The sequence below is a fragment of the Xenopus tropicalis genome, chromosome 3 (genome assembly GCF_000004195.4).
Source record: "Xenopus tropicalis strain Nigerian chromosome 3, UCB_Xtro_10.0, whole genome shotgun sequence".
Lineage (NCBI taxonomy): Eukaryota > Metazoa > Chordata > Amphibia > Anura > Pipidae > Xenopus > Xenopus tropicalis.
This window is the reverse complement of record NC_030679.2, coordinates 81175457-81319635: the sequence shown is the minus strand read 5'-3', so window position 1 is coordinate 81319635 and position 144179 is coordinate 81175457. Positions and strand designations below refer to the sequence as shown.

Below are 144179 nucleotides of genomic sequence, written 5' to 3'. Positions count from 1 at the left end.
ATTGCTGCTTCCCTCATTTTAGCAACACAAAAGGAATGAGCTTAAACAAGGCATGATGTCCACTAAGCCATCTTAGTGCATTGTGCTTGAGTCTGAGCTTTCAAAAGGAGCCAAAGCTGAATATTAGAACTGCTTTCAGGTAACCTATTGTTTCTCCTACTCCCATGTAACTGGATGAGTCCCAAGCCAGACTTGCTACTTTCCTATTGTTCTGCTGATCAACTGCTTGGGGGAAAGGGAGGGGGGGGGGTGATATCACTTGAACTTGCAGCTTGCAGTAAAGTGTGACTGAAGTTTATCAGAGCACAGATTATATGGCTGTAGCACCCTGGGAAATTAAGAATATGGCTAGCCTCATGTGACATTTCAAAATTGAATATTAAAAAATCTATTTCCCCTTTTGAAAAATGGACTTCAATGCAGGAGCTCTATTAACTGATGCATTTTGATAAAAACATGTTTTCCCATGACAGCATTCCTTTAACGTTTTGCTACTGTTAATGGGACATATTAACTTTAAATCTCCATGAGGCTTTGCATATATTGGCCAATCACATACGATTAAAACACAAATCAGGAACATGAGGAATATTAAATATGAAGAAAATCATAATTTATCACAATTAAAATGAATGATCGTTGAGGTTATTAGGTCTCAATTAAGAAGTAGAGACACCAGCCATTATTATTATTATCGTTTTAATTATTATTACAAAGAGAAGAGTATTAGATTAAGAAAACTTGATCCTAAAGGCAATGATCCCCAACCAATGCTTGCGACCAACATGTTGCTCACAAACCCCTTAAATGTTGCTCCCAGGGGCATCAAAGAAGGTGCTTATTTTGTAGGCAGGTTTTGGTTCTTCTTCTTTCTCTTTAATTCTTTTGTTGGTACAAGGCTGACCCATATTAGGAAGTGCCTTACTGAATAAATGGACCCAAAAAATAATTGTGAATTTTTTTGCACTGTTTTGGAAGATGGATTCAATAGGTGATTTTATTTTAACCAATTAAAAATAGACTCACTATGTACATTCAAGTATCTGGTTAATTTAAATTTATTACTGATACTTAGGACCTCTCCATTTGCATTATTAGTATTACTTGTAATAGGACATATTTTGCATTTTCCACTTCTTGTATGCACTTTTAAATACCTGTGCACTTAAAACATGTTGGGTAACAAATATATTTATAAGCTAGTTCTGCTTTTTTCCTTTCTTCTTTGTACTTAGTTGAAGTCAGGCTAATGGCACATGGGGCTGGGGATCTGCTTTTCTTCGTCTGTGTTTTGTATACAGACATATGCCAATATGCTCTCATCTGCTCCTTTTTGTGTTTGAAGTGACAGACATACAGTATGTGTCAGCCTGTGTACAAACACACAGAGCATATTTCAGTGAGAATGCATACTTTTGTGTTTTTGCTCCAAAATCTGCTCCATGTGTGCAAATAGGCTGATGGCATGCCCATTATTGCAGACACACAATAGAGCAGATGGGAGCAATTTCGTTTTTTTTTCTGCCTGTGTACAAAACTTGGGGGTGTGGGAGAAGGCCTGGAGGAGGCCCAGATAAATTACCTGTAAAGGGCCTTGAGTTTGAGATGGCAGCTCTGCTTTACATAGTTGCCTTCCATAGCATGGAAGAACTGTGCTGTGGAACTAAAACCTTGCCCTCAGTTTATTCTGAGTGTATTCAACTCACAACAATGAGACATTCTGCACTGTCCTTTATTTATGAGGGTGCAGTTACAAAAATAGGTGCTTTAAAAGTCCTATTGCACTGAAATAAATGTAATAATAGAATAGAATAGAATATATCTTTATTGTCATTGTCACATAGTAAACAACGAGATTTAAAAGAAGCAAGCAACAACTCAAAGCAGTGGCATAGGAAAAGATAATATCAGTCTACTGTAATAATCTTGATTCTGATAGGGGAAATCTAGTACCTTCATTTGTAGCAACTGATTGCCAACTGGGAGTATTTCATTAATTAATGCTGTCACTATGGAATGTGTAAAATGTTAATTCAAGGACACACATAATTAGAGAACCTAGGATCTGGAACCATATATTGTACATGACATGGTAACAGTCTTCTAGAGGCAGAAAGTGACCCAGAGTGACCCCTCTTCCTTGTGCAGCTCAGGATTTTATGTGCATTTTCACAGCAGTGGCAGATCATCCATCAACTACTAAACCACACACTGCTACCTCATCAGTCTGATTAAAGGGAAACTATACACTGCTGTAACCAGTATACTTTTATAGATATTTGTTATATGTTAATCAAAACATCTACCTAAGGTTTTTATATCTACACTAACCAGAGCTTTAATTATCTGCAGAGCTAAGTGTGTTAATGTGGAAAAGCAGCAACTATAGATTTGTCATTGTTATAAACAAACGCTTGCTAATTCATAAAGTAAAAAGCTTTGAAGTGAGTATCGATGACATATAGGAACAAGGTGGTTTATCACAATCTTAGGCTCATGGAACACAGGCATTTACAATCTCAATGAATTCAGTTGCCACAACAAAACAAAATGGTCTTTCAAAACCAATAAGTCTATATTTTATTTTGATATTATTTATCCATAAAATAGACATTTCAAGTGAAATTTCAGTGTGTATTTGTTAATGACAATTTCATAAATTTCCCCTGTAGGCTAAAATAGAGACACAGCTAACTGCTGTCACTGCAGCTTGCATCTAGCATTAGGAAACATTTTGGTTTTGTAATAGATTTGGAAGCAATGGGGACTGTACAGGAACTTAAGTAATCTGGCAATAATGTATATTTTATAATGTAATCATACAATATAGCTTTTTAATTCATAGATGTAGTTGCTGAATGAGTGCAGGATTGTAACAGACAGACAGTTTACTTAATGTGATGCTATTTTTTAAGTTGAACAAGTGAGCAATAGGCTAAGCAATGAGCAATAGGTTAAGGTGCTAGCGCTATGTAGATGATGCTAGATTGTATCACAAGGAAAACATTTGAAACTAAAGAAGCAGAACATTGCAATAATATCTGTGATGCAGGCATATTTTTAAAGGTTTAATGTACTATTAATGTTTTTCTAAATGACTCCAGTTATCTGATCAGCATACTATAAAATATGCATAGTGTATTGGCAGTTAGTAATCAATTCAATGCATGCTATATATGAAAGCAAGTTGTATGCAGCTGAATACTAAGTGACCACATAACATGATTATTTAAAGGAGACCAGAGTTAAATCAGCAAGTAACTCAATCCCTGTAGAACAAAACATTAAGGTGGTGTAACTTGAGAAATGGGATATGGTGCAAAATTGTGGCTTAGGCCTTATCTTTGTCATGATGAAATTCCCACTTGTACTTCGCCATCTATATAACCCATTCCCTCCATATAGGATCATGTGTTGATCTCACAACAATGCAATAATTAAAAGGGAAGTCTGGCATCCAAACCAAAACTTGTTAAAGAGCCTCACTCGACAAAGAAACCCCTAATATACATTTCACTGTTATCTGTTCATTCTAAAAGTATGAATAAATACCATTTTATATGCTAAAATCCAGCTGCCAAAACAGTTCTTCTCTTTCTGCATCATTTGAAATCAGGCAGTGGAGGAGGGACTAAAACATTGATGTTACAAACTGAAAAACAACTTCTCCACAGCTTACAGACAGCATGCAGGAACTACACAACCACAATAAATTGCACTGTGATGTTATTTCCTTATTGACAGCAAGCGTGCAAGGAATCGTGAAATTTGAAGGATGCAGGCTGAAAACAGTCGACTACTGTTAATTTTTTTTTTTTTTTAGTCCTTAAAGAAGTCAGTCAGATCAGCGGGAGAACACGAGGTTAGGCTTAGGTAACTCCAAACCATATTATTAAATTAAAAATCATGAAAAGTCTGCATGTTTTTTAACTGATGTATATTGCAGAGTTGCTTAAAATTATGTTTACTTTTCAAAATATATATGTTATGTTTGAGTGGAGTTCCCCTTTAAGAATATTATGAGTAGTTACAGTTTCATGCCTATAGGACCATCATATGTTCCTGGGTCACAGTAAGGTTAACCTACTGTAGTTACAACACTAATATATAAGTTAATTAGTAACTAACTCAGGTATGCTCTGCATGGCTACAAAGAACCCAGTGGAGTCTTCATTTTACATTAGAGTTGTGAAAATTCCACCCTGTATCAAGAAGAAACGTATATTTGTTCCTGTTTGCATTCAGATTAATAAAGGCTAAACACTAAACAGCATCTAAAAGCCAGTGAGTTCATGGAGAAGGTATTTTTCAATTCAAGTTTTCTAGATTAATTTAAAATTTGGCAGACTCATTGAAAATGAAGGGAATGCCCCTAAAAGTGGTAAAATGCCAAGGGCACGAGGGAGAGAGAGAGACTGCGAATACAGAAAAGTTAAAGAATCAGTAAATTGAGAGGTTTGGATATTCTCTTTATATGGTTGGCATTCCTCTGGGTTGGCACAGCAAGTTTTATGCATTATTTAAAGTCTATAGTTTTTTAGTGCAACTTCAAAGCCATCGTTACATCATTGATTCCATTTGTTAAAATGGAAACCGTTACAGTTATCCTGTCTTATTACCAATACCTGTTTTACTGGGATATACTAAATATATATTTATTTTTTCAATTTTTTACTAATATTTTCTCACTTGTGAGTAGGAAGAACAGCACACATGGTGGTATACATTGCATCTACAGTACATACTGCACTACTTTATTGGCTGTGTGTGGCAGGGTCAAAAAGCACACACTGGATATGAATGATTATTTTGTTTCATGCAGGACTGGGCTAGAGGAAGCATGTGCAAATTTGTACTTTTGTTTTGATGCAAATCATATTATTGCACCAAAGATATTACCTGTAATGTTTCCATTAATTTACAATGTTAATTATTACACATTATGTTATGATGCCAAGTTGGATTTCATTAGCACTAGTGACCTGGTGTAAAGCATTGTATTCTACAGAATAAAACATTTATATATCCAGTACTATACTAAATGAACTTCTAAAGGTTTTTTTAAACCACCCTATGCCAAGATGTTTGTTTTAATGGTGAAAAGTTAGAGTAACAGTGTTTCCACTAATTTAGCTCATATTAGTGGAACGCGCAAAAGAGAGGTCCCCATTGCTCTGTATGGGAGCCAAATTTAAAATTTGTGCTGGCCTAGGCCCGGGCCTTTGTAGCCTCGCCACAAATCCGGGCCTGAGCTCAATAGTTTTATAGTGTAGTAAGTTGCTTTGACATATTTGTGTTATTTATAAACAGTACTCTAAATACCTAACAGTGGTACATAGAATTATAATTTAGCGCCAAAGCATACAGAAAATATAAAACTATTTTATTACAAGATGTTTAATTCAATATTTATCCATTAATCTTTCTTGCTTATTAAATAGGGGGTGCATGTGACATCAGCTAGCCATGACCTACAGTTTATAGGCCTGTGAAACAGTTGCTTTGGAGTAGAAACAGCAGCCCTATTGTTCCTGGACACTATTTTAGTGAAACCTAAACCTCTTGTTACAGAAATGTTTGACTCTTGAGTAGTTTGTTCATCTGTCTCTCAGCTGTTCTCTAAAACACCTGCTGCAGGAACCGTGGCAGTGTTACAGAGGAGGAAACAGTTAAAGATCAGTACAGGCCTAGCTTAATAAGCTTACTAATATTTGTAAAATTTCTTGACATTTTCCTACAATTTACTATTATTGGTGACAATTTTCCATTTGAAAGTACCTAAAAATATTGTGTTACTGCCTATAGATACCCATTTAAAAAAAATCATGACACACATTCATAATACTTGTTTTGGGTGTCACGGGCTCAAGTGCGCACATAAGGGGTTTCTAGTAGGCTATCAAGCATCCAGTTTGAGTCTTGTCTCACTTATCACTTATTACTTTTATCTCATTCTATACCTTTTAAAGAGATACTGACACCAGAAAGTAAATCTTTTTTTTTACATCTATCATAACATTGTCTTTGCAAGAACTTTATAATTTTGCCATAAAAATATTTGCCTGATGCGTTTACATTACCTGTCTGATCCCCTGTGTTCCTCTATGAGGGGGCCGCCATATTTGTCTGTTAGCATTAGAAGCTGTAACTGCAGGTTGGGAAGGGACAGTCAGGTTGGCAAAACAGTCAGGTTTAGGAACTTCAAATAACGATTACTTACAAAACCAAACCTGTCAGTGAAAAACCGTCAACACGACCTATAGGTAGCTTTTTATGTATATTCATATTTTGAAAAGTAGTTTTTTCGTGTCAGTATCACTTTAATCTTCTTTCTGTTCCTGTTTATTTACCCTTTATCATTCTGTCAAACACAACTCCCATTTCATCAGGTTTAACCATCTTTCTCCATTTCATTTTTCTTTTTTGCCAATCCTCTAAACACATACTTGACCCCATTTCTCCTTTTCACCATCTCTTTCTACCAATCTTGTAGACTGTAAGCTCTTTTGGGCAGGGCTCTCTTCACCTTTTGTATCGGTTATTGATTGCTTTATATGTTACTCTGTATGTCCAATGTATGAAACCCACTTATTGTGCAGCGCTTTGGAATGTTGGCGCTTTATAAATAAATGTTAATAATAACAATCTCTTTGCTATATTTATACCAACCCATTTCTAGGGATGTAGCGAACATCGCCAAAAATGTTTGCGAACCCGTTCGCGGACTTTCGCCAAAACTCGCGAATATTCGCGAACTTTGCGAACCCCATAGACTTCAATGGGAAGGCGAACTTTAAAACCTAGAAAAGTCATTTCTGGCCAGAAAACTGATTTTAAAGTTGTTTAAAGGGTGCCACGACATGGACAGTGGCATGCAGGAGGGGGATCAAGGGCATAAATTTCTCTGAAAAATACTTTGTAAAAAAAACACCAAAAAAAAATGCAAAAAAAAAAACGCCAAAAAAAAAACGCAAGCTATTCCTATGTATACGCAAAGACGACAAAACGCGGCGGAAAAAACCGAGGCGAAAAAACGCGGCGCAAAAAAACCCCGCGGCGAACCCAAAATGGCGAACATCGGCAAAAGTTCGCGAATTTGCGGACTTGCGAACACCCGATGTTCGCGCGAATTAGTTCGCCGGCGAACAGTTCGCTACATCTCTACCCGTTTCCTTTCCTTGTGTCTTTCACACAACTGCACACTGTACCCATTCCTTTTTTGTGATGTTCAAAGGAGAAGGAGCCACCAAGAACACTATATTTATTCTGCAGTAAGCATTACCATACCTGAGTAAAGAAGCTTTCTCTGTTTGTTTAAGATAGCAGCTGCCATTTTAAGTAGCTTTCTGTTTGCAGTTCTAGCTGTTGGTAGCTCAGATCACACATTCCTAAGGAAGGGGGGGAGTTGTTACCATTCTTGTAGGAGGGGGGAGCAGGAGAGGGGAGAGAGGAGAGAACTGTGCAGAATGAATGAAGGATTTTTCTGAGAGAGGAAGTCAGATACCCAAAAACATGTTTACAAAAAAGGAGGCAAGAAATCCTGAGTTTCTTTTGATAGAGGACTCTAGTGCAGCCTTTCTATGAGTGCTTATGGCCTTCTCCTTTAATCATCTTTCTATTCCCTTTTCTAATTTCTACCTATAACTTTTTGGGGGTCAATAAAAAAGGTTCTTGGACTAGTTTCCTGTTTTGTCTGGTTAACAAAAGAGCAGCCATGTGCAGATGTTTTAAGGGGAACCCATCCAAACACAACTTTTTGAAAATTTAACATAATTTTAAGCAACTTGGCAATATACATGATTTTTATTGTAATAATATAGTTTGGAACAGTTACCTAAACCTAACCCCCTGTTCTCCTGCTGATCTGGCTGACTACTTTGAGACTCAAAAAAAATGTATCAGTAGTCGATTGTCCTCAGAATGCCTTCAGCCTCCAAATCCCACAATTCCTTGCACTCGTGATGTCAATAAAGGTGTAATGCATTGTTGGTTATGTAGTTCCTGCATGCTGTCTGTAAGCTGTGGAGAATGTTACAATTTGTAACATCAATGTTTTAGTCCCTCCTCCCCTGGCAGGATTCAAATGATGCAGAAAGATAAGAACTGTTGTGCAGCTGGATTTCAGCATATATAAATGGTATGTTCTCATACTTTTTGAAGGAATGCATTACAGTGATAGATATATTTTCTTTGTTTATTTTATAGATATATAAATATATAAAAAATATTCTTTGTTTATAGATATATCTTCTGTGTATATTTTCTGGGTTTCTGTGTTGTGTGGGGATCTTTAAAGAAATACTGTCATGGGAAAACATTTTTTTTTTCAGAATTTTTACTCCAGAAGAATCCTGCACTGAAATTTTTTTATATTTCATTTTGAAATTTCATATGGGGCTAGCCAACTTATTTATTTGTCGGTGTTCTACAGCCATGTGACTTCAGTCACACGTTACTGCTGAGCTCCAAGTTGGAGTGATATCACCCCCTCCCTTCCCCCCCCCCAGCAGACAATCAGCAGAACAATGGGAAGGTAGCAATATGGCAACTCCCATAACTCAGATTGTAAGCTCTACGGGGCAGGGACCTCCTTCCTACTGTGTCTCATACCACATGGCACTTATATATATATATATATATATACATATATGTATTTATTGTATTTATTTATTATATCACTCATCCTCCCAATGTGTAATTTTGTATTCTGTAAGACTGTACAGCGCTGCGTACCCTTGTGGCGCTTTATAAATAAAGTTATACATACATACATACATATCAAAATAGAAATCAATAGTAAGAAATCCAAGTCCAGCTTGGGACTCCTCCAGTTACATGGGAGTAGAAGAAACAATAGCTTAACTGAAAGCGGTTCTAATGTGTAGCGCTGGCTCCTGAAAGTTTAAAATCAGGCACAATGCACTGAGGTGGCTGCTAACACACCAACGCAACAAAAAAATAAATTTGTTGGTTCAAATATAAAATGTAAAATGGTAGAGTGAATTTTTTGCTATGTAAAAAAAAGTACACCATAAAAATCATGACAGAATGCCTTTAACAAATTTTGGTTCGGAAGCTGTAGTTCCCCTTTAAATTGATTAGAAGTATAACACAGCGTGACAAATTTGTGCAGTTATTTACTCAGCAATATAGCTTATTTAGGTAAACAAAACATTTATGTCTGATAGGGGTTAAATTGCTTAATGCTGAGCCTGCACAATTTTGTTTTGAGCCATGAAGGTCTGTGTATGTGCTACTTTAGTTGTTATGATTATCTTGAATGTCTTCAACCCTTTCTAGGCTGATTTTCTTTGTTGTAGCCAAGCTACAATTTGCTAGTGTAATTGCATCTCAGCACAGATAAAAGAGAAACCTGGAACCATAGGCTCAACAATGGTGGCGTGATGGTACTTTTATGCCAGTAAAAAAGGGGAAGTTGTGCCTACCACTAAATTTTAAACAGTTGGGCGGGGTGCAATGAGGCTGTGACCACAAAATTCATATAGAAAACACCAAGAGGTCCTCTGCACTCACCTATTATCAATAAATTTAGGACATAAAGACATTCTGTGCATTAGGTTACCAAGATTAATGCACAGAATGTCTTAATGTCCTATATATATTCCACCTAATGGTTTAAAATGTAGGGGCCCATTCATGAAACAATGATTTTTTTGTGGTTAAAATCACGATTGGAAAAAAACATCAATTATTTTATCGTTCGTATGAAAATATCGTGGTTGCATTCTGAAACAAATCTTTCGGATCCGAACGTTCGTAAACGGCGCAAAAACCTTTCTGGCTTTGAAACCTTTAATGTATGATTTTGGAAGCCTTCCATAGGACTCAATGGCACTCTACAGATCCAACCTGGCCAAAGCTTGAATGAATTCCAAAATGGTTGTATTCTTTGCAAAAAAATATGACTTTTTTTTAACAAAAACCACAAAAAAGTAGTGGAATATTATCATGGACATTACTAAAAGTTCTATCAATTTTTCTCAAAAAAAAATCGTGGTTTAATGAATGGGTCCCTTGGTGTTGAGTGCAGCTTCCACTTTTTTGCTATAGTTTATACAGGAGCAGTAACCAGCGCCATATTGTAGCTCCCACCCTTTTCAGCTACAGTCAGGTGATCCAGTAGAGCCAATAAATGGACAACCATTTGGGGGTTTTAACCTTGAAAGCAAGTAAGTTGCAGGTAAAACACAGTTAAATTTATAATAAAGCAGTAAAATTCTTAATGAATCAGATAAAAGCAAGTGTAGGACTGGCCAGATCGGGAATGACTTTGACGTAGTTGGCCAGCTTGAAGTATATTGCAATATATGGATAAACAATACCTGTTTTGCTTAAGGGCCGTAGATGGGGAGATTAGTCACCCGCAACAAATCTCCCTTGTTGCGTGCGACTAATCTCCCCGAAATGCCATCCCACCGGTGAGAATGTAAATCCCTGGTGGGATGGCATACGTGGCGCCGCGATCGGCGAAGTTGCCTCTCAAGGCAACTTTCTCGATTTCGGGAAATCGCCACGCTGCATATGCCATCCCACCGGTGATTTACATTCAAGCCGGTGGGATGGCATATCGGGAAGATTAGTCGCCCGCTACAAGGGAGATTTTTTGCGAGCGACTAATCTCCCCATCTACCATGGCCATCTACCACGGTTTTAATTACTTTTCCTGATTCAGTGTTGATTTATGCACTCATGGATACAGACCCACAATTCAGTTAACACTTGCATTACTGTGGGGAGGAAACCACTGCATGTTAATCACAGTTCAGAACACCCTTTAATGTCACTCCATTTTTAAATATGAGAAACTGTCTGATTTGCATTATTGGCATAATGGGTTCTTGAAACTCCCATAGGCCTTATTACTGGTTATTTGCATTATGTACAGTTTTATGTTATCATTTGGTGCACTGAGCTAACTTTGCAGGATCAAAGAGATAAGGCTTTATAAAATTTACAGATAACATTTCTCAGCCATTTTAGAAGCTGGACTCACTATACAAAATATGAAAAGAACATATTAAAAACATATGCTACAATTAGAAATAACATCTTTAGAGAAGTACTGCTTGATCTGAGTAAAGGGGTTATTCCCCCCGAAATGTCATACAGAAGCCTGCAAATAAATGTTGCTATTCTGATAATTTTCATATCAAGTAAATTGAATGCGCTAAGTTTCATGATTCTTTTAAAAATGCTATTATGTAATATGTAACACCAAGGAGCAGATTTACAAAAAAAAATCCACATGGGAAAAAGTTGTAAAAACTACAACTTTTTTGAATTGTCGCCCCAAAAAGTCGAATTTTTTGATTATCCACACAAAAACCAGCATCAAAAATCTGAAACCTCTAAAGTTTCTAGGCAAATGAAGGATCTTTCAGGAAAGGGAAGTGACATCTGCCATTGACTTCTACATGATCTCGGCAAGTTTTTGCTGGTGAATTGTCGGATTCAGATTTTTAGCCGTTTCAATGCATATTAAATATAAAAAAATCCAAAATCCGAATCGGAAAAAAAAATTCTCAGTTAGTAAATGGCCCCCTTAGAGTTTCTAAACATTTTAAAATTCACTATAACAAAAATTCTAAAGAAATGAAATTCTGGAAGGCTGAAATAGTGAGTTTAAATTAAAGAGGTGGACATTTAGTACAGAGTAGATGTAAAATAAATGGATTTACACCTACAAATGGGCTTATAAATCTGAAATAGTTTTTATGAGTATATCTATGTATTTAGGATTTTAAAATTGGAATTCTTTCTTAAAATGTAAGTGTTGCCTTTTTAATATTTAATTTTAATAGTTGTATTTTGATATTTCAAATTTGGGTTTTGTAAACGGTTTTCTTGCGCCCTTATGTAGTATGTTTCTATGCTGATTTATTGTTTACTATATTATGGTGTATGGTGGAAAGTTGTTGCTATGGATTATATGCATAGTAATTAAATTGAGTGTATATGCGTTATTTTAGGCCAGAGAACCTTTTTCCTCAGCACAACTGGATACTCCAAATGATGAATGCATCTGCTTTTAACTATTTGTAAGTGCAATACTTTTTAATTATTATATTTAAAACCGGTTTTACACTATTGGCGTACTGTTCCTGCTCTATTTTAGATACTATCTCATATATGAGGCTGACATTGTGCATTGAGACCATTGGTTGATTGATATGTGCTGCATTATAGGAAGTGTTTGTGAGAATCCAGTCACACCAATCTCTTAACCTCACTGAGAGGTATATACTGTATATTTGCAGTGGTCATACCAAATTTTGGTGAAGCGTTAAACCACTAGATTTCCTCCCAGGTTTAATTTTAGCACTAATTACTACACTATATATTTTTTATTTTTAATTTAAATCCCCTTAGCTTTAGTGCTGCAGAAATAAACTTTTTCGCTTTCATGATTCTTTGTATATAGACTGAGCAACCAGTGGCTTGCTAAATGGTACACCAAGCGCCACAGTATTGAAGCAACCCCTCATAGCGGCAATTCAATTTTTTGTTTCATTACTCAGTGTGTTGCAGAACATTCTCTCCAGCACCAATATAATTAATACATATTGATTGACATTTGTCAATCGAATGGATGTTGGAGGATTATGCATCACTCAGAGGGTGCAAAAAGTAGGGCAGATGGTGTATAATTAAAACATTATTATCTAACAGCAGCTACAGTGTGAGAACAGTTGTGAATGATCTGTCTCTTGAGAATATCTTCCGATACCACATTAAAATCCCCCACTGACCACAAGTGTATTCAGTGCCTCTGTGCTCTGTCGTAAGTATTTCAACCATGGCCCTTTTTAGATTGCCATTTTGAAATATGTTGTAACTGGTTTTTGGTTTACTACTGACAGGGCAGGAATCCAGAATTATTTTAAAAGAAGTTTAAGGGTTAAGATGTCTCACCTTTTGGAAATCCAACCACTGTGGTGCTGCAAACTTCACCACATGAGATAGCCAAAGGCTGCAAAATATAGTTCTACTACCTAAAGGAGAACTAAACCCTAAACGTGACTCTGACTAGGAATGCCATATTTTATATACTGAACTTACTAACCCAGTCTAAGGGTTCAGCATCTCTATAGTAGTAATGATCCAGGCCTTCAAACTCGTTACAGGAGCTCCCCATCTTGGATTCTGTTAGAAGTGTCAGTGACACTCACATGCTCAGTGTGCTCTGGGCAGCTATTGAGAAGCTAAATGTAGGGGTAGTCACAAATTATTTACAGAAAATGAAGTTGGCCTGTCATAAGGGGTGATGCTGCTGATTATTAATTTCTGGTGCTAATTGCACTGGTTTCAGAACTGTCATGCAATAATAATCTATATTATTCACTAATAAGCTTTATATTGTGACATTTATATTCTGTATTTACAGTATATTATGTGTCGGTCCCTAAGCTCAGTAACTGACAGCAGCACAGAGCATGCACAGTGAATTAACCTAAAAGAAGATGGGGAGCTACTCGGGGCATCTTTGGGGGTACAGATCTTCCCTGTTAAATGGCTATAGTTGCCTTGGGCTGGTACAGAACCCCAGAACATAATTTACAACATTTCTGTCCTATTTCTTTAATTAAGTTTTAGTTCTCCTTTATGTGCATTAGGTTGAATATTAAAGACTATTTAAGATTACATTTTACTTTTAGTAATGTGAATTTGCATACTACTGCAGGAACAAAGTCCAAGAACATGTTTATCAGTCAAAAAATAGGTTGTTACCTTAAAACAAATGTTTAATAAAATATTTATCACAGAAAATCTTTCCAGAAAAGTTATTATATTGGTTTAACTACATAACAGCCTTACTATTTCTTATCTCCCCAGCCTGTAAAGCAATTAGTTACAACGACATATATTACCTTATTTAACTATATAGCTTGCTCTGTGCCCCAATTCCCCTCCTTGTCTGGCGCTTGTCCATTTACCTTGTTTTGTGAGGGGGACTACCATACAGCAGTCTGCTCCATGGAAGTTCCACCACTTATGGGAATAACTTGGGCAAATCCTTCATAAAGAAGGATCTGGAGTATTACTGGCAATAAACCTAGTAGTAGCTACCAATGCCAGTCAGCAGCAGCAGCGTGGTCTAGCAAAGTTTTGAGCTGTGTAAAAAGGAGTATAGATTAGTGGGAAGCTAAAGCTTCCCCATTACAACATTTTGGAATGGCCATGTTTTAATATACAGTTCAGTTTTGGTCTCCGGTGCTCAGAAAATATGTTATTGAAATAGAGAACATCTAAAGAAGAATGACTAAATGTGGCAATATGCTATAAGATCCTCTTGTTTGGACAATATCATGCTAATACAATCATTTGGCCAAATATTGGTCGGGTCGGCCTGTCAGAGGGCCCTTATGCATGGCCAGCTTATATTTGCCTCCTTTAGCAGCACAGTGGTGTCATCTTACCTTTTCCAGTTATTAAAGGGTATGGAATACCATAGTTATGAAGAAATGGTGGCCAAAGTGGGGTATTTACACTGCAGAAGAGTCACTGGGACTATGTATAAATATATATGGAGACCATACAATAAACTCTCTGATGCATTATTCACCAGTAGATCCTTCCAACAGACTTGAGGGCGTTCATTCCGATTAGAACAAAGAATGTTCCATCCCCTTCTCCTTTTAGATTATAAACTCTTTTGGGCAGGGGCCCTCTCTATTTCTTGTATAGGTTATTGTATTTTTTTTCTATGTTATCTCTATGTTCAGTGTATACACTCATTTATTGTACAGCGCCGCAAAATGTTGGCAATTTGTAAATACATGTTAATAATAATTATAATGGTTCAAAAAAGTGACTGTTTTTTCAGTGAGAGCTATGCAGTTATGGCATTCTCTTCCTGAAGTTATTATATAACTTCAAGAAAGGGTTAAATGCCTTTTAGGAAGTGTAAAAATAGAAGGTTACTGAAATTAGCTTTTAGCACAAAGTTGATCCAGGAGCTGGTCCAATTGTCATCTTGGACCCAGGAAATAATTTTTCTTGACTCCAAGGCTCCAGATGGGTTGTTTGTTTTCCTCTGGCTAGCAGTTAGGCAGGTATCAATTAGGTTAAACTTAATGAAAGTGTCTTCTTTTAATTTAAGTACTATGTTAGATATAAGACCTCAACATTCAGCGGTAGAAGTTTTAAAAAGTAAAAAAAAAAAATGAAAAGGCTGAATACAGCACCAGACAAAAAGTGTGTTTGAGGTAACACAAGACATGAAAAAAGACTTTATCAGAAGTCCTGTCTCAAGGCAAATACCAAGTTTAAGATAACTAAGCAAACATGTGGTAAGTTTCATAGTTTATCACTGTCTGTCTTATGTCACTCTGAATACATTTCCCTTGTTATCTATAAAGAGGTTTTACAGCCTCTAATCACTGAAGAAGACTATCCCACACTTGCCTAAAAAGCAGGAAACAACAGATAAAAATTGCATTTTGTTTCTTACCTGATAAGGAGCCATTGCCAAACCTTGGCAAATCATAACTAGTGCTAGAGTCTTCCTCTTCCTGGTTGGTCTTCCAGGGGTCAGCATGGGAAGAGAAGAAACCAATAGAGAGTCTTAATATTTGTTCCCCAAACTGTACATTATTAAGGATAATACATGTCCCCACCATACCTGGATTTGGTTCATTCTCTAAGCACCATCTTTATTTGATGTGTTTAGTTTTTTAATGCCTTTGTTTTATGATGAATTTCTCTCTGACTAAATGTTTTTTTAAAAAAATGGAGATCAAACTTCTTAAGGAAATGAATGTTGCCAAAAATGTTTTTTTATACAGACAGAAGCTGAGATGTCAAGCATATTAAAATGAAGACCTCTAGCTGCTGTAATTTCCCACCATCCCCCAACAAAGGCTGCATGGAAGTGAGTTTGACTTACATGACATGTGACCATTAGATCTACTTTAATATAATGGGAAAGGACATTTTTTACTATCTTCTTCATGTTCTACTGTTTATTATAAAAATTGATGGTCCCAGCCCACTAGTACAGGCACAGGAAAATAAGTTCTATGAAGGTATATTACATTTACTGTACCTCTAAAATTTTGCAGTGTGCATCTGCATTTTGTGTCTCAATTGTGTCTAAAATTGCATGGAACAAGTTTAGAGTATAAATAATGTTGTATACAATAGTGTTACATACAAGCACTGCACAAGGCAAGGAAGACTTTGGGTCAAATATGGATGACTTGAACATATCTGTCATAGGCTTCTATACCTATATTAATATATATATATATATATACTACACTGCTGAAAAGCTTGTTATATTATATCCATCAAACTGGATTCTATATATATATATATATATATATATATATATATATATATATATATATATATATATATATATAGCAAGACAATGAGCCGCAGAAAGAAAGAACATAAAGGAAAAAGTTTCAAAATGGATAACAATCAATGATCAGTTGATTGTTTATTTATTGTTGTTATCCATATTGTTACATTGCACAAGCTGTGTTTATTTCTGTTTTATCACCTTTTACTATTTTGAAACTTTTTCCTTTATGTTCTTTCTACAAGTACTGGCACAGTTTATGTACATTGGTTACCATGGTTACTGATACTTTTTTTGGCGCCCTTTTTGTTGTGGTGGGGTATTTATGGGGGGTGAGGTTTGCACTGTCTTTTGGTTTGTCCCTGAGGAAGAGCACAGTTGGTGCTCGAAACGTTGGATCGTTTTCATTAAAAAATGTTTTTGTTTTCTAACAAAGTCCCTGCGTGTGCGGCTCATTGTCTTGCTATATACATGGTTTTTGCAAGCACCTGGGGCATTTGATTACTATTAGGGTGTGCTCTGTTCATTTCTGTATATATATATATATATATATATATATATACCCCTTTGTTTTAGGGAGTGTTTGCACCAACCCCTTCCATTATATCTGTCTGAGTCCAGCCTAGAAAATCTCTTCCAGGGGTGACATATGCATTCATATACATAAATAAGGCATCAGGTTCACAATTTTTCCCATGCTAGAAGCATAGTGGCGAAAGCCAAACAACTTTTACAGTAAATCTATTACTGTGAAACATTTGTTTCCCCCTGATACTTTTCTATCACATAACAGTGAGCAGTTTATCCACTCTGTTATCTATGTAAAATATTTACGTAACTCAACCAGCTTGCCAATATTTCCTGGAGCATAAAGCCAAGGCTTCCTGGTAGTTCATATTAGATGTGATGTGAGCCAGTGTGGCAATTTGTTATAAAATGATTCATGCATTGAAATGACAGGCATAGTTTAACCATCACATTCACTTAAAAAGCAATCAGTTAATTCAGCCATATGTACCAGCATGATGATGGGGTAAGGTATATTAAATGTAATTAAACTTTTATAGCCAAGGATAATAAATAATTGATATTAAAAATCATTTCTCCTCTCTATTATTTCCACTAATGTAGTCAACTGCCATTTTGCAACCAGAATCCTTCCAGCTGTAATGGCTCTCACACAGCCCACCAGACTAAAACCATATCATATATTGTCTGAATGCATAACATGATCATTTTATTTAGGGCACACAGAGCTCTATGATGTCACTTTTATCAATAGCAAGAAAAAAACACCCAGACACCATCTCACAGTCTGTTTTCACAATGATTTTCATTCTGCCCAGTAATGCAGAAAGCTTAATCTATTATTTATACTAAAAGAAAACCTACTCATAACGTCTTGTTCCTCCACTAGGCCAAATACAGACAATGAATGTGTGTACCTCTTGAAAGAATGTGGTGTTCTATAAATACAAGCATTTCCAAGATTGGGATCATTTTAAACTTGCCTCTTGATGATCTAAGAGCTAAACTTGGCTTTAAATGAACTATAAGTAAATCTCAGTGTGGGAAACAAGGCTGGCTTTTTATGAGACAGATCATCAAACTGACTAGCGAGACAATCTCTGTAAAGCCTAAAATATTGGTGCTATATAGATGTAAGAATAAAGGATAATCGGACTAACAGAAGAGACATAACTGTTATATATACAATATTACAATGTATATATACATTTCAATATTATATATTAAATATAATATTAGTATATCTTGCTAAGGCAAGTACAACAGTTTTGGAACTTGTACATTATTTGATTTTGAGGGACTGCTATAACATGTCATAGAAAATCCCTATTTATTGGGCCTGTGGGGTCTATTTTGGTCTGTGTGTATTTGAAATACCAGGGCCAATGCCAGGTCCCCAGATGAGACCTGTGTGGTAGATTTATTATTAAATACCTGTTATGTTTGTGTTTCTTTACAATGAAACATTTTAAGAGATTCTGCAACATAGACCACTTTTATTTGCCTGCTTTTAAATACTGTTAAATTAGTTGAAATCCTAAAATAATGGTTACTACAAATACATTTACATTTCATAACTAACTATGTGCCATTTGTGAAGATTTGCTATTCACCTATACAACCACTTGCTTGTTTTCTCCCAGATTTCCCTTTGCACTTACTTCCCACACTGTTGATACAATATGCACAAAAGATGACTCACAATTCAAGATGCATATTTTACCTCTGCCTCATCCCTTTCCCAGGCTTCCATATTTTCTAACACTCAAAAAAACACATTCAAGAGAACAAAATATATCCATATATCTAACCAGTATATGAGAGGTATGACATATGGAGAGGTGTGACTTTGAATTTAAGCAAACTTTGCATCTATGCTTAAAGGGGTGGTTCACCTTTACGTCAACATTAAGTATGTTATAGAATGCCATATTCATAGCAGCTTTGCAATTGGTCTTCATTATTTATTTTGTATAGTTTTTGAACTATTTGCCTGCCCCTTCTACATCTTTCCAGCTTTCAAATGGGGGTCACTGACCGCAGCAGCCAAAAACTATTGCTCTGTAAGGCTTCATGCCTTGTGGCTTGCAAATGTTTACATCGCAGGTGCATGACCTTACATTTATCCACATTAAATCTCATCTGCCACTTAGCCGCCCAGATTGCCAGTTGGCAAGATCCTGCTGCAAGGATGCCACACCCTGGATAGAATTGACTGGTCTGCAGAGTTTTGTGTCATCTGCAAACACTGATACATTACTTACAATACCCTCCCCTAAGTCATTAATGCACAAGTTAAACAAAAGTGGACCCAGTACAGAACCCTGAGGGACCCCAACTGAGACCCCAACTCCTAGTAAAGAATGTACCATTAACAACCACCCTCTGTACCCGATCCTGTAGCCAGTTTTCTATCCATTTGAATAAACAGCAAAAATTTCAGTGGAATAAAAACAACAAGACCCTAGAAATTTAGAAGAACTTAGAAGTTTAGAAATCAGTCATTTGTGGGGCACACTATCAAATGCTTTGGCAAAATAGATCACATTTACTGCAGCCCCACTATCTACCTTCTTACTTACCTCATCATAATAAGCAATTACATTTGTCTGACATGACCTATCCTTCATGAAGCCATGCTGATTACTGCTCATAATGCCATTCTCCAGAACATAATTTTGTATGTGATCCCTTAACAAGCTTTCAAATAACTTGCCCACCACAGATGTCAAACTTACTATATTACTGTAAACTTACAGTATTTGCCATAAGATTTGTACTATGTGCTCTGCTCCATATTATATGGCGGTTTATGTAATAAAAGGTGCTAAGTTTGCTACAGGTCTAGTCATCTGTTGCAGCCAATCAGCAGAGACTATTTCCTGTTTAAAAGCAAATATCTCATAGGCTGCTATGGGTTACTGCACCTGGGCAAAATGTATGCCTTTTATTACATATGAGGGTTAGTATAATCACATGGAATTCCATTCACTTCACACTTCAGTAACTTACCCTAATTTATATCAAGTCACTTTGATCCACATTATCCTGTACCTTATCTGTTTGTATCTGTTTGTCCCTTGCAGCCCCCCCCATTTATATGACTTTGTTAACACCTTCCACACAGATATTCTTTTTTTTCTGGTTATTTGATCTATGAGCTGAATGTTGTATATATATCAGCGAGCACCACAGCTTCTTTGTAATCAGCTTGAAAAAGGAACTAGAATGTTCTGAAAGCGTGCTATGGTTATCTTAGTTAGCCAATAAAGGTATCACCTTTATACCACTTTTGTTATTTTTTATTTCAAAAGGGTTACCCTGTAAACATCTCAAGAAGAAAGAAATATACTGCAATTAAATATAATTTGGTGAAATTAGGCAGATTAGGAGATAGGATGAAGGAGGTCCCTGCCCTGTAGAGCTTACAGTCTAAGTGCATAGATAACATACAGACACAAAAAGGAGGGTAAATGTGCTTCTATGCACAAAGTGCCAAGACTACCACATATTGCTGTAGTGAAGTAATTCAGGGATGGAGCTCCAGAGGTAAGGAGCAGCAGGTGTGGATGTTGTGTAAAGAAGTCAGCTCTGAGTGGAGTGGAGGAGACAGATTTTGGTGCAAAAATGTATACTCACGTGTTTTTGTGCCAAAATTCACTCTGTGTTTCTGCACCCGGGCAAAGGCAGAGGTCAGCAGATACTCAGCCTGCGTTTATATAAAGGCCAAGATTCAGCCACACCTAGTTGTAGCCTAGCAGGCACCCACAATAAATATTAAAAACTGGATGAACAGTTTCCCTCTTAGGAGAGAGGAGGAGGATTCTAGCAGGAACGTTTAATACTAATTGCAGGGGACAGAGGTGGTAGTCTGGGAGACAAGTTCATAGTAGGTCCCAGCATTGGCAGGATCTGATCTGTCTATATAATTATTCCCATGGCTATATTAGTTTATAACACCCTGGTATATAGTATATATCCTGAGAAGGCACATAGCTTTAAAAGAACATGTCTGACCAATTTGTATGTTGGCAGGTTGTTAGTAAGTATGATGTTTGTGAGGTGTATTAGTATGTAATTATGTGGGATTTGGAAAGACACTAATTAGTGTGGTGTCTAGCCTAAAACTCCCATTGGACTAGCCAGATGCTATAGTGAAGCAGATTGCATTGCATGCTTAATTTATCATTATGTTGTTATCACAATGAGATCTTTCAGCTATTTTTTGTATATTACTGTTTATTATTATACAACTAGATATATATTTAAACATATTAAAAAGCAATGTATTACCTTTTTCTGCTAATAAAATGTGCGTGAGCTGTTGACAAAAGGGGCTTTTGTGCTACATCTGTAACCCTATATGCAGCAGGACAGTCAGCATAGCTGCAACTTATAGGACCTTCACCTGTGGACTGGGTTTGCAATCCTGTAGGAGCTCTGTGAAATTAAAACTGAGTTACTGGTGCAAAATACACCACATGGAATGCTATTGCATTTAATACTTCTTCTGCCTAGCATCAAAATTTCCATTGGAGTAATTACTGGTAACTAAGGCACAAGGGAAGTATGTAGTTTACGCCTCCTACTGACCAGTAGTTAAGTACAGGTTTCCTTTGCAAATTGTGCCAGTGTGTGTTCATTTTTGCACTTTGTGCTTCTATCATAGTACGCACATAGAAGCAAACTCAAAACAAAAACTGCTATGTAAGGATAAAATAAACTCGGCAAGTCAGCGAATTGTGCAGATGGTTTAAACTTAGCCCCTATTAGTAAATGAGGTTGGTTGTTTAACATGGAAGATGGCAGTAAAAAGGTAGATAGAAAAGAAATAATCTACTGCAATGCATACAATAGTGGCCAAATTGGTGGATTATAACAGACATAAAAATACTAGACTAATTATAGGAGAAGGTCCCTGCAGTGCCACTTGTGTAACTCAGTCTTTACAGTACTTCATGGAACTGACTCGTGTAGTGCTGTTCCATCCATTCTTGCAAAAGTGTTTAAAGGAGAAGGAAAGGCTAAGTCACTTGGGGGTGCCAAAATGTTAGGCACCCCCAAGTGACTTTAATCGTTTACCTTGTACCCCAGGCTGGTGCCCCTGTTAGGAAAAAACCGCACCAGCCTGGGGTACCTGTCGCGAGCGCTTCCTTCTTCCGCGGCGAAATCCCTGGGCTGGCGCATGCGCAGTAGAGTGAAAAGCTGACTTTATTGTTAAAGTTCGGCTTTTTACTCTAATGTGCATGCGCAGTGCACCAATGTGGAAGAAGGAAGTGCTCGCTGCTACCCCGGGCTGGTGCTGTTCTCTCTTAACAGGGGCACCAGCCTGGGGTAAAAGTTAAGCAATTTAAGTCACTTGGGGATGCCTAACATTTTGGCACCCCCAAATGACTTAGCCTTTCCTTCTCCTTTAATGTCTATATTTATATGAACTAGTGATTAATTATTTAGTATGTTATAGAATGCCCTATTCCTAGCAACTTTGCAATTTGTTTTCACTATTTATATTTTATAGCGTTTGAATTAGTTGTCTTCTTCTTCTGACTCTTTCCAACTTTAAAAAAATGATTGCTCTGTGAGGCTACAATTTTATTGTTACTGTTACTTTTAATTTCTATTCACACCTCTCCTATTCATTTTCCCATCTCTCATTCAAAGCTTTGCCTGGTTAATAGGGTAAATAGGACCCTAACAACCAGATAGTTGCTGAAATACCAAGCAAGAGAGCTGCTGAACAAAAAGCTAAATAACTGAAAAACCACTGAAAAAACACAAAGACCAACTGCAAATTATCTCATAATATCAATGTTTACATCATACCAAAAGTTAATTTAAGGGCTCTGGCACACGGGAAGATTAGTCGCCCGTGACAAATCTCCCTGTTCGCGGGCGACTAATCTCCCCGAAATGCCATCCCACCGGCAAAAATGTAAATCACCGGTGGGATGGCATACGCGGCGCCCCGATGTCCCTGAAATCGCGGAAGTTGCCTTGAAAGGCATGGGCATGCCATCCCACCGGCGATTTACATTTTTGCCGGTGAGATGGCATTTCGGGGAGATTAGTCACCCGCAACAAGGCAACTAACCTCCCCGTGTGCCAGAGCCCTAAAGGTGAACTACCCCTTTAACACTGTCTTAACTGAAACGAACACATTTCTTATCTATGACAGGGTGCACTAAAATTCATCACAAGATAAGAGAGGGACCTTCCCCTAACATTTTACAGCTCCAGAAGCAGTTTGCTCCTCCTAATAAAGCGCCAGAGGCAGCTTGCTCCTCCCTGAAACCTCTTAACATAGACACAATAAACACATACATACAACCTTTGTTTAGAAATAACAGGAATGGCAAGACTACTGAAGTCACTCCTCTTAATCTATGCACACAGGATTTACAGACTGCAGGAACACACCTTTTTACAAGTCATGCAGGGAGAATCACTAGCTATACACTTTGCTTTCAGTAGCCTTAGTGTTACACAATATGTCATTTATATAACATCACATATTTGAAATACTATTATAGTGTCAACAAGCAAACAGAAATTAAGATAAACCCTAGATAAAACACATAAATTCCTACCCAGTTTACTGCTGTCATTCACTCCTGCTCTTGCAGTTAGAGACCATTTTCCAGCCAATATAAAGGCTCAGCTACTACACAGTAACAATGTTTGCTTCAAGTACCATGTAATTTCTGGTTTGAAAAATAAACATAAGTATAATAACTACGGGAGAGCCAATGCTCATTTATTTAAGGCGGTAGGAAAGAGACATAGAACTATCTTGCCCCAAACTATTGTACATCGGTTCTATTTTAGAAATAATACTATTAACTTAAAGGAACAGTAACACCAAAAAATGAAAGTGTATAAAAGTAACTAAAATATAATGTGCTGCTGCCCTGCACTGGTAAAAGTTGTGTATTTACTTCAGAAAGTCTACTATAATTTATATAAATAAGCTGCTATGTAGCCATGGAGGAAGCCATTCAAAGGAGAAAAGGCACAGGCACATAGCAGATAACAGATAAAACACTATTGTATTCCACACAACTTATCTGTTATCTGCTATGTAACCTGTGCCTTTTCTCCTTTTTTCCAGCTTGAATGGCTGCCCCCGTGGCTACACAGCAGCTTATTATATAAATTATAGTAGTGTTACTGTAGCAAACACACCAGTTTTACCAGTGCAGGGCAACAGTGCATTATATTTTTATTACTTTAAAGCTCTTTCATTTTTTGGTGTTACTGTTCCTTTAAAGCAGTGTTTCTTCATCTTTGTCTGGAGATGTAAACTGAGTTGCCGAATCAGCTCTAAATTGTTTTACAGCCATTATTCTGTCTTGTTTTTGTACTGTTTTCTATTCAGGAAAACATTTCACATAATAAAAGGTGGAGACAACAGCATGGGGACCCAAGTAATGGTTCTGACCCATGGATTAAGATTGCCTTACATAAAGGGGCCACTGTTCAAGCTGAACCCTATATCTAGAACATATATGAAAAATGTATCTTAAGAACTGCAATATGAGATAGTCTGATTCTTTACAAGTCTCCATTATTTAAAACCTTTCATGATGGAAGGAGGCTCATAATACCATTGCTTTTAAAAATGTATGAAACTGTTCTGTACTGGACCTTCATTTTCCTAGCTCAAAGACATTGGTCATCTGCACTTTAAACTGTAAGGCTGATCTGAGGAATTGTTTCCTTCCTGAAAAATGTGGCTGCAATTATAAAAATGAGATTTCCACAAGGGAAGAACAGATATTAATGTGTTTCATGCATTGCTCAGCATTGTCCTGTAATTCCATTTCCTATTTAATTCACATATATATCAATGTTTAATGGTTTATTATAGTGCTTCCTCAGTCTAACAATTGTTGTCTTTAATCCAGCTTATATTGTGTATCCCTCAACAGACATGCTATTTATCAGTATAAACAAATTAAATTGAGACCGCCCATACCGAATACTGTACATATAACTAACACATTTTTGAAAGAAAAAAAAGGTTTTGGTTACAGGACACACAAAAATAAAGTAATAGCACACTGAATTACTTGAGGAATTATAGAATTTTTAGTATATATTTGAATAAGGTTGTAAGGTTATAGCCTTGACCTTAGTTGTTTGTATATATGATTTGACTCTTTCTACTTTACAAACACACGCAGAGTAGTATCTCTGTTACAGGAGACTCAACTGGAAAAGCATTGCCTTTTATTAACAGAATAGTTGATCCCTTAACTAAAGAGTTTTTGTTGGAAAATAAACTTTGTTCTATGGAATTGCATATTGTTTAGAAAAACTGTGTTTTTTAAAAACTAAATCCAGATGGTTTATGCATTAATGTTGTACTGGTTGTTGCTTTCTTTACCATGTGCTGATATCCCCAATAAAACTCTTACTCTTGCCTATAGGTTTACAGTCATCAAAATGAAAAATCTTATATTTAGACCTTAACACAATCTCTAATTTGGACTAAAGTAAAATAATCAGAAATAAATAACATTAATATCATCAACTTTGACACAGCAATCCTAATGGCAGAATGTTAGGAATAGAAATATTCTGTGTGTTTCAGTTTTGCCAGTTTGGCATAATGACGCCCAAGACTGTAGTATAACTATGCTGTAGGTATACAAAAAATTGCTAATTTAGCAGGGTAAACTTCCATGTACATTGTAAATCTTTTATTCTGAATGATGGGCCAAACCAGGACATTGTCAATATCTGGCCCTAGAGCCAGTGATTTGATCAAGCAGTTCCATGCAATGTAGTTGGCCACAGGCTACATACATGGCATGATGTGCCCTAAAGCAGGCAAAATTTTCCAACCAGCTCAATCCATACCTAAGCTTCCCCAGTCAGAAAAAGTGATAGTTTTAGTACTTGTACCATCTTTTACTGGGCGAAGCATGTATATGTCTATTTGGAGAGTATGCTTTGCTTTGGGCTTTAGTCCCTAACCTAATGCCCCTTCTTGTATAGCTATAAATGATTTATGGGGGTCATTTCCAATTCACAGGTAGACCTATTTGTTCATAAAATTGTGCACAAGTGTGCCTATTATACAAGGGAACCCTGAAGCTACTGCCACACTTGAGGGTGGCGGTAACTCCTCAGTTCCCACAGTGGCCTGCCTTAATTGCCTCTGCAAACTTGCAATCAGGCACAAACATCATTTCAATGCCAAATGCTGAAATTGATGCAAACGAGACTCTGCAAATTTTCAGCACAATTGCATCCATTTCTTGTCAAAGTGCAGGTACAACTGTGCTTGTTTTAATGCATCAGCTGCAATTGCATCAGGCATATTGCCCCCTTGAGTCTGTAATGACTCTGCACTCTGAACAACATTTCTGCCCTACTTCTTTAGTTAGGCTTTAGTTCTCCTTTAAAGCAATTCCTGCTTATGATTAAGATTAATCTGCAGGCCCATTTTTAGGAGCAGGATGACTGGACAGATGCTTTGGGTCCTTGGATAATAAGAAATGCACTATGAAACATGCAAACTTCTTAAAATGTCTAGTATTTGTCCCCTCCATCCAATTCTGGTTCTAGGTTTACAGACACACAGGGTCATTTACCTTCACAAGTGCAGTTTTGTGGTTCACTTTCAGGAAAATTCCCATCCCATTGTAAGTGCTTTCCCCGTCCCTACCACTTAGACGCAAACTGTCCTCTGCCCAACACTTGCACATGTATAATATGTACTGGAGGCATGTAAAAGAAGCATGTGCAGGGCTGCTAACTGAAGTAAGGGCAGGTTAAATAACAGAAGCTAATGTCAACATATGAGGAATAAAAAGGAGTTTTTATGGTGGTTTCTTTAGTGTTGAAGGGCTGCAGAATCTCTGTTCATTTACAGGAAACCTGTGTCATTTCTGATTAATTTCCCCAGATGACACTATACAAGGGGCACTTGTAGTTTACATAATGTAATTGCGCTCTCTGCACTAACATTCCAGGCCCTATGCCCCAGCCTAAGTACAGGTTCATGCGGGGGTGACAGGCACCTGATCTGCCAACTCAGGCAGCAACTGCATTTTTTTAAAAAATATATATTACTACAGTACCTAAAGGAAAACCAAAGCCTCTAAGTAGCTTCTTTCATTTCTACTTTTGGAAAGGAACTGCTGTGTTGCTTCACATAGTCAGCAATTTTTCACTTAAGACAAATACATCAGCACTCCAGTTAAACTAGTGCAGTCTTTCTTGCCATTTTCTGCTGAGGTATAACACATGCAGAATGCGGGGTACCTGTGCTCATGTGTTTATGAAGTACCCTGAGCCCAGGCTCAGTGAAGTGCACTGTGCTTTAAAACTAGGGAATTGGACAGTACAAAATGATTTTATGTTTGCCACTTTTTGGGTAAAAGGTTATGACATTTCAGTGTTTATCTGGAGCATAATTCAAACTTTGGTGATGTTCTGTTACAGATCTATGGAGAAAACTGGCTACCTGTGAGAGGTGCCACTGCAAATAAATTGTCATTATTTTTTAATTAAATAATGGTATCTCCTAGAAATATGAGAACTATTGTTGTAACAACCCTGACAAACATACAACATATGCACTTCTGATAATGGGTAATATATTCTTTACTATGTTTAGGCACATTTTATTTTGATGAGAGTGCCACTTTAGAATGCAAGTTAGCCTACCTGTATCTAATGATGCCAGTAATTTGTGATAATAGGTAAGCAAAGCTATATAAAATGCCTTGTATTTATAATCAATATGCATTGGAAGGCTGCTTAAAATTACATGTTCATGTATTAGGCAAAATCTTATTTTTTTTCAAGTTTACAACCCTTTAGTATACCACACACATAGGAAACCCATAAAGTATTTTTGCTTTTGACACATGGCACTTATTTTTTAATTAATTTATTCTTATTCCTGTAATTCTTCCTGTTTATTCTTCCCATGACAATGACATGATAATAAATTGTCTTATCAGTATTCAGTTATGTACATTCAGTTGTGGTTTGCCCTGGGGTTCGTGTTGAAATTCCTGCTTACGGGATGTTCAAACTCCAGCCTTAAATCTACTACCCACAAGCTTATGCTACTGCCAAAGTTCATGTTGTATCTCGAGGGCATATTGGGAATGCCTATTCTACTTTCTAACTGCCCTTTACATTGTAGTCACACAATTTCTATAGGACATAAGGTATCTTGAACAAAATGTAATTTCTGATTGGAAATGTCTGCTAAAAATATCAACACAACTCTACTTACCATTGGCACATTAATGATTGTAGGTCTGGGAATGTGAGTTTGCAAGGGGGCCATTTCAGATTGAGCAGAAGATACGGAGGCCTTTTCTGCCAGACTGGAGTTGCTGAATGTTGAAACCCTTAAATTACAGTTTTCTGATCCATTTCTAACTGGGAAACAACACTGGCTAAAGCTGTCCTCAGCGCTGGTACCCAGTTTTTTGTTTTTCCCACAGGATGTAGTTGTGCAGGGTTGCTTAAAAACAACAGAGCCACTTTCATTATTTTGTACATCCACTGAGAATGTACTGGAAGCAGATGATTCAAACGGTGCACTCTCCCTTTCATGGCCAAAACAAGAAAGCAGCCCCGAACAAGGAAATGCATGCATTTTTCTATGAAGCAATGCACATGAGCTTAATATCCTCTGCTCCTCATCATCTTGTTGGGAGAATAAATGTTAATGCAATTTGTCTTCTTTCAGTAAACAAGCATCTTCCCTTTTGTTAGCATCAGTGAAGGTCCAATACAATCCAACTTCATGTAGACAGCTCCAGAGAAATTTCAAGATAAGGATACTAGGCACTAAGAAATAGGATCAAGAACTGCTTTAAATATTGCCAAAGAGACTTGGAAGAAAGTAATGCCTTTTATCATTTCACTTAGTCCATCTATTACAGGTCTGTAAACAGTGCATCCATCCAGGGACTAGGCACACAGCCTAATAAATGTTTCTTTCTGCTTTTCAAGCTTTCTGCAGGAAAAAGCTCAGCAGTTACAGTATCTACAATTACAATCGCAGGTCACGAAAAAAGCAGCGGCTTTGCATATGGAGTTACCTCTTCACATTAAAAAGGCAGTGCGTCCAGAACACTCACAATGTTTGTATCCAAGTGTGTATCGGTGACATCATAACAATAGAATCCCCTTCTCTCCTTACCTCCTTGAAATATGCATGAACAAAAATATATTGAAAATGATGGGACTAATGAAGATCAGGATTACACGTTTGGGATCTGTCAGGTTCCTGAATAATTAACCCCATAAGTGCAGGGTCTATATTGGGTTACAGCAGCTTGTTATGAAGTGTCGCTTTCAGTAAACTGATTAATTCAAACTTTCACTGGGTACCAATAATAGAACATTAAAATATTCTTAAAGTGAAAAATAATTTGTAAATTTGTAAACTTATGCCCTAAATATGTCTGCCTTTTTCTGTTAATCCTATACCATTTGGAGATCCCATCGAACCCATGGCCCAAGAATCATCTATTTAGTTATGCTAAGGCCCTGCTCCACCACAGCAATGTTTGAATTAAAATGTCAGTATGAATAAATGCAAGAAAGACTAACAGTATGATAAAAGCTGTTTATTAACTAGATAACTGAATATAAGAGTGGATGCCATACTTTTCAGTGATACTGTACATGACATGGCGGGGGCTAACCTATACAGGCCTGCTGCAATACTAAAGGTGGATAAACAATCAAATGAAAACAGTGTGCATAGGCACCATTGGACCAAGGACAACATTAACAACCCGATGTGGCCCCCAATCTGACGGAAAAATCAAATCTGCCCAGTTGAGATCTGGCCAATTTTAGAGTAGGTAGGTCTGTTGGGGATGCCCATACACAGGCAGATAAGCTGCCGAATCGGTCTAAAGAATTCGAATCAGCAGTGTATGGCAACCTTTACAGGGAGAGCACAAATCAAGGCCCAAGACTTGGCAGGGTCTATTGCTGTCACTAAGATCTAAGCTAGTGCCAGTCTTAAAGTGTTTATATCACAGCTACTGTTTTGCAGAAGGTTAGTGCTAGTTTATGCTGTTTTCCAATTACTATAAACACATTTCAATCTTATTTCCTCAATGGGAATATTGCATAGCCTCATGGGGGCCTGCTGTTATGTGAAATACTGTTTCTCAAATCCTAAAACGTTCAAGCTGTTTCTCACTGGGATTGTTTACATAAGAGAAGTGGTTTAATTACCTTGTATAAATAAACAATGGCAACATACAATTATGTCTTGGGATGAGTATTTATCTGTAGGCCATTCCAGAGGACATGAGGTCAGCCCACAATATATGAAGAAAGAGAAAGAAATAAGTTGTTCACATCTTCACGTGTAAATGTGGTTTTTACAAAAGTGAATACATGAAATCGCTCTGTAAGGAAGATGTGATGACAAATTCAAGATCTCCTAGTTCTGGTTTTTCCTCAGTCCATCTAAGCACCATGTAATGACACATTATCTTGGTAAAGTTTTGAATAGTTTCAACAACAAAAATCCCTTGTCAAACCTGTGTTTGTCGAGCTGTCGTGCAGTACAAATGATCTCAATTCATTTTGGACTGTGCGTCTAAACATGGCAGATAATCAGCTAAAGCGATATCAGCTAAATCTAAAAGCAATAGGCACATGTACACAGAATACTCCTGTGCAGAAGCCTAGGTAGGCACAAGCAATACCTGAATAGCATTTTAATAGGTACAAATTTGTGCCCAATAATGCACCTAGTGATTGCCTCTTTCATATATAAATAAACATTACTGACTTAATTTAGATGGTCAAGTCAAACTACAATCTGCTGTTGTCTTGTTTCCTGTCGTGTTAATTTGTTTTATAATACATAGTAGGTGAGTATTTTCATATATTATGATGAAAACAATTTATATGGAGCCAAACATTTTTTGCATTATGTTAATAACTGCACACTGAGCAGGTGTTTCACATAAACATTCCAAAGTTTCATCAATCACAGAGATGTCCGTGTCAAACGTTTGAAGGGAAATCCATTGTGTGTTTTTCTCTCAATGTCAGTTACTCCCGTGCCAGTCCTGTAGCAGGATCAGATATCCTGTACAGTCTGAGTGTGCTGACGTACATCTCAGTCCAGATTTTCCTTTAAAGTGACCTTAAATGTCACAATAGGAAGGTTATGTTGTTCCATGGTTCCTTTATAGGAAAAGCCAATAATGAACTGGGACATTCAGCTAAGCAAAATAGAAGAATTCCTACCTCTTAATTTACTGGTGCCTTTCAGGCCTAGGGCAAGCCATCCTCCCCATCCCCTCTACTCCATTTACAGTTAAACTAATTTAGCAACATAAATCAGGTCCAGCTACACAAATTTTTGCAATGGGAATTAAATCCATTGAGTTCTGTGGTCTTTGGTTGAACAGACTGCATCAGATCATATACCTAGAACCCTCTATCTTTAATATCAATACCAATCCAATAAATGTGTCTTGTGGGAATAACATATTCTTCATATTCCAGTTAAGTTACCCTAACCCTTTAGATTGCTAACTCTTGCAAGCAGGGTCCTCTGATCCTATTTTTACTCTGTAAACCTTGTTTGTTAAATTAGTGAGTTATAAATTAATTTAAAGCACTCTGTAATTTGCTGTATAAATAAAGAATGATGATGATGATGATGTGGGTGACAAATGCTTAGCACTTTGACCCTAATAATGCTATTAAATAGCATAGGGCTGCAGAATGTCTATAAGGGGTGGAATTATTAATAATCAAGGTTCTCATTTTGCTTGTGATTAGCACATTCACAGCAGAAAATGACCAATGATTATTACTAAAACAGTTCTTTCTGTATTCACAATTTTAAGTGTTAGTACAGTTCAGTCTTTTTGCTATCCTATTTGTAAGTATTTATAACAGACTGATTTCTTTTTTTTTTTTTTTTTTTTTTATACCCATTTTGGCTTTGAGGAATTTATGTCCCTAGCTCTCCCTTTCTTTTAAAGAGTGATTAGAATACTGTATATAAGTTTGAAGACCTCAACAAGCACTGTCCCCATCTCTTCTGAACTACCCCTTCTTTCCATGTTTGCACTAAAATGCCTCCAATAATAGTGTAAGACTGAGCTGGCATAATTCTCAGTCTTTATTCTAGAATTATTGTTCACCTACTATGATCTAGCCTTGGTTCACTGAGATAGTTACCCAGATCGGGTGCTCCCATCTCCCCAACCTTGAGTAATTTTGTCAGGAAAGCATTTTTTACATTCTTCCTCACTTGTCCCAGCACATTCATTTTTGCATACATTTGTGTTTTATAGAATTTAAAGGGTGATTATCCAGAAAATATAGAGTGGTGGTTCCCAAATTGTGGTACTGTCTAAAACCAAGAGATAGCTGGGCCTCATTTATTAATGGTGTGGCAAGGTAAAAAGTGCTGGATTCACCACAATGTGCAAGGTGCTGACTGCACTGACATCTCCCTTGTAGAAGTGCTCTGTGTTTTATGATCCTTTGGCCTTAAGCTCTTCGCCCATTGGAGATTATACCTACCAGACACATAATAGTTACTGAACACTGTAAAGTTTATGAATAGTGAATGTTGATTACTTCCACATAATATATCCAGCAAGTAAATGTAACTGGGTGAATCATATTACTTGTAATAAAAAATGTTCCTCCTTTAGTGACACTGACAGAATCTGAGCATCAGTATGGTTTTTGCCAAGCTTTATCATTTTTCTAAGATGGAGCAGAAGAATTCCATTTTAGTTCATTCTAAAGGTGGCCATTTGCTCATCTGGTGAGGTGGCCCACATACTGTAAGGTGGGCAATAGTCAAATTACAACATCAGGAATAGGAGCTGTCAAAGCTAGGAGTGCATCAATGAGCTGACATTGTCCTTGATCTGACGGGAAAATCAAACCAGTCCAATCGAAATCTGGCTGATTTTTGGACAGATATTGGTTGGGGAGTCCTGGAAGATAAGCTACTAAAACAAGTCTTAAAGGAACAGTAACACCAAAAAATTAAAGTGTATAAAAGTAACTAAAATATAATGTGTTGCTGCCCTGCACTGGTAAAAGTTGTGTGTTTACTTCAGAAAGTCTACTATAATTTATATAAATAAGTTGCTATGTAGCCATGGGGGCAGCCATTCAAAGGAGAAAAGGCACAGGCACATAGCAAATAACAGATAAAACACTATTGTATTCTACAGAACTTATCTGTTATCTGCTATGTAACCTGTGCCTTTTCTCCTTTTTTCCAGCTTGAATGGCTGCCCCCGTGGCTACACAGCAGCTTATTATATAAATTATAGTAGTGTTACTGTAGCAAACATACTAGTTTTACCAGTGCAGGGCAACAGTGCATTATATTTTTATTACTTTTTAATTTTTATTACCCCATCTTCCCAGGCCCGGTGCCTTGGGGTTATCCTTGATTCTGCCCTGTCCTTCACCCCTCATATCCAATCACTTATCAAATCATGTCACTTTCACCTAAGAAATATCTCCAAAATACGATCATTTATCACCCAAGATGCTGCCAAAATTCTTATTCACTCTCTTATAATATCTCGCCTGGACTACTGTAACCCCCTATTAATTGGCCTTCCCCTCCAAAGACTGTCCCCTTTCCAGTCCATAATAAATACTGCTGCCAGGCTCATACACCTCTCCAACCGCTCCTCCTCTGCCATGCCACTCTGCCAATCCCTGCACTGGCTTCCTCTACCATCCAGGATAAAATTCAAACTAATGACCCTCACATTTAAAGCAGTTCATAACTGTGCCCCACCCTACATCTCTGAACTCATCTCGAGATACCATCCAACCCGCTTGTTACGCTCCTCTATTGACCTGCTCCTCAACTCCTCTCTCATTCCCTCCTCACACGCTCGCATTCAAGACTTTGCAAGGGCTGCCCCCTTCTCTGGAATTCGCTCCCACAAACTGTCAGACTTTATCCCAATCTCTCTGCTTTCAAGAGATCTCTAAAAACACATTTATTCAGAGAAGCTTACCCTAATCTAGTTTAGCAATACCCTGTGTCACACCTCTCACAACTCTGGTCATGCCCATTCCCACACCTTGTGTCTCAACCCTTTCTCCTTGTAGATTGTAAGCTCTTTTGGGCAGGGCCCTCTTCACCTCTTGTATCGGTTACTGATTGCTTTATATGTTACTCTGTATGTCCAATGTATGTAACCCACTTATTGTACAGCGCTGCGGAATATGTTGGCACTTTATAAATAAATGTTAATGTAATGTACTTTAAAGCTCTTTCATTTTTTGGTGTTACTGTTCCTTTAAGGACCCAAATTGACATCTTAAATCTGCCAGTTAAGACCACCTTAATACTGAGTCACTGTTTATTTGCTGATATAGAGAGTATTAACAGGATATATTATTTTTTGAGTACAGGAAGCTAAACCAAAAAAAGAGAAGTGGTATATTAGAAAGGTAAGGTTGAATTCTGGCTTTTTATTTATATTTTGGAGCCAGCTCCTTTATGAGTTCCACAAAGTCTGTTTTCTCTATGCATGCTCTGCATGTTTCTCCCCAGTTGTTGAGTATCTTCTTGAGATCTGCCACTTTCATTTTGGAGATATCCATAGTTTCCAGATCTAATTTCTTTTCTGTAACAGGAATGCGATGATTTTAGAATTCAGACTTCAAATTACAGCTTAAAATATTACATTCTTATTATATTTTTCATTAGTGAGAACAGCAAGCTGACAATCAGCAAGCTGACAATATGCTAGCCAAGTATGTGCAAATTCATTCAGGCTAGAAGCTAGATGAAGCCAACTTCCCAGGTGGCAGTCAACAATCTTCCAGTGAGGGCAGTTGTTTCAGAAATACTTACGTTTATAGAAATCAGACATAAATAAAATCAGGACAATTCCACATGAAAGCTGATTAAAGTGAAGCTACAAGCACTTTTCAAAAAACTAACTCTTCGAAGCATTTCAAAATTCTAGGTTTCATATTGACTAAATACCTAGAGAGGTTTGCAGGGGGTCTGAATATAATCCATTATAAGAAAAAATACCTGCCAAAGTGGAGGCTAGATCTGAAGCCAGTATTTTCCAGTGTATGGGCTCCTTATAAATTATTATGCCTTTATCTATCCCAATACTATTACAGTATAACTTTGACTAATGCTGCATGCCCCATTGGAAACTGAACAGGCAAAGTGTTGGGTCACACAACAGGTTTTTGATGAGCAGATTGACAGGCAGTTTAGCTAAAATGGATGAATTCTTGTATCTTATCTGAATAAGGACATCTAGATTATTTTTAATTAAAATGGCCATTTCAATGCAAAGGCTGACCTGATTGCAGAATGCACTTGGACTGCAGGGTAACAACTCATAAACAAGTTTCAAGGCTTACATTACCTGTATTGTCAATCTGATATTACCTGTATCAAATAAATAGGGGAAATTAAACTTTTTAATTTGCTTACTAGATATTTTTAGAATATTAGAATAGAGATATTTCTGTGCCTTGGACATAATTTAAAAGTAATGTCTCCCAAGAACCTTTTTCAATTTGATATTTACATAGAACAACCTGGCTAATTCCAAACATACCATATTTTAGCTCACATATCTGCATATCAATCTTTCGTAGTTTCTCACAGATTTTGTAGGTCGGCACATGAGCACTCATAGGACGTGTAACTTCACCCAGAATTTTAGTAGCTGCATCACTGGTGGCCCCTAAATAATAGCACTAACAAAAAGAAAGTTTTGTCAAATATATGTATGAAAACATGTATTCATGATAACCATTATTTTCACCATGTTTAGTAAGGAGAAAGGCTTTAATCTTTACTTTTATATTTAAAAAAAAAAAAAAAACCTGAACATTAACACAATACTTTTCAAGTCAACTAAAACCTTGAGTATTTATGTGATAAACAGTGCAAAATTTGCCAAATCTCTTATTACCTATAGCACACAATCAGCATGTAGCATTTACTGGTCACCTGTATAATAGCAAACTGGTTACTGCACTTTTGCAAACATTGCACATAAAGGGGATAGGATTTCTTGGCTAGGCACTACTGCTTCACTGTAGGTGTGTTACTTTTGCTTTAAATTACTTAATAAGTAAGGTGTTGACCAATTATTTTTGGGAGCTTATGTCATATACTTATATAGCCCAGACTTGTAAAAAATGAAAAACAATATCGACACTGATATTCTGAAGTTCAGGTCAGATGAGGGTCCCAGACAGAATAATCTGGGGGAATATTTGGCTGCTGCTTTCTGTGGTGTGCTATGCTTGGCAGTATATTTATGATATGTTATACCTAGCTCAGTGCTGTCCAACTGGACATAATAAACTTCTTTCACATATCAATGAAGTCTGATATCCCTGAAGTAAGCACCAACCATTTGGATTTAAGCTGTGCTACCACCATTAATGTGGGTATGGTCTTAAAAGCTTATGTTATAGCATGAGTGTGGTTTGAAGTGGGTGTGATTTAAAAAGAGTGGTCAAAACGGCTCTCCAACATGTAGGCCAGAAAAATTCCGGCCCTCGGTACCAGAGAAATTGGACAGCAGTGATCTAGCAGATTCATTTAGTGCTCTGGTGTACTGTATATCTGTAAAGAAACCTTCCCTACTTCTAAAGAAAGAATTTCCTGCAAAGTAGGAGAAGGTAGAATGTAGTCACAGCTCAATTGTAAATTTCATTCTTCCAGGAAGAGCACCGTATATTCCTGCCTGTGCTTAATGGAGCTACATACCTCAGACAGGGCCACCATAGCCAGGCAAGCTATCCTACTATCAAGCTGTCCTCATGAGACATATGCAGTCAAGAGAAAGACAAGAAAAGGTAAAATAACTGATAGGTGTCAAGTTTTTAGGCTTCCCAGTAAGTCTCTTACTTCAGACCTGGGCATCTTTTTCCAAAAACACATTGGCTAGGGTACTTTTCTCTCAGCACTGCACCACCATACTCTTCTGATGCCACAGCATCCTCTATGTCACCTGGGTGAGTACATGCATAGCACAGCAATTCTTTTGCAACTAAAGTGCTGAGGCACTGAAAAAGTATTGAGATGCAGTGCTGACAGAAAAAGCATTTTTGGAAGAGTGCCACCCTGGGGTCTGAAGTAAGCAACAACCTGACACCCACTAATTCTACCTTTATTTGTTCTTTAAATAGGTAGTGCTCAGACACATTTTTGGGGCAAGGTATAAGATTTACAAAACAAATCTGTGGTATACTGTATAATCAGCCCACATAAAATTTATTGTTATAACTAAAATTATTCAACATCCACACCCTCACTGTAAAACAAATGCAAAATGCAGTAGATTAATTCAGATATATCATCCAACTTAAGTGATTGGATGCAATGGCCATTGCCAGTCATACCAGACGGTTCTCCTTTCCAGTAGATTTTCTGCAGACTTCAGTGAGCTCTTTCTCTATGGCTGCTGGTGTAAAATCTGCATTTTTTTCTAGTAATGAGTGGTAAAATCTGTCTAAATAGTCTGTACACACTGCAAAGAGAAAAATTAAGAAATAGAGTTAATTTGTGATATATGTTTATGTTTTTCATAGGTAAAAACCTCTAACAACAATATAAACTAATAAGTAGTTGAGTATCATATGCTGTTCGGGACAATAATTCTTTTCTACAAAAATGGAGAATATGTAGGTTACATTTCTAATTCAATTGTTATTAAAAGATAGATAGCACAGGCTTTCCTCAGGTTTCCCCTGAAAGCATGCACTATCCTTTTTTTTGTAATAAATGCAGATGGGATTTTGCCCACTATCTCTTTGCTTCACCTGACCCCTCACACTAGGTGAGTGTTTCCTTAATCTGTATGAATGCTGTTCTGTTGCAAAAACTAATCAGATAGGTGTCAGTGAATGAAAACACTTGTTTATGCTTTATTAAAAGAACACCAAAAATGAAAGTAAATAAAATATAATGTACTGTTGCCCTGCACTGGTAAAACTGGTATGTTTTCTCCATGTTCAAGTTTCAAGTTTATTGTCATATACAAATAACAATGAAGCATCATTACTGTAATGAAATTTTTTTGACCCGTGTTCCTCCCAACTTTACATAGCTATAGTTTATATTAATAAGGAGAAAAGACACAAGTTATATAGCAGATAACAGATAAGTCATGTAGAATACAATGGTGTTTTACAGTGTTACTGTTCCTCTAACAGTAGCAGAGTAACAGGAAAATAAATGTGCCACAGTAAAATCAGTCCAGTAATTAGCAGAAACTACACAAACAGTGGTGCTTTGGCTACAGTACTCACACTTTGGTTTTGGCAACTAGGGATCTACCGAATCCATAATTTTTTTTCATCTGAATATAAATTCCTCCAAAAAAAAATTTAGTGGAATATTGCATCAATTGTGAAGAGAAAAAAACTGTCATGTTCAACTGTCCATAGTTTTAAAGTTACATCATTTTAAGTACAGTTTAGTTTAAGTAGAACACTTTGGCCTGAATCAGAATCCTGCAAAAAGTTGTTGGCTGAATTCAGACCTAATAGCCCTTTTGAGGCAGCTCATTTACAGGTTTTCAGAGAAACACACCTCAACCCTACAATGGCTCATCAGGATGAAGTAACCCACTGGAGCCAAAGTTGCTTGCTAAAGAGCCCTTACTGTCTTATTCTCTGGGACATAACACTCATTTAGTTACCCATCATTCATGTAGTGCCATTCCTCTAACTTGGACTCTCTCTTTAAAAGCTTGCCTCATGGCACACCCTTCACTGGGACTTCATATGACAGGTTCTAGTCCACATCTTTTCTCATTCACTAAGGGCCTCCAAGAGAACTCAATTCTTCCCTTTCATTCAGTGGTGGTGATGGGCTATCCTAGTTCTCCCACTCTTATACCCCAGGGAATAACTATTCTGGTAAATAAGTTCCATCCCATAGTTAAAATGCCTTATTAAAGATGCTTTAGACTTACATCACCACATTCCTGGCTGGAATTGTGTTTCTTATTTTTTTGTTCAACCATCAGAACCGCATAGTACTGAGATTCAGCATATTTTGGCTACAATTTTTTGAAACCTGATAGGCTTCTGAACAATTAGCATTTTACCCCAGTCTAGTAGCGATTCATTATGGAGAAAACAAGTTATACAAAAGGTTGGCAAGCTCCCTATGGTGTACTCTGCGAGGGGCAGCTGCTCATATTGGGATACCCAGTGCTAATGGTATAATACTGTATCCCATGTTAGTCAAAGATTCCATTACATGTGAGATAATGGAAAGAGGAAATACTCGCATTCAGGCTGGGGGCTAAAGTCAGGAAACTGAAATAACCTTTGATCCTTAGCAGTGCTGAAAATAACAATTAGGCATGTATAAAGATGCTCCTCTTTGCTCAAACAAACCACCTAAACAAAGTAAACTCATTTAATTTGCTTTATTGCATATCTTTACTGCAAGTAAACACATAAGATGTACCAATAAACTTGCTAACAGGAATACAAAATACTGCAGTTTTTAAAGCTGATCAGATACTGTAAAGATGGAGCAATAACTCTCAGCTCCATCTATTCAAAAACAATACTGGCTAAATACAGAGAAGAAGTACTGTATGGGCTGAGCACAAGGGCTAGGCAGGCAGGCACCAGTGGTACACAAACAGGGGTGCCCCTGGCAAAGAGTTCACTGCTCTACAAGCCCTATCATTATTGCCTGTTGCAATGAAGTTAAAGGGCATCTGCAAGCAAAATACTGAGCTATGTACTTGAAATGCCAAGGTCTTTTTTGAATCTCAGTTTGGCCCCAGACTGCTGCTGGCTTAGGAATTAAGCAAATTGGGAAAGCAAGTTATCTAATTAGGTGATCAAAGATTACAAATATGAGATGTAACCCAGACCATAACATATCATAAATGAAACAAAATATCTAATACTTTTGGTCTTAATATTTATTATTAATATTAGGTTAAAACATTGCAAATTATCCACAGAGAAATGTTAGCAAGTTAAAAATTAGAAGAACAGTTAGGGAGGCCTTTATTAGAATTAGTTTTTTTTGTGGTTTCATAGTTTTTTGAAACCACGACTAAAACTATTTCCACGAATGTCAGTCATTTATCAATGATAGCAGAAAAAAAACAGGAAAAACCACCTTTTCATTTTATTGCATGAATACCACAACTTTTTTGTACAGACGTACAAAAGCTATTGTCAAAAAAACTTGAAAACGTCTAAAACCATGAAGTATTGGAAGATTTTTCAGTTGTAAAAGGGACATTTGCCACGGACTACATGATCTGAACAGGTTTTAGATGGCATACAGTGGGGTAACTGTAGAGGAATCAGACAGGGGCCCCCAACCGCAGGGTCAGCTTTCTCTATTGCCATGCTGAAAATTTGCTTGCTCACTGCCTGCGCATGAGCGAACAGAAATGGGGGAGGCAGGATCGGTTGATGTGCGCCCTGGGACCCTATGGAAATTTTTTTGCAGGGTGGCATAGCACCCTCTTGTTAATCCACTGGTGGTGTATTTTGCATTCAGATTTGTTTTTTTTGTGATTTTGTCACATAATAATGTGCTACAAAATCACTTTTTTATTGCGACAAAGTTGTATTTTGGAGGGAAAAAATAAACCAAAGAAATCAAGCATTAGCAAATGCCCCCTTTGTGAAATGTTGATTATCCACATTAAGGGGTCATTTACAGCTGCAAGTGCAGTGGGATAAGTTGCTCTGAAAATTTTCTCATTCCCATTCTTTTCATTTCCAGCATTCAGCAAGAGCGCCTTGTTCAATATCTATAGTGTTCCCCTTCAAAAAATGTGCAACTATGTCAAATTCGCAAGTAAGGCAGCAGCACGGAGTGCAACTATAGGGAAGTGTAAAGAAGGTCATGTTGTTGCAATTACCTTTAATGAATGGGATGTTTCACACAAACACCAATTTAGTGGCCCTGAAACTGCACTTGTGGTCATAAATTACTCCTGATATCTCCTCTTAATTTTGCCCTAGGGTACAATGCAGAAACCATAAATGCATTACAGAAGCTTGGACTAAGAGTGCTTTAGAAGTTCATTTAAAACAGAGGCCTAGAACAGGTTGGCATGACTGTTTTGGAGGGCATGTGGAAGGAAGCTGCAGCACCCTGAAAACATTTTTTGAAGCTGCAGCACCCTGAAAACATTTTTTGAAGCTGCACCATCCTGAAAAAAACCACGCAGATACAGAGAAAGCATATAAACTGCACTCAGTGTCAGTGTTTTGCGTAGAATCAAACTCAGTACTGCAGAGCTGAAAGAAAGCCATGTTACTCTGGACTGACCCAATATACAGGATGGGATCCCTTATTCGGAAACCCGTTATATAGAATGCTCCGAATTACAGAAAGCCTGTCTCCCATTGACTCCATTATAATCAAATAGTTGAGAATTTTAAAACTGATTTCCTTTTTCTCTGTAATAATAAAACAGTACCTTGTAATTGATCCCAACTAAGATATAATTAATCCTTATTGGATCCAAAATAATCCTATTAGGTTTGAAAAATGTTTTATTGATTTTTTAGTAGACTTAAGGTATGGAGATCCAAATTACGGCAAGACCCCTTATCCGGAATACCCTTGGTCCCGAACATTCTGGATAACAGGTTCTATACCTGTACTTTAAATGTGTGTAGAAAAGATATTAGGAGGAAGATTATGAGAATACCTGGACAAAGATATGGCAAAATAAACCTATTTTACTTTAATAATATAACACCCTATTTATATAGTTGATTTATTCTGTACCCGTGTGGTATAAATAACACCAGAACACACAACAAATTGTGGACCACATAGAGAATTTTTTTAAAAACTCCCATAATTCAGTAACAATGTGGAATCACAGCAATTTGTGATGTATCATGCTAGGATCACACATCTATACTATATGGCTTAAAGTATATGGGCACTTGTTGTAAAAAATCTTATGGGAAAGATATTTATTAATATATATATATGTATGTATGTATATATATATATATATATATATATATATACACACACACACACATACACAATACCCATAAAAATATATAACAATACCTCTAGATGCAAAAATTAATGTGGAATATGAAAAAATTATATAACAAAGTTATCATAACATACATGTGGTAAGCTCTTCCCCACGTATTGCCAGCTTTGATATTAAGATGTAACTGCATTATTGACCTCTACAGGCCAGAAGTTGCATTACAATAATTGTATAATTTGCAACCTTCTTCTAATTTTCTAATCTATATACCTTATGTCCCTACTTAACTAATTGGTCTTACAAATTGGTGTAGGCAATAAAATAGTGAAAAAAGGGCTATAAAAATAAGAATTAATGGAGAGTGGGCAGAAATAGATTTAACTTAAGAGAAAAATAAAGGAATTATAGAAAACATAGAAGATTGCAGGTGACATAAATGGATATTTTAGGTCTGTGCAGACTAGGATGCATTCTGTTGCCCTATGCTTTTTCATTTCACCTCGAGATGTAAATCAAAGTATAACACTTACCATTACAACTCTTTAAAGTGCTAAAAAAAGAAAAAAAAAAAAAGACTTTCAAAAATTTTGGGTGTACAAAGATCTAGATTTGTGATGATTTCACCAAACAAGCATGTGTATGCATGTATGGCCTGGTTAAATTATTATTATTAAATTATTAGCTGGGAAAAAAATCCATGTAAATGAATACACAAGCCTATTTTTTTTTCCTTTTTTTTTTTTTTTTAAGTGAACCCCTTACCCTAAAAAAACCTCAGAACCCAAGAATGCGTATACCTGTACCTGTACACAAGTTTACCTAGATACCTATCAATACTGCACATTGACTGCAATATCAGCTGAAGTAACCAGTCTGTTCCCATCGAAACATAACTAGATAAACACTGTCACCTTGCATTAGATGGTCAAATTGTTAGTAATTTAAACACAGTTTTCAAGACACAAAGAATACAGCACCATATTTTATTTTATTCAATAAAGAGAAAATGCAGTGGCTTTTACAGTGATTACGCAACAGCACATCTACATGCAGAACATTGGTGTTACATGCCAAGCAGGGGGCCTGTACTTCCAAAGTGTCCAAACTCCTGTTTATATCAGAACTATGAAAAGCACTGCTGTGAGTAAATATTGTATACATTTGATACATTTACAAAGTTTCTTTAATGCTGATTGCAATTTTTTTGTGCTTCCAATTTTCCTACTGGGAAAATTATACATGCATAACTATTACAAAGTAAGGATGGATTCGCTTTTATAATGAAATAAACATTAATAAATAATGGTGTTTTGTAATTTCTATGTTTACTAAAGCAGTTTAAAGGGGAAATAAAAAATGCTATAACTTTTTTTTTTTTTTAAACTATCCCCAGGACCAGGTAAGATACCAATAAATATGGAACTGCACAGCAAAATCTGGAGGTAAAGAGAGGACCTTATATGCCATCCCACTGGCAATTTACATTCTTGCTGGTGGGATGGCATTGTGGGGAGATTAGTTGCCTGTAGTAACCAAGATTTATTGCATGCGACTAATCTTCCCCTGTGCCACTGCCCTAAGAATCAGCGTGTAGTATTGCACTTCAAGTAATATTCCCCCAGTGGGTTTGTTATAATAGGCTGAAGGTTAACAGAAGTAACCCAGATTATATCATAAGGCCTCACTTGAGTACCGGGGCAGTTTTGGGCTCCAGTCCTTAAGAAGGATATTAATGAGCTGCAGAGAGTGCAGAGACTACAACTTATCTGGTAAAGCTGATTAAAGGGTTAAGGTAAGAGGTTAGACTGTCAGGGTTGGGATTGTTTTCTCTGGAAAAGAGGTGCTTGCGAGGGGACATGATTACTCTGTACAAGTACATTAGAGGGGATTATAGGCAGATCCGGGATGTTTCCCATAAAAATGATCAACGCACCACAGGAAGCAGCGTAGGTGGTTTTTCACAGTGAGGGCAGTGAGGTTGTGGAATGCCCTTCCTAGAGATGTGGTAATGGCAGATTCTGTTAATGCCTTTACAAGGGGCCTGGATGAGTTCTTGATCAAGCACAGAATCCAAGGCCATTGGGATAATAATAACTACAGTTAGCATTAGTGTTTGTATATATAGTTTATGTATGTGAGTAGATAGGTTGTGTGTGCTGGGTTTACTTGGAAGGGTTGAACTTGATGGATGGTCTTTTTTTCAACCCTATGTAACTATATATAGTCAGCATGCAGAGCTCAGTATAGCAGCCACGTCACTTGTATAATCTGACTTTGAAATGAGCTGCTCCCAGTATATGTATGAGTCTGTGGCACTATAGCTATAAAGTTAGCCAAACACGAAAAAACAAACAGAGCTACTGAAACGCCTCAGCAACAAACACTACAACAACTTGGACATAAGTGGTGACGACCACCATGCCGGAGCATGCAACAGAGACACTGCAGACTTGGCTTCACCTCAAACATGGCAGCTCCATGCAGTAACAGGCAGGCTACACAAGCCCTCACCTTCGCACTCTGCTTCATGGGCTACACTACAAGCAAATCCCCAACACAACCCCAAAACCGGCACGAACGCTAAGAAGTTCATGGCAGCAGCGTTCTAACAAGAACCTTCCCACGCTGCGGCGCTTCCTGAATACGTCACCAGTTCGCGTCAAATCTGATGACGTGTTAAGCCGACGCCTATTTGTATATAGGTTGGGGCGGATGCGGATTATCGATAAAATCGCACCGACATTAACAGCAACGTTATAATTGATGTACATAGCGAAAAGGAATCGTTGCTGGATGTTGCTTGAATTCAGTTTTTAGAGAACTCTTTCAGATTCCCGAGTTCTAATGATCAGTGGGGCTCTTTGGGTGGAACTGGGAAAATACTGTTAAAAGTTTTGAGAAGATTTGAAGGGTTTATCTTCGCTAATCATTCAAACAGTAAAAAGGTTAGAATTCCTGATTTATACTTCCTCATAAAACAGGGCACTCAGTCTATGATAAAAGTTGCGGAACTGAGCAACAGCGCCACCTGTTCCTGTAGTGATAACAGAATTTGTTTTTTGTCATTTCAATTTTTTTATTAAGGAAGTAAAGGAGAAAGAAAAGGTAGAATATATATAAACATAACATACAGGTTACAGGCATGGAAAGGTGTAGTCAGCGGGTTGCATTGCCTCCATAGGTATTCCTTAAGTTTGTGGATGGAAGGTTGGGTAATTTGGGTTTTTATTTCCAGGGAACTATTTATATGGTCATAGTTGTTGTTATGGGGTCTCATTTTAGTGATCATCATAGGGGTTTGTCTAGAGAGAAAAAGCTGAGCCAGTTGAGATTTCTCTGATTTGAATATGTTTTTTTTAATAGTATTAATACTATTCTATTTCATACAAGTAAAGGTGGCCATACATGGTAAGATCCACATATTTGGCGAGGTCGTCAAGTGAGGGGATCTTCTCCAGAGCCGATGCAGTCTCCGATCTGACGTGAAAACAAACCTGCCCAATCAAGATCTGGACAATTTTAGGCCAGATGTCAGTTGGGTAGGGCAGTTGGGGATGCTCATACAGGGGCAGATAAACTGCCGAATTGGTCTTAAGCTGGCTATACACGCACCGATAATACGAAACCTCGTTTGGTACAATATTCGGTGCATGTATGGCAAGTCGGCGAGGCGACCGATATCGCAGGAGGCAGGGGCGCTTCTGCCATGAGGCGAGTTGAGAAACTCGCCTAAGGCGGCAGAAGCGCCCCAGTTACAAGGGGCGGCAAAAAGCCGCTCCTGGTAACTTTAAGAGCTGAATTTCCGTTTTTTAAACCGGAAATTTGGCTCTTCTAGTGCAGAGAGCGCAATTGCGCTCTCTGCACTAGCGATAAGACCGCCCCCGGACCCGCTCCTGCGCTGGAGAGGTAAGCGCTGGGGAGCGGGGGGGGCGGCATCCAGGAGCTGCCTCAGGCGGCAAGAGGGGCCCAAACGCCCCTGGCAGGAGGCTGCTGATATCAGTCGACTCGCTGATCGGGTGGGTTAGAAGATTTTGATCGGGCGCCATTGAATTGTAGTATCACACATCATCTTATAAAACACCCAATAGGGAACGGTTTAAGGACCATAGAGCACTCAGACAACACTTTTGTAATATATAGCATGAAATTTTGCTTTTGGGTTTTCAAACACCTAATGTTTTTATGGTGTGTCAGATTGGGGTACCTGAAACCCACCAGAGAATCTCAACCCAGGGGCTCATGTCAGTTGGAAAATCATTAGCAATACATGATTACCTTCATAAAAATCTGGCTAAATTTTTCTCATTAACGGTTCACATCATAAATATAAATCTGCAGTAATTTTGTGTGGGCGCATTTTAAACGGTCTATTTTTAAGTTATTTTATTTAACATATACAGTTAAACAACTGGCTTTTTATTCCCTTGTATTTAGTGGAGCAGATCACGGGCAATTACTGTATATATAAACATACTAGGAGGGCACACACTGTAAAAGTAAAGGTCCCCATACACTATATTATCTGCTCGCTTGGCGATGTCGCCTACGGGTGAGCAATATCGGCAGCTACTATCGGCCCATGTATGGGGACCTTTATTTGGCTTGGTGCTGTGTAGTAAATGTAAAACATAAAGTAAAAGTGAATCCAGCACTCACAGGACTTTATATATATTTTTTATTTTCTTGTTTGTTTTGTTTACTGGATAACTCGATCACTGTTAAGTGCAGGTTTTTTATTTAAACTTCTTTGGAAGATTGTCTCTACCCTTTACACAGCTGGAAATTTTTACAATATTACAGACCATTTTAGAGGTGGGTGGGGCTTGTATAGACTGGGTGGGGTTTTGGTGGGGTCATGGGAGGAATATTGGCATAACTGGGGCACATTTGTTGTGTGGCAAGCAATTGGCAATTTTTTCCATTGGGGGCACATTTTACTTGATGTAAACTGCCAAGGCGATGAGTGTGCTAGTAAGGGTTCCCCAGAGGGATCCCTGCTAATGTAGTATGGGGCGCCAGGATATTGATGGAGGATATGGCTTTTTTACCCATTCTAAGCAAGTTTATTACAATTTGCAGGCGTTGTGAACTATGGGGGATGAACTCCCTGCTCTGATAAATTCCCCCCTCCTTCGCGAAGTAGTTCTCACTTTCAAAATTAAATATACTACATGAAAGGGGTTAAATAACACATTACATTGAAGTAAAACAGCTATCAACTAGATTTAGATTAGTGTATATATTACACTATTGTGGCAGTTACGATAAGCAGATAACTATAGCAGCGAACGCCCTTATTATTAGGCAAGGTAATTGTTGATAAAACACAAGCAGGAAATCACTTTGGCGGCAAACTCATTATATTCAAGTTAACCGCTCTCTTCGCAAGGCTACACCTACTAGTGACGTAAGGGGCGTGGCGCAGCGAGCCGAGCTGCCTGTGTACAGGGAAAGGCCTGCCGTGGGCGTGGCTTGCATGAGGAACTCGGCTCGGTGTTCGTGACGTCACGAGATGAAGATTTGAGTGAATAGTGGCGGTACAAGATGGCTGCAGCGCGTGGAGGTAAGCGTTCCGCTGGGAGAAAGAGTGCCTCTATATCTGAGGGGATCATCCAAGTTGTGTGCAAATTAGGTGCCAGTTATGGTGGGGCCGTTTACAGAGGTGCGGTGTCATTGAGTGCTTTTGCGAATGCGCTGCAGCTTCACAGTGTGTTGAGCAACGGCATTAGTTTCGTTCATTCTACCGTTTGCGGAGAAATCCCACTGCTTCGGAATTGGAAGAACTTTATTTCAGTGCGCATAACTGACTTGGATTTGGCCTCTTGCGGACAGGCCAATATTCCTTGTGCGCATCTCTCTGGAGCTTGCGTCTATGAGTTTTGACAGCTGCGCTTTACAGCTGTTCTGTGGCCCGCATAGAGTTTAAATAGTGTCATCCAAAATGGCTTAACATATCAACTTATTATAATACTTTTCCCAAACATGCAGTAAAGTGAGTAAATGACACACTATAGACAGAATGTGGTTAACATTAGCCATTTATATATATATTATAGGGATGCTTAGCTGTTGCACCAGCTGAATAACACCAGGAGATCTAATAACTGCAGCTGGGGCTCGGAACTTGGCATATAGACTTCTAGGTATATTTTCCTCCCAGATATACAGGTCGTGCCCACTGTCTCAGCATTGTTAGCAGTCTCTTATTTGCAACAATTCTTGCTGAAGGCCTTGATAAAAGGCACAGGGAAGATGGAAATGTTGCTCATTATCCTATATTGGAGATATGCGATACACATTAACCTTATTTAAAACCTACTTTAGAGAGTGTATTTTATTAGGGAGCTGCATGGGTCCAAATGGGATCTCAGTATATCTGGCTATTATTAAAGCACCAGCCAGTCCCCGTGGTTGATCCCTTCAGTGGATGAATGTATACCTGTACAGGCTGAGCAGATAGTCGGGTCCAGGGTCTTCTAAAATTTTTATTTAGAGAACAAGCTCTTTCTGGAAAAAACAGTCCACATGACTTACAGGTATGTTTGGAGGTAGATTCATCTTATTTTGGTGTCAGTATCACTTTAAGGTGGCCATACACGTAGCAATTTTGATCGAAGGATCGTTCCCACCCTCCACTGATGTTTAGGGCTGAATCGTCTGATATGGAGGTAGAAACAATAGACATCTATCTAATGATCCAGTGAAAGCAGTGGCCTCCACAGGTTGCCTGTGATTGTTCAGCATGTGACAACTGATTAAAATGAACTAAATCATGCATTACAGCTCACAATAGAAATGAGTATATTAAAAGTTCTGCCTACTTTTGTTTCCTTGATGGCCATGACAAGGCCATAACATGGTAGTCAGGCCATTTTGTTAAGAATGCTCCTAATTATCCTAGCCACACCACTGTTTTGAATTTGAAAATGTATCCCTGCCTGTAATGATTTATTGTTGCCAATGGGATTTTTTTTAAATACAGTAGAACCCCCATTTTACCTTTTAAGGGGACCAGAAAAAAATGGTGCAAAATCCAGGAAAATGTAAAATCAGGGAAGTTTATGTGTTATTTATTAGTTAGGCCACAAAACAATGTGTAAGGTGTGCAGGAAAACTTAAAGTCAGGGGATGTAAAATCTCACTGTTTCACTGTAATATGTTTAATAGGGAATTTATTGGTCAAATTGCATGTTTTAGTTTGTTGATAGTAAACAGTTAATAGACTGGTTTGTGTATTTAGATAAGCCCAAAAAACTTGCATTTCAAACTTTAAACTGGCTACCCTGTATAAATATATCGGAAGAATACACCTCAGTAAGTCTGTTCTCATTAAAGTGTTTTTTTGCTATTTCTATACATTAACAGAAATTTATCTTAATTTGCCTTCCCTTCCAAAGACTCTCCTCTTTTTTTTCTGTAGTGAATACTACAACTACACCTCAGCACTCGCTTCCTCCTCTTTAATGACACTCCGAATCCCAGCATTAGCTTCTTTTACAATTCAGAATAAAATTCAAACTATTTGCACCACTCTGTATCTTTGAACTTTTTATTCCTCTCTGACCTACTCCTCAACACATCTTGCTGCAGTGTGCACTCCACCATGTCTTAATCCCTTCTCCTATTGTCAGCTATTTTGGGCAGGACGCTCTACCTCTACTATTGGTTATTGGTTGTTTTTGTATGTACTGTATGCATACCTCCCAACTGTCCTGCTTTAGCCACCTTGTCCCGCAGTCCCGGACTGATTTGTTAATGTCCCGCTTTCCTGCTCTCTGTTCCCGTGACGTCACACTCACGTCTCTCGGGAGCACCGCAGCTTCTGCACCGCTCAGTTCCATTCTAACATTTAGGCATTCATGGTGCAGAAGCTGCGGTGCTCCCGAGAGACGTGAGTGTGACATCACGGTGAGAAGAAGAGCCGGGGGGCACAGCTGGAGGAAGCGGGTGGGTGGTGGGGGGAGCCGCAGGAAGCAGGGGGACGTTGTGGAGGACCGTTGCAGGGGAGCTGAAGGATGTTGGGGAGGATGCTGGGGGGAGCTGGAGGAAGCTAAGGGGTAGCTGAGGAGGATGTTGGGAGGAGCTGGATGAAGGTAAAGGGCAGCTGGGGGATGCTGGGGAGGATGCTAGGGGGGAGCTGAAGGATGTTGGGGAGGATGCTAGGGGGGAGCTGGAGGACGTTAAGGGGCAGCTGTGGAGGACGTTGCTGTGGGGCTGGAGTATGTTGGGGAGGACTCTGGGGGGAGCTGAAGAATGTTGGGTGGATGCTGCGGGGAGCTGGAGGATGCTGCAGTGGGGAACGGCCAGTGTAAGGGGATACTGGGGGAGGACCAGCAATGTTTTAGGGGGCCCTGGGCTGGCTTGGCTAGCAATGTTTAAGGGGGTCCCTTCTTTGGCACCAATGCAAAACGTAACACCTGGCTACCAGTGTTTTAGGGGGGCCCTGGCTACCAATGTCTGTCATGATATACAGGTGCCACAGTGCATAATGAAATCCTTAGGGCCACAATATGTTATAAAATGACTGGGGCTACCGTGTCTGTCTTCTGGTGCACTTTGTGCGTGTTATGCTTTTCAGGTGTGGTTTTGTAAAATAGGCCTGTTTTGGGGGGCGTGGCCATAAAGTAGGCATGGTCGGAAAAAATTTTTGCCACACTACACGCGCAGATATTTTTGGGCCCTCCATCTACTTTTCAAATGTTGGAAGGTAGGTGTATGTAATGTATACACCCATTTACTGTACAATACTGCATAATATGTTGGCATTTTATAAATGTAAAGATAAAACTTATATTTGTACTTACTGACAATGTTTTTTGTTTCTTTTGTAAAGCTCTTCCAAACTTGTTAGTTTTACAATAACATTATGTTGATTATCATTACAGCTTGGTGTGTGCCATGCCTTGCTTCCATCGAAACATTGCAGGAGTTGTGCAGGAAAGAAATGCTCATTTGTACAAACATTGGAATTACCAGGAAAAATTTAAATAATTATGAAGTAGAATATCTATGTGACTACAGGATTGAAAAGGTAAGCTGTATACATCATCAGTTTTTAACAAAATAATGGCTATGCATTATTACTACTATGCTAGTACTAGCTTTCAATATTTGCTTCCAACAAATTACAAATTTGGCTATTCCTCTGCCTCTTACCAGTGTTTGTTCTTTCTTTGTGTACCTTTTTACTTAATGTTCTCTTCTTTCTCAACAAATATACTATGTGGCTAAAAATATCAGTGCATCCTTTTTAATATGGCGTGTCTTCAGTTATAAAAAAAAAAAAAAAAAAAAGCTGCATTTTATCTCCAGTGAAACCTTAACGCTACATCAAACAGTGACATTCTTGAAAGTTTCTGTGCATACTACTTCTCAATAGTTTGGATAAATGCCCATTCTAGTTTAAGCAACATAATGCTTCTGTTTACAAATTGTGGTCCTTGCAAAATTGGTTTGCTGAAGTGTAGCCTGCACACAGGCCTGAAAGTTGTAGGTCCTTTATATTATATACATTTATATTAATATATCATTACTTTAAATTAAGATGTTGGACATGCAGGTGTCTGCTCACTTATGGTCTTACAGTGTACTTTGAAAAGAAGCCTGTTTTAATGTAATTAAATTTCTCTTTCCACAGCCTAAGAGCAAACATGTATAGCTGTCAACTCCTCCAGGGATAATGCATTTTTATAAAAGTATGTTGGGCCATCACTCAATTATATAATGGAGTTGTTCAGTGCATATGGCATGTTATTAGCTGAGCAGAAATTCAAGAGACGCAATGTTTCCTTATGCTTGCACAGTCCTATTCATTTTGTGGTCAGATACATAAAGTGTGCTGATGATTGGCACCTGTGCAGGCGGTTTAATGCTTATACCACTTGTGGAGATTTGTGCTCATTTTGTAGTTTAAAATATCCCCAGGCAGTGTAACACAATTGTTGCCATCTGGCTTCCAGTGTGGAGAACTGTGTTGGCAAAAGGCATACATTAAAGGGAATGTTCATTTTAAACTTTTAGTATGCTATAGAATGTCTAATTTTAAGCAAATTTTTAGTTGGTCTTTATTTTTTGTTATAGTTTTCAAGTTAAAGGGATTGTTCACCTTTGAGTTACCTTTTAGTATGATGTAGAGAGTAATATTCTGCAATTGGTCTTATTTGTAGTTTTTTAGTTTTAAGTTCAGGAGTTCCCCAGTTTGGAGTTTCAGTAGCTATTTGGTTGCTAGGATCCAGGTTACTTTAGCAACCAGGGAGTGGTTTGGATGAGAGACTGGTATTTGAATAGGAGAGGCACTGAATGGAAAAGAAAGTTGCAGAAATAAACAATTAAACTGGAGCCCCACAGAGCAATAGTTTCTGGGCTGCCGGGTCAGCCCATTAAAAATTGCTTAGAATTGGCCATTCTATAACATATTAAAAGTTAACATAAAAGGCAAACATCCCCTTTAATCTCCTTCCTCTGACTCATTACAGACCCCAGCAGCTAAAAAATTACTTCTCTGTGAGGCCACAATTTTATTGTAATTGTTACTTTTTATAACTTACCTGTCTAATTAGGCCCTCTCCTGTTTGAATCCATGCCTGGTTGCTTAGGTAATTTGGACCTTAGCAACCAGATAGCTGCTGAAATTCCAAACCGGAGAGCTGCGACATAAAATGCTAAATAATTAAAAAACTGCGAATAACAAAAAAGGAAGACTAATTGTCTCAGAATATCACTCTCCATCATAGTCAAAGTTGATTTAAAGTTGAACAACCCCTTTAATGATTTTTACCTGAAAAAAGGCCCTCTGCCTTCATTATTTTTTGTAATACAATTTTTTTTTCATGTTGATGTTGTGTTGACTTTGAATTGAACTGTGTTTTGTGTTCAGTTTCATGTTGTGTAAATGTATGTGAAATGCGAAAAGAAGGTAAAAGAGACTTTTTATTTTTTTTATAGGGTGTAGAAAAATTCTTTGTGAAGTGGAAGGGATGGCCAGAGTCTTGTAATACTTGGGAGCCTACAAGAAACTTGAAATGCCCAACGCTTTTAAAACAGTTTTACAGTGACCTTTACAATTATTTCTGTGCACTTAAACCAAATAAAAAAGGGTTCCTTAAAAACAGCATTAAGTCTTTGGACCCTTCTCTTTCTGACTATATAGTCAAAAAGGCTAAACAGAGGATTGCTTTACGGCGCTGGGAAGAAGAGCTGAACAGGAAAAAAACCCATAGTGGTACTCTTTTTGTTGAAAATACTGTCGATTTAGAGGGTCCTCCTATGGACTTTTACTATATCAATGATTACAAGGCCTCTCCTGGAGTTAACACATTGGGTGAAGCCATTGTTGGCTGTGACTGCTCGGATTGCTTTAAAGGCAAATGTTGTCCCACAGAAGCAGGAGTCCTCTTTGCATATAATGAACACAGGCAAATAAAAATCCCACCAGGAAGACCAATTTATGAATGCAATTCAAGATGCAAATGTGGTCCGGATTGTCCTAACAGGGTGGTGCAAAAGGGGCCACCCTATTCCTTATGCATCTTTAGGACAGACAATGGTCGTGGCTGGGGAGTAAAGACACTCCAAAAAATAAAGAAAAATAGTTTTGTGATGGAGTATGTTGGCGAGGTATGTATTAAATACAGATATGCATTGTGCGCTCAAACTGACTCCAATCATTGCTGTGCTGCACACTCAGAGATCTCCAAGCTAAATATGCCTTTCAGCAAAAAAATAAAAATCGGCTGGTATCTTCTACATTGTTTCAAGAAAAAGAACAAGCAGTGCAGAGGAAAGGGACAGACTGATAACTTTTCAGTTGCAGTTACATTTTCAAATAACTTTAAAACCATATAATAACTCAATATACTACTTCATATACTATACTACTTCACACACTCCATATATACTACTTTATATGACACTCAAGTAAATCTGGTCTTTAAACCTGTTGGCTGATTGCTTCGGATTACTACTTTAGATAACTGTGACACAGCAATTTGTGGGCATTTTCCCCTCTATTTTTCACGTTATTAGGATATCGTTTATGTGGGGATTGGCTAAAAAAAAAAACTGCGCTTTCATGCAACTGCCATTATGCAAAAATACTGATGTTATGATTTTATACTGTTATAACTATGGTCTTTTCCTAAACCATTGGTTTTTATTTTAGTTCTTGTATGATGTGGCCTAACACTTTAAGTCATCACTTCATTCAGTGGTATAAACTATACGTGCCTTTGTGGTTTTTTTTTTCTCCTTAAATTGCTTTTTCCCCCATGCAGAAAATTTACCTTTATTTTTACAGAGCATGTCCTTTTCTACCCATCAGTGTTCTGAAGCTGTGCCTTGTGTTTTGTCTTCCGCTCTGCTCTGTACCTGTGGGTGGGGCTCAAGTGTGAAGGACAGGAATCATATTCTGAGATAGCTATTCAATAATATAGGTAAGGTTTCTAAAGTAGAAATATTTGTTTTTTCTAAAAAAAAAACAAAAAAAAACACAATAGAGAAATAGTTTTGCTACTGAATGTTGTGATGACTTTTAGGAAAATGTCCTTTAAATCTTAATAGTTACATGTAGGCATTCACAAGCATCCTAAAAATAGGCCCAGCAACCCTGCATGCCGTGGGCCTGATACTCATAAACCTGCTCATACGTTTAATGATTCACTTGTTTTTCAAGATTTTGTAGGCCCATTTCAGTGCCCTATACAGGGGGCGATAAATTGCTGACTCTGCAGCCTACATCTGCCTTGTATGGCCACCTTAAGGTAGATATGAAAATAGAGCGAGGGGATCCCTAAAATTCACATCACGCTAGTCATTGTAAATTGTCTCAGGAAGTTGCGTTGATATTTTGGGTTTCAATTAGGCAGCATTGTTAAATAGAACTGACAATGTGGGACTGGTTTTCAAATATTTGGGGCAAATTCCTGTGTTTTAAAAAAAAAAAATTTGTCCTTTGGGAAAAAAATTATTTGTTTTTTTTTGTCAGGGGAAGAAAAGTGACCTTTTTTTATCTTGCTCCAGCAGCCCAAAGTGGTCTAACTGGAAATCGATGCCTTTAAATGAAATCATATGGTCTACATTTTATTATCATATTATTTTTTTTAAAAGCTGTGGCTGCAAAGCAGGAAAGACCCATATATAGGCAATATGTTTTTTTTCTCTCTGAATTGTCGGTACTGCATTGTTGCTACTATCCCAGTTGCCCTGCTAATGATGTAGTGCTTAATTGTAGGAAAAGAGTTTAAAGTTGGAATATCTATGTGTATTTTTGTTTACTCCAGAAATGTACAACTATTTACACCACCTCATAGTTAGTGTGACCTATTAAAGTCAGTGGGGCTGTGAAATTTCTTATTAAAAAGCGGTTTAATTGCTACACCAATTTTAGTGTTGTGATTAGTGGGCGTATGTGTTATAGCAAGAAGTTGGTGTACTTAGGGTTCCTGTTGAGCAGGTTTTGTTTTGTGTGTGGAATCCTTAGTACCTATAGAATTGTTACATACAAGTGCGTTTTTTAGATTTGGTTACAGTGGTAGAGTACTCAAAGTATAGACAGTAATAACAGATTCCTACTGCACTGAAAGCCTTTGTCACCATACATACAGTACACTGATTTGTACACTGAGAGGCTGCCTCTCACTAGAGAAACTCACTTAGCACTTCATTGCATACATTTAAGCTGTCGGAAAAGCAGAGTAAAGGTGCCCATACACCTTTGCCAAGCGAGCGGATCTTCTCCCAATATCCCCCACCTACGGGTGGGCGATATTGGAAGAATCCAGGCCAAACGATCGAATTATAATGACGAGTATAGGCAAAGGGACCGATATCGGCAGCTTGAATCGGCCCGTGTATGGGGACCTTAATGCTAAAGTATAATACCGAAGAAAAGAAAAACTTGCCATTTTCTCTCTCCATGCTCTTTTGTCCATAGACTTGTAACAGGAAGTAGTAGAGCTTTGGCATCCAAATGCACCACACATCATCAGGTATCACAGTGTACAAAACGGCATACAAAGCTGTTTATTGGGTTTTAGGGACCATCGAAACATCCAGAATAAAAAAAAAAAGCAGCTGCTTAAAATGCCATGTGAAAATAGGGTGTTCATCCATGGGAGGTGGGGTTAAATAGGCCATATCTAATAGACTGAAAATGTTTTAATCCTATTTTTCCCCTCTTAGGTAATAACAAGTGAGGAGGCAGAGCGAAGGGGTCAACAGTATGACAGCAGAGGGATCACATATCTGTTTGATCTAGACTATGAGGCAGATGAGTTTACAGTTGATGCAGCTCGATATGGGAACGTCTCGCATTTTGTGAATCACAGTGTAAGCAAACATATTATTTTGTAGCTAGAAGTGAAATGGATGGAAAAATTGATATTCTGTAGTTATTCTGTTATCCTTCTAAACTGGAACGATAGTGTGCCAGATACTGCATCTCTCCAGAATTATAAGAATTTTAGTGCCAAGCAGTCCAGAGTATTGTCAGGGCACCAGTATACATATAAGTTTTTAGAAAACTCGGTTGTTAAGTTAATACTGTTAATAGGTGTTTCCTGCAGCATTGTTGTATTATTGTGTGCTGATTTTCTGCAATGGACACTGACTGACTGATTTCTATGTCCAACTTCTTTGTTCCACAGTGTGATCCAAACCTTCAGGTATTTAATGTCTTCATTGATAATCTTGATGTACGTCTTCCACGTATTGCGTTGTTTTCAACCAGAAACATCAAGGCTGGAGAAGAACTTACATTTGATTACCAAATGAAAGGTAACTGGGTCTTATAAATGAAAAGAATATTAAAAGAGTAGTTCAGTGCAAAACTGAAACTGGGTAAAATAGACTGCAAAATAAAAAATATTATGGTTACACAAAAATGTAATTTATAAAGGCTGGAGTGATCAGATGGCTTAACATTATTGGCAGACATCAACTTCCTGCTTTCAGGTCTCTAAACTCTTAGTCAGTGACTTTAGTTGGGGGCCACATGGGACATAACTGTTCAGTTAGTTTGAACATTTATGTCCCATATGGCCACCCCTCAAGTCACTGATTGCTTATTGCAACAGCTTAGAGAGCTGCAAAGGAGGAAGTAGTGTTATGGCCATTATGTTAGACATGTGCTCACTCCAGCCTTTATAAATTACATTTTTGCCTAACTAACTATATTGAAAAGATGTTTTATTTATTTTACCCAGTTTTATTTTTACAGTGAACTATTCCTTTAAGCAAATGGTATTAAAATACATGATGAACTTCATGCTGTGGTGTATACGGGGGTTGTTGCATGATCCAGCCATTCACAATAAAACTACCAGACTGACATGGCAGAAGTACTCATGCTCCAACTTAACAGTAAGTTAAAAGGGTATTTTTTTTTTTTAAAATGTATATATTATCCTGTGTCAAACCTAGTTCACAGTCCAAAAAAGCTAGAAATTGTCCAAAAATTGGGCAAATTTGGATTTCAAATTGGTTGATTGGAAAGACATCCATGGTACTCTTAGATCTGTATTAATCAATATATGCATCAAAAAAATGCCTATAAAACATATCATGATAACATACTATGTTACCCACTTGAAGTTGCATATGTTTTCATACACCCCAGTGTCCTAGATCAGTGCTGTCCAATTTCTGTGGTACTGAGGGCCAGAATTTTTCTGGTCTAAATGGTGGATAAATGAAAACCAGTTTTGACCACTCACTGTTTTTAAACTGCACCCACTTCAAACTACACCCATGTTATCACAAGAGCGTTTAAGACCAAGCCCAAATTAATGGTGGTAGTGCAACAAACACCCAAATGGTTGGTGCTCACTGCAGATATATCACCCTTCATTCATATATGAAAGAAGTTTATTATGTCATATTAAGACCCACCCTTAAATCCAAATGCCTCCCCTCTGGATAGCACAGCAACTCCCAGCACATAATTATACACCTTAGGGACCATATAATGACTTTCCAAATGCTAACAAACTCCCAGAACAAACCCCTGCCAGGTTCACCTCCCATAGGCATGGTAGGGCAGGCAGAGTATAGCTCACACAGGCAGCATAGGGCAGGCAGTTTATGGCGCACACACAGGCAGCATAGGGCAGGCAGTGCTGGCACTTCTACAGTCTGTCTGGAGTGTGAACAACGTGGGTGCTTACAGTCTGGGTTTGGTTGATTAATTATACAGGTCATGAGTAGAGAATGGTTGTTGAAATGTTAAAGGAGAAAGAAAGGTAAACACCAAGTAAGCTTTATCAGAAAGGTCTATGTAAATACAGCCATAAGCACTCACAGAAACGCTGTACTGAGTTCTCTTTCAAAAGATACAGGATTCCTTGTCTGTTTGTTTTCTTCTGCTCTGCCAGAGACACGCAGCTCTCTCCCCCCTCCATCAAGAATGTTAAGAACTTACTCCACTCCTTTAGGAATGTGGATCTGAGCCAATCCGCAGGAAGCTGACTCATAGTCTTACAAACTGAGCATGTACACTTGGTCTTGGTCTCTGTGCAGGAGTGAGGCATTATGGGAACTTTCTTTACACAGCTCAGTTTTTTCTTCCTGTTTGGCTTCTGAACAGGTGAAATACGGGGAGGCTTAAGGGCACTATTGAGACAACTGAAGGTATGCCTGCAGCTTGAGATTAACTCTTTCTTAGCCTTTCCTTCTCCTTTAAAACTGCTTTATGGGGGGGAGGAGTGACATGGTGCTGCATGTGATGAGACACACCTAGAAACTGCCCTGGCTCCCAGTCTAAATCATTCTGCAAGTATCGGCCACATCACAGTGCAAAACGGAGCCCTGGGACCACTATTGGGGACAATTACCCCAGAGAACACTAATGGTGCAGTGCCTGGCTCAAAAATGAGCATCCAAGGTCACAGCCCAGCTTGAAAAATTTGCCCAGGAAGGTCAGTCAAGCCAGGATGGCATTGGCAACTTTATCACTAAATCTGCAAACACTAGTAACTCTCTGACTGGGGAAAGCCACAACAGCGAGGACCCCTCCACGCCAGAACCTACACTTTCTAACCTATTGACCGAGATTAGGTCCTCCAAAGACTCCCGCACCTCCCTGATTTGCTCTAAGAAGGAAATAAAAGTGGGTCTTAACATTGCTACTATAAAGGTTGTTCTAATCTGACTTTGCGTCCTCTACAGGCCTAATGCTAATTAGAACCCCATCAATTTTGATGATGAGCTATGCTTTGTTTTGAAGAAAATTTTGGCAGGGGTTGGGGATCTGTGCGGATGGGGTGGGATTGGGCTTTTTCTCAAGTTAATATGGTTCACAGTTTTCTAAAACAATTGTTCAGGTGTGTGTGTACATGTACCTTGTGGTTGGTGCCGCTCCAAATATAAAATGGTATGACCCTGTACAAATTTCAACAATTACTAAATGATCAGATTACTAAGGTAGAATGTATGTGGTCTTAATGACTATATAAAATGTCAGCTGGTCTTTAGTTTTTTATTTATTTATTTAAAAATGTCTGGGGCCAATATACTTATTCTTCAAAATACACAAGATCTACAACATCCATGGGTTGGATGGTATTACCATGCAAAGTACTCTATGTACTTTTTGTGCTTTTATCTGCAAGTCCAAGAGGTAGTCCTTGCAAATAGCTATATTTCCCTCCACTATTTGCATATTTTGACATATAGACTTTATCACTAATTACCCACCTGCTGCTGTAATTGCCATAGGGGATTTCAGTACTTTGCTAGACACTATTGTAGATAGCGATTTTAGCAGCTGTATCGTGTATAGTACATTGGGCCTCTTCTAAGCTGACATCTACATCTGAAGGAATGGAGACACCTACACACTAATATTAGCCAATATTCCTGTTTCTCCTTCTCGCATACGGTATTATCTATAGCAGGGGTGTCAAACTCAATCACATAAGGGGGCCAAAATCTAAAACACAGGCTAAGTCGCGGGCCAATTTTTTTATTAATATACTTAGTAAGATACTAAGGGGTATATTTATCACAATGTGTAAAAAGTGGAGTAATACATTACCGGTGATGTTGCTCATAGCAGCCAATAGATGCTTTACTACTGTTGAAATCTGATTACTGATTGGATGCCTTGGGCAACATTACTGGTAATGCTTCACTCCACTTTTTACACAGCATGCTAAATATACACCTTAGTCTTAGTTACTATGTGAGGAAAATGGAAATTGATCAAGCTGGATGGTCAGACACACTCACCAAGGGCCACATAAAACAGCCAGGTGGGCTGGATTTGGCCACTGGGCCTTGTGTTTGACATATATGATCTATAGGGTACATAGTCAAGTACCCAACACTACCAGAATTGTATAGACCAATATCTTTACTTATGGCCAACTGCTTAAAGGAGAAGGAAAGGCTAATAAAGAGTTAATCTCAAAATGCAGGCTTACCTTCAGTTCTCTCAATAGTGCCCTTAAGTCTCCCCATATATCTCCAGTTCAGATGATCAGAAGCAAAACAGGAAAAAAAAACGCTGAGCTGGGTAGAAAGATTCCCATAATGCATCGCTCTTTTCCAGGACTTAGAGACTTACTATTAAAGGCGGCGCATGCGCACAAGCAGGCGCGCTCCCCCTAGCGTCTGGTTATGAGACGCTATTTGCTATTAGAAGCAGCAGCTGGGGCCATTACAGGACGCAGCCGGCAGGTACAGGGGCGGAGAGGCAAGCGAGGAGAGGAGCGGGGACGAGAGGACGCATGTACAGGGAGGGGGAGAGGTGAGCAGGGGTGAGGAAAGGTGTCGGCTGGCGGGTGCTGGGGCGGAGATGCGAGCGGGGACCAGAGGGCGCAGGTGCTGGGAGGGGGAGAGGTGAGCAGGGGTGAGGATCGGTGTCAGCTGACAGGTGCTGGGGCGGAGAGGCAAGCGAGGAGAGGAGCAGGGAGGAGAGGACGCAGGGAGGGGAGGGGAGAGGAACGGTGACAGGTGCTGTGGGGGGAGAGGCAAGCGGGGAGGCTAGTGGAGCGCCATGTTTAAAACATGGCGGCGCAGACAAGGAGAAATACTGTGTACTTCGGGAGGACCGTACTGGGCAAAGAAGCATTTTTAGAAGAAATGATTTCAGCGTTCAGGTAGGGGCAGGGGCCCTCTATTACATAATAAAAAATGAGTAAAACCCTTTCCTTCTCCTTTTAAAGAAAGTAGTTAGTACCCTGATCAAAGATGACCAACTAGGATTCATGCCAGGAAAAAAACCTGCAATGAACATCAGCAGATTACAGGTGCAGGCACGTGTTGCTGATATCAATTTAACAAATATTTGCTACATGTGCTGATATTTGTCCGGAATACTCATTGCTTCCTGGTGCAGGCACAAGTAGAAGTTTTCTCAAGCATAGGGGCAAGTGTGCTTTGCCTTGCCGAGAATATGCTACATGTGGCATTAGCCTTATGTTAGTTGACTTGTTTTGCTAGTAAGAATAAAATCCATATGTATCCCTTTTATATTTTGTTCTACCCTATTCCTTTTGCTTGATACTCCTTCCTATGTTGTTCTTAGTTAAATTCAAGTTAAATAAAAAGTTCCCTAGACCGGTTATACAAGAACCACAAGACAACAATATGTTTTATTTTATATCATTCTATTGAATGTTTGTTGTTTTGGATAAGATTACATAGTGACCCTTTTAATAAAAGCTACAGTTAAAAACTGTGCTCATAGGTGGATTGGTACAAATATAATGTGTGTTCACACAGTTTTGTGCTCGCCACAGTTTTTGTGCGCTGGCCTCAAAATTTATGTGTGCGTGACTTAGAGGAAATGTTGCTTTTAGCTTTATGTAAGTTTACGTTAATCTTTGTACATAAGTACTGGCAGATTCCTGAACTAATTATAACATTTTTTTTTTCCAATTTTAAATTTCAGGTTCTGGGGACCTTAGCACAGATTCTATTGATATGAGCCCTGCCAAGAAAAGAGTGAGGATAGCTTGCAAATGTGGAGCTGCCACCTGCCGTGGATACCTTAATTAAATGAGTTTTTCTGTTTTGCCCAATTAAATAATTTGCTATGATGGTTTTTATTTTTAAATATCTGAAATGCAATGAATGCTTAGTTTGTGGGTTTTTACTTTACAAAATAAATTTAAATGCCTATTTTTAAATCCCTTTACTCTATGAATAAAATATGTATGCATCAAATAGAAAAATCAGATAAGGGGTTCTTCTGAATCCCCAAAACGTTTAGCAGAGTTCAAAAGTTGCTTTTGCTATGATTGTTTTACAAGCCCTTGGCCCAACATCTGAACCCGGTTTTGCTTATGATTGTGCTACAAAAGTGTGGGCAAAAGCTAAAACTTCAACAGCTGTCTTACCAATGGCAAACACGCAGTGCATTTTTGGGCATATTGACCAGTGTTTTTTTTTTTTTATCTCCTAAATCTGGTATCAAAATGCCCAGTAATGCATGTGGCTGTTATGTGGCAGCTTTTTTGAGGATAAAATAAGCTAGATGTTTTCAAGATGTTGCATTTGTAGGATAAAGGATAAAATACAGCAGGCACAACATCCAAGTATTAGTAAATGACAGGAAATAAGTTATGTTCTGTGGCCATGTAATGACTGACAGTGCTAGAGTCCTATTAATGTCATTGTGTGACACAAGCCTTTGTGGGTATAATATGTCCCTAATAAACTATATATCTAGCTTTTAGACATGTTAGACATAACACGTATAAATTAATTTTAAGTATTTTCAAATAAAAATGAATTTCTGTGCAAGGTTGTGCTATATTTGGTAGGGCAGTAAGCTATAGTTTGTTAGTAAATGTCTGCTGTTTTCCGGCTGACATGTTATGAGTGACATTTATTGAATCAGAGTATTTTAAAACTTCTCTCCCCTCAAGCACTCCTTTATGTGTACCCATAGAAAGGGCTTGTTTTAAAAGGTTAACTTAAGTTATAGATGTAACATTCCCCTATATTAGGGCTGTCCTCTTGGAGGCCTAGGGGTTGGAAGGACATGTCCATTGTTTTTTTTTTTTGTTTCCAATTTGCTTAAGTGTTCCACTGAGCTCTTAGGAAGGAATAATTTTATTATATGGCCATTTAAAGTGCAGTAAAATTGAAGAAATAATTAGCATTTTTGTGTCATACTTTAAAGGGAAAATATTGCAGAACAGAACATTAATGTTTCTTGTATATTGTTGGTTTCTAAGCCTTCCTGTGGATAAAGGTAAAGCATTATTTGAAATGTATGTGACATGTAATGAATGCAGGTTGCTCAAACTGGCTTTAATGAAATAAGTTTAGTGCAGCCTTTCTAGCTGGAGTTTCAGAAAATCCAAGTGATCTGGCAACCTCACTTTAGACTTTTTGTTCTTTGTCCAACATGTTCTTTGCCTGTCTGGAAGGATGTTTAGGGAAAGCCAGCCACATTTAGGAGCAGGAGTGAGTATAAATGGAATAAAAAGTAAATACTTAACCAAACAGTTGGACATGAAGTACGTTATGGATAATAATAGCAAATCTGGTAAGGATGTTTTTTCTTTAAAGTCCCGTTTTTAGCACAATACCAATAAATACACCTATGGTGTATTTATTAACATTGGAGACAGACCATCACTGGCGATGTTGCCCATAGCAATCAATCACTTAAAGGAACAGTAACCAAAAAATGAAAGAGCTTTAAAGTAATAAAAATATAATGCACTGTTGCCCTGCACTGGTAAAACTGGTGTGTTTGCTACAGTAACACTACTATAATTGATATAATAAGCTGCTGTGTAGCCACGGGGGCAGCCATTCAAGCTGGAAAAAAGGAGAAAAGGCACAGGTTACATAGCAGATAACTTCTGTAGAATACAATAGTGTTTTATCTGTTATCTGCTATGTGCCTGTGCCTTTTCTCCTTTGAATGGCTGCCTCCATGGCTACATAGCAGCTTATTTATATAAATTATAGTAGAATTTCTGAAGTAAACACACAACTTTTACCAGTGCAGGGCAGCAGCACATTATATTTTAGTTACTTTTATACACTTTCATTTTTTGGTGTTACTGTTCCTTTAAGTGTTAATGTCTTTTACCCCATATATAAGTTAACACTTTGAATGTAATCTTGTGATATTTGCATTGGGTACACATACCTGTTATTCACAAGGTCCTTGCACACAGGCATTGCAATGTATATCTACTGAAATGCCTCCTAACCACATCAAAACATATTTTCCCCCATATGTGATAAAAGGCATTATGTTTGCTCAGGAGCAGTAACCCATATCAGCCAATAGGATGTTTGCTTTTAAACAGGTGACAAGTAAATTCTACCTGCTGATTGGTTGCTATGGCCTACTGCTCTGGGCAAAATTAGTACTTTTTATTATATAACCCCCATTGTGTGCAAGTGCAGTTTAATATTGTATTTTGAATATGCATCAAACCATGTTGCAAAAACATAAACAAATCTGTACTAACATGCAGGTCTGAGGGCTTTTGGCAGAATAACATGGACTCCGTTTGCTTAAGTACTTTAGCACAGTTGCATTGTTTTTTTTTTTTTTTTTTACGTAATATGGTGCATCAAAATTTCAAACAACATATATGCACTTGAACGTGCGTTTTGTGACATATATGCTGAACTCAGCAAAACTAAATGTTTAAAGCTGGCCATATGTGTTAAAGGAACAGCAACACCAAAACAATGAAAGTGTTTTAAAGTACTTAAAATATAATGTACTGTTTCCCTCCACTGGTAAAACTGGTGTATTTGCTTCAGGAATACTACTATAGTTTATATAAATAAGCTGTTTTGTTGCCATGGTGGTAGCCATTCAAGCTGAAAAAAAGAGAAAAGGCACAGGTTACATAACTGATAAACACCATTGTATTACACAGAGTTTATTTGTTATCCGCTATGCAACCTGTACCATTCTTCTTTCGAATGGCTGCCCTCGTGGCTACAGAGCAGGGTATTTATATAGACTATAGAAGTGTTTCTGAAGCACACATAACTTTATCAGTGAAGGGCAGCAGTACATTATACATTATACATTTTCTTTGATACATTTTTGTTTTTAGGTGTTACTGTTCCTTTAACATTTTTCTCTCCCTAATGACCAATTTTAGTGCAATCCGACAAATATGTCAAATTATCCTTAGGTTAGTGGGCACCGAATGATCGCACATCTAGTGATTTTTCATTTTTGTCATAACACAATGAAATTTGCCCATTGTCCAATTGTTTGCAGGGCCAAGCAGGTAGTTTCCCTAGCTAACTAGACTATATTGCTTGAAATGGTCATTTTCGCTGATGGGTAAACAACTGTTTCAAGATAAACTTGGTCCTACGATAACAAAAAGATCTTTTAAAAACTCTTAGGGCAGTGGCACACGGGAAGATTAGTCGCCCGTAATAAATCTTCACTGTTGCGAGCGACTTATCTCACCAATATGTCATTCCACCGGCAAGGATGTAAATTGCTGGTGGGATGGCATACACATTGCTTCGTTTTTTTTTGTTTTTTTTTTTAAAGTCGCCCAAAGTTTCCTTGCAAGGCAACTTTGGGAAACCAAAGCAACATGTACGCCATCCCACCGGCGATTTAAATTCTTGGCAGTGGAATGACATGTTGGGGAGATTAGTCGCCCGTCATAGTGAAGATTTAGGGCTCTGGTACACGGGGAGATTAGTCGCCTGCGGCAAAACTCCCTGCTCGTGGGCGACTAATCTCCCCGAGTTGCCTTCCCCCTGCCATCCCACCGGCGAACATGTAAGTCGCCGGCGGGATGGCAGACGCGGCGGCGCGATTTCGCGCAAATCGCCGAAAAAGACTTGCGAGGCTTTTTCGGCGATTTCCCGAAATCGCCCCGCCGCGTCTGCCATCCCGCCGGCGACTTACATGTTCGCCGGTGGGATGGCAGGGGGAAGGCAACTCGGGGAGATTAGTCGCCCGCGAGCAGGGAGTTTTGCCGCGGGCGACTAATCTCCCCGTGTACCAGAGCCCTTATTGTGTCTGACTAATTTCCTTGTGTGCCACTGTATGGACAGCTTAAGGCTCCTAATACTTACTATTTCTAACAGCTTAAATATCCACATCTCAAAAATCTAAAAGTCCTCATAAACTAAAATACATGTTTCTCAAAGTTTTTTTTTTTTTTTTTTTTGAAAACTCAATGCCATTGTCATGGCAGCATCCTCTGCATATTACCTTTTTTCCCTTCTGACCAGTGGAGGGAGGCAGTTATCGCATAAGTAGTAATGAAATGAAATTAGGCATTCGGCTAGAAGTGTTTAGCTTTGTAGCAGTGTAAGCACAATACTTCATTAGGGAGACCAGTGTGGGGTTTATGGCTTTTCAGCACTTTTGAGGTCAGTGAAAACAGCTCCTCAGTGTTATTTATTACTATTATTTTGTCAGTTACATCTCAGCAGAATGTAAAAGATGCTTGCATTTATTTATTAAAAATAGAAAATATTACTTGCTCACTAGTTACCTGTTGGACACAATCAGTCTTAGTGTATAAATATTTGCACTTACAAATGGTCAAAATTTTGCTGAAATGTATTTTTGTTTGATCAGTACCTATACTCAATGACATTCAGTGGAGTGAAAGTGTACTTATTTTACCTGTACAATACAATATATGGTAGTTAATTTAATACTCCATTACCTGTTGTATCAATTCCGAAATATTAAAATTTGTTAATATCAAATGTCCATTGCTTGAAATATTTGTCCTAGTTGCAGATGGGATTTCTGTGTTCTGAGAGCAGGCTAATTGTCTAAGTTGTATTACTGGGAATGACTGTTCGACCAGATGCATTGGTCATTCAAATATGGCCTGTTTGTCTTCATTTAATCAACTGCTAACTCTATGGAGCCAGTCTGCCACTTAGCGGCAAACCAGCACACAAACTGCCTACATTGTGAAATGTCTCTTTTCTAGCTACCTTTAGCAGGCTCATCCAGCAGCCTCTATCCTTCCATTGAACTTACTCTTGCAACTGTATAAGTTTTTTATTTGTTGCAGAATTTGGTCCTAGTCTGTGCGAGTGTATTAAAAATGTTTGACAGAATATAAATAAGGATATTAGTTAATCTTTTGGATGATTGCTTGGTCTACTTTAACTGCCAGGCTAAACAGCTTAAAAGCATTGATGTTTTTCCTTCTTGCTGATTGTCAGGATGAACAGACCATTGTCAGAGTAACTTCAGGTTAAGATTTCACATCAGAATTGATTAGTGTAGAAGGTCTCGTTTTCGTAAGGGCAGTGCCCTCTTCCGTGTATACACCCATTTATTGTACAATGCTGCAGAATATGTGGTGGGTGTTTTATAAATACATAATAATCACTTGCTGCCCATAAAGCCATTTAATTAAAGGAGCCCACCACCCAAAAACTTGTTTTTTTGCATCATGAAAGAATTTTTCAGTAACTTCCCAATATACATTAAACATTTTTAGTGGGTTTTCAAGTTACTTGTAATTGCTATTGAAAGCAGTATTTATCTGGCTGTTTATAATCTCTGCAGTCCTGGTTCAGTCTCCTTAAACAACACTGAGGGGAGCGTTACTCCATATTTGTTATAGCATAGGTAGTAGACCTCGGGAACTGGGACAGTTATTTTGTTCAATATGAAGAGGACTTCCAGCTACAAAGAAGCAGCTACAACAAGTATTCTGGACTCCGCAAAGTCTAAAGCTGTCTCCATCCCCCTAACCATATCCAGGGACCTGTATATCCATTCCCCAAGGCTATGTAGTTATTAACTGTAAATTTAAAGATTAATTTGTGCATCCAAAGTATAGATACACAATCTCAAATCCAACTCATCCAGTTTTTCTGCTTCACACTTGAGCACAAACACTTCTTAAAGGAATGTTTACCTTTTGCAAAGCCCCCTAATCATTAAAGATGGCTTGTTTAAAAATTCAAATGTAGCACTTGAACCATTCCGGTTCAGCTCACATGAAGAGATTGGCAGTGGGTACGTAAGTACTGGTAAGTACCAGTGGCGTTAATCACTACTGCACATGCCCAGGCCATTGGTGCTCAAGGTTGGCTCACTATAAAGTGAAGAGACTAAGCATGCACAGAAGCAGTTACCTCTGCACTGTCCTTAATCCCTGCTGCCGGTTTCTGCATGTGTGTATTGGGCAGGTATCAGCTAAGCTTTTATAAAATAGAAATTAGCCACAATTTTAAAGTGTGCAACTTGACTTTTCAGCAAAATATAGTGAGTCATTGCTACAAACATCACATAATAGCTGCTTATATTCTGCACTCTTTGGCTTAAAGTGTGCATGTACAGGGTGGACTTCAAGACATCTCCCCTAAAGTTAAATGACAAGCTTCTGAAAGTGTTGCTTAAAAACAGAAAACCTAAACTGGAGAAAAATGGCTCAAAACCTGTGCACTCCAATAGCTATGTTTTTTCTGACATCTTAGAAAGGCAAGGCATGTAAACAGAAGAAGACATGTAAACCCCACACACAAATGTAATCGGAACAGCCTCCCCATGGGGGAGGAAAAATGTAGTAGTACAGAGCCCCATGATTACTGATGGTGGCACTGATTACAGAGGCAGGGACTGCACACTTTTGTGACTGCATCTTTTTAAAGGGCCTGATGCAGGACTGTTTTAAATTGAAGACAAGCATGGATCTATAGAAAATTATTTTATTTAGTTAAAAATAATATGTCCCAATTTTAAATACATGAAGTCTCAATACATTTGTTTCTTCAAAAACAGTATATATATATATATATATATATATATATATATATATATATATATATATATATATATATATATATATATATAAAAAAATAAATATTTAATATCTACACCGATAACACTTTGAATATAAGAAATGTAATTAAAACCTGGTATTGTGGCCAATTTTAGCATGGACTATTCAGCAGACGAGCAGTAGTGTGCAGCCAATAAAGATCATACATCCATAATATACACTGACTGGCAACTATTAACAGAAATTAGCTGTAATGATCGATTATGATGTTCATTTCTGGCATATTTTTCTCAGGCTGGGGAAAGTCTGTTTTGGACCAGAAAACTACTAGATACATAATTCTGGATCAAAATCACCAAGTCACCAGTGGTGGTAGGGTGATTTTCTTAAAACAAATGACAGGCTGTGCTGCCAGCTCCTGGTGCTTCTAATAATTTTTCTGAAACCTGAAATAATTTGATTGGCCACAGGGGACAGAGATATTTCAGGATGACTATTGCAGTTTTGCCTGGCTCTTGCCATGCCTGTTGCACACATAAAATGACTAAATAAAAATAATATCTCCAAAACATAAGCTTAGCAATCCAAGTCAAATGGTGTCAGGGCTATCATTAAGGTCAAGTTTTAACAACAAAGTGGTAGCATTTGTCACCAGCTCCATAAAGCAACACAAATGTGCACCTCTGAAATGAAATGTTAAACACAATGGATTTACAAAAACTCAAACTATGGCAAAAGGTTTCAGAGGTTCTGATCTGATAGCTAAACCTATAAGGGTAAATTAATGATGTAACTGCCAGCTCTAATTTTTATTGTGGCTAAACTAACAAAAAACAATTAAAAATAAATTAGGTTATAATGGCAATTGAATGCTATGCATGCTTAATTCATTCATTCATGCTTAATTCATGTTTAAAAATTATAGCCACAGACATACTATTTATTTCTACCATGTACCCGTAAGTGTGTGTAAACAGAGGACTCAGCACTCGCAGGTCTTGGTGAAAAAAAAAATTCTTTAATAATGTGCAAAAATCGGTGTTTCGGAATTGTGGCCAAAACGTAGATTTTTGTACATTATTGAAGAATTTGTTGTTTTTTTACAAAGACCTGCGATTCCTTAGGGATATCTTGAGAAAGGTCCTCTAAGCAGGACCGAAACAATAAAACTAACTAATAAAAACTTTTTCACTTCGAATTCAGTTCGAATTGGCAAATTGCTAATGTGGTGCCGTTATTTAAAAAGGGATCCCGCTCTCAGCCTGAAAACTATAGGCCTGTTAGTTAGTCTGACATCAGTAGTAGGAAAACTTTTGGAAGGGGTAATAAGGGATAGGGTACTTGAATACATTGCAGTTCACAATACTATTAGTTTGTGCCAGCATGGTTTTATGCGTAACAGATCTTGCCAGACTAATTTAGTCGCCTTTTATGAGGAGGTGAGCAGGAACCTCGATGCTGGAATGGCAGTTGATGTCATCTACTTGGACTTTGCTAAAGCGTTTGATACAGTACCTCACAGAAGGTTAATGATCAAATTAAGGAATATTGGCCTAGAACATAATATTTGTAATTGGATAGAGAACTGGCTGAAGGATAGAGTACAAAGAGTGGTTGTAAATGGAACATTTTCTAATTGGACCAGTGTGGTTAGTGGAGTACCGCAGGGGTCAGTCCTTGGTCCTTTGCTTTTTAACTTGTTTATTAATGACCTGGAGGTGGGCATAGACAGTACTGTTTCTATTTTAGCTGATGACACTAAATTGTGCAAAACTATAAGTTCCATGCAGGATGCTGCCGCTTTGCAGAGCGATTTGACAAAATTGGAAAACTGGGCAGCAAACTGGAAAATGAGGTTCAATGTTGACAAGTGCAAATTTATGCACTTTGGTAGAAATAATATAAATGCAGACTATCTACTGAATGGTAGTTTGTTGGGGGTATCCTTAATGGAGAAGGATCTAGGGGTTTTTGTTGATAACAAGTTGTCTAATTCCAGGCAGTGTCATTCTGTGGCTACTAAAGCAAATAAAGTGCTGTCTTGTATAAAAAAGAGCATTGACATATTTTTGCCTCTTTATAGGTCCCTGGTAAGGCCTTACCTTGAGTATGCAGTGCAGTTTTGGGCTCCAGTCCTTAAGAAGGATATTAATGAGCTGGAGAGAGTGCAGAGACATGCAACTAAACTGGTAAAGGGGATGGAAGATTTAAGCAATGAGGTTAGACTGTCGAGGTTGGGGTTGTTTTCTCTGGAAAAGAGGCGCTTGTGAGGGGACATGATTACTCTGTACAAGTACATTAGAGGGGATTATCGGGGATGTTCTTTTTTTTTTTCCCCATAAAAACAATCAACGCACCAGAGCCCCCCCCCTTTAGATTAGAGGAACAGAGTTTCCATTTGAACCAGCATAGGTGGTTTTTCACGGTCAGGGCAGAGAGGTTGTGGAATGCCCTTCCTAGAGATGTGGTAATGGCAGATTCTGTTAATGCCTTTAAGAGGGGCCTGGATAAGTTTTTGAACAAGCAGAATATCCAAGGCTATTGTGATACCAATATCTACAGTTAGTACTAGTGGTTGTATATATAGTTTATGTATGTGAGTGTATAGATTGGTAAGTATAGGTTGTGCGTGCTGGGTTTACTTGGATGGGTTGAACTTGATGGACTCTGGTCTTTTTTCAACCCTATGTAACTATTCATAAGTCCCATGAGTGCTCCACCTTTTCATGTGGATATTCATTTCTCCTGGATGCACCTGGGCCATTTTCCCGTATATCGGGAGTGCTATACAAGCATTTGTAAAAGTTAGACTTCATAAACTTCATAAATCTTGACTTTATTACCTTGTGTGAAAATTCCTGTGGGTGCTGTCACTACTTGTGAAGATGTCTACTGTATCCCTGCACTGGCACCCAGGTATGATCTTGCACTAAAGGTGTGCTGCTTACTGGCTAAGTTGTTTCCCTTACAAATACATATAAAACAATTCATGTTCATTTATTCTTTCAGCACAGTCTCTCCCATTGCAAGTCGCTCATAGACATAATGTAGCTTATCTGGTTGTGGTTGTTCAGTTCCAGGAGTAGAAGGAATTTCAAAATCAGAAGAACTTTGTGAGTCTGACTTCAGCTCAGGGTTTATTAATATACTATCACCTGTGGATTTTGCCTTATGAATTCCTATTTTAGTAGGAGATGTGATTGACAGGTCAGCAGTTTCATCACTAAACCTCTTGTTTAGAGACTCATCAATTCCAGAGGCTTCAGGGATCACCAACTGATCAACAGCAGATAATGGAGTAGGATATCTGTGTGAAGCACCCAGTTCTGCAGCTCTCTTTTCCTGAGAAGACAGCAGGACAGTGTCAGCCTGACTGTCCCATCCTTGGCTACCTTGTTCAGAGATGTGAGTGGATTGAGAGGAATTCATGGAAGAAATATGAGTAGAATCATCGTCAGAATCACTAAACAGTTTTGGCGAGTGGGAACACGTTCCTTCCTTAGAAGCTGGAATATGTTCATCTGTATTTGAGACATCAACCTTTCCCAAGATGTGTGGGCTGAAGAAGGAACTCCAATCAGGCACAACATTTTCCTCTGCATTAGTCGTGGCTTGTTTTAAGTTTCTGCATGCGGTCTCAAGTGTTTCAACTTGTGTAGCTTCTATTATTTCAGAAGACCCTTCTTCAGTAATTTCTTCCTCCTCCTCCTCATCCTCTCCATTAGATTCTTCACAGTCCATATAGTCTATGGGCAAGACTGTGTTTACATATATATCAACAGGGTTACTTGCGGGTCTGACATTCTCTCTGTGGGCCGAGGATAAAGCATGACCACAGTGTTCTGAGCTCCAGTGGAGATCTCGGGAAATCTTGTTCCTCACATGAGTCAATGGATAGTCATCAAATAAAGCATCAATACAGCTTTTATCTGTGGGATAAAATACTTAATTAAATCTGCTGTTTAAGTTGTATTAAGGAAACAGTCACATTTATGGGCTTATTTATCAATTTTCAAGTTTGTGAATTCAAGTTTGTTTTCCTAAATTGAATAAACTAGCAAACTGAATTCTCGCTTATTCATTAATAAGGAAAACTTATTTGAATAAAAAATTCAAAACACAAACTCAACAAATTCATGTTTGATATTATGGCCTGACTTTGCCTAAGACAACACCCATTGACTTCTATAGAAACTTGCAAGCTTTTGTGTTCCAATTCGAGTTTTTTTTTTTAGCACAAAAAGAAAATTTTGAATCGTGAAAAAAAATAAAACCTGACCCAATAAGAGACATTGGACATTGGTTTGAAAGGATGTAAGGGTGTTATTCTCTGGGACATCATATGAAGCATAATCGCCATGCACTTACCTGTGTCTTGAGAATCCACACATCTCACTCGCTTCAGGGCTCCAAGTGGCTTATACGTTATCACTGAACTGTCAGAATAAGACCTACATAGAGGTTTTAAGCTGTAAAGTAACAGAGAGCTTATAATAAATGTTTTACATGTCTGGAAAACAGGATTTATATATACTTCTGCATAACAAAGCAAACGATCATTCACTATCAACTTATTCCAGGGGTAGAACCGACCATAACTGTAATATAAGGTGCAGAAAGTAAAAGGAAAATAGACAAATACTGTGTTTAACTGCCATTACATTTAGACATAAACCACTGGAATGCTTCATTAAACAGAATCCCCAAACTCAGTGGGCTCACTTCACAACAAAAAAATGAAAAAACCCTTTGGTGCCGTTAACATGCATACTAATTATATATCCATCTCCAAATTGCTTTATTTTTAGCCTTAATATGTTTATAGTTTATCATTTTAAAAAATGTATTTCTCTGTCATTTTGTTTTTCCCAACCTTTGCCAGCCCAATACTCCTGGGAAGTTAGTACCACAGGTCCACTAGCTGTACCTCCCCAAACAGTCACCCTCTCCTCAGGAAGTAAGCCAACAAACAAAGGAAGTAAGCCAACTAACAAATGATACGATACTGCCTACAAAATGACTAGTGAGTGATACATTTGATCTAAAGAGTGGGAGGGTTCAGTGCGCTGCTTCAGTAAAAACTAGTATTAAAGCCCACTGTGTTTGATTTGTACCCTGTAGTGTACATGCTGACTTGCATATTTTGTGGCATTATAAAAATACATGCATGCATACCTGCCCTTATAAACTGTATTGGCTAGGTCACAGAACACAACTAGATTACAAATAGCATTTGTCCTTTCAAAATACTCACATTTTTTCGACATGTTCTATTGATTTCCCCATAGGAATAACATTAGCATAAACATTCATGGGCTTGATGTATCCCAGAAAATCTTTAATCTAGGTTAAAAATAGACATTTATTAAAAAGCAAGAAAATGAAATGAGAGATGACTCATAACTCAGCCTTTCTACATGGAGGATTATTGATGTATGAGGTTACTATTATGAACATTAATTTATACAGGAAATGACATTTTATAGTGGGCACCTTGATGATCCTATATGAGACTGCAGTATTTTTTGTGCTACAAATTAAATTTTGGTTAAATTGACATCAGTGTAGAACATTTTTATTTTCCATTAGATATACAAATATTTTGTGTCCTTACCATTTATTCCACACTTATTTCAAAGGAATGATTAGAAGTATACCTTACTATTGGCATGAGATAAGCCATTCCCACAAAATAGCTCCATATAGACAGGTCACTAACAATGCTGTTCTAAAAATGTTCTTCATCCATATTATACTGTAAAGTGATGCTCATACATTCCAATATATATTAATAACAGAAAGTGTACCAGAAAGTGTAATTTAGCTTCCCTCATCCCAGTGGAACCTGAAGTAGTTCCATAAATATCATGCTGGTACTTTACCTCACTATATGATGAATGGAAAGAAAAACAAGCACGATAGGAACTCTCTCCAGTCCTGGACATAAAAAAAACAAGAATGAAAATACGTTCTTAAAGGAAGAGTAATACTAAAAAATGAACTTCAGGTGGCCATACACAGGCTGATTCTAGCTGTCAGTATTGGTCCTATAGACCGCTTCGACAGCTTATCTGCCTGTGTATGGGCAGGAACGACGGACCTGCCCAACCGACATCTGGCCTTAAATCGGGCAGATGTCGATCAGGCAGGTTTGATTTTTCCGTCGGATCGGGGGCCGCATCAGCTGCATTGATGCTGCCCCCGAACAGACTGTGCCTATACTTGCTGTTCTAATTCAATACGAATTAGCCCAATATCACCAAGTCTAAGTATTTGACATTAGAAAGCATTATATTTTTATTTCAGTGATCAGAATGTAAATGATGAAGGATCTTTAAAAATGCATACTAAGTACAGTATATGAAATCACTCACATAAATCATTTTCCCTGTAAGTTTACAGAGGTACAATATGTAACGTACAATTTATGGCACTTAGTACATCAAAAGCCTGATTGGCATGTGATTACTAAGGTGATTTCTACCCTGTACTTTCATACTTGTCAGAACAACCTCTGTCTAGGTAAGTTAGTTGTATAATGGGTAGGTTGTTGCATATAAGATCAAGCTTGTGCCTCATACCATCAGTTTTATAAGTTATGTTTTCCTAGTGCAGAATAGGAAACAGCTTCACAGATCTCATCTAGTAGTTTTTGGGACAAGGTCATCTATTATACCCAATAAGCAGACTTGCGGATATAGAAATTCCTACATTTATTTTATATTGATTCCATCACTCAGTCCCAATGGTGTGCAAAAAACTTTGCACTGTGTTCTTTTTTTAATTGAAATTATTCTCTGGTTGTAATTACATGTGCAACATGGCACAATCACAGTTATCACTAATAAAACAGTCTGAATCTTTTTACAATTATAGCAACTACCTTAATAAAAGCAAGTGCCTGATTGGTTGCAATGGATTCTTGCACTGATGCCCAACAAGCTTTACTTTAGTGTGTCTTGGCACATATGTAACAAAATTGTGGCACTCTCTTTGGAGAGATGTCATATCATTTTTATTATCCGCCTTGTGTATGATTAAGTTGTCTCTCAGAATGCATTTATGGGCATTCATCTTGGCCTTTAAGGTGATAGACATAGAAGAAATGCACCATGATAGTTTCTTTTAGTTTGCAAGAATATATCCAGCACAGGAGTGTCACAAAAATGGTTGGAAACCTGGGCAACTGGTGGGTATAGGCTGGCCCTGTTTGGTATCATTAGAAAGCGTGTTATCTACTCATAGCCAATATATGATTTATGATGAGGTGAACTCTATGTCATAGGAGATATGGATCCTTTCCTATAATCATTCTATTTTTCAAAACTGTCCCCCCTGCATCTCTAGGTTCATAGCTCCTTCCTTTGATCCACAATTCAAAAGAACTTGCTGGTCCAGCTTCCTTGCCCAAATGGTGTGACTCTGAATTGTCTCTGGAGGCAGATATGGATATTACTTTTGCACAGCCCCCCTGCGGATGTGTCGAATTAAGTGCCTCTTTGTGGGCCTATAACCAAATGTTTCTAGTGTTAACACTTTATAATGCCAGAGCAATAATGCACTGATATGACAGTGTCCATTCCTGCAGAGAAATGGTGGAGATTAAATATTATATTACTGACTCCACAAACACTATTCCCTTTCTCCAAACACTTAATTCTATAAAATATGATATTGTGATAGTGACAAAATAATTAAATGCCCTTATCCAATAATACTCTAACCCCCATATTTAATATATGTCACTAATTTTGCCCAGGTGCAGTGACCTGGTGATGAGAAAATTCTACTTTCTTATTAGTTCTATAGTTTACTGCACCTGGGCAAACAGTGTCTCATTATATAACCCCCATTAGTATTTAGAAAGCAATTCTGTTTACAAGAATAGATATGTTAAATGCATTACTTGTACAGATACAAGATGCTAGCAATAGCCACATACAAAGGCACACGCCAAGTGACAGCATGCAGCTTCAACTTGCAAGTCAAGTCAATGCCTAAAAAAAAAAACTACTAAACAAAGGGTGCACACCAACATTCATTTAGGACATGCACTTACAAAGCAGTGTTCTTCCTAGAGAAACAAAAAAACAAATTCAGTGTTTTCATTTCAGTGCCCAATCAAAACAAAATGCATGGCTTGTATCTTATTCCTCTTGCACTGTATCCTCATACACTGGGTTGGGGGCAAGTGAGAGATGCAGGTCGTTTGGAAAAGGAGAAATGCTGAAGGAATGTTTTTAGTTATGCACCTGTCAGGGGAACTGAATTGTAAGTGAATGTGGGTCATGGCAGAGTTGTGCTCTCTGTGGGTTCTTTTAGAGTACGCCACTCATGAAATTATTAGCATCTTGAGAACCAGATGAAGGGTGACGCCTATGATTGGATTATGTGAAATTCATCATACACTCTACCTTCATACAATAGTATGTACAATCATTATTCCTGTTGTCTCTTTCATGCTGTATCAATACAAATAAATCATAGCTAATTAGCATAGCCAGTGTTTCCAATTAAAAATCAGCAAGTTGAGAAATCTTCATCACTGTGGCCCAGCAATCACTCCTATCTAAAAATAACCAATAACCAACAGAAGGCAGCTTGGCATGCCTAGTATTTTACACCTGATCCTAAGAATGATGGGATGTTAACTACTGATAATATTCCTTATTATATAAAAGTGAACTATGTTTTTTCTTTACAGTATAGCATCCCTCATTTAGTCAAGTTTTTCCTTTGTTGTGTTTGTTACATAAGTTTCTGTTGCTGAATATGTTACTGAATACCACCAGGTATACTACAGGTGTACAAAATCATATACTAAAGGAATATCACAATCATATGTGATGATCCTAGTTCTATAGTTAAGCTAATATTGAAGAACTTAAATTAAAAAAAAAAAGCTTAATGCAGAAGACGTTTTTGTCCCTGAACCTTAGGAGAAAGGTAATTTTATAGCTGGACAATGATCTGAAACACAAAGTAGTACTGCTATGTCAAAAACAAAAGTTTTGCAAAATGTTGTGCTTCAGGATCTCCACTATCATTCCACGTACTAGAATATTCCACTGTATAGCTCTAAAGAACATTCTGTTTAGAATAGGTATGTTTGTCCCTTCTAACACCATACAAGTGCTAAGATTACAGGATATGCTTAATCTTGGTTTAACATATACAAATAAAAAAATCATAGCAAGAGTCACATCCAATAGACAATTTTTTTTCTTTGCAATTTCTAAGCGTACTCTTTTAAAAGAACATACCTTACTATCACATTGGTCCTCCTGGTCCTCTCCCCAAACCAAATAGTGGATGGTTTAATACTGATTACATGTAATGGGATGCCATCATCTGAGAACATGCCACAGGGCATCCTATTTGCTCGTGTGAACTCTTCATTCTTTAAAAAGAGAGGTGTTAAACTGTTACTAGTAAAACAATCTATAATTCGTAACTATCTTGATTAGAAAGAATTTGGAATAACATAATACTGTCAATAGGAGTTTGCTTAAATTATAGGAATCCCAGATACTACTTGTGACTGGATATAAAAAGGTTTAGTTCTTTCTAAAGCAGGGATTCTTAATAAATTCTTAATTTTGGGTTTGGACCCAAAAATGGGACCAACTGGTGATTAGGGACTCCAGGGACTCCTCCAATAATGTCAGATTTCTTCCTTCAAAACCATAATTAAAATGAAGCATATATATATATATATATATATATATATCTGGATATCCAACTGCCAGATTTAATATAGGTCTCCTAAGAAAAACAGATAATCAGCATTGAAACAATGTTGCTTGTTTCTAGTCAACCACAAATAGCAGCTTATAGTCTCCCTTTGGCATTAGTGAAACAAGCAGTTGTTTCACAAAGTGATGCATGAAGAATGCATGCAAATATCTTTTTATGTGTGCAAGATAGAAGAGTAAAAATAGTAATTAGAAAGACAGCACATATTAAAAAAAAAAAATAATAATGTATTAGTGCTCAGGAGCATGCATGAGAGCTCAGAATATGCTTGCATTTCTGAAAGCAGATAACCATAGTGAAATGAAAGCAGTGGAATAGAATTCTTGGAGTTGTGTTTTCTAATTTCTGCAAAATAGTGGTACATTTAATGTATTTGCTCTTAAAATAGGATACCAGCTATAGGAGAGGTTACAGAAGCACGTGATACTGTGTGCACCCAATTTTTTCCTCACTCTTTTGGATTATATTATATTAGGCTATAGGAATAGTGGGGAGACAGTGTGCCCCAGCACTAAAGACATGCAGATAGGAATGGCAAACACTTTCTCAAGAGGCATTTAACCAATATATGGAGCCACAGACATAACTTGTGAAGCAAAGACAGCATTTCGGGGGTGACAACCCTCCCAGTCAGAAATTCCTTTCCACTAATTGCAACCTGTTTGTGAGACCTTTATATAAGCATAAGTTCATTATAAATAGAAGCTATACCTTCACTTGCTCACACAATTGAAGTTTAACTGAAAAAGAGAGTTAAAAAAATGTAAGGTGAAAGTGTCTTTATTTTCATTGTTCTAGATCTAGCCTATTTAATACAGCAAATAACAAAAAAACTACAGAATTTCATTTAAATAAGTAAACAGCATGACCTAAGCAAGCCCTGTTTATTGTGTATACTGCTACAGACCAAAGTAACATCTGCTTTTTCACTTATGACTGTAATATATTACTATAAAGAACATTATATGCCATAATTGATAATTACCACAGGATGTCGGCAGGCATGTATCTGTGTCCGGCGATCAGTTGTTATATGAGACAGGATTTCAGGCATGTTTTTAAACATGTCTAACTTATTCACATGGACCTAAATACAGAAACAGATATTACTCTTTAAGTACACATGAAAAAAAAGGAATTCAGTGATTTAACAAATAAAGCTTGACACCAATGTTAAAAAAGTTACATGCTTATTGCTTTGTTCCAGTCTAAACCAAATGAAATATGTTTTTTTTGGTTAATGGGAGAGCCCTATAATTTATAGAATGATATCTATGTTTTTCAGATATAAAAAGCTCATAGCAGATGTCTAACGGTACATAAGCTTACCACACACTAGAAAATCTACTCATTTGGTAAAGTTGGCGAGCAAGCAAATCTTATATGGGACAAATAATAAACTGAATCAGTCAAGAGGTTCTGGGCAAGATTATGTTCTGGATATACATCTGTTTAATATTAACAAAAAAATCCAAATGTTGCATCTAACAAATATTAATATTGAGAATTCAAATTAATTCCCAATTAATAGTCTACTGCAGAAAAGAATGACCTTTGCTCCAAATTCCTCACTAAGGTTTGTGAATAAATACTCATAGCCGTAAGCTGCTTTACAGTTGAGCCACACAACGTGAAAAGGACTCAATGTGATCCAACTTCGAACCAGCTCCAAAATTCCACTCAAGCATTCTTCCTACAAAACAAAAATAAAGAACAGACTATAAACTCTTTTACTGTAAATCACCTGGGAAAAAGTTGGCAATGTATTAGTCATAGCCTACATTTAAACCTGACATCAACTGAATGTGCTATGAGATGTCTGACATCAAACCTGACATCAACTTAATGTGCTATGAAATTCCTTGAACAGCAATAATTTCCAAATATTAGGTTGGAGGTTTAAATAAGCAATTAAGACAAATTACAATATGCTTAAAATGTCTATTAACCTTTTGGTTATTGGGCATTAGCTAGTTGACAAGTGCTGCAGATTATAAAAATGTGACAGGAAAAGCCTAAGTTTAAACTCAAATATGTCGACTTTATGGTAAAGGAAAAACTGTAAGAAGTCCTTCAACTGGTTTGTGCTTAATAAAAATGAAATCTGTTACCCTTTCAGCTGACCAATGAAGCAGTTACAGTATGTTTGTTATATTGTAAAATTTCCCTCCTTGCCTGAACATTAAGCACAATATTATGCTATAGTCCATTATAAGTTGCAATTAACAAAGAAACACAATCTGAAAAGGCTGTATACACATTCATATAATATTTGTTATATTTTAATTTCAAAATAATAGAAGCCCTACTTTAAAACTGGGGTTAACTTTATATTCAAATAGGACATTAGACCTGAATAAGATCGCCCTCTCTCATGTATAAGGGTATTTCCATTGGATTCATTGTTGAGGGTTGGGAAAGGCTTTTGCCTTTTTTCACATGCTGAAATAAGTTGTTTGAGATACTACCCTGGGTGTTGACAAAAAAGTGGTTTAGCAATTCTATTTTTCTCCTGCTTAAGAAAGACAGAGCTTGCGAATCACAAATGAGTGACTATACTACAGGTAATAAACCAAAAGTAAACGAATTCATATTCAAATTTTGTGAATTCTACTTTATCCTCAAAGCAGCTGTTAAACCAAGCTCTGGGCCAGCATTGATATTGTTTTTTTAAAAGAACACTTAGCAATTTAGCACTTGGTTTAACAGAGACTGATTTTAAATTGTTAAATGAACTGGTTTTATTAATGGAACCTAAAACAGACTTACCCTGCTTGGAATCTGATAATATTTAGGGTCACAGAATGTAGTATCCAAATAAACACTCTCAATGTCTTTCACTCTATTAAAAATAAAAATAAAGTGAAAATATATTCTCATCCCTCATACATCAACTATCTTACATGATGAAAAAAGAAAAAGATACAAAATGGTGTTTTTAATTAAGACTTTTTAGTTCCTTATCCTGAATTTAGTGTATAAAGAGAACATTAGCTTGCAGTGAAGGTACACAAACCAAGGGGTTAACACAAATATGTTTGCAGAGAAAACCCATATGCAAATAGTTTGTCTGTAGCCCCTATATTTTCTGAGCACCTGTTTCCTGAATGTAGAAGCTCCATTCGCGCCACTTCTCCTTTTGCCAGCCGAAAATCTCCTGTATAGAGAACTGTGCCACTGTTTCCTTGAAACAAAAACCTAGAAAACAGATTGCTGATCAGAAATGGATATTAAACCATCTAAGTTTCCAGAGAAAGAAACCAGCACCAAGCATGTCAAACATCCCAAGTAACCTAGCTTCTTACTTTAGAAAATGATGAATGGATGCAAAACATAACATAATTTAAACACTGAATAATAAGCAAGTAGGTGAACTAATACAATTAGGCTGTGACGGTAATGTTTAGTAAGGCATTGGAACCAGATACCAGTTAAAATTCCAAATTGGAAAGCTGCAGAACCAAAGAAAGTTGGTTCTAAAACTGGAAAAAAAGACAATTTGTAATTTGTACTAAAATTCCAGTGCCCACCATCAATTCTTCATTCTTAGACACAAGATTGCAATGAAATACTAACAAAATGATATGCAGTCATTTTTTGTGGAAGTTAAGCTTTCTAGCTTAAGAGATAGCTATACACTGGAAGTTGAGCTTTCTACCTTAAGAGATGGCAATACACTGAACAAACTTTGGTATCCAAACACGTGGCTTGCAGGTCATCCATGTGGATGGCCAGGATACAACTGTACCATGCTTTTGGAACAATGCTGTGAATGGATCTGACAAAGGTAGGAGGAACTTCAGCTTCTCCTAATGAGAAGGTGCATTGGCAGACCAAATGCACCTTCTCATTAGGCAGACTGAGTGCAACCAGCAGGATGGTCTGTAGAAACACTTCTTGGAGGTGTATATCTGGGCATGTGGAGTGAGCTTTAGTTCTGTTATGTCTTCTGAATGGAAAATTTCCCAATAGTGTGCCCCCACCCTTTAAACTATGCTGCATCACCATTTTGATTTGGCATAAAACAATCCTGCAACAAAAGCTGCAGTTTCTTGAGTACCCATGGGCTACCTCATACATCCACTGATTATTCTCTACTGCAGTAAGCAGATAACAAATTCAGAGCTTTGATAATAGCCCCTCCTCTTTTACAGGTTTATAAGTTAAGTGTCTGCTTAAGTGTCTGTCTTTTTCTGAACACTCTCTAGTTTATTGGCATGGAGGTCATACATTACTGATCCTGGACAGTGACCTGCAGGTAGAAGTGTGACCACAACATCTTCTTTCTGAAATACAGAGCAAAGCACTTCAGTGTTACAGTATACTCTATATTAAACTCTTACAAGAAAAACATTGTGTAACATTTGGGGTCACTTGTGGCATACTGGACTATACAAATATTGTTTTGTAAGCAGTATCCCCGTGCCTCAATGATCGTTTTACAGCTCCCAGAACAAAACTCTCCAACTAGCCCAAAAGCATATACAGTGGCAGTAGACTGCAAGCCAATGACAGGTAAAGAGACAGGCAAACAGCAAACTTGAAAGAAAAAATAACCTGTGAAGAATGGGGGCAATATCCAAACTTCCATGAACTATATAAAACAAACTTTTCTACTACTTACATAACCTGTAGCTTCATCAACCAAAGAAATCTGAGTTGGAGTGTCAATCTCAATAGATATCTGGGTGGTAGAAATAAACGTGACTTAATACACAAATCTTTCTTTACACATTTCATCCAGCAGACATGAGAAACTCTTCGTAACAATGCATTCTTGTGATCTTTAAGAGGCTAACCATTTCAAAGTACTGTAGTCAGTTTGAAACCTGCTTTTTTAAAAAAAAAAAAAAATATGTAGATTATTTATATTTATTTTCCTACCCCTTAAATTGAAAAGTATGAAGGGATTACTAATTATCTCTGTATTATTACATTTTTACATAAAAGTGTGAGCTGACATACAGCTCACTTTTGACAAGGAAGTGCAGCTTTCTTATTATGACTTAGTTATAGTTTGGGTATTTGTTATAGTTTTGTCTTCTACATCTTTCCAGCTAAAAAAACTATTGCTCCGTGAGCACACACACAGAGACAATTATCAGTAAATGATCATCCAGCTAAAAAAAACTATTGCTCCGTGAGCTTACAATTTTATTATTATTGTTAGTTTGCATTACTTATATTTCTTTTCAGGTCCCCTCCTATTCATATTCCAGTTTCTCATCAAACCACTGCCTAGGTGCTAAGGTAAACAAGACCCTAGCATCTAGATAGCTGCTCCAAACTGGAATGAAAACCAATTGCAAATTGTCTTAGAATATTATTGTGTACATCATACTAAAAGTTAATTCAAGGGTGGAGACACACGGAGCTACTAGTAGCAGCTACTTTTTCACACCTACTAAGCGCCAGAACATAGCCTGCCATAGACAATACTGAGAATTGCCTCTGCTAAAACACACACACAGACAATTATCAGTAATTATCATGTGTCTTCACCCTAAAGCTAAACAACCCTTTTAATGAATCCTAAGCCTATCTGAAAGTTATGCAAATCAACACTTAAATTAGGTAAAAATATCATTAGCACTGGTGTATGTAAATGTACTGCTATAATTATATTTTTAGGTTAACAGATTTAAATAGAAAGAGAAAAAACTTACCATACGATTTTCCCAAAATGCATACTTTGGATTTGTCAGAAGAAGTTCTTTAGTGACTGGGGAACAGTACAGATGAACCTTAAGGCTATAAAAATAAAGCAATGCAATTTTGATCAATGTTTTTATTAAGAGAAATCTTTACTTCATGATCATAAAACAAAATAATATTTTTTAAGTTATTCCCTCTTGAAAAACAAAAAACCAAAAGGCATATTTATTATGCTGTGTTAAAAACGGCAAGAAAATTTGGCAAACATCGCCAGGCTTCACCGTGTAAAAACCGGCATAAAATCAGCGTAATTTTTTACACGTTTTTTCGTCTGCCGGAACTTACGTCAAATAATGGCGTAAAATCTGGCATTTGGACATCGATCTTCTCCGTTTATTTTACACAGCTTTTTATGCTGTTTTTTCGGCTAATTCGTTTTACACAGCATATTAAATATGCCCCTTATTGTATAAAGGACACACCTATTCTGCAGTCTTCGTTTCAGAAATGGAGCCCTCAGTCCCTTCATGTGATCTATAAAAAGAAATGAAATTGACAAAAAGCTTATAACCAATTTTGGGAGGGATAAATGCACAGTATGTCATTACTACTATGTTGAGGGATGCTTATATATACATAACAGCTCATTACTATTGTGTCCTCTCATGTACATGAGACAATGTGAGCTGATGATCCCTGCTCACATGGCAAGGAAGGTTTGAGCCAAAACTTTCTTTCTGTAAAGGCCAACAATTACAAAGTCAGTGAGCAGATTCAACATGTTAAGCTATAATACAAAAATAGTATTCAAATTTTACAAGTTTACAAGAAACAAGTTGTTACTGAGCACCTCACAGTGCAGTAATAACACAATATTGTTCAGCAAAACATTGGTAGGTGTTTATTATGGTGCTACAGCATGCCACTGCAGGACACTGGACCACTTTGAAATATAATTTTACTTACTGTATCTAAGTATTTGCAGTAATCTTAGCGCATGAGCACAAGATGGAAATTTAGTATGAGCTTCTCATGAAAATAGGAGGTTTTCTAAATATTCTAAATTACAAATTCTGCAGTTGCTCTCAATCTTAGCAAATCTATGTAGCATTACCTCCAAATTGTGCCCTCTAGCATGTACTGAACTACAAACACTTCCCTAGGATACTATCGTACATGCTAGGTGTTGTGGTTTTAAGTGGTAGTATATTCTTTTGTTAAACATCCTTTCAATAAATAGGGGTTGTTCGGAACATAATTTTTTTTTTTAAATTTAAAAGGAATAAGTATTTCTAGAACTAAACACAAATTCCATGCCTAATGGACTTATGCTTATCTGTAAAGTTAAACAGTCACAGCAAAGGGTAAAAGAAGGGGTTGTTTAAACCAAGACCAGTATCACATTAGATCATTAATGGGAAGATAACGTGAAAGCAACACTTCTCCATTATTCCTCTGTATAAACAAAATTTCCGAATTAAATACACAGAATGTATTTTCAGCATAAGTTACATTTATTTTCCTAGAGTTTAGACCAGTTGTATATCGTTTATACTGCCCGCTAAACACCGCTATTTGGCTGAAATGCATTCACCCCATACAAAGTAAAGAAAGAAGCAGGAGTTCCTATCCCCCTGGTGCAGAACCCAGCAGACACGCATGTACATGCAGTGCTCACCTTTGTGGCAGTGGGATAAGAAGTAAGCCCTGGCACTGAGGTTTTCCCTATCAAACCTATCGATTGAAATGGCTGGATACTCCTTCATGCGCCCCATAAAAGAACTCATGATGAAAGTATGCACCCTATCTTTCGACCCCACCACTACCTAACACCTACAACTATAGCGCAAAAAAAACCCCAAATAAAACCCCGGAAGAGGTAGCAAACCAATCAGAGCATGTCGAGTCCTGGCCAATCGTAAGACGGGAACAAGCGAGGCGGAGTCTCTGCAAAATGTGTAATTTCATTTTTAATAAAACAATCATAATTACTGTCGGTAACTATTTATTAAAGAAAACAAGTAAAATGGCACGCAGTGGTTTATAATTAAAATACTTTTCGTTAACGGGGTATCCCAGTCTATCATAAGGAAAGTCTGTAATCTTAGCCACGCCTTCTCAAAAAAGGCCCTTGTAAAACAAGGATTATTCGGCCTTCAGAAGTGGCAGGCGATTGGCCACGACATATCTATGTGCATGCTGATTGGCTGTCAGGCTGGTACGCAAACTAGCTGGGTCTCGGGTTAGTTTTCACTTGGCCTGCTCTGCTTTTCCCAACGGCAAATTCGCGTTATTGGTTGCTAGGATACGAGAGTGCCTAAATAACTGACAAAGCGTCAAATTTGCTGCGCTGTGTTGTTGAGGTTCGCGTCTGACGAGCGACTGAGCAGCCTACAGACAGGTAATCAGACGAGTCCTAGAGTTTCTAGCCAGTCCTGTTAAAGCTTTAACGGAGTAATGCGCACAAATGCCGCAGTTGGCAATAACTGCCCAGTTTGCACAGTCTGCCTGACTTTCGATCTTTATTATATGCAGTGGAACGGCAATGTCTGCTGTGTAGGCGTTCCGAAAGCCATTCATAAAAAAAATTCAATCACAACAGAAATCTTATAATCATTGGCACTTCCGTGACCCACACAGTGACAAATTGTTCAGTAAGTATTTTCAGATAGCACATGCAATTGGGCAACCAAATTGTACGCCGCTACCTGTGCAAGCTAGGATCCCATTGACATCAATGCAGAGTGACAAGAATATATATGCCTTTATCACCCTAAACCACAGACCTGGTTTTGCCCATGGTGCTTCTGAGTGATGCCAGTGGAAAGCAGCCTATGGTGATTGGCAGGAGCTTTGCATATAGTGGCAATTAAAACACCCTATGTGGTATAGCTTTATGAAGGCCATAAACTGGTCAACCTGTATGGATTATCTGCGGTATGTGGCCTTCAATGAGCTTACAATATATAGATTGTAAGCTCTACGGGGCAGGGACCTCCTTCCTCTTGTGTCCTCGACTTATTGCAGCTGTATTTATCTGTATTTATTGTTATACTTTGTATTTATCTATTATCTTATTAACCCCCTGTTTGTATTAATGTATTCTACTGTACAGCGCTGCGTACATAAGTAGCGCTTTATAAATAAAGATATACATACATACATACATACATACATACAATGTATAGCCAAATAGCTAGTTGATTTAAGAGGAGGAAAGTTGTCGCTTTGACCATGTCCCATCCTTGCGGCCATGTCAGACAAACTAGTTAGGACAGATCAACTGCAATGTGATTTGATGATGATCTGTTGAAACATACACCCCAAGGTCCAATAATTGGGTATTATAATCAAAATCAACTATAAATTACCGTACAAAATCATGGCTTTTATTGTCAGCTGTGGACGTGATACTGCATATTTTTATCAGTTTGTGGTTTTTAAAAAATTTCTTTTTAAAAAAATATTCCTGTTGGTTAAACCACATTTTACTAGTGGCCTGTGTTGATCCATATAAATGAACAGGGATGCAATGTGAGTCCATCGACACCGTTTATTAGGCGCTCCAAATCAGATCAGATTTGACTGCAAACTGTTAACACATCCACTTACTGGTAATTCTAATTTCTGCATACTAACTGCAGTATGCGGAATGCGACTTGAATAATTCAAGGTTCATTTCAGTAAAATTCACTATTTAAGTGCTCTGTGCCCTTGCAATCATATATGGTTGTATTTGCCAGCTGTTGGAATGAGTGCTATCACATAGAGAATGTACACAAGTCTATATAAATTCCTCACAAAGGATAACTTGAGGTGCTTACTATTGATGCCATTGGGACATGGGTTTAAAAATTGTAACAAAAATTACCTGTGACATATGGCCTAACAAATCTGAATAGCTTATACCATTCTTTGATTTATGTTGGCAGGCTTTATTTTATAAAGTTCAGCTGTATGACTGTGAATATACTAGACTACTGATGGACATGCAGGAAGGGTTGTGCTTTTGTCCTCCATTAATACACATTTGAATTACTGTATATGTACTGCTTAGAAAGTTATTGTTTTGTTGCTGTGTTACAAGGGTGAATTTCTATTGGAGACTAACTAAACCAGAATATAATAAGTTTAATAAGATTACCCTGTCAGACTAAAGGTGGCCATACACGGACCGATTTTTTACTTACAAACGACCGATTCCCGAACGATCCGATGCTATCGTTAAGTTATCGTATAGTTGGTGGTGTACGAACGATCGTCGGCCCACTAAACGAGCCGACATTATCGTCCCCAAAATCGATCGGCCAGGTTTAAAAAATTTTGGTCGTTTAACGATAAAATCTGCCAGTTGGTGTGAGTGTCAGACATTTGTCTTTCAACGATTGTTCTCTGCGCATGTCACGATTGCCAGCAGCGGAAGTCAACGACATTCGATCGTACGTAGATGTACGATCGTACGTATTTTACGATAATGATGCGACGAAATCTTTCCCGAATTATCGTTGCCCGTGGATGGCATATCGTATGGGAACTCAATCGCCATACGATCGTTTGTCGATATAATCGTTCATCGCACAACGAGCGAAATCGCCTCGTGTATGGCCACCTAAACTAAGTATAATTAACCATTGTAAGAACTGTCAGAAACTAAACAAATAAAGGAAATGTACTCTCCCCAAAACTGCGCCAAAGTAGATGACTGCAAACTAAATTACAAAGACATTTGCCATTTATAAGCTATCTAAGTTACACCTTTCTTATACAGAACTGTAAACAAAATCTTATTACACGTGTATTAAGAAGAACATTTCATAAATCAATTGCCTAAAAACATGTCTTAATTGCTATACATTTTATTATTAGCACAATGTCTGCCTCTGAAGCTAAACCAAAATCAATGACTCGTGCAAAACAGTGGTCAGATGAGATAGAAAACTTGTACAGGTTTCAGACTGCTGGATACAGAGATGAAGTTGAATACAGGCATGTAAAGCAAGTGGAAATGGTAAGTTTATTACATTTCCCTTCTGTTTTTAACGGGTATGGCGCATAGAACTTTTTAAAGAATTGTCATCCTTAATCTTTAAAGGGGATATAGATCTAGACAGATATTCCTAAAAAATAACATTTTGTATAAGGAAAGAAAATGGGGGCATATTTATTACCTTTTGGGTTCAGGATAATCGATGGCAGAAAAGTAACTTAACAAGCTTGCATTTTTTGGAATCAAATGTTTTTTTTCTCTTTCTGCAGGATTTTCCCTTTATGATTGGATTTTTTTTTTAAAGATTAGAAAAAAAAAACAGATTGAGGGAAAAAAAATCTTGCTCAAACAAAACAAAAAAATCAATGCCAAAAAATGCAAGCAAGTTAAGGAACTCACTTCTGTTTTCTGGTATTTTGCAACTTTCCAATATATTTTACAAAGCAATACAAAGCAATGTATTTCTGTCCTTTACTATTCCTTTCACTGCTCCTGCTGACTTTATGAACCACTGAAACCAGTAGCAACCAGAATCAACTTTTCCCCAGTGAATTCCCACAATACCTTGAGAAAGTTTTCAATGGGGATTGCATGTTCTATTGCCCATGCAAATACTTTATTATAACTTAATAATAATGTTATTAGAATTTAAATTAAGCTATTTTTACTAGTGGAGTGGTATTGATTTAACTTCAGAAGGAAAGAATAACATATTGATTTGGATTAAGTCTGAGATGCCTGATCAAATAATTCCTTCTTCCAGATGGAGAAACATAAGCCTTTTTGGCTCCAATATGGTAATTAGACCAGTCCCTGAACATCTTTTTACAATGGGTATGACTACCTCTAGCCTTGCATTTTTCTTAGTTTCTAAAGTGGCAAGCAACACTTGCCTGTGTCTGCCAGTAGAAAACCCAAACTTCACAGTTCCTACAGTAAAAAAAACATTACACACCCTGATATGAAACAGTTTTTTCTCTTTTTAATTTAAGGTGGATCGATGGCCTGAAACTGGATTTGTGAAAAAACTTCAGAGAAAGGATAATACCTTTTATTATTACAATAAACAGAGAGAATGTGAAGAAAAAGAAGTCCATAAAGTTAAAGTATATGCCTATTAAGGTTCATGTATTTTGTTGTAGTAAATGTTTTTATTTTCTTCTGGCTAACTGCTTTTATACAGAAGTAGTGTTATATGGAAACACAATACAAAAAAATTGAATTGTCTGTGAACTGAATGAATAAAACGTGTAAATGTCTTTCTTCCTTTTGTTGCTCTGTGCTGCAACCAAGCTTAATCTACAATTTCCAAAAAAAGTAGGAAAAAGGGCGCTGGCAGGTTTACTGCAAAATATTTATTGTGGGTAGTGGTAACACTTACATGATGGTACATATGGAAACATAAATTAATTAAAGTAATGTAGATGCTGTATTTGGTGTAGCACAGTATTTTATTCCTAAATGTAAATTGACCAGTTTCATTAGCCTTTAAGGAATATTTCATATATTTGGTGTTTGTGTGTGTACTTGCCTCATTAGGGTACTGGAACAAAAATGATGAATGTTGGCAAAAAGATCTGCACACCTTTTAGTGAAAAAGGTGCTATTTTATTTCACTCCCTGTGCATACTACTGTTGTCCCTGTATGTGCAATAACATAGGCCAGTGCTGTCCAACTGGCGGCCCCCCTCTGTGTGGCCCCCCACCTGTCTGGCTGCTTTGATGGCTTACCTTTGAGTAAGCATTAAATGGTATCAGTACTGAGATTAACTGGCCCCCTGCATGGTTCTCACCTCAGATTCGGGCTGTAATCCCTCTGTATTGTTTAAAAATGTAATCCCCTGTGTTTTTCACACCTTTTAATACCTGCATTGTTCACCCCCTGCAGTGTTCACACCTCAGGTACTGTAGGCAGAGTATGGCACATACATCCAGCATAGGGCAGGTAGAGTGGCACACACAGGCAGAATAGGTCAGGGAGGGTATGACACACACAGGAAGGGTAGGGCAGGCAGAGTATGGCACAAACAGTCAGGGTAGGGCAGGCAGAGTATGGCACACACAGGAAGGGTAGGGCAGGCAGAGTATGGCACACACAGTCAGGGTAGGGCAGGCAGAGTATGGTACACACAGGCAGAGTATGGCACACAGAGGCAGCATAGGGAAGGCAGAGTATGGCACACACAGGCAGGGTAGGACAGGCAGAGTATGGCACACACAGACAGCATAGGACAGGCAGAGTGCTGCCTGTGTGTGCCATACTCTGCTTGCCCTATGCTGCTTGTGGGAGGTGAACCTGGCAGGGGTTTGTTGTGGGAGTTTGTTAGCAGTTGGAAATAGCCATTAAATGGTCCCAAAGGTATGTAATTATGTACTGGGGTTGCTCTGCTATCCACAGGGGAGGAGGAGGCATATGGAATTTAAGGGTATATCTTAATATGACATAATTCTTTCACATATGAATGATGGTTGATATCCCCACAGTAAGGACCAAGCATTTGGGATTTTGCTGTGCTACCACCATTGTGATAAAATAGGTGTGGTTTGAAGTGGGTGTGGTTTTAAAAAGGGGAGTGGTCAAAACTGGCTTCCATTAGCGGCCCTCCACTATATATGCTAGAGAAATTCCGGCCCTCGGCACCGTAGAAGTTGGACAGCACTGACATAGGCAAACAGACTCGGCATTGACAAACTCACAGGCACAGGAAGCAGTGTCAGACTGACAAGAGACACAGCCAATAGGAGTTAAGTCTGCTGCCAGTACAATGTTTGACATCAAGTAAAAAAAGCAACTGTAGTGTTTATAGGGGTCACTGACCCCCCCCCAGCACAGAGTCTGTGCAGAAGTGAAGAATCAGCAGAGTGATGATTCTGAGGTGAATATCTCTTCAGCTGCACGTTTTTTGTTAACTACTTATATGGCAAAGATTGTTCTATTGATGTGAACTGTTAGATTTGTGTGATTATTGTACAAAGGTGAACAACCCCTTTGGGCCCTGCTGTGGCCCAGAGAAAAAAAATCAATCACAACGCCCTGCTATCTTACTTACCTTTCCTAGGCATCCCTAGTGCTGACTGACTCAAACATGAATTTGCTTCAGGATGCCTAACATATTGGCATCCCCCTGGAAATCTACCTTTTCTTTCCCTTAAAGGAGAACTAAACCCTAAAAATGAATATGGCTATAAATGCCATAGTTTATTTACTGAACTACTCATCTAAAGGTTCAGCATCACAATAGCCGCAATGATTCAGGTCTTTACAGGAGCTCCACATCTTGGAAAGTGTCTGCAACACTTACATGCTCAGTGCACTCTGAGTAGCTCTGGGGAAGCTAAGCTTAGGGGTCATTGCTAATTATGAATCAGAAAATTAGGTTTTCCTGTCATATAAGCTAATGCTACAGGGCTGATTATTAAATATTGGTGCTTACTGCACTGGTTTCAGAGCTGCAAAGTAGTAATTATCTGTATTATTTGATATATTATATATGTAATATATATTATATATATAATATATATTATATTCTCTATATACAGTATATTGTGCATGGGTCCCTAACCTCAGTAACTGACAGCAGCACAGAGCATGTGCAATGAATCAGCAGAAAAGAAGATGGGGAGCTACTGGGGCATCTTTGGAGGCACAGATCTTCCCTGCTAAAGGGCTGTGGTTGCCTTGGGCTGGTAAAGAAGCACAAAACATAATGTACAACATTTTTAACCTACTTCTCCTTTAAATGGTTTCACCTCAGATTATATGCTATTTTGGAGTAGGTGAGACCTATCAAATGTAAATAAAAAAACATTCAGACTTAGATGTCTCTGTTGCCAACTTCCTTAACCCTAAGCTAAGATCAGCTACCATAGTGGCAGGGATCTGTTACAGTCTGTGGGACACATAATGAATAGCTTTTTGCATTTCACACTTTTACTGCATTTGAAGAAAAATTTATGCTCTTTATATTGTCAAAGAATGCCTGTGATGCACTTTACTTTAAGTAAGGTGAATCGGTCCTAACAACTGTATGGTTTACAGTAAACAGTATACTATTGTTACTTATTGGGTGCTAAAAACTGTAAATATCTGTTATCTGGCAACATAATAATTATGTTTCGTAAACATCAACACAAAACTGCACACCCTGCACTTCATAGTATAACGTATATTGCATTAGTGCATGATACCTGTAAAAACATATTTTTACTATCCCTTAAGGTGGCCATACACGGGCCAGTTGTAGCTGCCGATATCGGTCCCTTACACCGATTCGGCAGCTTATTGGCCTGTGTAGGGGCAGCAACAAGGGGCCTGAAATTGGCCAGATATCGATGGGGCAGGTTAAAAGATTTAGCCGAATCGGGACCACATGGGCTCGTTGATGAGGTCCCTGAACCGTCTGCGGCCATTGCTATTGTTATAATTCGATCGTTTGGCCTAAATTTCCCCCAATATCTCCCACCCATAGGTGGGGATATCGGGAGAAGATCCACTCGTTTGGCGACCTCGCCAAGTGAGCGGATCTTAACGTGTATGGCCACCTTTAGTATAGAAACATTGGCTGACGATGAACAATGATTGCACTTGAATAGCAGGTGAATACATTCAGGGAACATTAGTGAAGAATGTGCTGTACTCTTTTTTTATACTGGCGGGCACAAGGTTACTACCCCATATACATTTCCTTTTCAATCTGGGCTTTGAAGTTGTTGGAATATAAAATGAATGAGGAAATTTACTAAGGAAATCCATACAACTGCCCATTTCATGGGATAGGCGAATGGATATAACAAAGCAAAGATTTATTTTACAGTGACTTTTAAGTGGATTTAAAAGAAAAAAAGACAAAGGGTATTTATCCTTCTGCTGATAACTGATCTGTTATCTTTAAGAGGCTTTTCAATGCAACTTGTATGCATTTTTCAGGTTTTGATGTAGATTTATTTTTTAAAGATTAACAGAAGAAAGGATACACAATGATGGTGTGGGATTTCAACACCTCTACCTCTACGAGATTAGAATGCAGTCTATACTGGTTTGTAACTTTTATAGTTTCAGTTGTTTCATATAAAAATTGCAATGGCGTAAGCGTCCTATTTCAATATTTATCGAGTAAAAACGCGTATTTAATACCTTTTGCACTATTCAAGTATAAAAAAACACATCCCAACCTCTAGCACCCTTTAGGTATAGAAGAACATTCTCACCTCCTGCCGCTAGATGGCGCTGTACTCACCTCGTAGAATTTACGTGAGCAATCGCAGGACTTCCTGAGGCTGGAAGGAAGTGGATGTGTTCCAAGCTGGGATGCATATTGTTTGCTCTCGCATACTAGTGATCATGTTTTGCTGCAGGTCCTAGTCTCATGGCATGGAGAGGAATATGCAGAGACAGACCGAACTACCCAGAGCGTAAGAGGAACTGCGATTTTATGTGTTCGTTCGGCCGTTGTCTTATTGTATTGTTAGAGAGCAGAATGGATGTATGTGGCATTTATTGGCTCTGATGTGGTGCAGCTTCACAACTAACGCTGTTCAGCATTGCATTTGTTTACAAGAAGCATCTGATCATAACTCGCGTCTCCCCCACTCCAGTGTATTATGACTGACACGTTGTTTTCTTGCCCCTCACCCCCTGAACCTGTGGGCTTTCCCCACCCTGCAAGGGAAGTTATGTACCGGTGCATGACTGCTTATACCTGCTGCCTTGTAATGAGCCTACGCTAGTCTCTTTGCCTGCTCTTAGTTTGCTTTATTTTACTTATAAGGGCATTGTATGTATAGGAATTTTCTCTTTTCCATTAATTCTGAGTTCATCAGTCAGTGATGTACAAACTGTGACTCTCCAGCTGTTGGTGAGCTACTACTGACTGGCAGCCTGGTGGTACTGACTGGCAGCCTGGTGGTACTGACTGGCAGCCTGGTGGTACTGACTGGCAGCCTGGTGGTATTGCTGGAATTTATATTCTATCAGTTGGGTAGCCCAGGCCATGCTTGATCTGAGCACAGCATTCATATTTACTGTGCATTCCTGTAGCACCCTCTCACAATATTCTGTTTCTGCAATAAGGGCAGTGTGACAGTCACACCACAAGCAGGAAATATAGTGCAGGAAGCAAGGGTAACATTGTAAAAACAAAAGTAGTACCATTCAATGTACTGCACAAGTCTTAGTAAATATTCTTTGAGATTTTCAGGTATGTTTTTCAATGACTGGCATGTTTTTATAGGACATTGGTGGCCATGCTGCAATTTGGCTAATTTTGACCTTTTTGTCAGACAGTTTGAGCAGATCTGGGCAATTTTTCAGATTGCAGACAGTTCAAAAAGCAAATCTCCTATGCTGATGCAGATTTAGTCAGAGAGACACAACTTTTTACATTGTTTTCTGGAACAAATGGATCAGTACTATTTGTCTGAACACTTTAGGCTAAGAAAAGGCAATAACTGTTCATTTAGTTTCATGACTGCCCTGAAATTGAGACATTTTTCTTTAACATATATCAAGACTGCTCATCAGTGTCCCACTGAGCTCCCGAGCAGTTGCAGAGTTGGGTTACTCTCCTGTGTGATGGTGCATGGGTAGTATCTGTAAAATGCTTTCTGGATAACGGGTTACTGGGTAACTGATCCCATATCTATATATAATTTGTCAGAACAATGCAGTCATGATTTGGGGGGAGTGCTTGTGCAAAACATGGTCAATGGGGCATTGTCTGAGCAATGCAGTCAAGTTATATGGGAGTGCCTGTGCAATGCATTTGGGGGGGAAGGTCCTTCAGATGAATATGAGGTTATTGGGCTTGTGAAACACAATATGTATGTGGGAAGTGGTGCTTGTGCAACACAGTATGGTTGTGGGTGAATGCTTGTGCAATGCAGTATAGGAGTAGACTAGTGCATACTACTTGTTCTATTGATTAAGCACATAAAGGTTTATAATTTCCAATATGTGTAATGACACATGTGCCGTTTTTAAACTGTTCCATTTCTGACCGTACGTAGCCAATATTATATATCATCCACCACGAGCTAGTTTTAACTGGTAAACATTCTTTTAATCAAGCATAGCAGCTGTCTCTCTCTCCCTCTCTATAAAGAATATGACACTACCGTCTGGGAAGATTTCTATTGATCCAGATGCATAATAAAACAATTAATGGTTACGGATGTTACCGAACTTAATATTTTCTACTTTACATACTGAAAGGTAACTAGAAACAGGATAGGTCTGGAATCCAAAAAGGAAAGAACCCAGCCTCCCCAAACACCAGTTATTTTACAAAAACATGTTGTAATACAATCTTTTCGACAAACCTGTATCTCTGTATATATTGTGAAATCTTCAATAAAAGTTTTTTAAAATGACAATGATTGTATTACACCTTGCATGTAGCCACGCCTTTCTGTCAGGCAGGAAAAGCTTTATTTGTTGACAATTCGATATGTTTTTACAGGAAGACGCTCATCATGAACTAAAGATTTTTCTTCCAAGCCCCAGACTGGCACTTCAAGTGTAAATAGCCCATGAGCAAACATTCCATGCCGTGTTCTAAAGGTGCCTACTTTTCTGCTGTATGGTAGATCCTTACACAGACAGCTAAGGTTAATGACTGAAGAAGCCAGTCCGTTTATCATGGAGGACTATACCACCAGAACCTATGGAACTGGGGGCCTAGACAACAGACCTTTGTTTGGGGAGACCTCTGCAAGGGTAAGTGCTCTTAAGGTTGACACAATACTTGTGAAAATCTGAAAAGTTGTTTACATGTAACCATGTAGCAAATGTCTATTCTACTTTTCTAAACAGTCAATCTTTTTGTATATTTTTACAGTTGGTACAACCCAAGTAGTTTCTCTCAGTGTGGCACAAGATGTAAATGTATTTTACTCGCAGCTCTCTAATCATTTTCCATGTTTTGGACTCTATCCCTTCTCTGCTCATTAATTATTAACACAACACTTTCATTGTTTGGAAACTATTTTTTTCCAGTTAAGTGTCATGTGATCTTAAACCATAAAATATTTTCTTGTAGGTCAGCTGAGGATGATGTAGTTTGTTATAATCATTGATTCATTTTGCACATAGTTAAAGGGGATGCATTTTTGCTGAGATATTTATCTCAGAGATGTCCTGATCGCAAACTCTGTTAAGGTTCACAGATCTACTTACAGAGGGGGTCACAGATCAGCCAAAAGGCGACCTGTGCATATCTTGACCAGCAGAGCCACCTCTATTTATACACTCACGTCCACCCCATCTCTGACATCATGGAGTGGGCCAGGTGAGGCAGGTGTGCAATAGACAATGCTGGAGGCGGAAGTGGGGTTCAGGGTGTGGGTGGCAGAAAGAGTTTGGCCCAAACCTGCCCACAACCCCCTTCTGTTGTGCGAATGTTGGACAAAACCTGCCCGACCTGTGGGTAAACCCATAGGTTTTGGGCTGGCCCGCATGTCGCTGTTGTCTTGATTTAATCGAGCTCTGCCTCTACTTTCCTGTTCTGTGTTCTGTGTTGCTGCAGTGCAATAAGAGCAAAAACAAGTCTTACTAATGCCCAGTGCTTGATTAAAAATTGCAATGCAGCAATCTAAGGAACAATATTATATTGTGGAATACAGCGTTTTGTTCCATCTGTAAGTTTTATTATATATTGCTATTTGTTGGGTTTGTAGATCTATGTAAAAGAGCTGGGTGACTGTTCATTCACTTTTTTCCTCCTGGAATTTTGTGCGCCGTCATCTGATGGCTCATTTCATGCCGCAGAACAAATGCTCGCTTGCACAGCTGGAGTGCCTCTGTTTGTTCTGATAAAAGTGGCTATAGTACACATCAAACACAAGAGACTCTTTGCTGTTTGCTTAAGAGAAGTGGCATTAAGAAATATTTTCAGAAGCAGGCAGGCTTAGTGCCGGGAAATTAATGCTTTGAGATTTTGGTACTTCATTTTTAATTTGTTGTTACAGAGATACTAAATTGCATTGCAAGTGCTTTTGGGAAGCTATTGATCATGCAAGGTGAATTTCCAATGAAAAGGGGCCCATAACAGCCTGCATCTTAGCCAATTCTTTTAGGCTAGTGCCACATGGGTCTGATTCTTGGCATGCGTATAAAGGCAGGCTGGGAATTAGCTGATCCCTGTGTCTGGGCTTATAGGCCCCACGTTGGCCTGGGCGCAGACAGACAGAGCAAATTTTACAGAAATGCACACTTGCGCATTTCTATGCCAAAATCGGCTCAGTGTTTTCTGTAGGGCAGTCATTAGACCCTGTGCTTAGTGCTGCAGCAGGAAGTACCGCAGATTATCTGCATCTGGGATTATAGTCATGTTTTGTATCATGATGTTTTGTCATACTCTTAAAAATGGGTGACAAAATGTCTGGAAATACCTTCTGTTGTGAACCACGGAAATTGTCGCTGGTAAAATGCTTGGACTGAGCTACAATGTAGCCTTCTGCTTTTTTACTTCATTCAGTTCAGTAATGCAGGCCAACAACGTATTCTCAGGTGATACTTGCAGTGTAACTCATGGTGCTTCCTATTGCTATCAGGACTGGACTGGCAAAGTGTGGATTCTGGCAAATTCCAGAGGGGTGCTATAAGATGCTTTAAACAGTCGCTATTTAGTGGGTTGTTGGGCACTGTAGATTCTACATTCTGTGGCACTAAATAATTTAAGGTTTAGTCCTTATTAACAAAGTGCTGGTGTACTACATTTGCTATGCAGTTAATTATGTTTAGCTATAGTACATGTTAATGCTAAACCACTTACTGTATCATTTTCTTGTTGTATTTTCAGGACAAAATCATTAACCTAGTTGTTGGTGGACTAACATCTGTGCTTGTACTTGTAAGTCTAAATATATACATTTATTTCTTCTGCAAAATTGCTGTCACCTTTTTACATTGCAAATGATTGATACTTAGGGGGGGTCCCACATTTACACTTTGTGTCATAGTAGAATATGTTAAGGCAATGTCACACGTACTACAGGTGCTGTGTGTTTTTTTTTTTTTTTTTTTTTTTAGCCTGAAAATGCAGCTCCCAAAGAAGCCTCCCTATAGTCTAAAGTGTAGTGGGGAGGTAATTTGGTGCTGCATTTTGTGGCACTGTGGAAAAGAAACCCTGTGTCCTGCTGCCCTAAAGGACAAGAAAAGCTTAAATCTCTGAGACTTACCTTCTTCCAAAGACCAGCATGTCTCTTCTGTTAAAGAATAAGGAAACCTTTTTTTTTTTTTTTAAGCTCTAAAATTACATTGTACAGTCCCCAGAATAATATACTTTTCTATCTGCTTCCAGATTTATTTTGTTTCTCTTTTATAGCTTGTTCAACTGCAGTTCTTTTACTGACTTCCTTGTCTAGTGTGAAGCTCCACATCCTTTTGTTTTCTAAGCACTCCTTCTCTCTCTGACTATTAAGACCTCAAAGAGGGGCCTAACGGGCATGCTTACTGCCTCTGTTCCAATTAAAATCAATTAGGTAGGCACCTCTTAAAAGGCTTACTTATCCTTTAAGAATGTGCTGGCCTAAGTTACTTGACTGGGGCTCAACCACTGTTTTTGCTATCTCCCAGTAAGACCTTGTATAAATTTGGGGGTGGGTGATTGCTCAAGCTTAAACTGGATGCATGTGTAATAAATGTATATCTAGCAAGTCCAAGTGTAATGTGTATGCACCCACCCCAAACCAATGCAAGGAGTAACTGGGGAAAGAAAGTAATTTTAATGTTTATACACAAATTATAAAATAATCAGCTGACACTGTTGCAATGGGGGCTGTCACAAAGAAAAGTCTATGATGAAGAACACATTCAACACCCAAATTGTATTGGCAAGTGCCTTTCATAAGTGTGGATTTGATATCTTAGAATTAGCTGCAATTATAATGTACTTACCAAGGAGGCCATTCTAATTGCTTTGTTACTGTAACTCTTTTTAGTCCTTCAAACTGACAATGTTCCTGGAAAGAAATTTGCTCAAGGGGCAGTACAAATAACCCATCCTGATTTGATGTATTTCCATGCCAGTTTTACACAGAACAGGATATAGTGGAGCAGGCATGACACTAGTGCTAAAGTTATCCTTATTAATTGACAATTTGGCCTCCAATGCTGGGTGGCACAGTACTGGCCTGAAGGAGTGCATCTGAGCAAAACAGAGATGGCGCTGTGGCTCCTATTACTGATCTGCTAATGCCCCATTCCCCATAGGCTGATTAGATTTTCTATTTGAACAGATAGGGTCAGGCCTGGACTGGAAATTTGTGTGTTCTGGTAGAGCAGGGCGGTATGACCAAAAATTTATATCACGGTATTTTTCAAAATTATATCGGTGTCATGGTATTTGACGGTATTTTTTTTTTCCATGCATGATTAGGTGTTAACCCCATTTCCTAATAAATTAGAAAATAATTACTGCAGTATTGAAAATCAGAGTCAGGCAAGCGAAGGATCGGCAACAGAAAGTCGTAAGGTAAATCAGGCAGGCTTAGTTTCCCAGGCAAGGCCGCAGACAACATAGCACAGGAGGAGGCGTTTGATAGCTTTAAATACCCCCTACGCATGCGCAGAACCGGCGCCGTCAGCGCGTCGCGGACTGGCACGCTTTGACATGTACGTGCGGTTTGACGCACGCGCACCTGGACGCGCGTGCGCAACGTCCCGCGGACAATGGGATGCGCGCGCGAGACCGGGCCGCATGGGTGAGTACCCTGACACCCCGGTATTGCAGTATCTGAAAAATGAATATAGTTTAAAAAAAAAAAAACATTGGTATTAAACGGTATATCACCCAGCCCTATGTTCTGGCAACTGCCTGAGGAGCTGCTGTAAGATGCCATAGACCGTCACTATTTAGTGGGTTGGTGGGGTTGTTTGGGCCTCTGTGAACTTGAAATGCCTATTTTGAATCCCATTCTGGACCTGGATAGGCCACTCGGTAATGCATAAAAAAAAAGCATGTATGTATGTCCTTTGTATAAGGAAAGGCATCATTATTACAAGGAATGAAAATGCTTTGCCTTATATCACAATTACTTGGGAAGAAATACAGGTTCTTTGCCAGCCTGATAAAATCATGTGCCCTCCAAAACCTCCCCCCTCCTTCTGACCTTGTGAGGAGGAAAAGTCCAAGGAGTTTTCCTCTATAAAGGATTGTATTGTATTGTACACATGGCTACTTTTATAACCAAAAATCCAGCCTGAAAGCCTTCTGATCTGTCCTCCATGTGAGTCATTTGGGGCTAATTCTTAAAAGTATTTGTGCAGACTTGAGTTGGTCCCTGTTCTGCTTTGTAAGGTCAGTGGTTTTGTCAGCTGTTATGCAGTTGTTGTTGGAAGTGATATTGCAAGCAACAATGGTGTCTTTGCTTCTGAAAACAATTACAAAGATTTCCTGTTTGACCCCACGCCCTGCCTAAAGGGACTACTTATTCATTTTATAAATGATATATGTTTCTTAGAGCTTTTCTTGTTAAGTTCAGCATACTTCTATATCTGCTACATATTTGAAGGGGAAATTTTGCTCTCCATGGCCCTCTCAAAGAAGGTCAGTAGTTACTTTTACCCACCGTAGAATATTTTCCTTTCTGCTGAATACAAGGGGTGCAAAACAAAAGTGCTTTTGAACCACACAAGCAGACCTGTAACTACAGTGCAACATAGGGTTGTGTACTTGCCATCCAGCCAAACAGGAAAAACTACTGGCAGAGAAAGGCATTTTGATGGGGCGTGGTTTTTACTGAGAGGAATGAGCAGATCACAATACACTACAGTGGATATAAAAAGTCTACACACCCTGTGTGTCAAGTAGTTGGGAAGTGGCTGCAGGTAAAGATGACTGTTTGCACTCACTACTGTACTCTCGGGGAGAACTGCACAGATCACACAGCTACCGTATTTTTCGCCCTATAAGACGCTCTGGAATATAAGACGCACCCAATTTTAAAGGAGAAAAATCTAGAAAAAAGATTCTGAACCAAATACTGTAGTAAAATATTTTATATCAACTGTATAAAGTTAATTGTCTCTGGGCTCGCACATAATGAGGCTTCCCCCAGGGCCCCCCCAAGCATCCTTCAGCGTCCCCCAGGGCCTCCAAGCATCCTCCAGCTCCCCCACGGCACCCCCAGCATTTTTCAGCTTCCCCCAGGGCCCCCAAGCACCTTCCATTTCCCCCCTAACCTACCCCCACCGGCCTCCGGCTCCCGTGATGTCTTCCTCTCTGTGCCGCGGCTCCCAGCAGCTTCTGTGCTTTTATAAGGTTGCGCCCTGTGCGTGTGACGTCACGGGTGCAACCTTATAAAAGCGAGGATGCGGAAGAGAGCCGTGGCACAGAGAGGAAGACAGTTCACCGTATAAGACGCACCAACTTTTCCCCCCCAGTTTTGGGGAAGAAAAAGTGCGTCTTATACGGCGAAAAATACGGTATGTGTTGTGGCTTTGCATATGCTCAATTTGCTGATGCCCACAGCACTAACTGTAGCCCACAGATCAGTAGCATAGGGAGAGAAATTATGCAACAGATGTTGGAAAACTAACTTACCAGAGCCAAGTTACAATAAATCAGCATTAACAAGTTGCTTTAGATTATCTTTAGGGCTCTTTCGGTTGAGAGAGGCCCGTGGGATGATTCTTGATATCTTTGGTATTAGTGCACAAAAGCTACAGCGCCCCAGTTGCAAGGTGAAAAGGGTGCATTACTGCAGTTATTATTGTGACCATAATAAAGGCATTCCTTTTGCTTCACAGCTGGGGTGCTGCGGCTTCTGTGTATTACTAGGATTCTGTTAAAGTACCCATTACTATCCTATTAGTCTGTAAATCTTTATGCAGAAGAGGTGAAAATGGATTCTGATTTTGTTCCGTGGAATAGAATTAAAATGTGAATCCAAATTACAAGACCAAAAAGCAGTTTTTATTTTGTCCACTAAACAATCTTCGAGTATCTATTTACTTTTACCTTGTGAATACCCAGAAACATGCTATATTATAGCTAGAGACCTTTGTAATGAATTTAATCATCATTCAGAATGAGTGTTGCATTATTTACTTTAACAAAAGTAGAAAAATCTTGGTGTTTGAGACCCCCCCCCCTGCATATTTAGTTAACATTACAGGGTTAAGAAATATTAAGGTAAATTGCAAAATGCTCAGAAGAGATTTCCTTCACTGTTTACACTGCTCCTTTCTTTATCTTTTTGGCATTCTTTATCTTTTAGTTTCTGTTTAAGGTCCCCTTCATATGAGTGTATAGTTATGGATTTATGTATTATTGGTTTATACAGATTGTAATCTGTAATCTGCTTTTATCTGTACAGGTAACAATCGTCAGCGCTTTTGTTTTTCCACATACCCCTCCAAAACCAGTGAATATTTTCTTTGCCATCTGCATTTTCTTGTGCTCAGTAACTGGAATTATTCTAGTAAGTATTTTGGTGTGAAATAACATGGGAGTGCTAGTAATCTATCAGTACTGGCTTTTGGGCAAGGAGCTATTTATTAGTCACCTTTGTTCTAAGTGACATGTCGTGGGTATATAAGGAAGCATCAGTTCACACAATGAAGTAATACATTCCTGCATCAACATGAAACTTAAGAGTTGCACGTGGAATTTACAAAATCTGTGTCTAGGTTTTAGAGCAATGCAGTTTAGGCTTCTACAGCATTCCTCATCTGCTCAATTTAAAGGAACAGTTCAGTGTAAAAATGAAACTAGGTAAATAGATAATAGACAAATGTTTTCAATATAGTAAGTTAACCAAAAATGTAATCTATGAAGGTTGGAGTGGGAAGATGTCTAGCTTTGTAGCCAGAACTCAGCTTCCTTCTTTGCAGCTCTCTAACCTGTTAAAAGTCAGTAACCAATAAGTGACTTGGGGGGCATATGGGACTTAAAAACAGTGTATCCCCGCCCCATTCTTGTCAGTGGGGCATGCCTACAGGCTGTGAGGTGACTGAGAAAGTGTTAGATCTGCCAGCAGAAGGAGGGTGAGGCAGTGATGCCCAACGGGTGGCCCTTGTGCTCAGCTTTGGCTTCCATGTTAGTTGCATTTAAAAAAAAACCCCAAAACATTTCAGTATATTTCTTTTATGAAAAGTATTCTACTGTGTTCTTTTGATGAAGCAGGCATCACATGCGAGCCCTGATATATAGTGTCCCATGTTGTTGTAACTAAATTAGAAAAATACATCTATAAGTACCAGTGTGCCCATGCTAGGCTATACTGTACAATATTACATGCTTGAATGTTTATATATGAAAAATGGGATCCTTTGTGTTTTTTTTCCTCCAACTTCTCTTAGATTTTCTGGTACAGACAAGGAGACCTAGAACCAAAATTTAGAAACCTCATCTATTATATTTTGTTTTCAATTGTCATGTTATGCATATGTGCCAACCTATATTTTCATGACGTGGGGAAATGAAGCATGACCAATCAGAATTGCACTGGAAACAATGTTCTTTGAAGGCACTACAGGAGGAAGGAGAATGGCTGAACAAAGGACTTGTGATTCTTTTATGCAAGAAAATGGCTTATACTATAAGACTTTTTTTTTTAAATAGTGTTGCACTTAATCCTCAAGTGGAATTCCCTTTGCCAACCTGGACACAAAGAAACACAATCTTGGCACCGCATATGTGAAATATTCTTTATTTTGTTTAAATATAATACAGTGGTTTTTTTCTACTATGCAACAAATGCCAGTATCTACTACTTCACATTAACAGAACAGTTATGTTAGGTTGTACAGGACAATATAAGGGTTTAATAAATTAAAAAAAAAAGTGACATCTTTCTCCTTAATGGCTGCAAACTAAAGGCATCACCTGCCATGTATGAGGGGCCATGATGATTACAAATAAATGGTATTTGCAAGGATTTTTCTCATAAAGATGAAGGGGAAAATAGCAGATAATATTGGTTTTATGTACTGTACAATGCATAACTAATGGAAAAACCATCTACTCAAAATAACTGAAGTGAAATCTTTGGTATTTCTTTAGACTCTAGATATATTGGTATGGTTTATGTTTGTGGAGAACTCTTGGGTCTATGGCACATATGGGTTTTTCTGCCACTGGAGAAGTTCACTATTGTGCATTTGAGAATTTTCCATATGAAATAATTCATTTGAAGTGCCAGGCATTTCACATATTTCTTAAGGATAATCTGATGTGTTTGGGAGTCTTGACAAAAGGGGAGAGAGCACCTAGTACAAAGTATTCTGGAGGGCTGCAACTATTACTACTAATGTACTAAAATACAAACGTTTTCTAAATGAGAACTCTGAAGCAACAGCTACATTGCATATAGTTTAAGCTCTTTCCTACTTTTTACTACAAATGGATGCAAATCAGCCAGAAATACAGCAAGGTAGGACCTGTTACCAAACATTGTCATGGTTGTAGCAACACTACGGCTTCCCCACCTGTTAAGTCTTTAGTTGATGCATGAGAATCCTGCCTGCTCTGTGTTCCTGAAGGTGGCCATAGACGGGCCGATTTCAGCTGCCAATAATTGGTCCATTAGACCAATTCGGCAGCTTATCAGCCTGTGTATGGGTACGGGCCTTCCCGACTGACATTGGTCTGAAATTGGCCAGATCTCGATTAGCCCAATCAGACAGAAAAATCAAACCAGCCTGGTTTGATTTTTCTGTCTGATCGTGGACAACATTGGCTTGTTGATGCGGTTCCCGAACAGAAGGCATTTATGCCCGCCATTTTAATTGTCATTTATGACTGAATTAGCCTGATATTGCCCACACATAGGTGGACATATGGGGAGAAGATCCACTTGCTAGATGACCTCACCAGATGATTGGATCTTACAGTGTATGGCCACCTATACTCTGTTCATGTGATCACTAGAGTGACCCTTTTCTTTATCATCAAATCCCTAAACCGGGGTGGGCAAACTTTTTGGCTCAGGGGCCACATTGACTTAAAGATGGGCTGGGCCATCAGTCCCCAGACCCCAAGACTTGCGTGATGAGACATGTGGAGTCGGCAGGCCGGATTAAAAAGACCCCTGCCCTAAACAGTACTGTGCCCACCATGCTGATGCTTGGAGTCTAAAATTGAAACGTTATAGTACTGTTAGCCTTTTAAATTCACAACATGAGGCTTCTTAGGTCCAAAAGACTAAACATGATGCATTTACCTTGAGGAGTGGTGACAGCTCAGCTCATAAATACTCAGATCCACCTGTCATTGCTATTAGGGTTCTTACAAACAAGCAATTAATCATGTGTTCCACTGTGGTGTTTTATTTTTTTTTTTTCTTGCATTCCTTCATAATGCAATGCATGAATTAACAGTGCCCATTCTTTCCAACAGAGGCAATACTCAATGCACAGTAACAAATGCAGCAAGTGGCATTTGGCTGTTGCCCTTAAGCATCTTTCTGAAAGATTACTATAGGAAGCAGGAACAGGCAAATAATGGTGTTTTGCTCATTGCTGGTTACAGTGTGCCATTAGCCTCAGGCTTGAATGGCACAATGACATTTACATAAATAATTTCAGTTCAGTAAGAATATGTAAGATGAAAAAAGCAAGTTTCTTTGTGTAAGTTTCCATGTTTATAAAGCATTTAGTATAAATAATTAGTAGAGAACCATTCCAAGCGCTGCCTGTGGGCAGAGGTTTTAATTGCTTAGGAGACAAAATGCCCAGAATTCCACTGTGTACCATACTCCTAACTTCACTTTGAAATCAAAACTTCAGCAGGCAGTCAGTCTATACACATGTGTGGGTGTTCTGTTTCTAGACTCCAGTACAAATCAAATTCTGGCATAAATAGGTAAATGTTGTGTAGGAAAAAAAAATTGCAATTATCCATCACTTTTTTTTTTTTATTATGCAATTTTTTTTTTACTGCCTGATTTAATTAACTTGAATAGGTTACACCATAAAACTGATGTTAAATATGCCAATCAAGCATTGTTAAAAAAAAAAAAAAAAAAAAATGGTACATTTATAAAAGCATGCATTATTTTTAACACTCACTTATACCATTTTTCAAGGACAAATGATTTTACACAGCATAATTAATAGGTCAGAAGCTATTTTTAGTTCCTTTGCATTATTATATATCATGTTGGTGCTGCATAAATCTTTAGATTGCAACTGGCTGCAGAGCTTCAAAACCATCAGCGCTGCTCTGGATAGCAGTGTGCAGGGTTGTTTTGGGTATTTGCTTCTCACTAAGACTAACTTTGGTCATAAACAACCCTGCACACTGCTTTCCTGCCATCCAAAAAATTCCTGCGGATAATTGTAGGTTTAGAATCAGCCCCTACTGGCTTTCCCTGTGCCTGCACCTGGAGCCATTGCATCAGCCCAAGTGAATTGAGGGACTTCGGCAAAAATGCATACTTGTGTTTTTCAGGGCCAAAATCTGCTCAGGCTGAGAATCAGCCCTGTGTGGCATTAGCCTAAAGACTTGTGCACTAAGGAATCCGAGTGACTGACTTTACAACCACTTTTGGCTAATGTCCACTGGAGTGTTTCAGTCACCTGTGATAGACCTCTGCTGCAGCATGTGTCTGTTTCCAGCCAGCTAAGTAGAGCTGCCGAAGCAAAATATTCCACCTTTCTATATTTAACTTCAGCTTCATAAAAAATCCTTTATTATAACTAGGGTGCACCAAATTCAGGATTCGGTTTGGTATTCGGCCGAATTGAATCCCAATTAGCATATGCAAATTAGGATTTGGAAGGGTTAATGTTGCCACAAACACAGAATTGTAAAATTATTCACAATACACTTTGCGCGTGGTGACGTTTAACCCTTAAAATGGATTCGGTGCATCCCTAATTCTAACAGGACTTGGAATTTGAGAGTTCCCCCTTTACTCCTCCATGTTGATAAAAAATTGTGACTAAAATGTAACTGAATTTACTTTGCCAGCTCAGACCTGATGAAATCTCACTATTGGAAAGATAAAGAACTTCTTTTCGACTATAGAAATCATCATTGTTTTCCTACCAGTTTAATAAATCTGTTACAGTCCTTTCTTCATTATACTTTAGTCGTGGGCTGATTGTAATTCTGCTCCTCAATAGCTTATTTACATTGCACGAGAGTTGCAACTTCTAGCCACTGATAGTTTGTCACCTGCTGTACAGGAGTATGGCATTATAACCACAGTAACTTTTAGCCCCAGCAGTCTGATGTATAAAACGGTCAGTGGCCTCTTGTATTTTCTCTCCATGCCACCATATTTTTTTTTTTTTGTTTTTAGTATGCTTCTAGAATATTAAGCATAACAGCTTTGGCTTAAATTTCCCCTTAACATCATTTAATTGATAAAAAAAAAAAAAAGAAAAAAAAAGAATAAATTATTTATAAATTAAAACAATTTTTCCCCACCCCAATGGCAGGGCTCCAAATCAGAACATATACAATGATCCTTATTAGGTGAATCAGAGATTGGGAATACACACATATAGTCGGACCTTGCTAGGAATTCAAGATGTATATATGTCTAATTGCAAGTTTATGTTTTTATGAAGCAAATGTTACAGAGAAGGTCTAAGCTTCCCAATGTGCAGAAAAGAACCCATTTTCATTATTGTATCTGGAAAAAAAGTTTAGGAGGAAATGCAGAAGTCTAATTGCTTACAATTCCTCTGTAACAGTCATGTTGGAGAACACAGTGCAAGTGGTGCAGTTAATACAAGCTGGGATCTCCAGACAAACACAATGCAGTGATTAGAAATGTTAAGTGGGGGTCATAGATTTGTGCTGGATGGGAATGTATTGTAGTGTCACTTTTATAGATCTTCAACATCTTTTGAGTCATCTGAGTAAGGACCATCTAGTGAAGAGTCATTAAGGTGTGATCTGTCCCTGTGGTGCTGCAGAATAGGATCTATGGAAAAACAAAATGCAAATACTTAAATATTTCGCCTTGCGTACCCTTCTCTACTCTAGTTATGATTTGTTTCCATTTAATTTAGCACCAGACTGCCTGTCTGATAAGGCACATGACTAACCAGTTGTACCAAAGCTAAGGGCTATTACATACAAGTTGTGTTACACCTGCATTTGGCACTTGCCTGTGCCACAGTGAGTACAATCATCAGAAGTTAAGAAAAGTTTTGCTAAATATCTTTTATATGTACCTTAGACAAACAAATGAAAAATAAGAGTTTATTTGCTATATAATATACTGTACCTCCAAGCACCAGAAATATCACCAGGCTGTAGGAGCTGCCGAGATGCCACTGACTATATTATATATATACACTCACCTAAAGGTTTATTAGGAACACCTGTTCAATTTCTCATTAATGCAATTATCTAATCAACCAATCACATGGCAGCTGCTTCAATGCATTTAGGGGTGTGGTCCTGGTCAAGACAATCTCCTGAACTCCAAACTGAATGTCAGAATAGGAAAGAAAGGCGATTTAAGCAATTTTGAGCGTGGCATGGTTGTTGGTGCCAGACGGGCCGGTATGAGTATTTCACAATCTGCTCAGTTACTGGGATTTTCACGCACAACCATTTCTAGGGTTTACAAAGAATGGTGTGAAAAGGGAAAAACATCCAGTGTGCGGCAGTCCTGTGGGTGAAAATGCCTTGTTGATGCTAGAGGTCAGAGAAGGGTATTAGTATGGTGTTCCTAATAATCCTTTAGGTGAGTGTATATATATATATATATATATATATATATATATATATATATATATATATATATATATTCCTATTACCTGCAAGTGTTGTAAGAGGAAGTACAGACTCTCCATCAATATCATCTTCTGTCTGGATGTAGCCAGGTGGTGATGACACAATAAGTACTCCTTCATTAACAGTGGAAGACTGACGAACCTGTTCCACAATGGCAGAAGAATGTAGGACCTATAAAAAAAAGGTACTGAATTCACCCTGCAGGCAGTAAACAAGGGAAATGGATACCGAGCAGCTGAGGGCACCTTAAGGGCAGTGTCCAGCAAAAAACATCAGAAGTTATAGTAATAAGCAACATTTACGGGGAGATTTATTAAGACACGAACGTTCCGAGCGTATTTTCGCCAATTTTCTCGCACTTGCGCGACTTTTTCGTACGCTTGCATGAAAAATTCGGAAAGGTTCTGCCGCTGTTTACAATAGTTCGGTGCGAAAATTTGGTGATTTTGGATCGGCAATACAATATTATCGTGACTAAAACGATTTTTTTGTAAGCATTTTCGTGATATTTGCGATCTTCAGAAATTATCGTATCCAATCCGAGTTTTTCCCATTCGGGATTTGACCTCGTGTTTTAATGAATCAGCCCCCTAGTATTTTTACATGAAAATGTTTACTTAAAAACAAAGAGCCAAGGGGCAATGGTTTCAATATTAATGTGGACAGGAAAACCAAGCTTCACCTCTCCTTCCCTATTAATGGAAAATCCCATACAGGTATGGGATCAGTTATCAGGTAACCCATTATCCAGAAAGCTCCGAATTTCGGAAAGCCTGTCTCCCATAGACTCCATTTTAATCAAATAATTAAAAATTTGAAAACTGATTTCCTTTTTCTCGGTAGTACTATAACAGTGCCTTGTAATTGATCCAAACTAAGATATAAATAATCCTTATTGGATGCAAAACAATCCTATTGGGTTTAATTAATGGTTTATTGATTTTTTTAGTAGACTTAATGTATGGAGATCCAAATTACAGAAAGACCCCTTATCCGAAATACCCTTGGTCCCGAGCATTCTGGATAACAGGTCCTATGCCTGTATTTTACGTGTAAAAGAGAAAAAATTCAATTACCGCACTCTTCATCTATTAAAGTGCCTTTTGGCGAAGTGCAAGAACAGTTTGTCTTACCTTTTTCACACAGGAGCTAGCTAGGCCTATATGACTGTCACTGTCTTGCTTCATGGTCATTTCTTCATGATCCCGAACTTGATGCATTAGATCCATGGAACTTGTGAATTTTATCTTTAGAGACTGCTCTCTACAATACCCAGATTCGTGCTCAATATCAACAGGCTGGATCTGCCCAGAAAAAGAGTTCACTTGCAAAGCACCCCGATGATTGCTCATGTTATCTTGCTGTAAGTCTGAATCAACAGTAAGCTCTCTCTGAACAAGAGGTGAAGTCATATCTTCAGAAGCCACAGTGCGAATTATAATCTCAGGGGTATGGCAGTGAACTGTGACATTATCACCACTGTTTAGGAGATGTTCTGGCTAGGAAAAAATGAAATATATGTATTATAAAAACCAATGTATTGTATGATAAAGATGCTGTCACCCAGAATAAACCATGGCAAAAACACATGGAGATGATTGTGGACAATGCAAAATGAGATACTGATTGATATAACTGTGCTATAACTGTGGTTTAAAGGATCGGCCAAAAAACTGCCTGCATACGTAACGTCTATTAGTGAACCAAAGGTACCAAGCAGCCTCCTGAGACAGAAGGAGCAAAGTCACTGCTTTAAACAACATCCATTTCTGCCCTATACTTTATTAAAGAAGCACTAAGAGGAAGTGATGCACATTCCTACATGCTAAACTGGTTAAGTCAAAAGTTTATCTAGGCTAGTGGTAAGGGCTTGTGGTTTTACACAGAAATCTTATTCATTAAAGGAGAAGGAAAGTTAAAATCACCGGGGGGAGCCAAAAAAGCTGCGGAACGGAGCCTGACGCAATTGCACTGAAACTTGCTCTTTACACATTAGGAAGGCGCAGGGGGAACAGAGCATCACACAGATTTACTGAAACGCTACCGTTCACAGGCAAGGGATGCGGGGATTTATCAGTGTTGGCTGAGGCAGAGTTAAGGTGGGAAAAATATTTACACCAGCACACCCTTACCTCCTCCAGAGAATTACTACTTGGTGCACAGCCTAGAGAGTCGGCACTCTCCACACAATCCAGTCAAAATATTTCAGCCAGCACAACAAGTAAAGTGCAAGCAGGGCTTAGCCCCTGCGTGTTTATTCAAAATGCAACGTTTCCGGGGCGTACCCCTTCGTCTTGCACTTTACTTGTTGTGCTGGCTGAAATATTTTGAGCAGAGTTAAGGTGGCCATTCATGGGCCGTTTCTAGCTGACGACATTGGTCCTTTAAACCGATTCGGCGGCTTATCTGCCCGTGTATGGGCAGGAACGACGGGCCTCCCCAACCGACATGTAGCCTGAAATCGGGCAGATCTTGATCAGACAGGTTTGATTTTTCCATCTGATTAGGGACCACATCAGCTTATTTTTTTCCCATGGAGCTTTTACCTTGAGTGTGTGTCTTTTAAGTACAAATATTTCATAATATCTATAGTCCAAACAATTGAACTTGGTTAAAGGTACAAGCTAGTTTCACAAAGTTTAAAGTGACCAATCTCAAATTAAAAAGAAACATAAAACTGTCAAAACAAACATGTCATATGGTAACTTTGAAGTTGAATAAAGTTAGAGACCAATACACTATTTACAAAAAAACTATATTTTAAGGAGTTCTGGTTTATATTACAGTGTGTTTCCTATAAACTCTGCTGTGTTTCATCATCTTTCTTCTATTGTCTTAAGCTTCACTGAACACCATGTGTGCCTTTAGAATAGCTAAATGTATAACTTGCCCCCAAAAGATGCACACAAACTGAAACAAGTGCTTCCTAGAAAGAAATAAAAAAAACAAAAAACAAAACCCCTCCCCAGAGAGAAGACTGCTGGTAGTTGTAGTTGTGTAACACAAAAAGTGCCAAAAGTAGCCTATTTATCAACATTGCATTTGATGGCTGCGGAGGTTAGGGTAAACAGACTCTTACTCACAGATAACGTGTGCACAATGATCTGTTCCGGTGATGCTGGAGATGAATTGGATGTGAGTGTCACTGCTTGGTTAGAAGCTAGTGTTAATGGAAGACTTTGGCTGGAACCTGTCTGAAGGATGAAGGTTCCCGTGGTCCCACTTGGTTGTAAGTAGAATGACTGAAGATAAAGACACAGAGAAAAAAGATTTAAATTATTTTTTACCAACTGACCATACAGTGACTGCTAGGCAGTACCTGTATTATTTTACATATTTTGAGAATTTTAGTGAGACATATGTTCTGGGTACTTCCCAGTTCCCTTAAGATATTAGAAAGGATATGAACATGGTCACAATTGCATCTAACAATATTATTAGGATCTGATTGTGTACTAAAGGTGGCCATACACGTCAAGATCCGCTCGCTTGGCGATCTTCTCCCGATATCCCCACCTACGGGTGGGTGACATTGGGGGAATTTAGGCTAATTTGGTAATTTGGCCCTGGGGCCAACAGATCGAATTATTGCGACGATAATGAGTGCAGTCGGTTCGGGGGCCGCATCAACGAGCCAATGTGGTCCCTGATCCGACTGAATTTTTTAACCTGCCCGATCGATATCTGCCCGATTTCAGGCCAGATGTCGGTCGGGCAAACCCATCGTTGCTGCCTCTACACGGGCCGAAAAGCTGCACTAAGGCAGTGCTGTCCAACTGGCGGCCCGCGACCCCCCTCTGTGTGGCCCCCCACCTGTCTGAGCTGCTTTGATGGCTTACTCTTGTGTAAGCTTTAAATGGTATCAGTACTGTGATTAACTGCCCCCCCTGCATGGTTCTCACCTCAGATTCAGGCTGTAAACCTTCTGTATTGTTTAAAAATGTAATCCCCTGTGTTGTTCACACCTTTTAATCTCTGCATTGTTCACCCCCTGCAGTGTTCACACCTCAGACTCAGGCTGTAATCACTCACATTGTTCCCCTGTTCACACCTCAAGAGCAGTAGAAACCCACAAATTATCCCTTCACCCTACGAAAAGAACATATACTGAGGTGGTACTGCAATTAAAAAGTTTTCTAATATATAGTTATTGTGCAGACTGTAGGAGCAGTGCCAGCATTGTGTCACTGTGTGCTGCCTGTGTGTGCCATACAGCATAGGGCAAGCAGAGTATGGCACACACAGGCAGCATAGGGCAAGCAGAGTATGGCACACACAGGCAGGATAGGGTAGGCAGAGTATGGCACACACAGGCAGGGTAGGGCAGGCAGAGTATGGCACACACAGGCAGGGCAGGGTAGGGCAGGCAGAGTATGGCACACACAGTCAAAGTATGGCACACACAGGCAGGGTTGGGAAGGCAGAGTATGGCACACACAGGCAGGGTAGGGCAGGCAGAGTATGGCACACACAGGCAGGGCAGGGTAGGGCAGGCAGAGTATGGCACACACAGGCCAAGTATGGCACAAACCAGCCAAGAATGGCACACACAGTCAAAGTATGGCACACACAGTCAAAGTATGGCACACACAGGCAGGGTAGGGAAGGCAGAGTATGGCACACAGGCAGGGTAGGGCAGGCAGAGTATGGCACACACAGGACAAGTATGGCACAAACCAGCCAAGAATGGCACACACAGTCAAAGTATGGCATACGCAGGCAGGGTAGGGAAGGCAGAGTATGGCACACACAAGCAGGGTAGGGAAGGCAGAGTATGGCACACACAGGCAGGGCAGGGTAGGGCAGGCAGAGTATGGCACACACAGGCAGGGCAGGGAAGGCAGAGTATGGCACACATAGGCAAGGTAGGGAAGGCAGAGTATGGCACACACAGGCAGGGTAGGGAAGGCAGAGTATGGCAGGTTTTTGCTGTACTTCAACCATTAATATGGGTATGGTCATGTGATAACACGGGTGCGGTTTCAAAAAGGGGAGTGGTCAAAACTGGCTTCCATTATCGGCCCTCCACCACGTAGGTCGGAAAAATTCCGGCCCTCGGTACCACAGAAGTTGGACAGCACTGGTCTAAGGGATCGTTATCGGCAGCTAGAATTGGCCCGTGTATGGCCACCTTAAAGGAACAGTAACACCAAAAAATGAAAGTGTATAAAAGTAACTAAAATATAATGTGCTGCTGCCCTGCACTGGTAAAAGTTGTGTGTTTACTTCAGAAAGTCTACTATAATTTATATAAATAAGCTGCTATGTAGCCATGGGGGCAGCCATTCAAAGGAGAAAAGGCACAGGCACATAGCAGATAACAGATAAAACACTATTGTGTTCTACAGAACTTATCTGTTATCTGCTTTGTAACCTGTGCCTTTTCTCCTTTTTTCCAGCTTAAATGGCTGCCCCCGTGGCTACACAGCAGCTTATTATATAAATTATAGTAGTGTTACTGTAGCAAACACACCAGTTTTACCAGTGCAGGGCAACAGTGCATTATATTTTTATTACTTTAAAGCTCTTTCATTTTTTGGTGTTACTGTTCCTTTAAGTCCCAGTCTAGGTATGTGGCCATGCTAGATGAAGATACATTTGAAACTAGATAACATCAGGTTTTTGTTTATAAAAAAAAAAAAAAGCAAAAGGACAGTAAGCTGAATATGTGAGAAGGCTGAGCACTTACCGGAAGGATTTCAAACGTCTGTAGTGTGCCACTGTTTAGTGCTATGGTTTCTGTGTCAGCCAAGGGAGAGGCTGGAGCAGAAGAGGCTATAAAAGAGAAAAAAAAACAAAACAACATTTTAGCACAGGTAACAGACATGTTTATTAATTAGACCACTATGATATACTAAAAAAATACACATTTCATGCACATTTTTCATATCAGCCTGATCTTAGCTACAAATACCCGTGACTCTGGGTGGTCACAGGTAAAAAGTTGTTGTGCAGCATTCAGCTCATCCATTTTATTCTTCCTTTCATAGTGACTCACTCGCCCCACCTCCTGTAGGAAAGTATCTTGGAGTTTGGCTAAATCGCAGCGCAGTTCATGCTCTATATTCTAACACACGTGCAATTAATCTGCTGCAATCGCCTCTTATTTGATGACACGGTTGATCTCATGTTATCAACTGTAATTGTTGTCATTTGACAATTGCACTTGACCCTGTCATTCACATTGTCTTGTAAAGCGATATTTAATATTAAATAATAATTAAGACCTTTTTCAAAGGGGAGTTTACCTTTATACTTAGTATGATGTAGATATTGACATTCTGAGAAAATTTGCATTTGGTCTTTTTTTTATGTTTGTTTAGTTATTTAGGTTTTGTTCAGAAGTTCTCCATTTTGGTATTTCAGAAGCTATCTGGTTATTTAACCCAGTGACCATGCAGTGCTTTGAATGAGAGGCTGGAATATGAATAGTCATGGGGTTGAACAGCAAGTAACAAAAAGTAACAATAAAAAAAAATTGTAGCCTCACAAAGCAATAGTTTTTGGATGACTCCACCATAAGAAAGCTTCAAGAGGCAGAAAAAAAATGGCAAATAATACAAAAAAAAAAAGAGCTATTTAAGGTGCTAGGAATAAAACTTTATATATTATACTAAAAAAATTGATTATATATGAACCGACCACCCCTTTAATAATCAAATATTAAAAGAGGAATTGTTCTTTGTACACCATTAGAAGCCCCTTTTCCCCCCAAGAGGACTCACATAATGTTCATACCAAAACTTCAAATACAGTTACCTATATCCTCAGATACTACCATTATATAACTGAGCACATTTCTCATGTTATGTCTTGGCTGTGTATTATACCTTTACAAAACAGCAAATTTTGTGTTCAAATCAATTCTTGCTCAATACTTACAAAGATGTGTAATCTGTACAGGAATCTGTAAGGCTGCCATGGAAGTCTGTGAAAGGCCTGCACTCTCCTCCAGGTGAGCTACTCTGATCTGGACGTGCTGTACACTGGAGTTACTGCTTTGTGATTGGACATCTGATTTGTTTTCCAGCTCTTGAGCCCCCAAAAGAGTTGCTTGGTTTTCGTGCAGCTGCCTCAGCCCTTTAATTAACACTGAATACAAACACGTAGGTCAGCAAAGAATCAAGATAATTAAAGGGCTAAACTACATGGGAGGAGATTTAATTTTGTTTAGATCTTTGACATGCAACAGCACGAGATTTAGAAGAAATTTGAACAAAATCAAAGCCCACAGATGTAATGCACATGAGATTAGATAAAGTCGGATGGCGGGTTTTGTTCCTGCATATACATCTAAAGGCTCTTGTCACGGGCGACTAATCTCCCCGAACTACCATCCCACCGGCGAACATCTAAGTCGCCGGTGGGATGGTACACGCTGCGCAGGCGATTTCGGCAAATTGCCGAAGTTGCCTCGCGAGGCAATTTCGGCGATTTGCCGAAATCGCGCCGCCGTGTGTGCCATCCCACCGGCGACTTACATGTTCGCTGGTGGAATGGCAACTGATGGCAACTCGGGGAGATTAGTCGCCCGTGAACAGGGAGATTTGTCGCGTAATCTCCCCGTGTGCCAGAGCAATAACAGTCAATGTATTTCAGTGAGAGAAAAAAAGTGTTTAATTTCGTTAATAAATTCCTTATTAACGAAATCAAGCTTAACTACTACACAGTGTGCACCCAATAACTGTTGTGCAGGGTTTCTTTGTTATAAGTTAAAAAAAGTGTTTCAGACACCATCAGACTTCATCTTGTCGATGCAGGTGTAGCATGCAGCTTTCCCTTCTGACAGGCGCATCACGCCGCATCAGATAGCAAATGTTCCATGTAGTTTACACACTAGATTTTTAGCTCTTAAGCATTCTGGTTTTCCCTCCTCCTAAAGCTATTTAGGATAGATTGATTTCTTACCACTTTTTCCTCCACATGGTAAAGTAGCAGCAATAGTCAGCCACGGCAGACTATTGCAAAAAGGAGGTTTTAAGTAAGCAGTCATTTAACATTTAGGACAATATCCTCAGGACAGTGATCATAAAATCAAAAGCACCAGTATATGTTTCTCATATCTTCGGCCAATGGATGTTGGAATTTTAAAAGCCATTTTCTATATTATATATTCATCCTAATATATAATGTATACACACAGATGTACAGGTATAATTTTTAACAAACTTACCTTTTCTCTGTAATAAGACAATACCTCGTGGTAACTAAGTTGGCATTCATTTATATTGCTGGCAAAACAATCCTACTGTTTTTACCTTTCACTTCAAATGTTTTCACTAGCCTTAAAGGAGAACTAAACACTAAATTGAATTTGGCTAGAAACACCATATTTTATATGCTACAAGTATTGCATCAGCCTAATAAGCTCCCCATCTTGGATTTTATTAGAAGTGTCAGTGACACTGGGCAGCTGCTGAGAAGCTAAGCTGCTGGCATCCACAAAACCCAGACAGTTACATTTGAATGTCTGCCCACCCATAAAATACTCTTAAAGAGTAGCCCTTGTTCCAATTTGCTTGTTGGTTCTAGAGAAAATCTGACATGAGATTTTAGATTATTTTACCAATATGGTGTATATAGTGAATAAAGTACCCCCTATTGTAAAATATAGGGATATTATAAGTCACCGCGGTGTTCCATGACCATATAAAGGTACAAGGCCAAAAGCCAGAGTGCTTTTATACGGGTCATGAAACTCCGAGGTGACTTATAATATACTCATATGTTACAAAAGAGGGTACTTTATTTATAAAAATATATACACGTTTTAGTGAGTCATGTGACAGATATTACATCACTAAGCTCCGTTTAAAAGGATATAATTTACAGTTTGGTCCCATAGGGAAATGACCAAACTGTCCATTATATACATATATTTTAACTGTATGTACATTATAAATTCAGATATTCAGAAAATGACCTATATCCACAGTACGTTATATTTCTACAGATTATAGTCTACTTAAGGGAGAGGAATTTAATTAAAGTTTCACTTATTACTAGGCAACAGTTTCTTTAAAAATGACTATACATTGCAAAATCACCTATGCATAAATTAAAAAAAAAAAGGCCAGCAGCAGTTTACCAGGAAATGACACGTCCTTGTGATTTGCAATTTGTCTCTTGACAGTCCACCATTTACTTCTCAGCCACTGAGGTGACCGCACACTGCTCCATCCTTCTGCCAGAATATCCCAGTTTATGTCATTTTCATCTAAAACACCAAGTTCTGATATTCTGGCGGGGTCACAAATGAAAAGCATTCACTAAATACCACAGACTCCGTATAAGACATACAGCATATGCATCATCCATGTTACTTCACACAGGTATAGTTTATTTAATGCATATATTAACCTGGTATAATATTAAAGAACATGACATAAATATTATGAATAACATTGCTATAAAGTGTTGGTTTAGCAAGCAGTTTTTTTTTTATCACTGAACAACAGAAAATTAAAGAACTTGCCCAGAGTGCTCTTCTGAGCACTTTTAGAGTTGAGTTTAATGTGTCATTTAATGGATATTTGCAGTTTTCCAGTGCTGAACTGGGGCTGCCAGTATGATATGTGGCATTTTCTCTACCAGTGCAAAAATGCCAGCAGAGAAACACTAATTTTACCTAAACGGGTTGACATTTTGTCAACCCACACATCAATACTGTGCTGACAGCCAGAGGAATGGGCTGAAAAGCGCAGCTTTTCAATTTCCCTACTCAGTAAATATAAGGTCCTTGCATTGATCTGAGATAAACCTGATGGGCTTACTCGTTTACTTTCTGAAACACTCTTTTTCCTGGGTAAATGAGCAAGCACATCTATTTCAGCTTAGAATACTGAGCCAATATCTGGCAAGTAGGTGACCCAGAAGCCTTTGCTGGACTTAAATGGGTTGTTCACCTTTAAATGAACTTGTAGTATGATGTAGACATTGTTATTCTAAAACAATTTGCAGTTAGTCTTTTTTTTAATGGTTTTTTAAGTGATTTTGCTTTTAGTTTAGTAACCCTCCAGTTTGGAATTTTAGCAGCTATCTGGTTGCTAGGGTCTTATTTACCCTAGCAACCAGGCAGTGGTTTGAATGACATATGGCAATATGAATAGTAGAGGGCCTGCATAGGAAGGTAAGCAATAACAAAACAATAACAATAAAATAGTAGCCTCATAAAGTAATAGTTTTTAGCTGCCAGGTCCATGACCCCCCTTTGAAAGCTGGAAAGAGGCAGAAGAAAAAGGCAAATAATTAAGAAACTTAAAAAAATAAATAATGAAAACCAATTGTAAAGTTACAAATGTATTATATAACATACCAACATTTAACTTAAAGGTGAACCACCCCTTTAAAAAAATCTGTTTAGGCGTAACATTCCACTAGGACACAGAGAGCTGACTGCAATATAATATCAGGGTTATTATTGTTTAAAAGCAAAAAAAAAATCCTGGAAACCAATTACTCAATTTGCAGTCCTCCCTCTAAGGTTTACATAATAATGAACAACAAGCGAAATATGCCCTAACATCATGCCTGCTAGAAAAGCTTAATCTTCTAAAAACTTTCCTTCAAATGGACAAGCTTTCTGAGTGGAAACAGCATATTTTTTTCTACATTTGATAATTTAATTATTAGAAGCTATTATATGCTCAATGTCATTCCCTTGAAAGCAGTAACAAAGCAGCAATAGTAATGCTCTGTTGCTGTCTATCAAAAATGCTTAAGATGAGAAATATGGAATGGCATTTATCTCACAAACAAATCGTTATGCGAAGAACAATTAAGAAAAGGACATTAATTTGCATAAGAAGATATACTTGTATTTAAAAAAGGGTGATAGTTGCAAAGCATCCCTCACACATAGATGCGAGAAACATCTTCTCCATGTAATCTGAACCATATTATCAGGGGGTATGCCAAAAAGATCATTCTTATACAGTAGTTTGAAGACTAAATTTACAACTTTACAAGCAGTATTAAAATATGACAGTAATCTGGAATAGCACCATCAGTGTTTATACATCATTAACAAACCTCAGAATGAGATTGATCTCATCTTCTTTGGTCCACTGTGTGCCACCGCTCTGCTTCCAGTTTAAATAATTTAACCATTTAGAGCGACACTGCTTTTCAGAACGGGTTCCAACTCTTTCAGCCACTGAAGCCCAAGACACACCTTGAGTTACAATATCTCCTGCTTCAGTTCCAGTAAGTTCATGGACAACCTCTGTTAGTCTTCTCTCTTCTTCATCTGTCCATTTTCCTTTCAAGATAAACCAACCATAAAACACACTGACTCAACATTTAAAATACACATTACTGCAAACAAAAAGATTTATAAAATACCTGAAAACACTGTAAAATGTTAACCAAGTTAGGGTGGTGATAAGCATAGGGGATTTTTTTTTATAAAGTAATAGCAGCTTGCTTCAACAAACTTACTGTCTTTTGCTGTTAAAACAACAATTTCCTTTTAGTGAAACTATATTTTTTTACATTTTATGAGCTATCACACAACAGCCTGGAAGTTACAGACATTCTGTTGACAATGATAAAATTTGCCCCTTGTGGTTCTATCTGATAAAGCTAACTTAAGAAGACATCAACCTATTTACAGCAAAAGCAACAGTAGAGTTAGCACAAGCTTATAGTAACTGGCAAATAATCACAAAATTGCAAACACCTATCTGTTTGAATATACAATGCACAGACAGCCCAGAATCTCATTAATCAGCACGTATTTAAAGGGAAAAACAACTGCAGAATTCTCCCAGAAAATGTCTGAATGCAGCTGGGATTCAATTTTGAGGCTTCTGCATAAAGCTTAAAGTACTGTAGGAAAGTCTTGCCATGGCCTTGGATATGTAACACAGAGAGAGCCTTCCTTTAGATGGAAGCACTGAGCCATTTCTGTGCAAGAAATGCTATGCTTCCCACTAGAGGGAAAATACTTCAATAAAGCAGTGCAGGTAGTGCTGGAGCACATATTACTAGTATTAAACATATTGGAGATTGCCTAGTTAAGAGGATTTTTTTTCTGGCATAAAATGAACCACATACCAAACAGCAGTTGTCCTATGTCATGCTCTGATATCATCTATCAGAGGCTTAACTTAATTTTCTGCCGACTGTGCAATGTAAAAACTGCTAGAAAAAAATATGAAAATTGTGAAGGCATTCTGAGCAGTTGTACATGAATTTTGTCCAAGAGTTTACATTTTCTTTAATAAAACAAAGAAGTAAAATTGGGCATGCACACCTGTCTTGCAGGTCTCTTTCATAAGTCGGCAACGATCTTTAACAGAAGAGGCACTCCTGCCCAAAGCAGCCCCTATAGTAGCCCAATCATTCCCATGCTTCACTCGCAGGCTGAAAATGAAATTAAAAAACCCTGTTAAGATATATTGAGATATATTAAAATTTACATTCTACTCTGAGATATATTAAAATATATTGCAGGTTCACCCATTGTTATAATATGACAAAATTTTACATTCTACTCTGAGATATATTAAAATATATTGCAGGTTCACCCATTGTTATAATATGCCAGGCAAACTGCCTGATTTTATCTGTGCTGACAGCAGAAAATGACTAATGACAATGCAGAGGCTGATATTTTGTGTATAAATGTATGCATTATATCGGTGAAATGGCACAATACACATTTAAAGAGAAAAACTTACTCTCGAAGTCTCTCAATCTCTGCATGTGTGTACCTGCACAACAAAATTAAACATTAGTCATTCAGTAAATAAACAAATTACACCAGACAAAGCAAACTGCAGAAAAACAGTTGCTACTATGCAGCAGGCTTGCTGTGGCCTTGACCATCTTTTTGGGCTCACAAAGTTTTAGGAATAGAATAAAACCTATGGGAATGTATACAGAATTCAATAATAAAACTTACATACCTATTATGGATAGTATAAAACAAAATGTAATTCACCACATCATTGTTGCTCAAGTTGCTCCTGATTTTTAAGGGCTCTGGCACACAGGGAGATTAGTCGCCCGCGCCAAAACTCCCTGTTCGCGGGCGACTAATCTCCCTGGCTTGCCATCCCACCGGCGAAAATGTAAATCACCGGTGGGATGGCATACGCAGCGGTGCGATTTCAGTGAAATCGCGCAAGTTGCATCGAGAGGAAACTTGCGCAATCTCACTGAAATCGCGCCACCTTTATCCTTTATGGCTCCCTATGCAACTATAGATTGATAAAGAATAGGACATTGGTTGTCACAGTTTACTTGCAGGTTAGAAATGAACAGGTACAAACTTGAAAATGTAAAAAAAAAAAAACAAATAGAGCTTTTCACTTTATGAGTTTACTTGTCCTTCAAAGTCTGAATCAGAGCTGAAAAGGTCTGTGGCAAGAGAACACAGGTAAGTAGGTAAGTAAGTAATCAAACTGTTTCTTATAGACAGCTAGGTTAGGGAACTCTATCTACAACCCCAAATAAAAAATACTTTTTTGTGTATATTTAAATACATGATTAATGAAATATACCATTTACAAAACTAAAATAAGTGTCTCTTAAAGAAGACATATCCTATAAAAATTAACAATGTACCAGGGAATTGTACTCCTCTAGATATATATAAAAAGTTGTGTTTTGGACTGATTTATTGAGAAATTCACCCCAAACCCCACTAGCCCCGCCCATCCATTTCACCTCCTGCTGGCTGAATTCTCTGGATGAGCTGGGGAGCCGGCGCCCCCCATACACTGCACTGTAGGATAGGAACCAATCAGCAGCTAGGCTGACCTGATAGGGAACTGAAGCCTGTCTGTGCTTGTGTGACTGCAGGGCTGTGATTGGCTCTCCCCCTCCTACTGTGCATCTGGCAGGGACGGTTAGGACACGCCCACTCCTCATTTCAAACTCGGACAGAGAAGTGATAGGATCTATAGGGAGCTCCAATAAAGTGAAACCAGCACCGTATATTATTCATAATTGCCTACAAAATTAGGGTTTTTCCCATTTATCCTATATGTTTCCTTTAAATTCAAATCTACTGTTTCTATAGATAAAACAAAATAGTACCCACAAAAGTTTGCTATTGCTCCCTATTGCTTTTAGTTATACATTGTACTGCACAAAGGAATGGTTGAACTTGCCAGAAGCTCACTTACTTTCCTACATGATTGCGATCATCATACATGCGCAGAACTCTTCTGTACACAGCAAAGAGTGGCCTATTCAGACCCCATGCTATTGTTCTGTAGAAGTCCTTTCTCTCATCTTTTGACATTTCAAAAATAATTTCAGCTGCATCTTTAATTCCATGAGTCTACAGAGCCAAAGATATTTATTTCAGTGGACATTACTATTTTGTTACTCTATATGCCTTTAAATAACATGTATTCTGCTTAGCAAATGCCTTATTCTATTTACTTAAAAGCCACTCTATTGAAGGGGACTTCTCACCGACTGCACCAACCCATCATATTTACACCACAACCAAAGACCTGCACTTCAGTGAAGACAATTCAAGTGAACTTCTGCTGTAATCCCACTGCATCCAAAACCCCTCTACTGGTTTACTTTTATCTTTTCTTCTTATGTTCTAATCCTTTACTCCCTTCTGTTCTTTCTTCTTTTAACATCTTACAGTCCTATCTTTCTCTTCCTCTTCTATTTTGCTGTCCCTAAATTGGGTTCCACTATTTTCTCTTGTACTTTTCTCCTGTATTCTAAACTCATGGTTTTCTAGTCACTTATTCTTTTTCTTAGTCATCTACCCTCCTCTGACTTATCTCCTCAGTGTAATTTTGTTCCCCCTCCAAAGTTTTTAAAGTAGTTGGGACTGATGGGGGCTACTCCACAATCATAGTCTGTCTATGTCCACCCCTACATCACTTCTGGCAACAGTGTGCTTTGGAGTGGATGCCTGCTTTATTCGTAGCACATGTATCTGGGTTGCGGCTATCATGCACCCAATTCTAGCCATCTTCCACACCCTGTATTCATTTTTTGAGATTTATGCTTTCTGTATTCTGGATCTTATTAAAGGCCTGTTATTATAAGCAACAGGACTTTTTTGCCTGCGATTACTTTATATCTGTCTTATCATATATTATTTATTCATTATATCCCCACAAAGATTCATCTATAGTCAATAATATATTAGTACCACATTATGCTAACAATTTATCTTTATATATTCTCCTCACAACAATTAGTGCTTTAGAACAGTCTTTCTTGTGCCATTTCTCTTCATCTATGTTGTCATTACTGTAACCATCATACCCTCTTTCTTTTCTAGGTTTTCAGCTCATGTGCAGTTGATGCTGTACCTCAATGTTTTGGTCACATGTTTCAAAAGATTAAAATTATAATCTAAAAACTACAACATTTTACTGAATAAAATTAATTAAAAAATTAATGTTTACCTTTAAGTATCTATCAATGTTGCTCATCAGGATTGCAATTTCTTCCTTAGACCACATCCCCTGCTTCCATTTATGTCCTTTAAGTAGAAAAAGAAGATTAGATGTTGCAGTACCTCCATAAAATAGCACTTTTAAATGGAGCAATATTTTTAGACTCCTGGAAACATTGTTATTGCTAAATGTTATCAATTTGGATCTAGCAAGGCAAGTATAAGTCTTCATATATGGAAAGGGTTAGTTTCACACAGATTTTCACTTGGTGAACTCCTATATGAACTGTATAATCTTTTAAATGGTTGAGCGACTATAGCAAAGTGGATTGGGCAAAATGGAAAAACTTACTGTATGAGAGAGTCATTGTATGATAAGTCTGGCAGGGTATCATCTACCTCAGAACTGCATGCACCCAGATGTAGAACAATTAGATCAGTTTAATTTAGGAATATATGTGTTTGGGCAAACAGCATTAATGTATGGTCAGTAGTAATATTTGGTAACAGGTCCATCTTTGGCACGCTTATCAACTCACACTACTGCCTAGGTAGAAATTTAAAACTTAAGACTAACACTTGTGATTTGCCTTTTCCAACCAATGGTTCCTTATATGCTGTCTAAACAAAGAAAAACGTTACTGGTGCATTACTGGAAAAATGTGATCAAGAAGACATACAAAATTATTCTTGCATTGCACAATTCATTGTGGCAGGATCATAAACTGTGTAAACACAATCTCAATATTTAGGCACATTATTATATATTACTGGACACAAGTCTCATAACTCCATTCACCATTATTCTAATCCACTAATATATATCAGTGATGTGACTACCTTTGTTAGTAAGAGAATTTTTGTCTTCTTTGCTTGTAAACCAGGCTCGGCTTACTGCTGAAGCCTCTTCATTGTCTGTGGGTGAAATGTCATCAAGTTGTTCATTCTGGAGAATCTTAAAAAAAAAAAAAAAAAAAAAAAAAAAAATGAAATCCAATTTAGTAACTCCAAGAAGACAGACAAATGAGTTCCATAAAAATGCGAATATGACCACATGTGGTGCACAGGCCAATATGAAAAAAAAAAAAAAAACTCGCTGAGTAAAAAGTGTGGCCATTTACTAAATCCTCAACAACTAAATAAAAGCCAGTAAGGTTTAAGGAGCAACTGGAAATAGAGGAATATGCAGCTACACTGGTAGCTGGTCAAACAAATAAGGTTAGTATTTCAGGGCAGTTAAAAAGGCTTCCTAGCGTGAGGGAAATGGAGTATTCATTTGATCGATTCACTAAAATGCACAAATATTGTAGTATTTATCTATAGCCACTTTACAAATATAGCCTCTTATGCAGTTGTTTGCAACAAAGACTATTACAATAAAAGTGAAATAGTGAAAATAATTTTCACCATAAAATGCATGGGTCTGTACCTAAGTAAAGAGTTGGTTGTAACCTGTTCCCTAAACTGACCCTGACTGATAAAAGGTTAACAGCCATCACCCACCCAAAAAATATATATGTGGGTACAAATGTTACTTTGTTTCTGACAAAATAAACACACTGGTAAACAAGTGCTTCTCAGTGCCTTATTGGATTATACCTCCCCCATACAACCCCTTCAAGACAGGGTCTGTAGGGTGTCCTAAGTGATGTGAAGTATAAATATATGTATGTTCCAAAAATATCATCATGCTCTGCTCACATCCGTTTAAACATGCAGCTGATACACAGTGCTACTATCACTGTGGCTCAGTAACCAAGGGCAAAAAGACAGACACTGTGCAAAAGAAAACATGGAGCTTACATGAACCAGAAAGGCAAGGGTGAAGTAGGCTAAGAGTCAAAAGCCCACCACTGTGCAAGAGGCAGTTATAGCCTTCTTAAATGCCTCATGCTACCCACATAGCATTGTCTTAAAACCAAAAATAGGAGATTCACTTCAGTAATTGGGTGGAGACATGAAAATTACTTTTACTGCACCTATAATCACCCCCTTGGATGTTTCATGTTTTACTGTCATAGAACACTGAATATCAATTGGTGTATAGATAAATCAGTGACCTCTCCCACTAATCTACTTCTTGCATGGTCACTCACTTGGTGGACAACATGTCCTTCTTTACATTTCTTAGTGAGTGACCATGCAGGAAGTAGACTAGTGAGAGAGGTCAGCAAGAAACCTATGACAACTCTAAAGAAGTTACAGGCCTCAGTGGCTGGGATTAGTTTCCGTATACATAGCATTTTCTTAACATGTTTTCATGTGTTTTTGCCTATCGTTCTAATTAAGAAATAGTCATAGATTTTGTTATTGCTGGCACTAAACAAGAAAATAAAGGCAGTTTCACTTTAGCACTTCCTGATCCCGCAGAGCCATGGAGGATCTGATAAAACTAATTAAGTGCCCACTGAGAAGCCCCTGATAATGAGCTGCTCAAAGGCTGCTATTTAGATATGGTAGGGGTTTGTTCGTGTAGATAAAGAACTAATTGATCAGTTTATAAAGGGAGAAGGGGGGAGGATGTTCAGTAAAAAAATAAATAAATTCAAATGAGTGATTTAGAATGTCAAAAATGTGTTCTTTAAAAGAACAGGCAGTATACATTTTTAACACATATCCTATTTATTTTGTTAACTTTTAGCAAAGGTCTTTTTAGGTGTATAGGTCTTTTCAGGTGCATTTCAGGTCCCTTTAGGCTGATGTCAGACGAGGCGTAGGGCGGATATTTTCGGCAAGCGGAAAAGCACAAGAGTTTGAAAGTCCGCATAAAGTCTCACGTTTTTATGCAAGACTTCATGTGCCTGCACCCGAGCGTATTCTATTCATTCGGGTGCAGGCACATGTAGGAGGCATAGGGCAGTATTTTCGGCAAGTGCTTTTCCGCTTGCCGAAAATATTCGCCTTACGTCTCGTCTGGCATTAGCCTTAACTAAAATTCAGGGCACTCTGGGATCAGCTGGAAGAAGATTTTAGGGTCTGATGAAACTAAACGTAATCTTTTTGGCAATCAGATTAAACACCATGTTTGGTGTAAGCTGAACATTGCATATCAGGATAAACACATGGTATATGGTGGTGGCAGCATCATGATGTAGGGATTCTTGTCTGAAGCAGGCTCTGGAAGGCTTAGGCTGAAAGTAGAATGAATTGCAGCAAAATACAGTCAAATCATGAAGAAAAACCCCATGCAGTCGGCAATAAACCTGAGCCCAAAGAGAAGATTTATTACCCATCAAGACAGTAATCCCAAGCACAATGTTATTGTCCTGAAATGGTCAAGACAGTGTCCAGATCTCAATGCAACTTGAGTGAATATTTATCATGGGCGACTTATCTCCTCGTGTGCCACTGCCCTTATGGTGCCAAATCTACTAAGGGCTCTGGCACACGGGGAGATTAGTGGCACGTGACTAATCTCCCCGAAATGCCATCCCATCAGCGAAAATGTAAATCGCCTGTGGGATGGCATACATGGCGCCGCGATTTGCTGAAGTTTTCTCTCAAGGCAACTTCCGCAACTTTGGCAAATCGCGTATGTAATCCCGGCGATTTACATTCCCATAACTGTTTAGGTGAGGGTTAAAAATCACTATTTCTTGGTGCTAATGCTGTGTGGGTATCATGAGGCATATGAACTGCCAAGATGGTGAAAGTCAAAAGCATAAGCATTATTAGTGTGTATGATGCATTACATTTTTTCCACATTTAAATTCTGTGTTCTAGCTTATGATCATACCTGTATCTGAGTAATGGAGTCTTCACTGATGTCATCCCCAACCACCTCAGTGGTAGCAGTCATGGTCACCTCAAAACTTTGATCATTCTCTGACACTAAAGTAGAAAATTCCAGTAAGTATGTGAGAAAAGTCTACTTGATATATTGAAATGTTTTGGATAACTAAGAGTTTTTCTCTGCACACTGTAAGAAAATACGTATGGATTGTGGCTGCTGCTACTTTTCCTAATACTTATTATGACTGTTGACTTTTGGTATACCACATCAACAATGCAAATTTAAAGAAAAACTGCACAAAACTATAAAGAGTTAAACTAATAACCAAGTGGATACATAGTAAGTACTAAGTACTAAGTTTGATAACCATGTGTTTATAATGAGTAAGGATCAAAAAATCGTACCGAAGTACAGCTGAGACCCAGGTGTAGAAACCCCGGGTCAATCATACAATCCAAAGATTTACAGAAGTATCTGTGTGCATAAAACAAAGCTCACCGTAGTCCTGTGGTGGTCCGGGTGCTCAGGGCCCCGAACCCGCAGCCAAGGGGAGATTCCAAAATTTCAAAAGTAGCGCCAAACACTCCGGACGCCAGGATATACTTTTAAAGTTCAATCTTTATTCATCCATTTAAAAGCAAAAAACGCCTGACGCGTTTCGTACACGAATGTACTTAATCATAGGCCTATGATTAAGTACATTCGTGTACGAAACGCGTCAGGCGTTTTTTGCTTTTAAATGGATGAATAAAGATTGAACTTTAAAAGTATATCCTGGCGTCCAGAGTGTTTGGCGCTACTTTTGAAATTTTGGAATCACATCAACAATGCAGACAAACCAAGGTCATATGGCATCTTCTGCTTTTTTTTTTCTTAGAGAAAGACAGTGCAAGAAAACAGTTGCAATAGCTATGGAATGGGAAATGCTGCAACTATAGTCACAATTTGTCTGGGGATCTATGGATGTGTGCTATATTTACTGCAATTTCCACACAATAAGAAAAAAAACCTCTAGAATTTGTATTTTTAACTGATTAATATCTGACTGAGAGTATTATTTTTTTGTGTGTGTGCATGCCTGTGTATTTCATGGTAGACTACCCTTAATTGTGTTCAATTTTAATAAATATGGGTAATCTAAACATTATTACACATACACAAAATTAAAGATAACAGACTTACATGGTAGTGCAACAACAGATATGCAGGGTGTAGTTTCAGAAACACTGTGTTCATGCTCAGATGACAAACAGAGCCTCTTTGTAGGAGTTCCCACAATATTTTCAGAATCTAGTCCTGAGTCTATAAGCAGTCAAACAGAAATGTATACCTTAAGATGTTATTTACATGAATGTATATACAAATCCCGAGTAAATGTACACAAGGCACCTTCTATTGGGGCCTCATCTTTAGCGTTTCTTTACTTATGTTGGCAGTAAATAATATAAAAAAAATTGTGTTGTGTGAATGTTTCAAAAGAGAGGCTCCCACAGTTTTCTTACACATTGCATATGCCCTTTGACTGGGGTTATTTGTAAGACCTAATGTTATACACAGCCACATGGGCTGCTCTATTCATTTTTGTCATCCTACATTTATTTAGGAGCACATACTGTACTCCATATCTCAGTACCAAAGCAGTCACATTTTTCCCATTCAAGTAAATGGGAGGGACCAGCAGTAATTTTGGGTGCTACTAACTAAAAGGGCACACAGGGCTTACTGTCTCTGTAATCATGCCAAAATGCACCTACCTCTCACCATTTTTCTAGAGAACTTTGAGAAATGCAAATTTTCTATAGATTCTGATGGGAAGCCTTGACAAGCAGAATAGGAGAGGTTTCTAACCACCTCTATGTTTTTCTTGATCAACTTTCAAAAAGCCCAGATGCCATTTGTTCTTTAATTGTGGCTATCCTTGTTAATATCTTATGCACTGCAATCTGTTTCCTGCTTTGAAAAATTTGGAGGAGGCTCTGTACATATATTTAATTAAATATTACTTTTTCATCCTTTACACACACACAGATGTTTTAAATAACAGTAGAACTGTAGGTTATCTCCTAGCTGCAAAAAATATTTTATATGAATTCAAAATCTGAGATAACATAATGAAATAGTTTCTATTTAAGGTTAAATGCACACAGGGTATTCTGACTACCACTGCCATTAGGCACAAAGCAGCAGGCAAAATGCCTTTCAGTGTCTGGCACATGTTCCCATAGTGATTAACAGAAATCTAAATTTGTGTTACTAAATTATTGCCTAAAGCAGACTACAACTCAAAAAAGCTGATACTACAGTCAAAACAGCTCATATGCCATACACGCACCAATATTCCTGTATGAAACGTGGTTTTATTTTGTTGGAATTATGAGGCGACCGATATCGCAAAAGCCATGTATATTGGCCATTTTGTCGATTGGGCAGGATAAAAATGGATCAGGCGCCCAAGCAAAGACAAGCATTTAAGGATGAATCATCAATAGAATTCCTATTGTTTCTACCTCCATATCTGACAATTCAATTATGAACATTAGTGGAGGGTACGAGCAATCTTTCCCGCGTAACTGTAACGTGTATGGCCAACTTTACAGCTAAAGGCTCATCTAGCAAGTTGTCATTGATAGTGGGTAGTGGCCAGGGGCGTTTTCGGCCCCTGAGCCGCCCAAGGCGGCTCTTCCAATGCCGCCCCCGTGCTTACCTTAACAGCGCCGGGAAAAAAAGGAAATTCAGCTCTTAAAGTTACCAGGAGTGGCTTTTTACTGCTTATTTTATGATATGAACTGCTATTGGCATATTTAAGTCTATTTTTATATATATGAGATGGTGTCTTCCTATAATTATACATGTATTGCACAAATGCACTTTTGTCACCTTTTGTCGCCTCATGCTAGCAACACCCCTGGGAGTGGCAAATAAATAGATTAAAAGAAGGGGGACACAATGAAATGCACCATGCACTTATATTTTCCACTAATGTGAAAAACAAAAGCAACCATCGGAGGGTCATGATTAAGATGATTACTGGAAATATTACATATTAAAATATGATTATTATATTTCAAATATTATAAATTACTGGCATTACTGGTTTAATATATTGCAGTATCTGTGCAAAAAATGAAAGTGTTTCCCACTGGTAAACCAAATTCTTCAAAAGGAGTTTGATGGTAGTGTGGCCTTTTTTTTATGTGCTGCAAAAATGTTTTGATTATCTATGTATTTACAAAACAAAAAAGCAGTAGTAATTGTAAGAAATATATACCATTTTGGGGACAATGGAGGATGATATTTCCGTCAAGGTCCTGTGTGAGTGTCAAAGAGTTTCTGGTTTGTATTTTCACTGTGCCAGACACCTCTTCACCTGTGCTCATACTCAATCTGTACAAAAAAAAAGCTGCAGTATTATTATAGATTTTACCCTTGCTATCCTGGAACAAGGCAGATTTATCATAAAAATTTAAAAAATGTATCATTTCAGCAGAGGTTGGCATATCAATCCATCTATTTTTACTGCTTTAAAGGAGACATATAATATAAAAATTAGGAATGTACCAGTGAATTATACTCCTGTAAATATAGAAGCATTGTGCTTTTAAAAAAGTTGTGTTTTGGACCGATTTATTAAGAAATTCCACCAAAACCTCACTAGTCCCGCCCATCTATTCTACTTCCTGCTGGCTGAATCCTCTGGATATGCAGGGGAGCCAGAACAGGCACTGCAGGATAGGAACCAATCAGCAGCTAGGCTGACCTGATAGGGAACTGAAGCCTGTTTTTGCTTGTGTGAGTGCAAGGCTGTGATTGGCTATCCCCCTCTGGTAGGGACTGTTAGGACATGCCCACCCTTCATTTGAAACACGGACAGAGAACTGATGGGATCTATAGGGAGCTCCAATAAAGGGGCCATTTTTAGAGATAGGATTCATTTTTAGCCCAACTTGAAACCAGCACCATATTATCCATAATTGCCTACAAAATAAGGGCTTTTCCCATTTTTCCAATATGTCTCCTTTAAAATTTAAAACCAGTAAATTCACACATAAAAAAAGAAAGGTGGGCAATTAATACCTTGGATCTCAAGCCTGCACTCTTTAGAGATCTCAGGAATTTAACTTACCTTGATATGGGCAAGGCCCATAGGAAGATCTGCATACCATGATAAATCTACACTACTCTGGGTGGTAGCGCATCACTAGTTTCCTTCCCGCCAGCAATAATGGAAATCGCTGGTGCAGAAACATATAAGTAGCTTTAGCTTTTTGAAGTAGCCTGAAGTTAACTTGCCAGGAAACTTCGGGCAGCTTGAGAAACCCAAAGTAACACCTATGTTTCACTACTGGCAATTTACACTATTAGGGTACTGGCACAAGGGGAGATTAGTCGCCCATGAGCAACTAATCCCCAAAATGCCTTCCCACCATGAATGTGAAAGCATTTTCTGGAGGTTAGTTGCTCGTGGGAGCACAGCTTAAAAAGATAGACTGTGAATTCTACAGATTAGGTACAGGTAAAATTGTGTGGCTAATTTATCATATACAGTATTAAATTGTGGAATGGTGTAAGATTGCCTTTTCTGCTGTTTCCATATTCATACACACACTCATTCAGATGGGTACAAAATGCTGGTACAATAGGGGACATTTGGGTAAATGTTTTAGTCATTCAGTGTACCCCCAAACACAATATTTTCAATAAATGGTTTTTATTATTTCTTAAGACAAATAGGGCAAATGAAGCTAATCCATGTTAGGCCCTTGCAAGGTAAATGAGTAGATTACCATGCACAGATAATGCCCTTACATAATGGATTCTACTTATCTGAATGGCAGTCACAACAAAAAGTAAAGGAGTTTTATTTTATACAGATTTTATTATCTTCAGTTAAAGTAACTCAGCCAATTAATGGTGTGTGCTAGGTACGGAGGTTGAAATCTCGAGACACGATATACAGTCCACATGTAGATTGGCAGCAGTGTTCCTTTAAAAAGAACTACACATTCACTTGAATGGATTTGGCTACTGCAAGTATTGAGATGAAATATATTATTTTTGTTTTTTAAACGTCGCTGAAGGTACTAGTTGCTCAACTTTAAGCTTTATTTTGTGTCTAGGCAGCAGTTTCCTTCTGGGTAGTTAGGCAAAAGGTTGCTTACTACCATCCAACAGGATACTACTGTATTTGTGTTGATGAGATGCCATAAAACTGTGCCATGACAGGCATTTTCCTGTAGTAAACATAGTTCTTCTGGAAAGGTTTGAGGGTATAGTGGCCTTTTAACTCTTTATGACATGACTCATAGAAGCTACAGCATCGACACCCATGCACCATGGTGCCAATGTAGTAGATCACATTGCCTAGAAATGCGTGGCCCTGCCCTTTGATGGCACATGAGGGCTACTGTGCTCTGCTAATTGCATTTAAAACAAATGTTACCACATCAATGTTGTATCTTATCAGATTTATTTTAAGGAAGATTTTTTGGAAGCTGTACAGGGATCCACAGCATCATACAAATACTTAGAGAAAGCTTAACAGCTCCAAAGAAAGGCAGGCCATTTTAAACTTTTAAGATCCAATCAGCCTGTGGAGTAATAGATGTACACACAAATTATTTTAGAGTGCTAGCTGCATTTGCAGCTCTGCACATTTTTACAATAAATTATTAGTACATAAAAGGGTAACACTGCAATGACTAAAAAGAAAATAACACATACAATGGCAAACTTAAAGGACATCAATCCTAAAAATAATTTTTGCCTAATAAAAGAAAACTTAATTCTAAGCAACTTTGCAATATACATGCATTACATATCTGTAATGTTTTCTGAGTTATTTGTGTATATAACTGCTATTAAAAGCAGTGTCCGCCTGTCCTTTCTATTCTCTGCCCTGGTGGCTCTGGCGTTTGAAACAATGTAACACAAGCCAGCTGATTAAAGGAACAGTAACAACAAAAAATGAAAGTGTATAAAAGTAACTAAAATATAATGTGCTGCTGCCCTGCACTGGTAAAGGTTGTGTGTTTACTTCAGAAATTCTACTATAATTTATATAAATAAGCTGCTATGTAGCCATGGAGGCAGCCATTCAAAGGAGAAAAGGCAAAGGCACATAGCAGATAAAACACTATTGTATTCTACAGAATTTATCTGTTATCTGCTATGTAACCTGTGCCTTTTCTTCTTTTTTCCAGCTTGAATGGCTGCCCCCGTGGCTACACAGCAGCTTTTTATATAGTGTTACTGTAGTAAACACACCAGTTTTATCAGTGCATTATATATTTATTACTTTAAAGCTCTTTCATTTTTTAGTGCTACTGTTCCTTTAACAGACCTGTCCTGCCTGAGGGGCCCGACACTTGCAAGAGTTTAGCAAATGCTGCTTTCTATAGCAATAACATTTACAAATAACTTTTAAAGCACTAAAAATTTTTAATAAATTGATTTTTGAAATTTGCGTCGAATTATGTTTTGTTTTATTAGGCAAAAGTTATTTTTGGGGTTGGCATGTCCTTTAAGTAACAATATACTCAGGTAGATTGTAAGATTTTCGGCCACAAGGACCTGCTCCTAAGTAAGGTGTATAACTGACAGGCACACTGCAAATGGAAAAGGGGATTACTACTGGCAATCAAGGTTAAGTTAATTGTCCTCCGAATAGCAAGGCGCTATCAGTAAAGAGTGAGCAATATTACTTCGCTTTTGAACTGTTCAGTTACCTCCAGCAGCCATGGTGGCACCCATATTATGCATAAAATAAATACACATAGATCCTAAAGTAATTTTTTTAATTAAATACATGTAATTAGATAAAAAATGCTGACAGTAAAAAAAACCTTAATACAGACAGATCCTGTTTATTTTGCTACAAAACTGCCCAACCTTGTGTAACATGCATGCATATATGTAATACAATGAGGTAAAATAGGGAGTTATCTTAGAACTAGCATGTTAGTGTTAGATAACAGACCACCTTCTTCCCATGCTACTACATTAATGTAATTACAAGTAGTGGGAACCATGGCCCCTTAGGGCTCTGGCACACAAGGAGATTTGTTGCCTGCGTTTCCCCCCCCGGCGCTTTGGCGACAAGTCGCCACGACAATACACACGAAGAGATTTCATGCGAGTTGATCTCCAGGCGATCTGCTACCCATGGTACCACTCAACAGTTTCCCCTCCCACATGTTTACTCAAGTCGCTCAGAAAAGGGTCTGTGTGCGATTTGAAACAGCAGGCGACTTGAAGTAGCCTCGTATGTTTTGACGCTGGCGATTTCCATTGGTTTAGCATTGGCGTCTTGTCGCCAAATCGCTCTTTTAAAAATCGCCGCCGACAAATCTCCTCGTGTGCCAGAGCCCTTATAAAGAACTTATTCCAACCATTGGCAACTACAAGTAGACCGGCGTGAAGATACGCCATTATCACCTGAGACAAGGACCACAAACACTATCGAAGCGAGTGCTGACATTGCTTGAATTTGCCTTGCAAGTTGTGGTCTTCTATATGTGTTGTGCTAATTGCAGATAGCCTAGAACGATGGTTATTTCCATTTGTTTGCTTTTGTTTAGCAGGATAATTTGTTTTGTTTTTTTTGGAAGAAATCTGAATAATTGTCTTGCAGGACTGACTGAATGTTAGCTGAATGCTTCATATACAGCATGATATTCCAGAGTGATTTACTAACATATTCCTATTTAACAAGAGGGGGTGCATTTTTTTTTTTTTTTACAGTATACAAGTTTCAATAAGTGGCGTCCGTAATTACAAAGCACCATTTCTCAGTATATCATTTACAGGATATTCATGACTTGTGTATTATGTAGTTCAAAGGATATTCATGTATTATATGATGATAAGTACTCATTTTTAAAGGCAGCCCTTTTTACTATCTGCTCTATTAATATTGGTTACTGGAAACACTTTTAAACACGTCTGTAAAATATTTCTTAAAACTCTGACAACTATCTTGTGTCAATGCAATAAACACGTCAACTTTTAATATAAAAAGATTTGTTAAACACATGGGAAACAGTGTACCGCAAAGCCACAAAATATGATTACACAGACACCGAGTAACACAGAGTGACAGAGCAGTACGAGGCTGGCACAGGGTGGGAAGGCGACTGACTGGGCAGTAGAACCCCCCCATAATTGAAGCGCCAGGCGGCAAGAGGTTCCCAATGTCGGATCCTCTCACTCGGGGCCTTCCTGCCTGTCACATACAGGGCCGGGCTTCATACTCACTTCCTGTTTTCAGTCCGGGCACTTGGAGACCAGGATGGAGGTTCCGAGATACCAGGATGCAGGAACAGACCAACACACAGAACGAACCGCAATCTCCGCCTCCTCCCTGTTGCCGGAAACAAAGCCTAACTCCTCAATATCACTTCCGCCCTCAGCACCAAATGGTGCTTGGGTATTTTTACGGGATTGATGAGGGGATGTTTGACTCTATTGCGTTTACGTATATAGTTTAGTAAAATCATTCTCAAGAGTCGTCTGTGTGGCTTGTCTTGTTTTTATGGTTCATTGCTATTTCGCTCATTGGGACGGCGGCTGAGTAGAACCCAATCCTGCAAATAGTTTCACTATAGATCTGTGTTCACGATATTTATCTCTTTGCTGTGGAACACGCTTTTGCCCTTGTTTATCTGAATGCGAAAACAATAACGGGGGCGAAATTAATATGATTAAGATGATGTTAAGTGAAATTGTAACTATTCTTAAAGCTAAAAAAAATGGCATTAAAATGGAAAAAAAATTTTGTATGTTTTACACATCTATTTTTCAGATTGTAACTTGAATTTGCGTAGGAATTTGAATTACAGGTATGGCACCTATTATCCAGAATGCTTGGGACTTGGGGTTTCCTGGATAAGGGATCTTTCCATAATTTGGATCTCCATAACTTAAGTCTGCTAAAAATAATTTAAATATTGAATAAACCTATTAGGCTTGTTTTGCCTCCAATAAGGATTGATTATATCTTAGCTGGGATCAAGCACAAGGTACTGTTTTATTATTACAGAGAAAAATCAAATCATTTTTAAAAATTAGAATTATTTGCTTATAATGGAGTCTATGGGAGATGGCCTTTCCCATACCTACCAACATTTGAAAAATGAAAAGAGGGACAAAAAGAGTTGGCGCGCGCCCACTTTGTGGCCATGCCCCAATTGTCACACCCCATTTTTAAAATAGTGCCCACGATGGCCCAATAGACAGCACCCCCATAGACAGTGCCCCCCATACACAGTGCCCCATTTGCCCCCATAAACAGTACCCCCCCCATAGACAGTGCCCCCAATTGACCCCATATAGACCATGCCCTCAATTGCCCCACAGACAGTACCCCCCATACACAGTACCCCCCATACACAGTGCCCCCATACACAGTAGCCCTCCTTACACAGTGCCCCCCATACACAGTGCACCCCATACACAGTGCCCCCCATACACAGTGTCCCCCCATACAGTGCCCCCCATACACAGTACCCCCCATACACAGAGCCCCCCATACACAGTAGCCCTCCTTACACAGTGTCCCCCCATACAGTGCCCCCCATACACAGTACCCCCCATACACAGAGCCCCCCATACACAGTAGCCCTCCTTACACAGTGCCCCCTATACACAGTAGCCCTCCTTACACAGTGTCCCCCCATACAGTGCCCCCCATACACAGTACCCCCCCATACACAGAGCCCCCCAATTGCCCCCATAGAGAGTACCTCCAAAAGGAAATTCCCCCATACATGGCAGCCCCCATAGACTTCTTGCGGCTCCTGCTCCTTATTCGGCTCCTCGTACAGCGGCGACAGGTCCTTTTATAAGGTTGCGCCCGTGCGTACGTGTGATGTCACACGTACGCACGGGCGCAACCTTATAAAAGGACCTGTCGCCACCGTACGAGGAGCCGCAAGAAGAAGGAGCCGCAAGAATAGCCGGAGCCGGAATGTTCTGCATTTCCGTAATGCGGGACATTCATTGAACAATCCGGGACAGCGGGACACGCTGTAAAAACCGGGACTGTCCCGCGAAAAGCGGGACAGTTGGGGGGTATGCTTTCCATAATTTGGAAATTTCTGGATAACGGGTTTCAGGGTAGGGGATCCCATACCTGTACTATTTTTGCACCAATTAGTCCCAAGTTCCCCTACAGACACAAAAAGCAAACAACAGCAAATCAGAGTTGTAAATGAAGTTAAATTTAAAGTAAATACTTGATAAAACACTTCTTAGTTTTTGGTTTGTTTTTTTTTAAGTGTTTTGTGTGTATTTGTGTTTAGACAGTGTGCAAACCCAATAAAAAAAAGAGTTTGTGTTAGTGTAAAAGTGAAAAATTAAGGACTTCTATGTTGATCCAGATATGGGGTGACTGCATGGGGGGGCTTGAAGTCAGCAACAACAGCAGATGTCTTTTGCCTGTATCTGCTGTTATCTTAATCACCTCCTGGGGTAATCAAGGGCCACTTTCCATTCTACATTCCTGGGGCCTGAGTCTGCTCAGCTCTCTCCTCTCTTCCTTCTGCTCCCCCTCCCATAAGAATTTATAAATCTCCCTCCCCCCTCTCTTAGGAATGTGTGATCTGAGCTAACAATGGCTAAAGCTGCATCAGGAAGTTATGAAGACCCAGATAAATGGTAGCTACTATCTTAAACGGAGAGAGATTCTAGGGCTCTTTTCTCAGGTATGGTAAAGCTTTCTGTAGAAAAAATATAGCGTTCTAGCTTGCACTAATGTGGCGGATCTATTGGCAGGAGAATGACTTTCCTTCTTCAATTGTGCGTATTTTACACCTTTTATGAACCACACCTACCAAAAGCAGTTACAGATTTGTAAATTTTCTCTGTGGTTCTAAATAACTATATAATGTTTTAAATTGTCAGGGACAATATAATTTTTTAATTCATTTTTTCTGTCATGCTACCAGTGTTTACTTTTATTCATTTATATCTTTTAACTCAATTCCTAACATGTAAATATTTCAATATTTTGTTACAGATTTTGCAGTGTAAACCCATTTTAACAATCCTTTGTAAAAATGCCATTGGAGCAAAGGTAGCAGCCAACAATGAACCAACCATCTCAGTATTCTTATAAGTTCATTCTAAATAAGGCACATTTGCCTGTTATTAACTATAATGAAATTAGCCTACCACACAGACTGTAGAGCTGGATTTCAGTCCAAAAGCATGATCTAGATCAGTGCTGTCCAACTGGCGGCCCGCGACCCCCCTCTGTGTGGCCCCCCACCTGTCTGGCTGCTTTGATGGCTTACCTTTGTGTAAGCTTTAAATGGTATCAGTACTGAGATTAACTGCCCCCCTGCATGGTTCTCACCTCAGATTCAGCCTGTAATCCCTCTGTATTGTTTAAACATGTAATCCCCTGTGTTTTTCACACCTTTTAGTTTCTGCATTGTTCACCCCCTGCAGTGTTCACACCTCAGGCTCAGGCTGTAATCACCCACATTGTTCAACTGTTCACACCTCAGACATTGTATGTAGTGCCTGAACTATGCTGCCTGTGTATATGGCACACACAGACAGCATAGGGGAGGCAAAGTATGGCACATAGGCAGTATAGGGCAGGGAAAGTATGGAACACACAGGCAGCATATGGCAGGCAGAGTATGGCACACACAGGCAGCATAGGGGAGGCAAAGTATGGCACATAGGCAGTATAGGGCAGGGAAGGTATGGAACACACAGTCAGCATAGGGCAGGTAGAGTATGGCACACATAGGCAGCATAAGGGAGGCAGAGTGCTGCCTGTGTGTGCCATACTCTGCCTGCCCTATGCTGCCTGTGTGTGCCATACTCTACCTGCCCTATGCTGACTGTGAGAGGTGAACCCGGCAGGGGTTTGTTTTGGGAGTTTGTTAGCAGTTGGAAATAGCCATTAAATGGTCCCTAAGGTGTGTAGTTATGTTGCTGGGGGTTGCTGTGCTATCCACAGGGGAGGAGGAGGCATATGGATTTAAGGGTGTGTCTTAATATGACATAATATAATTCTTTCATATATGAATAACTGTTGATATCCCCGCAGTGAGGACCAAGCATTTGGGTTTTTGCTGCACTACCACCATTGTGATAAATTGGGTGTGGTTTGAAGTGGGTGTGGCAAAAAGGGGAGTGGCCAAAACTGGCTTCCATTAGCGGCCCTCCACCATGTATGCTAGAGAAATTCCGGCCCTCGGCACCGCAGAAGTTGGACAGCACTGATCTAGATAAAAGAGTGGATCTATGTGTATAGCTGGCTAAAGAGTTTGTGGTAAAATCAAAACTTGTTCATCATGTTTTTTCAATTTTCATACTCCCTGCCCTGTCAGCAACTCTGATTAACTTGTTTTAATCTGACAGCACAAAGCACAAACACTGTGTAATAAACAAACATGCACTAAATAAAATAAAATGTATAAACCCCTGAAAATTTTTCCAAATGTAACAAACATGGTTATATTTGAAATGATTATCAGTACAGAAGCTTTTACATATTAACTAGGAAATGTTCCCGTATGTCTCTTCCCCTATCAGTATTCTGTGTTTAAACATTGCCTCTAAATCTTTTTAATAGTGATGCCATTTGTGCCTACTTTGTGATGCATGTATAATGCAGAGAGGATTATGAATGCTGTTACTATGGTAGTGAGATATCAAGAAACCCATTTTGCACCTGTTGGCTTTCAAAATGCATACGAATTAGGTAAGTAAGTACATGTTGAGCTGGTTGTTTAGTGCTGCAGTATAGTAATTAATTACACTAACTAACCAGAAAAATAAACATTCCTGGAAGGAATATTTTAACATGAAGATATGATGGGTAGGCAGGCTAATTCGGCTATGCACATGGTGGGTTAAATTGTCCAATGTCACGCTCAGACCTGTGTATTTGAATAAACGAATAACAGCTCATTCACTAAATTCAGTCATTAACATTGTGAGCTGTTTGATGAACTTAGACTTTATATAGCTGTACACATATGGTTGGGAATGCCCTTTTAGTCACCTCATTAATGGAACTCTATATTTACATCTTAAGTGCTTTATTAGTACCTTTCCTGTAAAATTAACAATAAACAAATATGGTCAGTACTGGTCATTCACAGTACCTGGACAATCAACCTGCAGCAATGAGAATTACCATAAACTACATGTTATGGTGTTACTTCACCTCCACATACATGAACAAGGGTTGCATAATGCAAAAATAACCTAGAGATTGCATGGGATTGGAGATACACTACAGACAGGACATTGTTCTCATACTGTACAAAATATGCCACAGTTCCAGGGAGCTTAACTTTGTGGTGGAAGTAAGCTATTTTGCAAGGTAGAAGCTTGAGTTCAAAATTTAAACAAACTTGCAGCACTGAGAATGACCAACAAAAGTAACAGTTTAATTGGGAAAAAATAATGCTAGGTAAGGGGTGGGTGAGTTAGAAAATTATGTGGAGCAAGTGTATATATGGTTGGAATAAACACTTTCCTGGGAATTTTAAAGACAGAGGGAATAGAAGATGGAGGACATTTTGTACCGGTATATGTAAAACCAGAATTAAAGCTGTGCACTAAATAAAGTACCAAGGTTATCAATTGTGTATGAGATTTGTTTTGGAGGTAAGATGGCTAAGAAATTACTATTGAAACAGTATTCTATTACAAAATAAAAAAGTCAGTTTGTATTTATGGGCAATTTCAATTATCAAGACAGATCTTAGTATTTCGGTAACAAACTCACGTTTCTGGATATATGTATATATTTGTCATGACTACTTCAGGAAACACAGAAACAAGTTATAATAAACAATACTAAATCTATTTCCAACATTTGCTAATAGTGAACATTACATGGTCTCCTCTGAAATTATTTTGCAGAGATTACTGTATAAAGGATTAACGAAGATCCTATATTTGAAACAAGCAACCTTTAGCACGATAAGGGCATTCTTGCCTTAAAGGATTAAACACAGAAGGGAAACGGAATGTCTTCATTTGCTTCCAAAAATATACATAGTTACATAGGGTTGAAAAAAGATCAGAGTCCATCAAGTTCAACCCTTCCAAGTAAACCCAGCACACACAACCTATACTGACCTATCTATACACTCACATACATAAACTATATATACAGTGGCTTGCAAAAGTATTCAGCCCCTTTGAACTTTTCCACATTTTGTCACATTACAGCCACAAACATGAATCAATTTTATTGGAATTCCACGCGAAAGACCAATACAAAGTGGTGTACACGTGAGAAGTGGAAGGAAAATCATACATGATTCCAAACATTTTTTACAAATAAATAACTGCAAAGTGGGGTGTGTGTAATTATTCAGCCCCCTGAGTCAATACTTTGTAGAACCACCTTTTGCTGCAATTACAGCTGCCAGGCTTTTAGGTTATGTCTCTACCAGCTTTGCACATCTACAGACTGAAATCCTTGCCCATTCTTCTTTGCAAAACAGCTCCAGCTCAGTCAGATTAGATGGACAGCGTTTGTGAACAGCAGTTTTCAGATCTTGCCACAGATTCTCCATTGGATTTAGATCTGGACTTTGACTGGGCCAGTCTAACACATGGATATGTTTTGGTTTAAACCATTTCATTGTTGCCCTGGCTTTATGTTTAGGGTCGTTGTCCTGCTGGAAGCTGAACCTCCACCCCCGTCTCAAGTCTTTTGCAGACTCCAAGAGGTTTTCTTCCAAGATTGCCCTGTATTTGGCTCCATCCATCTTCCCATCAACTCTGACCAGCTTCCCTGTCCCTGCTGAAGAGAAGCACCCCAGAGCATGATGCTGCCCCCCCATATTTGACAGTGGGGATGGTGTGTTCAGAGTGATGTGCAGTGTTAGTTTTCCGCCACACATAGCGTTTTGCATTTTGGCCAAAAAGTTCCATTTTGGTCTCATCTGACCAGAGCACCTTCTTCCACATGTTTGCTGTGTCCCCCACATGGCTTGTGGCAAACTGCAAATGGGACTTCTTATGGTTTTCTGTTAACAATGGCTTTCTTCTTGCCACTCTTCCATAAAGGCCAACTTTGTGCAGTGCACGACTAATAGTTGTCCTATGGACAGATTCCCCCACCTGAGCTGTAGATCTCTGCAGCTCCCCCAGAGTCACCATGGGCCTCTTGGCTGCATTTCTGATCAGCGCTCTCCTTGTTCGGCCTGTGAGTTTAGGGGGACGGCCTTGTCTTGGTAGGGTTACAGTTGTGCCATACTCCTTCCATTTCTGAATGATCACTTGAACAGTGCTCCGTGGGATGTTCAAGGCTTTGGAAATCTTTTTGTAGCCTAAGCCTGCTTTAAATTTCTCAATAACTTTATCCCTGACCAGTCGGGTGTGTTCTTTGGACTTCATG

The 144179-nt window shown here is 38.4% G+C and overlaps 6 protein-coding genes across 10 annotated transcripts; 3 read left to right on the top strand and 3 right to left on the bottom strand.

Annotated features, from left to right (window-relative positions):
• Positions 1–34319: 34319 nt before the first annotated feature.
• cdnf (cerebral dopamine neurotrophic factor) lies at positions 34320–44521 on the bottom strand. The gene is made up of 4 exons (XM_002935244.5): positions 44380–44521; positions 37256–37383; positions 35455–35596; positions 34320–34494 (listed from the first exon to the last, which is right to left on the bottom strand). The coding sequence occupies exons 1-4, from the start codon at positions 44459–44461 to the stop codon at positions 34340–34342; spliced, it is 507 nt and encodes a 168-aa protein (XP_002935290.1). The 5' UTR covers positions 44462–44521; the 3' UTR covers positions 34320–34339.
• A 2879-nt stretch (positions 44522–47400) lies between these two features.
• suv39h2 (suppressor of variegation 3-9 homolog 2) lies at positions 47401–63171 on the top strand. 2 transcript variants are annotated; one of them, NM_001016508.1, is given in 6 exon segments: positions 47401–47431; positions 50754–50899; positions 52813–53484; positions 56047–56193; positions 56511–56640; positions 61757–61991. In NM_001016508.1, coding segments are annotated over 6 exon segments (1221 nt in total). In that variant the 5' UTR covers positions 47401–47412; the 3' UTR covers positions 61864–61991.
• Positions 63172–71400: 8229 nt separating this feature from the next.
• Positions 71401–85886, bottom strand: dclre1c (DNA cross-link repair 1C). Its single transcript, XM_002935252.5, has 14 exons — positions 85675–85886; positions 84479–84530; positions 84008–84092; positions 82966–83025; positions 82572–82627; positions 81438–81539; positions 81111–81183; positions 79894–80034; positions 79327–79428; positions 77849–77985; positions 74468–74522; positions 73840–73928; positions 72954–73054; positions 71401–72514 (listed from the first exon to the last, which is right to left on the bottom strand). The coding sequence occupies exons 1-14, from the start codon at positions 85781–85783 to the stop codon at positions 71583–71585; spliced, it is 2094 nt and encodes a 697-aa protein (XP_002935298.1). The 5' UTR covers positions 85784–85886; the 3' UTR covers positions 71401–71582.
• A 447-nt stretch (positions 85887–86333) lies between these two features.
• Positions 86334–90242, top strand: meig1 (meiosis/spermiogenesis associated 1). Of its 2 annotated transcripts, none has more exons than NM_001016522.2 (3): positions 86334–86397; positions 88863–89004; positions 89976–90242. In NM_001016522.2, exons 2-3 carry the CDS (start codon positions 88867–88869, stop codon positions 90102–90104), a joined length of 267 nt encoding a protein of 88 aa, NP_001016522.1. In that variant the 5' UTR covers positions 86334–86397; positions 88863–88866; the 3' UTR covers positions 90105–90242. The 2 variants fall into 2 exon arrangements, with proteins under 2 accessions (NP_001016522.1, XP_031753798.1); XM_031897938.1 differs by lacking the exon at positions 86334–86397 and adding an exon at positions 86532–86650.
• A 3991-nt stretch (positions 90243–94233) lies between these two features.
• Positions 94234–105057, top strand: tmem243 (transmembrane protein 243). 2 transcript variants are annotated; one of them, XM_012959285.3, is made up of 5 exons: positions 94234–94395; positions 96441–96697; positions 98781–98831; positions 103300–103404; positions 104285–105057. In XM_012959285.3, exons 2-5 carry the CDS (start codon positions 96593–96595, stop codon positions 104405–104407), a joined length of 384 nt encoding a protein of 127 aa, XP_012814739.1. In that variant the 5' UTR covers positions 94234–94395; positions 96441–96592; the 3' UTR covers positions 104408–105057.
• Positions 105058–106534: 1477 nt separating this feature from the next.
• On the bottom strand, positions 106535–137229 carry dmtf1 (cyclin D binding myb like transcription factor 1). 2 transcript variants are annotated; one of them, XM_031899040.1, is made up of 17 exons: positions 137054–137229; positions 132069–132200; positions 129983–130102; positions 128804–128898; positions 125908–126022; positions 125078–125154; positions 123818–123975; positions 122366–122398; positions 121939–122048; positions 120714–120942; positions 118771–118922; positions 116565–116774; positions 115372–115457; positions 112766–112924; positions 110816–111181; positions 109706–109853; positions 106535–108861 (listed from the first exon to the last, which is right to left on the bottom strand). In XM_031899040.1, the coding sequence occupies exons 2-17, from the start codon at positions 132175–132177 to the stop codon at positions 108764–108766; spliced, it is 2265 nt and encodes a 754-aa protein (XP_031754900.1). In that variant the 5' UTR covers positions 132178–132200; positions 137054–137229; the 3' UTR covers positions 106535–108763. The 2 variants fall into 2 exon arrangements, with proteins under 2 accessions (XP_031754900.1, XP_031754899.1); XM_031899039.1 differs by having other exon boundaries at positions 132069–132184; positions 137054–137228.
• Positions 137230–144179: the final 6950 nt, after the last annotated feature.

What these genes read in the sequence shown, in the direction of transcription:
- cdnf (XM_002935244.5), bottom strand. Translation starts at nt 44,461, where the DNA reads ATGAACTTCTTAGCGTTCGTGCCGGTTTTGGGGTTGTGTTGGGGATTT. An exon ending in CCATGAAGCAGAGTGCGAAG is followed by an intron (nt 37,384 to 44,379) that starts GTGAGGGCTTGT and finishes TTCTCTTTGCAG; the next exon opens with TGTGTACAGACTATTTAGAC. An exon ending in CTGGAAAGGAGAACCGTCTG is followed by an intron (nt 35,597 to 37,255) that starts GTATGACTGGCA and finishes TCTTTTTGTTAG; the next exon opens with TGCTATTATTTAGGGGCCAC.
- dmtf1 (XM_031899040.1), bottom strand. Translation starts at nt 132,177, where the DNA reads ATGAGCACAGGTGAAGAGGTGTCTGGCACAGTGAAAATACAAACCAGA. An exon ending in ACTCCATTACTCAGATACAG is followed by an intron (nt 126,023 to 128,803) that starts GTATGATCATAA and finishes TTTTTTTTTAAG; the next exon opens with ATTCTCCAGAATGAACAACT. An exon ending in AAATTCTCTTACTAACAAAG is followed by an intron (nt 125,155 to 125,907) that starts GTAGTCACATCA and finishes TTCTACTTAAAG; the next exon opens with GACATAAATGGAAGCAGGGG.
- meig1 (NM_001016522.2), top strand. Translation starts at nt 88,867, where the DNA reads ATGTCTGCCTCTGAAGCTAAACCAAAATCAATGACTCGTGCAAAACAG. An exon ending in ATGTAAAGCAAGTGGAAATG is followed by an intron (nt 89,005 to 89,975) that starts GTAAGTTTATTA and finishes TTTTAATTTAAG; the next exon opens with GTGGATCGATGGCCTGAAAC.
- suv39h2 (XM_012959025.3), top strand. Translation starts at nt 50,813, where the DNA reads ATGCTCATTTGTACAAACATTGGAATTACCAGGAAAAATTTAAATAAT. An exon ending in CGCATTTTGTGAATCACAGT is followed by an intron (nt 56,194 to 56,510) that starts GTAAGCAAACAT and finishes TTTGTTCCACAG; the next exon opens with TGTGATCCAAACCTTCAGGT. An exon ending in ATTTGATTACCAAATGAAAG is followed by an intron (nt 56,641 to 61,756) that starts GTAACTGGGTCT and finishes TTTAAATTTCAG; the next exon opens with GTTCTGGGGACCTTAGCACA.
- dclre1c (XM_002935252.5), bottom strand. Translation starts at nt 85,783, where the DNA reads ATGAGTTCTTTTATGGGGCGCATGAAGGAGTATCCAGCCATTTCAATC. An exon ending in CTTATCCCACTGCCACAAAG is followed by an intron (nt 84,531 to 85,674) that starts GTGAGCACTGCA and finishes TTCTTTTTATAG; the next exon opens with ATCACATGAAGGGACTGAGG. An exon ending in ATTATCAGATTCCAAGCAGG is followed by an intron (nt 80,035 to 81,110) that starts GTAAGTCTGTTT and finishes TTTGTTTTGTAG; the next exon opens with GAAGAATGCTTGAGTGGAAT.
- tmem243 (XM_012959285.3), top strand. Translation starts at nt 96,593, where the DNA reads ATGACTGAAGAAGCCAGTCCGTTTATCATGGAGGACTATACCACCAGA. An exon ending in TTGGGGAGACCTCTGCAAGG is followed by an intron (nt 96,698 to 98,780) that starts GTAAGTGCTCTT and finishes TTGTATTTTCAG; the next exon opens with GACAAAATCATTAACCTAGT. An exon ending in TAACATCTGTGCTTGTACTT is followed by an intron (nt 98,832 to 103,299) that starts GTAAGTCTAAAT and finishes TTATCTGTACAG; the next exon opens with GTAACAATCGTCAGCGCTTT.